At 41.4% G+C, this 143140-nt stretch overlaps 10 protein-coding genes across 20 annotated transcripts in view; 5 read left to right on the top strand and 5 right to left on the bottom strand.

Annotated features, from left to right (window-relative positions):
• The first annotated feature begins 1113 nt into the window (after nt 1-1113).
• Nucleotides 1114-11444, top strand: LOC140363450 (voltage-dependent L-type calcium channel subunit beta-4-like). Of its 2 annotated transcripts, none has more exons than XM_072450014.1 (10): nt 1114-1205; nt 1427-1473; nt 1571-1590; nt 4894-4974; nt 6181-6239; nt 6375-6475; nt 6584-6735; nt 8440-8535; nt 8634-8810; nt 9434-11444. In XM_072450014.1, the coding sequence occupies exons 4-10, from the start codon at nt 4930-4932 to the stop codon at nt 9476-9478; spliced, it is 675 nt and encodes a 224-aa protein (XP_072306115.1). In that variant the 5' UTR covers nt 1114-1205; nt 1427-1473; nt 1571-1590; nt 4894-4929; the 3' UTR covers nt 9479-11444. The 2 variants fall into 2 exon arrangements, with proteins under 2 accessions (XP_072306115.1, XP_072306116.1); XM_072450015.1 differs by having other exon boundaries at nt 9449-9502.
• A 3644-nt stretch (nt 11445-15088) lies between these two features.
• Nucleotides 15089-27922, top strand: rnd1b (Rho family GTPase 1b). Its single transcript, XM_072450016.1, has 5 exons — nt 15089-15298; nt 15722-15809; nt 23058-23167; nt 23264-23398; nt 25331-27922. Exons 1-5 carry the CDS (start codon nt 15179-15181, stop codon nt 25574-25576), a joined length of 699 nt encoding a protein of 232 aa, XP_072306117.1. The 5' UTR covers nt 15089-15178; the 3' UTR covers nt 25577-27922.
• Nucleotides 27923-43915: 15993 nt separating this feature from the next.
• Nucleotides 43916-45537, bottom strand: LOC140363617 (probable E3 ubiquitin-protein ligase DTX3). The gene is made up of 3 exons (XM_072450249.1): nt 45268-45537; nt 44301-44518; nt 43916-44230 (listed from the first exon to the last, which is right to left on the bottom strand). The coding sequence occupies exons 1-3, from the start codon at nt 45535-45537 to the stop codon at nt 44152-44154; spliced, it is 567 nt and encodes a 188-aa protein (XP_072306350.1). The 3' UTR covers nt 43916-44151.
• Nucleotides 45538-47489: 1952 nt separating this feature from the next.
• Nucleotides 47490-51887, bottom strand: dtx3 (deltex E3 ubiquitin ligase 3). 2 transcript variants are annotated; one of them, XM_072450022.1, is made up of 5 exons: nt 51859-51887; nt 50230-50270; nt 49069-49874; nt 48225-48442; nt 47490-47760 (listed from the first exon to the last, which is right to left on the bottom strand). In XM_072450022.1, exons 1-5 carry the CDS (start codon nt 51882-51884, stop codon nt 47685-47687), a joined length of 1167 nt encoding a protein of 388 aa, XP_072306123.1. In that variant the 5' UTR covers nt 51885-51887; the 3' UTR covers nt 47490-47684. The 2 variants fall into 2 exon arrangements, with proteins under 2 accessions (XP_072306123.1, XP_072306122.1); XM_072450021.1 differs by lacking the exon at nt 51859-51887 and having other exon boundaries at nt 50230-50413.
• A 32-nt stretch (nt 51888-51919) lies between these two features.
• On the top strand, nt 51920-54431 carry ptges3a (prostaglandin E synthase 3a (cytosolic)). Of its 2 annotated transcripts, XM_072450026.1 has the most exons (8): nt 51920-52069; nt 52741-52854; nt 52931-53000; nt 53067-53165; nt 53361-53450; nt 53512-53553; nt 53629-53656; nt 53767-54416. In XM_072450026.1, coding segments are annotated over exons 1-8 (465 nt in total). In that variant the 5' UTR covers nt 51920-52067; the 3' UTR covers nt 53787-54416. The 2 variants fall into 2 exon arrangements, with proteins under 2 accessions (XP_072306127.1, XP_072306126.1); XM_072450025.1 differs by having other exon boundaries at nt 53512-53656; nt 53767-54431.
• A 4119-nt stretch (nt 54432-58550) lies between these two features.
• Nucleotides 58551-61117, top strand: mipa (major intrinsic protein of lens fiber a). Its single transcript, XM_072450024.1, has 5 exons — nt 58551-59075; nt 59155-59319; nt 59402-59482; nt 59669-60730; nt 60783-61117. Exons 1-4 carry the CDS (start codon nt 58716-58718, stop codon nt 59849-59851), a joined length of 789 nt encoding a protein of 262 aa, XP_072306125.1. The 5' UTR covers nt 58551-58715; the 3' UTR covers nt 59852-60730; nt 60783-61117.
• Nucleotides 61118-61351: 234 nt separating this feature from the next.
• Nucleotides 61352-77287, bottom strand: stat6 (signal transducer and activator of transcription 6, interleukin-4 induced). Of its 4 annotated transcripts, none has more exons than XM_072450019.1 (21): nt 77180-77287; nt 74534-74679; nt 74315-74459; nt 73821-73901; nt 73571-73718; nt 73275-73378; nt 73034-73182; nt 67198-67317; nt 66947-67120; nt 66525-66612; nt 66328-66450; nt 66135-66227; nt 65480-65680; nt 64537-64631; nt 64328-64461; nt 64058-64204; nt 63897-63969; nt 63764-63826; nt 63576-63650; nt 62432-62476; nt 61352-62186 (listed from the first exon to the last, which is right to left on the bottom strand). In XM_072450019.1, exons 2-21 carry the CDS (start codon nt 74662-74664, stop codon nt 62105-62107), a joined length of 2271 nt encoding a protein of 756 aa, XP_072306120.1. In that variant the 5' UTR covers nt 74665-74679; nt 77180-77287; the 3' UTR covers nt 61352-62104. The 4 variants fall into 4 exon arrangements, with proteins under 4 accessions (XP_072306120.1, XP_072306118.1, XP_072306119.1 ...); XM_072450017.1 differs by having other exon boundaries at nt 73571-73742; nt 77180-77286; XM_072450018.1 differs by having other exon boundaries at nt 63897-63966; nt 73571-73742; nt 77180-77285.
• Nucleotides 77288-83572: 6285 nt separating this feature from the next.
• On the bottom strand, nt 83573-98769 carry fignl2 (fidgetin like 2). The gene is made up of 3 exons (XM_072450027.1): nt 98588-98769; nt 97140-97277; nt 83573-87696 (listed from the first exon to the last, which is right to left on the bottom strand). The coding sequence occupies exons 2-3, from the start codon at nt 97162-97164 to the stop codon at nt 85721-85723; spliced, it is 2001 nt and encodes a 666-aa protein (XP_072306128.1). The 5' UTR covers nt 97165-97277; nt 98588-98769; the 3' UTR covers nt 83573-85720.
• An 18979-nt stretch (nt 98770-117748) lies between these two features.
• Nucleotides 117749-143140, top strand: part of rpl10a (ribosomal protein L10a) — a 216846-nt gene continuing 191454 nt past the window's right edge. The window contains exon 1 of the mRNA XM_072450056.1: nt 117749-117752. Within this exon, the coding sequence (XP_072306157.1) occupies nt 117750-117752 (3 nt within the window). The 5' untranslated portion in view covers nt 117749. The remainder of the gene's footprint in view (nt 117753-143140) is intronic.
• The window catches only part of scn8aa (sodium channel, voltage gated, type VIII, alpha subunit a), a 39643-nt gene continuing 29226 nt past the window's right edge, over nt 132724-143140 (bottom strand). For all 5 annotated transcript variants that reach the window (XM_072450051.1, XM_072450047.1, XM_072450052.1 and 2 more), the window contains exons 21-27: nt 142176-142298; nt 138618-138902; nt 138289-138342; nt 138076-138213; nt 137887-137991; nt 137542-137812; nt 132724-137466 (exon numbers count right to left, since the gene is read on the bottom strand). In XM_072450051.1, coding sequence (XP_072306152.1) covers nt 136334-137466; nt 137542-137812; nt 137887-137991; nt 138076-138213; nt 138289-138342; nt 138618-138902; nt 142176-142298 — 2109 coding nt within the window. In that variant the 3' untranslated portion in view covers nt 132724-136333. The remainder of the gene's footprint in view (nt 137467-137541; nt 137813-137886; nt 137992-138075; nt 138214-138288; nt 138343-138617; nt 138903-142175; nt 142299-143140) is intronic.

A 143140-nucleotide genomic window follows, 5' to 3' on the forward strand; every position in this document is an offset into this window, starting at 1 on the left:
CCTTTTTTATTCTTGCACAGTCAATGCAGTATTTCCACTTGAGAATGAGGCTATAGCGTGTATGATTAACTGATGTTTATTTCAGCTCGCACCGGTCTCTCTAAATATCAGAGTGTACGGTAGACCAGTCTCCTCCATCTGCAGCACCGAAGGGCTCTGTGCTCCACTGCTTTAATTAGACTTTGTTACTTCTAGATCCGGAGAAGACTTTTCAGGCTGTACCTTACCTCTAGCTAGCTTTGATATTCAAATGATGTGTGCAAACTCTGCATGTGTTTTTTAATATTTGGGAGAAGAGTATGAAAAGGGGAGCTGGAGTGCAGGGACAGCAGGTGGGGACAGGTACAGCTGATGACGCTGCAGTGGGATATATTTAGAGCTTCCTGTGGGTGTCCTGTCGGTGTGAGGAGTCTCCAGTTGTGCACCTCGATGGTGTTGTGCATCACCAGGCGCTGCAGTGAGTGGATAGTATTACATGAGGAAGTTTACCCAGAGGTTTCATCACACAAGTGTTAGTTTTACATTGTCACAGACTAAAGAGCTTGAATCAAAGTTAAAACACAAACATTCAAGCTCAGGACCCTCCACACACTCTTTTTCTACTGCAAAGCAAGTTGCAGGGGAACCAGGATGTTATCAAGAGTAAACTGCATTTATGTTATATCTTAATAAGCCTGTGTGCACTGTTCCCTTCATGTTCCAGGGTTCAGCCGATTCCTACACTAGTCGTCCCTCGGATTCAGACCTGTCCCTGGAGGAGGACAAGGAGGCGTCTCGGCTTGAAGCCGAGCGCCAGGCTCAGCTGCAGCTTGAGAGAGCCAAGGTGAGCACAGAGTTTTGGACTCGATTTGAGAATATCACGTTTTAAATGCGTCCATTCTGCTTCCAGTACAAACCTGTAGCATTTGCCGTGAAAACAAATGTGAGCTACTGCGGTGCCACTGATGAAGAGTGTCCTGTCCAAGGAGCTGCCGTGAACTTTGATGCCAAAGAATTTCTGCACATAAAAGAGGTGATGGGCCTGTTTCATTGTGCCATCAAATTCAACCCATGAAATAAAATGTATTTTATGTACATAACCCAATTATTCTTTTGGCAATTTCACATTTTTAGAAGTACAACAATGACTGGTGGATTGGTCGACTGGTGAAAGAAGGAGCAGACATCACATTCATCCCCAGCCCAGTCCGACTAGAGGCCAGAAGGTAAAGCTCCCGCCTCCACCTATAGCATCCCCTGTACTTTCATTATATGTGCCATCATTTATATATTATTATATATTGCATCTATAACTCGATCATTGCGAGTACACAATCACAACTGTAGTCCATGTTAGTTAGCATCTTTAGCTTCTGTTTTGATCCTAAACTACAGTTGGTTTAAAAACCCTCAGGGACTTTTGCACTCAAAGGTTTTCTGTTTTCAGGAAAAATGCCTCCACAGGCTGGAGGGCCACGCCCCCCTCATCTGCAGGTGGGTGTGGCTCACTATTTCTACCACAAGCTCATGATCAATTCCTAAAAAAGTTTCGCCTCTTCGTTGCTTAATGTCCAATTTGTTGTTTTCAAAGCTAAACAGAAGCAAAAACAGGTATGTATGTGTGGACATAATGTATAGCACACTACTGAACCTTCTTCTGTACCTACTTTGTGTTGCAACACTGGAATTTCCCCATTGTGGGACAAATAAAGGCTTATCTTATCCTATCTTGTCTTATCTTAAAGAAGTCAAGTTTTGAATTGGATTTTAAAACAGGTTAATTGGTTGGAAACTAGCCAAGAGGTCTGACAATGACCAAGTTAACTATCCTCAACCTCATGAATACTAGTCTCATTTATTCTAAATTGTATTTTACCACGAAATTTAAAGATTATTTAACATCAATATTTTAATCCCTCGTACATTTGGCCTAGACACTTTACCATCATGTGTCTGAATGTGATGGTGGTTTTCAGATCAGCCACACTTCCAGTCTGCCCCAGGGCAGCTGCGAATAATGTAACACACACACACACATGTGTGTGTTTGTGTCTCATGTGTGTGTCTTTGTCTCATGTGTGTGTCTGTGTCTCATGTGTGTGTCTGTGTCCCGTGTGTGTTTGTGTCTCATGTGTGTGTTTGTGTCTCATGTGTGTGTCTTTGTCTCATGTGTGTGTCTGTGTCCCGTGTGTGTCTGTGTCTCATGTGTGTGTCTGTGTCCCGTGTGTGTTTGTGTCTCATGTGTGTGTTTGTGTCTCATGTGTGTGTTTGTGTCTCATGTGTGTGTCTGTGTCCCGTGTGTGTTTGTGTCTCATGTGTGTGTTTGTGTCTCATGTGTGTGTTTGTGTCTCATGTGTGTGTTTGTGTCTCATGTGTGTGTTTGTGTCTCATGTGTGTGTCTTTGTCTCATGTGTGTGTTTGTGTCTCATGTGTGTGTTTGTGTCTCATGTGTGTGTTTGTGTCTCATGTGTGTGTTTCTGTCTCATGTGTGTGTTTGTGTCTCATGTGTGTGTCTTTGTCTCATGTGTGTGTTTGTGTCTCATGTGTGTGTTTGTGTCTCATGTGTGTGTTTATGTCTCATGTGTGTGTTTGTGTCTCATGTGTGTGTTTGTGTCTCATGTGTGTGTTTGTGTCTCATGTGTGTGTTTGTGTCTCATGTGTGTGTCTTTGTCTCATGTGTGTGTTTGTGTCTCATGTGTGTGTCTTTGTCTCATGTGTGTGTTTGTGTCTCATGTGTGTGTTTGTGTCTCATGTGTGTGTTTGTGTCTCATGTGTGTGTCTTTGTCTCATGTGTGTGTTTGTGTCTCATGTGTGTGTTTATGTCTCATGTGTGTGTTTGTGTCTCATGTGTGTGTCTTTGTCTCATGTGTGTGTTTGTGTCTCATGTGTGTGTCTTTGTCTCATGTGTGTGTTTGTGTCTCATGTGTGTGTTTGTGTCTCATGTGTGTGTTTGTGTCTCATGTGTGTGTCTTTGTCTCATGTGTGTGTTTGTGTCTCATGTGTGTGTTTATGTCTCATGTGTGTGTTTGTGTCTCATGTGTGTGTTTGTGTCTCATGTGTGTGTTTGTGTCTCATGTGTGTGTTTGTGTCTCATGTGTGTGTCTTTGTCTCATGTGTGTGTTTGTGTCTCATGTGTGTGTCTTTGTCTCATGTGTGTGTTTGTGTCTCATGTGTGTGTCTGTGTCCCGTGTGTGTTTGTGTCTCATGTGTGTGTCTGTGTCCCGTGTGTGTCTGTGTCTCATGTGTGTGTTTGTGTCTCATGTGTGTGTCTTTGTCTCATGTGTGTGTTTGTGTCTCATGTGTGTGTTTGTGTCTCATGTGTGTGTTTATGTCTCATGTGTGTGTTTGTGTCTCATGTGTGTGTCTTTGTCTCATGTGTGTGTTTGTGTCTCATGTGTGTGTTTGTGTCTCATGTGTGTGTTTGTGTCTCATGTGTGTGTTTGTGTCTCATGTGTGTGTTTGTGTCTCATGTGTGTGTTTGTGTCTCATGTGTGTGTCTTTGTCTCATGTGTGTTTGTGTCTCATGTGTGTGTTTGTGTCTCATGTGTGTGTTTGTGTCTTATGTGTGTGTCTTTGTCTCATGTGTGTGTTTGTGTCTCATGTGTGTGTTTATGTCTCATGTGTGTGTTTGTGTCTCATGTGTGTGTTTGTGTCTCATGTGTGTGTTTGTGTCTCATGTGTGTGTTTGTGTCTCATGTGTGTGTCTTTGTCTCATGTGTGTGTTTGTGTCTCATGTGTGTGTCTTTGTCTCATGTGTGTGTTTGTGTCTCATGTGTGTGTCTGTGTCCCGTGTGTGTTTGTGTCTCATGTGTGTGTCTGTGTCCCGTGTGTGTCTGTGTCTCATGTGTGTGTTTGTGTCTCATGTGTGTGTCTTTGTCTCATGTGTGTGTTTGTGTCTCATGTGTGTGTTTGTGTCTCATGTGTGTGTTTATGTCTCATGTGTGTGTTTGTGTCTCATGTGTGTGTCTTTGTCTCATGTGTGTGTTTGTGTCTCATGTGTGTGTTTGTGTCTCATGTGTGTGTTTGTGTCTCATGTGTGTGTTTGTGTCTCATGTGTGTGTCTTTGTCTCATGTGTGTGTTTGTGTCTCATGTGTGTGTCTGTGTCCCGTGTGTGTTTGTGTCTCATGTGTGTGTTTATGTCTCATGTGTGTGTTTGTGTCTCATGTGTATGTTTGTGTCTCATGTGTGTGTCTGTGTCTCATGTGTGTGTCTGTGTCCCGTGTGTGTTTGTGTCTCATGTGTGTGTTTGTGTCTCATGTGTATGTTTGTGTCTCATGTGTGTGTTTGTGTCTCATGTGTGTGTCTTTGTCTCATGTGTGTGTTTGTGTCTCATGTGTGTGTCTGTGTCCCGTGTGTGTTTGTGTCTCATGTGTGTGTCTTTGTCTCATGTGTGTGTTTGTGTCTCATGTGTATGTTTGTGTCTCATGTGTGTGTTTGTGTCTCATGTGTGTGTTTGTGTCTCATGTGTGTGTTTGTGTCTCATGTGTGTGTTTGTGTCTCATGTGTGTGTCTGTGTCCCGTGTGTGTTTGTGTCTCATGTGTGTGTTTGTGTCTCATGTGTGTGTTTGTGTCTCATGTGTGTGTTTGTGTCTCATGTGTGTGTTTGTGTCTCATGTGTGTGTTTGTGTCTCATGTGTTTGTCTGTGTCCCGTGTGTGTTTGTGTCTCATGTGTGTGTTTGTGTCTCATGTGTGTGTTTGTGTCTCATGTGTGTGTTTGTGTCTCATGTGTATGTTTGTGTCTCATGTGTGTGTTTGTGTCTCATGTGTGTGTTTGTGTCTCATGTGTGTGTTTGTGTCTCATGTGTGTGTTTGTGTCTCATGTGTATGTTTGTGTCTCATGTGTGTGTTTGTGTCTCATGTGTGTGTTTGTGTCTCATGTGTGTGTTTGTGTCTCATGTGTGTGTTTGTACAGATTGAGCTGGTTCCTCCTTATGATGTGGTTCCATCGATGCGGCCGGTCGTGTTGGTGGGCCCTTCACTTAAAGGTTATGAGGTGAGGGACACACTCAGATGAGGGACACACTCAGATGAGGGACACACTCAGATGAGGGACACACTCAGATGAGGGACACACTCAGATGAGGGACACACTCAGATGGTCTTCTCTGTCGTGGTTTGGCTTTGCTAAATCTGCTCCACATTTGACTTGATATTGACTCGCTCGCTTCGATCTAGAGACGATCTCTCTGGCCTCCATTATTCCATTAACACTGATACTAAACACCACAGCCACATCCTTATGAAATTATAGCACTCAAAACACAAATCGCATCCCACCAATGCAAGAGCAGGGACCTTTGTGCTTTCAGTTGTTCTACACACGGATGTAGTTTTGAACATGTATTTCATGTATTTCATGTATTTCATGTATTTCATGGTGGACGTCCACATTGAGCAGAAGTGAAGTGTTTTAGCTGCATTGGTTTGTCTCCTGTGGCGGTGAAGGCCGCGTGCCAAGCCGCTTGTTTTTGTCTGTCTCTGAAATATTTATGAAGACTCTTGTGGTGTGCAGTGCTTTGGAGACACTCTTTCTCTCTCTGTCTCTCTTTGTCTTTGTCTCTCTCTGTCTCTGTCCGTCTCTCTCTCTCTGTCTCTCCTTCTCTCTCTTTGTTTCTCTCTCTCTCTCTCTCTCTCTCTCTGTCTCTCTCTGTCTCTCCTTCTCTCTCTTTGTTTCTCTCTCTCTCTCTCTCTCGCTCTGTCTGTGGAGGGCTGCACATTATTAACATTTTATACATTATAATATAGTAATTATTATGTATATTGTGTGTATTGTGATATTGTGTAGTTTTTTTCTGTTCTTTGCTTAAGGTAGAATTTAGGCAAAAAGACATTTTTTGTACCTTTTGCCCATTTGTACAATACACTTTCTCCATTTGAATAAGTTATTATTGTTATTGTATGACTGAGTGTTTTAAGTGAATCATTGTATAAGAATAGGGAATTATTACTATTTAAAAAACACTATAAATAAGTCAAACATTGAATTTGTCTTTTACTTCCATGCTCTGTGTGTTCACATGGATGGGAGACAAGGCAGAGTTAACATGCTCAAAAAATAGGTGTATGATATTTGAAGTGTTGCAGAGATTATGTTAACCAAAAAGAAGGTGTGAGCATGTGCAGAGGGGAGACAGCCACGCTCCCGTAAGAGCCTGTACGGGATATATGATCCATACTGAACATATACGCTGTCTCGTAGGTAACAGACATGATGCAGAAGGCTCTATTTGACTTCTTGAAGCACAGATTTGATGGCAGGTGGGTCCATGTCTTCTTTAAAATGAATTTGCATGTTTTGAGGCATGTTCATCTCCTGATATTTGAAATGATAATTGTGATAATGCTTGTCTTGTGCTAATGCCGGCCATGTGATGAGACTGATCTCGTGCACAGGGTCACGATTACACGAGTGACTGCTGATTTGTCACTGGCAAAGCGTTCAGTGCTCAGCAAGAAGGCCATAATGGAAAGATCCAACGCACGCTCTACTATGGGTGAGTGGCAAGCTGTGTTTGCTCCGTTCAGTAGCTAAAAAAAGATGAATGCCTTCCAGGAATAGAAACTGTTTAATGTATTTGTCTTTCTGGGTTTTTTGCTCACAGCGGAGGTTCAGAGTGAAATTGAGAGGATTTTTGAGCTGGCCAAGTCCCTACAGCTAGTCGTTTTAGATGCAGACACCATCAACCATCCCGCACAGCTCCTCAAGACCTCCCTGGCCCCCATCATCGTGTATGTCAAAGTATCTTCACCCAAGGTACTGTGTGTACTGTAGTTTGGCTTATTTGTGTGGTGAAGTAAAGGAGTTGGTCATTGGGCCTCAGTTCATTTGGCTAAGACACACCAGGAGAGGCCATCTGAGGTGTGACTATGTGATTTTATTTAGACAATAAGTATTTCTATGTGACAACTGCAGAAAGGAGAAGTGATTTAGCTTAGGAGAAAATCATGAGTTTAATTTGCCTTTTTACATATAAAGACTCGCACATTTCAATATTTCTTTTCTTCTTTTTGCTTGAACTTTCATGCCGTCGTAGTCTTTTGAGTGCAGTTTGGGTCAGATACATGAGCAGATCATAAAGGTGCAATCTAATGTTGAAAGCTTTTGCCACGCCTTTTTAGTCACCTAATCCAGTGGTTCACAAAGTGTGGGTCAGAACACCTTTGGAGGTCGCCAAATGTGAGCTGAGGATTTTAAGGTGTAATGTTAAATTTATTACACTGTATTTAATCTCTTTTTTAAAATTGAAAACGGTATGTTTTAGTAAAATTGGGTTAGATAACCCAAAAATAACTTTGAACGAATGCTGATTTATAGTATTTAGCATCTTAATCTTCATTGGATTAACATTAGGCTCACTGAAAATTGTCTAAGATGTGACGACAATCCCAAGCTCTATAATAATTTATCCCAAGGCAGACTGAGCGCACTAAAGGTTACTGCATAAAAATACTTGCATAAGGCCAACAATGAAAAATGCATATGACACATATTCAGTATTTAGCTACTACTCATTAGTTTAGCCATTTGTGCTCACTTAAAGCAAAGGCATTCACACACAGTTTTGTGTTAAAAATAGGTCACACTCACATTGTACAATTTGGTGATGTCATCATTTTAGATGGAGGGCGGGGTCCTATAAAATACTATCGGATATTTACTACACTGCCTGTCCAAAAAAATCGCCACCAAAAAAGGGTCACACTCTAATATTTCATAGGATGAATGATTTATTTCCAACCAGTTTAATTTAATTGATTGATTGATTGATTGATTGATTGATTGATCATGTGTCACTCAGATCTTGTATTGATAATGTGAGAGAGTGTTCTGTCACAGATTAGTTTCTGCTTCTCCTTAGATGTTTTCTCTGCTTGATGCCAGTGATCTGACCCTTCTCAAACACATATTTTCCATGACCACGGGATTTGTCTTTCTTCATGGTTGTTTCAGAAATGAGCCCCTCACTGCATCAGTCGGGTTTAAATACTGTGTTGTAGCTGAAAAATCACCACCTGCAGCAGTTATTCAGTGGGAGGCTCAGACCTACTGTAGTTGAATCCAAGTGGGGAGGTTTTTTTGGGACAGACAGTGTATATTGCAATAAATAACCAAACGTATGATTCACAAATGTTGAACTTTATCATTAATTGTTATATGTTATGTATTTGTTTTGAATAGCTCCACCATCATGCCGTATTAATCTTATGGCGTAAAGTCCTTTCAACTGACAACAATTATGTCTTTGGAGTTGAATATTTTAGGATGTTTTTATTTCATGTTTTTGCCCAACAATTACGGAGGTATTAACCATAAACCAGGGCATCAAATCTGCAATCTCACCGTCAAACTGCAAATTTCATATTTGCACCCACCCTCCATCCAAGTAATATGAACGCAAACGATCATGTGCAAAAAGTAAATAGATCTCCCTTCTTGTCATCATTATGTCTGCACCAGGTTCTTCAGAGGTTGGTCAAATCTCGAGGGAAGTCTCAGAGCAAACACCTAAATGTCCAAATGATGGCTGGAGACAAACTAGCCCAGTGTCCGCCCGTACGTTCTTCTCATTTTGTCCAATTATAGTATGTCAATTATTATGATGTCTTCTGCACAGACATTTGGATAATTACCGCACCTGGCTTTACTTTCAGGATATGTTTGATGTCATCCTGGACGAGAACCAGCTGGAAGATGCGTGTGAACACCTGGCTGAGTACCTGGATGCTTATTGGAGAGCCACTCACCTTCCCTCGGCTGTTCCCCTTGTGAATAATACTGTGGGAGACCAAAGTGTCATCACCCCACCCTCCGCAAACTCCAGCCAACAGGTAAAACAACATTTAAACTTAAATGTTTTGTTTTATTTAGTTAGTCAGCTTTAGTGTTTAAAGGACACATATTATGCATTATTGGTATTGTTATTGGTGTTTATCTCATGTTTTAGAAGAAACTGCAGAAAATAAACTACAGAAAGCATACACTACTTCATATTATCAAGTGTTTCCTTCATCAAGAACTCAGTTAGAGCTCCCTCTTCTGGCTGCAAGGGGAATTACATAAAATGTCTTGTCTCTAACGTGCTAATGCCACGCAGTTGTAATGAAAGTGAGAACAGCTCAGAACTAACTGGCTGTGACATATGGACTTAAAAACAGCACAGAATATGTCAGAGCTTGAACAATAATGTCACAAAAATGTAAAATGTTAGATTGTTTTTTGAGACTCAGGAGGTGACAACTCTCTAAACAGACAGGATTTATAAAACTAGCGTGAATTAAGCTATATACAAGTCCTGGTATGTTTTTGATGAGGGAACAATGTTATAATCTGGTTAAAAGTTCAAGACAGTCAATTTGGGATAATATGTATCCTTTAAATAGATACAAATATAGACCTGTTAATAAGGTTACCCTGCAGATTCGTTGTCTAAAATTGTTTTATTACATGTCAGCTTCTCTCCGAGCAGTATTCTGAAACTCAAGAGTTGATAGAATGAGCAACAGTAAAGACAAAAGGTAAAATATGCATTCTTGACTTTGTTTTTGTTATGTTTTTTGAATAGTTACTTCCTCCTGTGTGACATGTTTATGCTGCTCATGCAGGAGATTCCAGTGTCGTTGGCTGAAGGCAGACTGGAGGTCCACGCGCACAGGGCCCAGAGTGCCACTAGGGGGCAGCAGCAGGCCTCATCTCTCCATCTGAAACACAGGAGAGAGAAAGGGATCAAAGTTCTCTGTAGTGGCAGGATATAGCCAACAGGGGGTGCTGCCTCGCCACTCTCTCTCTCTCCCTGCTCCCACCAGACGACTCAGGGCAACTACCTACAGCTGCAGGGATCCAGGCAGAGCCCCCCTAACACAACCAACGCGTGCCCCACCTGGTCTTAGTGCTGAGCCAACCCATGTGTGCTTGAATACAAATTTAGACTATCAATAGCTTTCTTCCCAGTAGCTCCAAATTTATTCAATACCCCATTCTAAAAAACGGTCGCCAAAGAGTGCTGTAAGTCTTCCATCCCAACTTGTAACCAAATGGCACAATTGTATCAGACTTTGTTGCTTTTCTGGAGGCACGGTCTATGATTTGATTTCCTTGACTTATGTTTTGTTTGTGTTAGTATTATTTCTAGTATTATTACAATACACTTCTCTGCCGCAGTAAAGCAAAGCCATGCATGATAAGCACAGATTGTACATCAACCATTTACTCTATATGCATCTTGGTCACAACTGTCAATGTAGAAAACACTGGTACTTTTGGTTTAGTCTGTAGTCATGCAAGCGTTCAACATAAAAGAAATATGCCTTGTTGTGCTGCCCAGTGGTCGAGTGGCTCCAAGTGCAGCCGGCCGCAGTGTCGTGAGGTCGAATCCTGACTCTGCATGTCCTCCCTTCTCTCATCCCCCATTTCATGCTTATCTTTCCCGTCTAATAATACTTAAAAAATAACTTGAAAAAAAGAAATACGCCTTGTTACAAAGACCAAACCGAAAACATCTTTCCCAGAGTCATGGCCTTCAAAGAGATGTCTACTGGCCTCTAATGTCATCATTTTAATAACTGTGAATGTCCGCTGTTTATTATAAATTACAGTTATGCATATGCTTTCAAATTCAGAGCGCTAATGCCAGTAGACATTTTTTAACCATCTGTTTTCTTTGCCATTCCATATGAGTGATCATCTTTATCATTATCACACAGTTATGCAGTAACATACACCTTCTGTGTCCACACTTCCTCAGAAGAGCCTCAGGAGCTTCCTCACATGAGCCAGTCTGCAGACTCACAGTGTGACCTACATACATTTATATATGCATATATCTGAGCTGTAAATAGTGTATATTCAATTAGCTGATTATTATACCTTTGATTTGGCCAGAGTGTATGTTTATTTATATGTGTTAATTTATGAGCACAATGCAGAATTTTTTGTTTTTTCCCCACAACATTATATATCCTCTGCTAATATTTCAGCAATCAACGACCATTTATTTCTGAAGGACGACTGGAGAAATAAGTACACAGAGACCACAGTATGTTCCAAGGGATATTAAACTCCTCTTAGCAAAACTGAAATGCAGGAATTTGTACTAAAAATCAATCCTCTTGATATTGGAAGCACAATTTTGTATAACTATATTATATTTATTATTGTTAAACATTTACAATACCTATTTCACTCGCCTAAATCCTGTATGCAATACAAAGTCTAGCATTTCCACACACTAGCCGAGACTATCAGTAAAGCCCTCACTTATGATGGGTCTGAATGATTGCACTAATATTATTTCTGCTTTATGACGCAATAAATGCACAAAGTGTGATGCTATTGCTGTAGCCATCTACAATTCTGAACAACTGTCTGTTCTGATGGAGATGTTTTCAATAATTATCATACTGGATGCATCTGTTGTCAATGCCACACTGGACTAAAGGGGGTGAATAAAGAAAATGTTTAAGTAATGTGTTATTGTTCGAGGTTTTCATTATGATAGTAGTTTCAGATCTTACCAGCAGAGAGCAGCAATAACCCTGATAATGGATGTTATATAGAGCAAGGTGACAAGACAAAGCCAGTATTTACAAAAAGATGTCTTTAAATGTTAGATTGTTTTTTAGATACAGGGGCTCAGCTCTAATAGGCTGCATAAAGCTGATAAACCTGGCTAAAAACACAATTTAGGAGGACACTCATGATAGTTTGGTGTGGATTGGGACCACAGCAGTGTTGCCTGATGCAGGGAGGTGTGAAGGGCTGTGGGTGTCATTGGTCTCACCTTAGAGTAACTTTGTTTATTCACAGCCACCTGTTTCTCTGTCCTACCACCAACTCCCTCTGAGAGTTACACCCCATTGTAGTTAAATGTGGAACTTTGCATTCCATGTACGTGGCCATTGCCTTTTGATATGTAAGAAAATCCTTGTCCACTTCTGTAATGCAGTGGTTCAAACATTTAAATTATAAATAATCCAAGATTATGGATTGGAATCTTGAGTTGACAACAAAAGATTCCAATCTATCTTGAATTATAAGGGCATGGGACCTATACTGAATGTTTTTCCTGTGTAGAGGAACACATTTAATGACAGCACCTTGTATTTGTATAACAATTAACACCCTTTCTTTCAACACAATCTTATTTCAACACCAATTTATACTGGTGATTTAAAATGGAATTAAACCACCTGATTAAAATGACAAAGCTCTTTCATTACAGAGGGCTGAAATGTAGAAAATGCACTCTATCAGTTTTACAGCAGTGCCCATAAACAAAGAGACGCCGGGGCCCTTGTGTATGGGTTATCCCAGTGAGTTACAGTAAGGGCCGTAAAAGTCAGACTGGCCCTGTGTGATGGAGGGACCATGAGTGATGTCCCGTTTGATGACACAGGCCAAATTGCTTTGACCCACTGGGCTAAAGCTGCTGGGACGCTCATTTGCAACAGTAAGTAAATTAGATAGTGGGTTGCCAGACACAGAGGAGCAATGCCTAATAGACCTTTATCTTTTAATACACGGGTCCTTTGCCTGACAGAGAGATGTCATTTCCTCATTGTAATGGCCTGCAGGGTGTGAAGGGTTTTGTCCACTGCAGGTTTGACCAGCAGACCCCCAAAAAAAGAGAGGACATTCACAGCATGTTTTCAAAGGTCAACATGAGGGACACACACATCTCTGGCCTTTGATCACAGAGCGTTTAAAGGGGCATGTCTTATCTCCCACTTAGAGCAAGGATCTGAGACAGACTGATGGAGGATTTGTGTTTGTTTTGCTGGAGCAACGTATGTCCAAGATCCAATGGTGAGTGGTCAATGAATAAACAATTATCTCTAGGGGCTTATGAATCTATGAATGCCAAATAGTGCAAAGCTACAATGTTCAGACAGTGAGTTCGGCCAATTTAAGACAAAGCAGTGCCTCAATAATTCAGAGGAAAGCAGTCTTTCTTGATCTGTAGGACTGATTGTGTGTTTGGAGATTAGAGTAAACTAATTAGCCCACAGTGGAGAGCTCTATCGGGCCCATTGTTCTGAGGACTTGAGGTATGCCATTGATCCAAATCCCAGTCAATCTAATGAAATGATATGAGAACAGCTAATGGCAGCACATGGACCAAACACATGCCTGCCATGACCCACATTTCTCAGAACACAAATGACACAGAAAGTACATTTTACCATGCCATCTATTAAGGCTTTTTTCTATTTTGTTCAGTCCAGGATGCCTTTATATTCACTCTCTGTGTCATATTTCTGATTGTATTTATGTTTTCATATAAATAACATCATTAAAATGCATTGTCCTTCAAATATAAGCAGCAGGTGTTCTAACTTTCTTACAGGGCAAACACTCCTCGTAGATTTTCTTTAAACATCTTACGTCCAGCGGAACACTTCAGTCCAGATTTGTGCCTCTGTCTGCCACTTCTCTTGTGCGCATTCTCTTGTGTGCATTATATTTTGTGCATTCTCTTGTGTGCATTCTCTTGTGTGCATTCTCTTGTGCTGCACAGTGTTTGGGCTCTGTGGCACACTTGCACGGTGCAGTAATGTGTTATAAAGTCTGTCATGTGCAGCACAGTGTTTGGGCTCTGTGGCACACTTGCACGGTGCAGTAATGTGTTATAAAGTCTGTCATGTGCAGCACAGTGTTTGGGGCTCTGTGGCACACTTGCTCGGTGCAGTAATGTGTTATAAAGTCTGTCATGTGCAGCACAGTGTTTGGGCTCTGTGGCACACTTGCATGGTGCAGTAATGTGTTATAAAGTCTGTCATGTGCAGCACAGTGTTTGGGCTCTGTGGCACACTTGCACGGTGCATTAATGTGATATAAAGTCTGTCATGTGCAGCACAGTGTTTGGGGCTCTGTGGCACATTTGCATGGTGCAGTAATGTGTTATAAAGTCTGTCATGTGCAGCACAGTGTTTGGGCTCTGTGGCACACTTGCACGGTGCAGTAATGTGTTATAAAGTCTGTCATGTGCAGCACAGTGTTTGGGGCTCTGTGGCACACTTGCATGGTGCAATAATGTGTTATAAAGTCTGTCATGTGCAGCACAGTGTTTGGGCTCTGTGGCACACTTGCACGGTGCATTAATGTGATATAAAGTCTGTCATGTGCAGCACAGTGTTTGGGCTCTGTGGCACACTTGCACGGTGCATTAATGTGATATAAAGTCTGTCATGTGCAGCACAGTGTTTGGGCTCTGTGGCACACTTGCACGGTGCAGTAATGTGTTATAAAGTCTGTCATGTGCAGCACAGTGTTTGGGCTCTGTGGCACACTTGCACGGTGCATTAATGTGATATAAAGTCTGTCATGTGCAGCACAGTGTTTGGGCTCTGTGGCACACTTGCATGGTGCAATAATGTGTTATAAAGTCTGTCATGTGCAGCACAGTGTTTGGGCTCTGTGGCACACTTGCACGGTGCATTAATGTGATATAAAGTCTGTCATGTGCAGCACAGTGTTTGGGCTCTGTGGCACACTTGCACGGTGCATTAATGTGATATAAAGTCTGTCATGTGCAGCACAGTGTTTGGGGCTCTGTGGCACACTTGCATGGTGCAATAATGTGTTATAAAGTCTGTCATGTGCAGCACAGTGTTTGGGCTCTGTGGCACACTTGCACGGTGCAGTAATGTGTTATAAAGTCTGTCATGTGCAGCACAGTGTTTGGGGCTCTGTGGCACACTTGCATGGTGCATTAATGTGATATAAAGTCTGTCATGTGCAGCACAGTGTTTGGGGCTCTGTGGCACACTTGCACGGTGCAGTAATGTGTTATAAAGTCTGTCATGTGCAGCACAGTGTTTGGGGCTCTGTGGCACACTTGCACGGTGCATTAATGTGATATAAAGTCTGTCATGTGCAGCACAGTGTTTGGGGCTCTGTGGCACACTTGCACGGTGCAGTAATGTGTTATAAAGTCTGTCATGTGCAGCACAGTGTTTGGGGCTCTGTGGGACGCGGCACGGTGCAGTAATGTGATCTAAAGCCCGGGGAACGGCGCGCTCCTATTGGCTGCTGGGCCCCTGTATAAAGAGGCGCAGTGGCAAATTCAATCAGATCAACTGCGGCTTCTGCGTGGGCAAGTGCGCGCGCTCTGCTCTTCACGGAACATCCACGGATCTCTTGTACGTTTTTTTTCCTCTTGACATTTTGTTGGCCCTTTTTGGACTATATATTGACCAGGATGAAGGAAAGGAGGAGTACGCAGCCGCTCGTTGTCAGGTGTAAACTGGTGCTGGTGGGAGACGTCCAATGCGGAAAAACGGCGATGTTGCAAGTCCTTGCCAAAGACTGTTATCCAGAGGTATGTAGCACTTTAGTCGATGAAAAAAAACTCTTACGCGTGAATTATATAGATTGCATGGACATCTCTGCTGTAGAAAAAGGTATACAATTCCCCGTAAATGTGTGTTGCGTTTGTTGCAGATGAGACGTTTCATGCGCAGTTCCTCCATCAACTTCTCTCCCCCAATGCTCAGATAAAACACGCACTATAGACACAGTAGTTGCATTTGTAGACATCTTTTTCCCATAAGCTTTAGTGGATATTAAACTGATTGAGCCCCAAACCCCTCATATACCCCAGTACACGCTGTTCCGCGGATGTGAGTTATTAAATTGGCTGATCACTGCATGTTTTAATAACGCACTCATTAGCAGGACAGGTCAGATGATGTGACTGACACGGTCCCACTAACTGCACTGCGCGTTGTTATTGCCTCTCCAGACGTACGTGCCCACGGTGTTCGAGAACTACACGGCCTGTCTGGAGCTGGAGGAGCAGCGCGTGGAGCTCAGCCTCTGGGACACCTCAGGTAAATGACCACAGGCTGAATCCTTTATGTCTCCATGGGCCCTCAGACCCCCATTGTCTGTGCCGCTGAGGTGAGACTGCGTGTCATTGTCTGTCTGTCTGTCTATCTTTTGACTCATTTTTTCTTACAAATCTATGGTTTGGGATGGTTGTTGTAACATTTCCCCTTGTCTGCTTTAGCTGCTGTTGAGGTCGAACTCTCAGCTTTTATCATAGTTTCCAATCAAAAGTCATTACTTCACATGATTGGCTTATCAGATGATTGGGTAAAAGTGTAGGCATTTTCAAACCCTCAGCAGATCTTGCTGTAATTCTACGAGTAGGTGAAGACATGGCTGACTTGCTGCTACAGTTTGATCTAATTGCTTATGTCATAGTCTTTACATGAAGGTATTTATACATTATGGATAGTTTGAATCAACGAAAGACTGAAACATTATTTGTTTATATTGGGAAAAACATACTGTCTCTTCCTGTTGTAAAATTGTTTTCTCTCTGACATCTATTGCATTGCTTTGATAGTCTTTACTGTAGAGAGGTGCAGAAGCCATTATGTTTGAAACACACTTGTTGATCTATAATCAGCCCGTTTCAAATCCTTTTTGTTGCTCCATGTATTCCCCCTGCCCCTTCTGCACACCCATAATATTACCCTCAGTGAAAGTAGGTTGAGAGACTGTGATTCCTTCTGCCTGGCTTGTCCTTCTCGTGCATCATATGTTCATTTACACTCTAAGCTTTAAAAAACAGGGTCAATGTGTCAGCGTGGATTTCCCGTGGGCTTTTGTGTGTTGGCCTGGATATTACAAACACAGCCTTTTGCATCACCTGTTTGATTCCCTCCCTCTCTCTCTCTCTCTCTCTCTCTCTCTCTCTCTCTCTCTCTCTCTCTCTCTCTCTCTCTCTCTCTCTCTCTCCTGTCTTCCTGTCTGCTCTCTCTGGGTCACAGTTTCCCTCACACACTGTGCGCATCAAATCCTTTACAGAACAGCTCCAATTGTGTCAGACAACGCTGCATGTGTTTACCGTATTTCTCGTGTATTAGTGCCCCCTCATTATCAGCCAGGCAGGAAGGAAAGAAAGCGTAATTCCCCTGTCAGACCAAATCCTGTGCTCTTTAATCCCACGCTTTGGCCCTCGTGCCGGAGCATGCTCTGGCAGGACCACTGGGCCGGGATCCCAGACAGACAGAGGGCTGGTCTTTAAAGTTTGGTGACCTGCATTCTCCCCCCATATGCTCGCCCCAGGACAGCATGATGCAGCGGATTAAAGACTTCCAATGAGACCGCCGCGGCACCCGCCCGGTCGCCCCACTGACCCGACAAGTCTGAGATGGCAGATTTCACTTTCTTTCTTTCAAAATCCTTGGCTCGTGTCATGTGGCATATGTACCTCTTTCTTTTTTTAGGCTAGTATAATGGAAACAGATAGCTCAAGGCGACTTTGCATATGTTTCTCATCAATACATGGAACAATGAACAAAGCTGACAACAAACAAATACAGTTTACAGTCAACATTACAACAAATAGCCTACAAAACAAGCCCTTGAAATAAATGAATGCAAACTGGTCACTGTATATTGTGCCTTAAATTAGGTCTGTTTACATAACCAACACTGTGGCCAGACAAATGACTTACACTACTCCACTAATGAGGGCTGGGTAATATGGTAAAAACACTTTGTAAATCAAAAATAAATATTAAAAATGGCTTTCAATATTGAGTTCATACACATAAATCAGTCAGTGCCATTTAGTACATTTTTATTTTATTTTTCCCCCCTCCAAAGTCCGACCTCTGCTCTAGACCACATGTTTCTACTGATGAACAATTGTCTATAAAAGTCACTGAGCAGCTCTTTGACAATTTGAACTGATTGCATTGGCATTTGATTCAATTAAAATAAATGCACTGCCTTAGCAATAACCTATGATTTAAAACTTTCCCCTCCTCGTCCTCAGTGCTGAGCAGAGGCTTTATATCCTGGTGGTAACATGCAACAATTTCCTCATTGTAATTCTGTCTAATTGCGTGGAGTGGCACTACTAGTGTGGCGTGTCCCAGGAGCTGAGTGGGCCCCCCTCATTATCCCGACTCCCCTGCATTGATCCTCTGACCTCATCGCCGGACGGGCCCTCCTTCCTCCCCCGGCCCACTTCGGATTTACACAAACTCAAATCGATGGGCCAGTTTTAATCAGCCTGAGCTAGCCACATGCGGAGGAGGACGACCGGGGAAGCCCTGAAAGCAGCTCATAAATACTGAATAATGGATGTTGCTATAGTGTTAGTGGGTGATTTATATGGGTTTAAATGGTCTCGCTGACAAGTCTTTGAATTTGATGGATATAGTTTCATCCGTGATACTAAGGAGATTGGTCATGATTGATGCGGCTTCCAATTTAGGCAGATCAATGAAATAACTATTACTGTGGGATAACAGAGTCAATCCAGGACTATAGTTTACCAAGATAAGGTTACATGCTTATCAAACCTACAGCATAGCCTACTTTAATATGGCTATGTAATATGGCTGCTGTCTCAAGCCTGGATAAATAGTTTAATGGAGACTATTTACATTAAATGTCCATATCCCTACATACTAATTCCTGACTGAAAAATCCCAAAGCCAAAGTCATTCTTCAGAATAATCAGATAAAGCAGATTGTGGCATTACCAGACCCTCTTAATTCAGTAGAATGAGTGATCAGATATGAAGTTACAGTTCATGTCTCATTAAAAAAGAGTTCATATAATACACACAATATCTTTGATGTTTCAATAACGTCTATAAATGGCCTCCACTTTCTCTCTGACTCCGAGCAGCTCTGGCATGTGATTGTCATTCTCTCTACTCCATGAGATGTCTTTGTTGACGCTCTTCCCTTTCAGGAGTATTTCCCTCTGCCATTCTCTTCTATAAATTAATGTTCCATCTCATCCATGGAAGAGTGCCAGTGTCATACATTACATTATTTGAAAATCCCTCATACCCATGTAATGTTGTCGTGATACAAACATTTTAGACTTGATCTCGATACAAGGAAAGGGTTTGACACTTGATAAACATGACTAAAAATATGACTATTAATTATTTAAAACTGCTACTAAAACTGCTACTAAAGTAAATATTTTGTCAACAAAGAGTACTGATATTTTCAATGAATAATAAAAGCTAGACAAATTGGACACTAGATGCATGTTCTTTTCAATGCTAGAACCCAAAACCAAACTATATTTATATAATGTCCAATTAAACAATGCAATACAAATGAGTTAAAACAAAAATATATAGATTCTCTGGTTGACTAAATCTATTATGGATTTAGTTGACTTAAATAACATGACCATCATATATTCGACCAAATCTTGACTAAATTAAACATTATTTTTCATCAAAAGATCACTGAAACTAGATTAAGTCTACACTCCCATCATCTCACTTACTTTTTCTTTGGCCCAGTTTCATTTCTGGACTCTGAACCATCCAGACTTTAGACCCGTCTTCTGCCTCCGGACTTGATGCTTTTAACTCTTATCTGTTCGTCTGCCTCTCATTGCTACTTTCATGCCTCAGAAACTCCCCATCTGCTGTTGCGAATGAAGCAGAGAAGCCCATATTCAGCCCATATTCAGCCCATATTTGCTGCATGTGCATTGATCTTTGCAGAGGACTGGGGATCGTGTGTGATAGCGGGCTGCAGGGGGTGAAGGATTAATGGCACAGGAGGGCCTTTGTGGTCCCCTCAGAGGGCAAACTCTGCTCTGCCGCCTCTCTGCTATTGGCGTTTCCCTGCCGTTTCATCCACTTAATAACTTGTCGAGAGTATCAGGAGAGCTCTGCTAAACCTGTTATTACACACTGGCGGTATGATCTACAGTCGCCGTGTCAAAGCCGAGACTCAGCGGATGTTAGCTGTGGTCACTGATAATACCTGGCAGCTAATCTGGAGATGACGCATGGAAACAAAAATGGGACATTCTTTGTGAAGTGGTGAAGTATAGAAACACTTCAAGAGGAGTGACAATGCTGTGGTTATATTAGTGACTATTTCTGGCACTTCATCAAATCTTTTTAAGTACAGTTACTGACACCTTCTGGCTGTAGGTTTATTTATCCTGTCCATCTTTGTATACTTGTTATCAATTCAATGATGAAAAACAAGGATAGCTCTACAATGGATATTAGCAGAAATACTTGATACAATTATATCATAATTTCAGCCTCTTTTCTCTTGTTTGTAGTTTGCATAAAGGTGCGTTTATTATTCGTTGTTGCATTTTGATTACTGCTATTGCTCATTCCGATTAAATCGAAGCCATTACTGACCTACAGTTTAATTACAACATTGTTTGGTCTCATTATAATTCCCGTTCACCAGCTTGCCCTCTGAAATTGAGTCTGACACGTCACTGTTACATGTACCACTACTCCCGCTTTAAACATGCGAGCTCCGCTAATGAATCACCGTGTCTGAAGGTCAAAGGCATTTCTCTTTAGCCTTGACAAGACTTAAAAACACCTCGGACACGTCTTTACTCCCTGTTTTCTTCCTGGCAGGATAACTCATCTGTCAGCTTTAATTGCACTGTCTCCTGGACATCCTGCACAGAAGCTCCTATTGATCGCTGCATTTAGATCAGTGGCCGTTTAATGCGCCCTCACACCCAGGGCAGGGCGCGATAACCCCGTGAGGTGGGGATTTAGAGATCGAGATTTAGGACTTGGCTTTGCTCACACACAACATGCCACAACAGAAAACGCTTAATTGTTCCTATTTGAATGCATGTTAATGGCATTGGCCCCCAGCTTTGTTTAGTGGCACAAGGTGTAACTGTTGATAAGAGACAACTGGCTGTTTGCATTGAGGGCACCGACTGGTCTGTTCACGAGGATTTAGCTTGTTGTAAGGTGAGCTTTAAATACAAATGTTAGTTTGACATGGTTGTGGTCGATCTCAAATGAATAAGGGTGGTTCTGTCCAACTGCACTGAAGTCTGGCTGTTAGGTCTTGCTTTTCCATCCACAACAAACATGCATATAATAGTATAAATTAATAGAATTTATTATGTTGGGCATAATTATCGGTCAATGTTGTCTTAGTGGACCAAAATGTGTATGGGTTGACACATTATTTGATTATTGAGGATTGATATGGGACAGCAGAAAGGAGAAGACATGGAGTGAGCTGCTGAAGCCTGTGGAGTGAATCATGAGTTTAATCTTTTTTGTGTGTAAATCGTGGTTTTGCAGTTAGTTGTCTTGTGAGTGCAGATCAGAGGTACATACGTAATAGTTTTGAGCGCTTTTACCGCGCCCATCTTTAAGTCAACTAATCGGCACAGCACGTTTATAGTCGACTGAGAGCTTCTTTAATCAACTACTGTCCTATTATGATCTACTTGTAGGACTCAGATGATGAACAATAAGAAGAAAATAGTACAATTTATTGATGTAGTACATTTCATACAGAAACTGCAGCACAATATGATAGAATACTCATGGCCAGAGGCTGCGAACACCATGGGTATTATAAACACCAATATCGAGCATGTTGTATTTAACATATTGAGCCTAATGCCACATCCTTGCCCCATTGTTTGCTTTTGCTGTTCCGTTTATTTGTTTTGGGGGTGAAAAAAAGCCTTTGAATTTGAGAGCAGCTTGTCATTATTCTGCTCACAGCGCCCAGCAGCTGGCAAAATTCAGTTTTACCCTTTGATAATGTGCAAAAGCATTAAGTATTCATGAAAGTGATCTATATGCACACAGCCATGTTGCAGGCTACTGTCTAAGTTCACCTCCACTGTTTCTCTGTTACATTGTTGTGTCTTTGCTGTAAATCAATTAACTTCGTGTTGTGTAACAGCTAATTAGTCACCGCTTTTGCGATCCGTTTCTGTAAAAGGAATCACATTTGGGATTCGCAAACATGCTAATCCCATTGAGCTGCTTGTTCTGTGGCTGGAGATAGCAGGATGTTGCACACCGCTGGCTAAATACAAACTTTAAATCTTGTTATAAGTGTGGTTTCTGTTCGGTGAGGGTGCTTATCAGGGTGCAGACCTGAGGGATGTCCCCAGCGGTGTGGGTGGGATGCGGCTGGTGTGGACTGATTGATAGGCAGTTAAGTCTTTATAGAGCCAGCGGTGGGTGGAATGCATCATGTCGTCGTCAGTGGATTCCAAGGCTGTTGCTGTGGTAACAGAGAGTGGAGGTATGGCGCGCCTCTGGATTTTTTTTTTCTTTTTAGGAGAGGGGGGAAGGCACGCTCAGGCAATACTACTTGATTTTTTACGACCCCACCCTTTACTATCAACAGCCGTGTTTTACTGCAAATGGACTTGATTCCAGCATCATTTTGATCAAGTCATTTATATAATTGTCAATATTCAGCCAAACCTCTGTCAGTAAAAGCCTGATTTGGAGCACAGACTTTGGCGGAAAAAAAGAGGAGTTAAAGTCGGTAATTCTTAAATTAGTAAATACTGAAAGTCGTGTTGGGGATTTTAATTAGACAGAATAAAGTAGAAATGACAATGACAAATCAATATGAAGGAAAAACATATATTTACCTCTTTAATGGAATTTGAATTGAAAGTAATGTTATCTTAGCAAAAAAAATCTCAATCCAACTCAGCGGGAAAAATCCGATCTGATGCGTCTTAATCCCGGCGGCTGGATTCACTGGGCGCTCCGCTCCTTCACTGTCGCCTCATAAAACACTCCAACCGTCTCTCTGTGAAATCAGTCTTGGCTTAAAACGTTGAGTCATAAAAGTTTGACAGTGCAGCCAATTTATAATGTGAATAGACTTGAAAACTGTTACCACAATATTATTTAAACTACATCTCATTTTGGTTGTGATAAGACCAGCACAATGTCACAGTCAAATGTATGTTTCAACTGAATAATAATCAATATGCTAAAATCAATATGCTCTCCCCAAAAAGTAATGTTTTAAGTTTATTTTTATTTTTTTAATGTGTCTTATAAATTAATTGTTGTCGTTGCAAATTGATATCTGAGACATTCACATTAGTCAGTCATTCTTTCTGTGTGAAGTTCTAGGTGTTTCCATAATCTTTTAAATCCACTATAACTGGGATAGGGTCCAATCAATTACAGGATTATGAAGATGAATAAATGTCCTCAGCCTTCATTATTGGTTTATCTTTGTCAGAGTGTTATGATCATTCAAGCAGCAAAGCATTCATTCAAATCTGATAACCTGTTCTGTTTTCGCAGGTTCTCCGTACTATGACAACGTGAGGCCCCTGTGCTACAGCGATTCCGACGCCGTGCTGCTGTGTTTCGACATCAGTCGCCCTGACACTGTGGATGGCAGTCTCAAAAAGGTGACCGGCGAAACGGCGTCTCACTAAAACACCTCTTCAAACGATCTCTTCCACTCGTTTATTCATTGTATTGTATTTACGTTTCGGTTTGTGCAGTGGAAGAACGAGATCTTGGACTTCTGCCCCACCACACGGATCCTTCTGATCGGCTGCAAGATCGACCTGCGCACGGACGTCTGCACTCTGATGGAGCTGTCCAATCAGAAACAGACGCCTCTCACCTACGAGCAGGTCAGGAGAAACAGAGAAACAGAGCATTTTGTAGCTTAAATTGAGTATGTTTCAAGCAAGTTTATTTGTGTAGTTGGAGATGTTAATCGCTAACTTGGGTTCGGGAGCAGGACCACGCCTCAACCTCTTACTTCCCCTGCAACCACACCTCCACTCTTTAACCACGCCTCTAATTACCCAGAAGGCCTATATATGCGCAGGCCAATCCCAGCATCTCTTGTTGTCTCTGCTCTCTCGACCCCGCCCTCCCGCCCCATGTCTCTATCATCTTCACCTTAACACATATCCATCGCTCCATCATCGCTCCTCCATCGCTCCATCATCGCTCCTCCATCGCTCCATCATCGCTCCTCCATCGCTCCTCCATCGCTCCTCCATCGCTCCATCATCGCTCCTCCATCGCTCCATCATCGCTCCTCCATCGCTCCTCCATCGCTCCATCATCGCTCCTCCATCGCTCCATCATCGCTCCTCCATCGCTCCTCCATCGCTCCTCCATCGCTCCATCATCACTCCTCCATCGCTCCTCCATCGCTCCTCCATCGCTCCATCATCGCTCCTCCATCGCTCCATCATCGCTCCTCCATCGCTCCTCCATCGCTCCTCCATCGCTCCATCATCACTCCTCCATCGCTCCTCCATCGCTCCTCCATCGCTCCATCATCGCTCCTCCATCGCTCCATCATCGCTCCTCCATCGCTCCTCCATCGCTCCATCATCACTCCTCCATCGCTCCTCCATCGCTCCTCCATCGCTCCTCCATCGCTCCATCATCGCTCCTCCATCGCTCCTCCATCGCTCCATCATCGCTCCTCCATCGCTCCTCCATTGCTCCTTCATCGCTCCTCCATCGCTCCTCCATCGCTCCTCCATTGCTCCTCCATCGCTCCTCCATCGCTCCTCCATCGCTCCATCATCGCTCCTCCATCGCTCCTCCATCGCTCCATCATCGCTCCTCCATCGCTCCTCCATTGCTCCTTCATCGCTCCTCCATCGCTCCATCATCGCTCCTCCATCGCTCCTCCATCGCTCCATCATCGCTCCGCCATCGCTCCTCCATTGCTCCTTCATCGCTCCTCCATCGCTCCTCCATCGCTCCTCCATTGCTCCTCCATCGCTCCTCCATCGCTCCATCATCGCTCCTCCATCGCTCCTCCATCGCTCCTCCATCGCTCCATCATCGCTCCATCATCGCTCCTCCATCGCTCCATCATCGCTCCTCCATCGCTCCATCATCGCTCCTCCATCGCTCCTCCATCGCTCCATCATCGCTCCATCATCGCTCCTCCATCGCTCCTCCATTGCTCCTCCATCGCTCCTCCATCGCTCCTCCATTGCTCCTCCATCGCTCCTCCATCGCTCCTCCATTGCTCCTCCATTGCTCCTCCATTGCTCCTCCATCGCTCCTCCATCGCTCCTCCATCGCTCCTCCATCGCTCCATCATCGCGCCATCATCGCTCCTCCATCGCTCCATCATCGCTCCTCCATCGCTCCTCCATCGCTCCATCATCGCTCCATCATCGCTCCTCCATCGCTCCTCCATTGCTCCTCCATTGCTCCTCCATCGCTCCATCATCGCTCCTCCATCGCTCCATCATCGCTCCATCATCGCTCCTCCATCGCTCCTCCATCGCTCCTCCATCGCTCCTCCATTGCTCCTCCATCGCTCCATCATCGCTCCATCATCACTATAACCAATAAACATTCTTTTGTATTTCATTGTTGTGGCGTGGTCCTTGCTAGTGAACTACAAATAAGGTGTAAGATGCAACAGTCTGTTTTTTATCAATGATTGCATCAAATAGTAAATACCAGTAATGCTTTTTACAGGTCATACAGGTTTACGTCATACAGTTTGGGGCAGCCATTTGCATCTTTTCTGTTGACATAAAGCACACAAAGTGACTCATATAAATCTTCCTCTGCTCCAGGGCGCTGCTATGGCCAAACAGCTGGGTGCCGAGGCCTACCTGGAGTGCTCCGCCTTCACCTCAGAGAAGAGCATTCACAGTGTCTTCCGCACAGCAGCGTTGGCCTGCATCAACAAACTCCAGGCCGTCCCGAAGCCCAGCCCCACGCGCCGTCTATCCAAAAGACTGCTCCACCTGCCCAGCAAGTCGGACCTGCTCTCCTCCACCTTCAAGAAGGAGAAGGCCAAGAGCTGCTCCGTCATGTGAGTGGACGCCACGTCGGGTTTCCACAAGGTCTCTCCCAGCCCCTGCCTCTTTTGGTCTTGGGGAAGGGGGGGTGGGCACGATTTATCAGGGCATCCTGCTGAATCCTTCCCCTAACCCCCCCACGAAACCTAAACACCACATCAGAAGAGATGGACACTGCGCTGTCCACTTGGTCCTGAACATTGTAATGCACATGTCATTTATCAACCTCAACCTGCTTTTGGAAGAAACTGTTGTATTCAAGGTTTGAACATTGAGCTGACATTTTTCACCTGTGACAGAAAGATACTACAATATTCAATAAGATACAATATTCATGTTCAATGTTGAGTTGGTCTGAAATTGTAAATTGTGCAACAAATGGCATAAATTGGAAAAAAACTCTCAAATAATTCGACGTATACCTAAAGCTAAATCCAGCATGAATCAATCAGGAGCAAGCAATGTCCTGGACGTCTCTTCTAGTGAGGCAGTATTAAGCAGCAGGACCACTAAAGGGGCACAGAAGACAAATACAGTCGCTGCTATTGGTGGTCAAAAGAATGGTGAGGTGAGCGATTACGAGAAGGACAGTGCAGCATGTACAGACACGGCCTGGTGGTGGCGCTGTGGACAGCTCTGCCCGTGTTAAGGTGGGCGAATGAGAGCAGACCAAATCAAAAGGAAAGTTTACTCGGGCTTCCTGTATTGCTGTGGCTTGAAACTACTCGATGAAGGAGAAAACGTATGAGAAATTATGAGCCTTGATGTGGCTTAGTCACTGTGTGCAAAACGCTTGGATCTGGCGGCAAAGCAAATCTTTGTAGGTTAGAATATCATTTGGATTTGTAGCGTTGTTTGAGCTGTTCTTTTAACAGTATGCAGTTTTGGGAAAATGCCTTTCATATCACAATCCCACAAGGTTTGGACTTCAATGTGCCTGTGACATTTGTAAAATATAATCCAATGTAGCACTCCCAATGACTTCCAAGACCTCCGTGTTGTTTTTAATCCAATAAGCAGCACTTACTGTAGGGCATATGGAGTAACACAGGGGCCTGGTCCGTGCTTAAAATCTCAGCTTTATGGTTGCGCTGACCATAAAACAGTGGTGATTTAAGTGCATGTTATACAGGGGCGACCCGTGGCAATAAAATACAGCTTTGTGATTACGGTTATCTGCTACCACGCTCCATGGACCATCTTTGCTGTACAAAAAGGCTGTTGATATGCGTATGCTCTCCACTAAATAACAAACCTGAGACTGCGATGGACAAACCCCTGTAGATGCTGTCATTGCACGGAATAGATGCAGTTTTTAATCTGGCATTGGGAATCTAGATATTCAAAAGTCAAATCATTGTGGAAGGGCTTAGAACATGAGTATTGGGGGTTTGTAGTTCAAATCAAACGAACAGGCTGGTCCTGTCCAAAGAGTGATATTATTTTCCTTAATGATTTTCTCTTTTCATTTATAGCTGTTAAACGCATGTTGTGAGTCTTCATGTTGTTTATGAGGACGTGTCTATGAAGCCGTGGGCCGCCCTTGTCACAGCAGTGAAATAGTGATTTGCACAAAAACCTGTAGTTCACGGTCGCACCAAAATTCTGCAGCATCGCCTAGCAACGATCGGGTGCAGGAAGCGGCGTGGACAGAGACAGAGGCAGGGTTGAATCAGTGGCACACATCCCAAAATGTAGACAGCAGCGGTAACAGTTCCTACCAATTTATACTGGCCTAATATCAGAATCAAAGATGGCACAAAACATGGGAAGAATGAGTTGTACTGTATTACACGTGTTAATGAAACACATTTGGTTTCATTCGCAAGGCTAGTGGTTAAAAAAAAAGTCATATTTCACTAAGAAATAATGTATTTTTTTGTTTATAATTAAATGATTTGTAAATGAAAAAGAAACATGAACAGGTGTGACACATACATCAAGTAGGTGGAGAATTGTATAAAAGTCATGAACTGTATCTAGTAATTACTTAAACATTTAAACATTTTGCTGCGATTGTGAGCGTCCTGTTCTAATGAGGGCTGTGTTCCCGTGCGGACAAATAAGTCGTGTGCAGAGGCGGCTCATAGACATGTACTCGGCTTTTGTGTTGTGGTCAGTGTTTGGTCACTGGTGCCGTCCAACTCCTAAAGCATGTCCTATTGAAGTTGTATGATTGTACATATCTTCTGTCTCCTGTTTTATAACCATTGTAAGGCACTCTTGAGGTGTCAGAGGAACTGTTGTAAATGTGAATATTTATTTAATTGCTCTTTTGTTGTCATGAACATTTATTTGAAATCTATTTTGTAAACTGAGCCTTTTTTTCTTTTGCTGTGTTAATAAAGCTTACCTTGTTCGGCATATTTTGTTGCCTCTTGTAAAATTTCTTCTAAAATTAGTTTGCAAATCAAGAAACAAGTCAATACTTATTGATCTTAATACATACTAATATTAAACAATAGTACTGAATGCAGTAGTTGTATTATACGGTGTTATATTTCAATGATTAGCTGCTACAGGCTATATGCTTATCGCAGTGTGAAAGTAGATTTATATTCAGTAGAAGTAATAGAAATATTGCCTTGTGTAGACAGTAATTACAGCAACTACACCACAACATGTTTGTAAATTAAAGGTGAAGTTGTTGGTGGGAAATTTCCCTTTAAAACTAAAAAAGGGAAAGATTCACACTTGGTCAAAGGAAGTTTCGATCTGCTGTCAGAGTTTTACTTTAGAAGACACGAGTCTATTCACAGCGGATTGAAAATGATGTGCTTTTTGTCACACTAAACGCTCCCAGTGCAGTTGATCCCTGCTCATTATGCAGAAAAGCATATCCAGTCATGTATCTCTTCACTCATTTTCATGAAGTGTGTCCCTTATCTCTTCCACTCCACTGGTGCAAATAATTCCTTTAACAGGCCGGTGTCGCCGAGTGCATGCGGAGCAACTCATTAGGGACAGAACAAATTTGAATCGTGATGGATTGGGGATTAGCGTCATTTGGTTTTTCTTCTTCAGTGCTGAACAGAGATGAGAGCGGCTGATGAGGATCGCGTCTGAATAATCCCCCAAACCACAGAGACCAAAGTGTGTCACGTGTAATTAAGACACGCTTAACAGCAGCACAATCTGGAAACACAGGGTTCAACTAAAGGGGAGCAAGTTCCCTAATCGAGAGGAGTTCTGAAACGAATCAGCTTTCAACGTGTGCAAAACATAGACTGAAGTGGAAAGTTAGGCAGATGCTTTGACTGCTTTTAGAAAGGTCCCTGGTTCAATTCCCTGAATGTTTAAGAGTCTGGGCAGTTTATATTTCACCCGTAAAACTTAAGCAAGCAGGTTTTTCTCCACCATTACAATAGAAATATGAGTCAAATATAAATATTCCTGACAAGACAAAACCTTTAGCATTGTTTGTGGAATGGTTGATACGTTTTACATTGACAGCAGCATGTAATAGTCAAAGTGTTTGTAACATAAACTAGTAAAATGTGTTTTTCCCCCAGATGTGTGTCAAACTGTAGTAGCAGCTGTTTTTGGCAGTTTTCTTACAGTTTCAGTGTCACTTCTGAAGATGCAGCGTTGCTCTGTGTTCAAACAGAGTCCATCTGGAGCCACATCTGCAGGTGCGATACTGGCCCCGACCCAAGAGACAGAGCCCAGAGCCCAGAGAGAAGAGATCGTCTATACTGTCAAGAAGAACTGTTTAGTCTGGATCTGTTTGTGTTGTTGTTGTTGTTGTTGTTGTTGTTGTTGTTGTTGTGGTGGTGGTGGTGGTGGTGGTGGTGGTGGTGGTGGTGGTGGTGGTTGTTGTTGTTGTTGTTGTTTTTCACTCTTCCTTTTTACATTCTTCAATATCTTTGAGTGGAGAAAAAAAATACTCATTCTAATAAAAATGTCAATTAAGTCATTTCAGCACATTTATACACATTGTTTTAGAGACAGAATGTCCCATTGTTTTAAGATTGCAGACTGTGATGATGTTAGTGCCAGTTTTTTTTTTTATTCTTATATTTTATTCTCCTAAGTCATATCGTCTAAATTCACAAATGTTGAACCAGATCATTTCTGTTAGTGACCAGACCCTCTAACTCAATATTTTACAGCAAAAATCTGCATTTTAACAATATTCATCTCAGCTGTCCCACGTCCATATTAAATAGAATGGTGTGAGATGTTTGCACCAAAAATCCAAGGACAGAAAACTGTCTATGAACCAGACCATGTGTAGAGACCCCCTGTGCCCTCTAAAACTGAATCTCGTGGGGAGACCTGGGGCAGTAGGCGCCTCTCTCTCATCCAGATGCACCTCTGGGTGTCAGGGTGCTGAAATGGGCCTCGTCCACGTGCTAGTCACACCAAATGATGCCAATAATCTGATCTTTCCGTTGCAGGTCCAAGTTCAATCCAGAAAGTTGTCAGAATTGACCTCAATATTTTGTAGTGGCCTGAACACAAACTGCTCTTTGTCTCTTGCACAAACAGGGAACCACTCTGACCCAGGATTATGGTGTTGCCATGGACAAAAGCTGGAAGGCCATTTGGGCCACACAAAACCAGTTTAGCATTCAAACATAGAAGATTAGCGGCATTCCACATGCATTATGACTAATTACAATATGCATTAAGGGCCATTTAGATAATTATATAACAGCAGATTGGTAAAATGATGAAACTTCCTCTTCTGACTTATAAACTGGATTTTGGTCTTTTCAAGTCACAGCTATCAGTCAAAAGCAATATTTATTGGCATATTTAGCTTTTACTTCTATTGGCACTTCAGCTCCTCATCGTGAAAGTGTATTTGTGGTAAACATCTGAAACAATGAACAGAAACAAGACACTGGGTGCTGTTATATTCGCATATTTCATTGGCTCCTCAGAAAGCTCTTTGTCACCACCACAACAGAGCTACACACCACCACAACAGAGCTACACACCACCAGAACAGAGCCACACACCACCACAACAGAGCCACACACCACCACAACAGAGCCACACACCACCACAACAACAGAGCCACACACCACCACAACAGAGCCACTCACCACCACAACAGAGCTACACACCACCACAACAGAGCTACACACCACCACAACAGAGCTACACACCACCACAACAGAGCCACTCACCACCACAACAGAGCTACACACCACCACAACAGAGCTACACACCACCACAACAGAGCCACTCACCACCACAACAGAGCTACACACCACCACAACAGAGCCACTCACCACCACAACAGAGCTACACACCACCACAACAGAGCCACACACCACCACAACAGAGCCACACACCACCACAACAGAGCCACACACCACCACAACAACAGAGCCACACACCACCACAACAGAGCCACTCACCACCACAACAGAGCTACACACCACCACAACAGAGCTACACACCACCACAACAGAGCTACACACCACCACAACAGAGCCACTCACCACCACAACAGAGCTACACACCACCACAACAGAGCTACACACCACCACAACAGAGCCACTCACCACCACAACAGAGCTACACACCACCACAACAGAGCCACTCACCACCACAACAGAGCTACACACCACCACAACAGAGCTACACACCACCACAACAGAGCTACACACCACCACAACAGAGCCACTCACCACCACAACAGAGCTACACACAACCACAACAGAGCTACACACCACCACAACAGAGCTACACACCACCACAACAGAGCCACACACCACCACAACAGAGCCACACACCACCACAACAGAGCCACACACCACCACAACAGAGCTACACACCACCACAACAGAGCTACACACCACCACAACAGAGCCACACACCACCACAACAGAGCTACACACCACCACAACAGAGCCACACACCACCACAACAGAGCTACACACCACCACAACAGAGCCACACACCACCACAACAGAGCCACACACCACCACAACAGAGCCACACACCACCACAACAGAGCTACACACCACCACAACAGAGCCACACACCACCACAACAGAGCTACACACCACCACAACAGAGCTACACACCACCACAACAGAGCTACACACCACCACAACAGAGCTACACACCACCACAACAGAGCTACACACCACCACAACAGAGCCACACACCACCACAACAGAGCCACACACCACAACAACAGAGCCACACACCACCACAACAGAGCTACACCACCACAACAGAGCCACACACCACCACAACAGAGCCACACACCACCACAACAGAGCTACACACCACCACAACAGAGCCACACACCACCACAACAGAGCTACACACCACCATAACAGAGCCACACACCACCACAACAGAGCTACACCACCACAACAGAGCCACACACCACCACAACAGAGCTACACACCACCACAACAGAGCTACACACCACCACAACAGAGCCACACACCACCACAACAGAGCCACACACCACCACAACAGAGCTACACCACCACAACAGAGCCACACACCACCACAACAGAGCTACACACCACCACAACAGAGCCACACACCACCACAACAGAGCCACACACCACCACAACAGAGCTACACACCACCACAACAGAGCTACACACCACAACAGAGCTACACACCACCACAACAGAGCTACACACCACCACAACAGAGCTACACACCACCTGTCTGTGTGTGAGTGCTCCGGAACATTTCACAAAAAGAGCAAATTATAGACTACTATATGTGTGCATTTGAATCTCTGTTACTATAAAAAGAGGTGTGAGTGAGTCTTGCCCCGCCTCTGCTCTGCCCCTCTAACACAGAGACACAGCTCCTCTGCCGCAGTGCAGGGAGCAGCCACAACACCGAAATCTGTCAGCTCCTTTTCAAGAGAAGCGGTAAACTGTAGGAGGCAAGAGCGAGGCAGGGACTACTGTGTGTGACCAGCTCTGTGGGGTCAGGGAGGTAAAACAAGATACAAAATACAGTTGTAATTTAGTCAACTGGAATATGAAAGATACATTTGAACAGAATAGACACAAACAGAAGGATGCAGTTCTGAACAAAGGGTAGCAAAGGTAAAGTTCAAACTAGAAAAGCAAAGTGTGCAAATAACTGTAATTTACAAGACTAGACAAAACAGATAAGTTTAAATGCATTGAAACTCCTCTGTCGAATATGAGCTGATGTAAAGAGGCGATCGTTCTTGCTCCATCTCCCCAGCTTGGACTGATTTAAAAAATGAGCTGAGAAACGAAAACAGTGTATTCAAAAAAATATTAAAATGCGATATATGAATGAAATAACAGCAGTTTTAAGTATAGATATTTTTCAATAATTTCTTCTTCTTTTTTTCAAATACCTTAGTCGCTATGAATTTTATCAATCCGCCAATCACTGATTTGTAAACTGCTCAGTATCTTTGTAAGTTTAAGGAGACTACGACTTGTATACACGGCTCGTCTGTCATTTCTGTTAAAAATGGCTGTTAAAAGTTCAGCGTTTGAGGCCCAAAATGTAACATGAAGAAGCCAGGATTGAACTGTGTAAGGAACAATACGCACGATAACAGAAAACACATTATTCTCTCATACTCTAAAGACTGGTGTGAACTAAACCCACCCACTTTATGCCCTCCATCTCCGCTTGTGACCTCTGACCCCTCCTGTGGATAAACCTACTGCGGGCCTCGCTCTCTCTTGACCTTGTGTTTCCCGGGCAGCTCAGTCCAATGTGTGATGAGCGATTGTTCACTGTTTCCCTGTGGTCACGCGACTGAAGCGCAGATGTCCATTTGAACGTGAACAGAAGACGTGTGGGTCAGAAGGATACGCTCGGCTTCATCTGTTACAATAGATTGTATAGCATTAAGTGGGAGCAAAGTCAGGATTATTGTAAGTATTGGACCTGCTGCTGCTGATGCAATGAAATAAAAAGAAAATATCCTCTTCCCATCTCTTTAAAACCACCTTTCAATACTTCCATCTTTATTGTTTGTCTATGTTTGCCTCTTCTATGTAAAGTGTCATTTGGTATCTTGAAATGTATTTTTAACTGTAATGTGTTCAACCACATCCAGAGATAACCTTTTGACCTGCATTTTGTGATAATTGGTAATCATAAGGACATTTTTTTGCCGCTTTTCCATACTGGGAAATAGTTGTTGATGAGTACTACTCCCTCAGTATATTTATGATTGAAATGAAGCCTGTTTTAGCCTCTAAGAAGCCCTGAAAACATCTGGTATCGTCCACTTTTATACCTCTATTGGATTATGGCGATGCCCTCCACATAAATGCAGCTGCTGTGTTGGAAATGGTTGGATACTGTACATCACGGGGCATCACTGTGAACACTATGCCGAAGCTGCATCACACATTAGATACTATTGTGGTATAAAGTGATATGAAAATGTGTCTCCCTGTGCTCTCATGCAGAGAGCGGAGGGTCATTATGCTTATTATGCTCACGTGATATGTTTGTCTTGTCTGTCTCTTGTGCCAGGACCAGAAGCGAGTTTTTTTTCTATGCTGCTCCCGCAGTTTGAAGCAGCATCAATCTGAACTGAGTTACACTGCTCTCACTGAGGGGGTTTGAGATGAAATCCTTCAAAAATGTTCAGTGCTTTTAAATTATTTTTACAGATCTTTCTTAAATGCCTCATGTGTTTTGGTCATTTGTGTGCTATTATATTTTCACAGTGCCCCAGGTCAACCTTGAAAAAGAAGTCTCAATCTCAAAGCGTTCTCTCCCGGTAAAATAAAGTTTGATAAATAAACAGATTGTGTTAGCTTTGTCCATTCACATCACCCAGTAACACATAAGGATGATGTACATGTGGTGTCGGTCTGCTCTTTCTAATTGGCTGTAATAGTGCCACAGATGTTCCCATTGCATTCTGCACTAATTCCCCACATCAGAAAGTCAAAAGAGGCTCACACAAACATGCACATGCCCAGTGTCTGTGTGTGGTATCACTCAGCAACAGCACACAAAGACCCAGGGCCGGCCACTGTGTTACAAACAATACTAATAGAGTATGAACACTGTCAACAACAACAACAAAATAAAATAGTGTTACCTGGTGGCGCTCTCACGGCTGCAGTGGACAAACAGTGGGCTCTGGTGTCCTTCATGCTTCTGTGCTGATTAAACACACCATTAGGTCAGAGGCAGCCGACTGAGAACAACACACTTACGGCATAATTACTACACACAAACCATTTGTATTTTACACATCGGTTTTGTCGCAACTGTTTTGTGCAGGCCAGAAATAAAATGGGAATCTGACTCTTTGCTAAGTCTTTTGTTGCTGATTTTACCACTGGTGCTGCCACATGCACTAATAATAATAATCATCATCATAATAATCATCATAATAATAATGTGTTTCATTTATATTGCACGTTTCTAGACACTCAAAGACACATAAATGCACACACGATCAAACAGGGAACCCAAAGCAAACAACAGTCAAAGAAAAGACTATATTCCTTGACCGCTTAGTCAGCACTTCACATTTTTACTTTACAGAGTCAAATCAAAAAAACATTGAATTGATGATGATTATATGTGAATTATTTTCCTGTCACATGTCCCACACAGCCCTCTAACTCAGTTTAACTAAAAGCATGGCTGCATTACTCGGCCATGTGCCTCCTGAGGTTCCTCCAGTGTCGGGACCTTTCCTGGAGCAGAGTGAGCAGCAGTGGGGGAGGACGGGACACAAAGGGACGGCTGCACTCTTCCAAAGGGAACCATGGCTACGGGACAGAGCATGTAATGGGGCATGTGAAGCACGGTGTGCACGGGATACTCTCCAGTCACAGAGCCCTCCACAGCTGCCACTACTTTAATGCTCTATATAAATATATATAATATAAATATAACCTAAATATGCTGAGTTGTACAAAGTTTAAAATGTGTTTGTGGAGTAGACGGCTAAGCAGAATTAAATGGAACATGTTCTTCAAAGTGCATTTTACTATGGGCACTTCTAACAATACAAACATAGGTCAAATAAAAATAAAATAACTATAATTATTATCATTTATTTAGGGGATTTGTGTACAGATATGTTAGGGATTAGGGTACAGTTTCTATGCAGACTGTACTGGGTTAAAATCAGACAAACTTTGCAATCCAGCCAGTTTTCAAGCTCTAAAATATGCACACTTTAAATGATATTTTTCTACATAATTAAAGGGATCTCATAATCTGACCTACTTCCTCCTGTTGATGCTCACATTTTATCAAAGAAGTCAGAAGATTGAATGTGGACACTGTTTAAAAAGTGAACGTTGCAATTTACATTAATTGTTGACCCTTTCCAAGACTTTTAAAATGCTTTTCTCATGTATTTTCCTGCAGAAACTATTGTGGATCACTGTTGACTTGATGTAATAAACACACATATGGCAATAGTATTTATAATGGGAGAACATCCACTGCACTGAATAAAAAATGAGTGTGAGTCTTCTGAGATAAATGTGGATGCACCGCTATAATAGAGACGCTCCAATGACAGCGGGCGGCGGGACAGTGATTGTTAGTGACAGAAGAACTGTAAAAAGCTTTGAAAACGCTCATATCGAGGGATGTTCTGGTACGTATCGACTCAAAGGGGGAACTGAAGCATGGAGCAAGGGCTGATTACATAAGCGCTGCATTAGCACTGAAGGGGACGCGAGCTGGCAGCGTCTACAAGGGCCAAGATACAGCCGGGGACATCAAACAAACAGCTATAATAAAACCTTTATTCACAGACTTTTCACGGACATTTCGGACAGCAGCATCCTGATATCCCGGAGCTGTCGTCATGGCAACAGCAAGCGTATAGTTCCCAATAAAAAGTGTGCGAATCAAAGAAAAAGCCAAATATAAAATGCATGAATATTTGAAGAGGGCAGAGTGTGCTCAGCGTGTGTGAGACAGACACGTCCAGTGGTTAATGCACTACATCATGTGACAGTTATTCACACAGTCTGAAGAGGATTTATGTATTTATACTGGAAAGAGGAACATTTGCCAGTGTGAAATGTTCTGTCGTTGATTTAATTTGTGACGATCTGTTTGGAAGCACGTCTTTGGTACAATTGATGAATAAATATAGCACCATCAGGAGGTTTATTGGGAGATGTTGGTGGGATATGATGTTTTGTCCTGCTGTTTCATCCCTGGCCAAATATACTCGTCACAAATTAAAAAAAAACAGATACCATTGTGGGGTGAAACAAGACTCTCCAGTTAATAAGGGAAAATATTACAAACAGTTGGCGTTGTGGTTGAGTGACATAGAATCCTCACCTTATTACAAGAAGGCCATGGGTTTCATTCCCAGTCCAATTGGTGTCTTTCTGTGTAGTTTAAATGCTGTCCCTGTGGATGCTCAAAAGCGGAAGAGCGAATGTGGGTAAAATCAGCATTTAGAGTTGTCTGCAAGAAGGTTATAGCCATAAGGAGGCCAACATGATTAATGGATGTTATGAAAGAGATAAATAAAGTTAAAGTTAGAAATATGGAAAAAGATTTAGCTAAAAGGACGCTAAGATAAGAAAAACGTTATTGTTCGTTGAGTGGAAATTTGTCTTGGCCAATACAGCTGAATACATACATTACATGCAGGGGACTTGTACGATATGTGTAAACTGAGAACATCATACATAAGTCTTTTCTTTATGAACCATCATGTTGTGTTGTCCATCCTGCAGAGGTCTTCATCACATGAGTCTGTTACTCTAATCAGTTGATGGAGATGTATGTTTATGATTTCACACGTAAAGTGCTGACTGGCCTGTTACTGTTGCAGGTCCCTGGGCTGTGACGTCTCTATGACAACACAGTACAGATGAGCCCAGGTGCACGCTCCACTACAGCACGTCTGACTCATACTTCACTTAATAGGAAATAAATAAAAGCATTTTATATACACATATATTCTCCCTTGCAGATCTTCCAGTTCCATCAGGTCGGAGGGTGAGCGTTGGTGGACAGCTCTTTTCAGGTCCCTCCAGAGACCCTCAATTGGGTTTAGGTCAGGGCTCTGGCCGGGCCAGTCAAGAAGGGGCACAGAGTTGTTCTGAAGCCACTCCTTTGTTATTTAAGCTGTGTGCTTAGGGCCATTGCCTTGTTGGCCCAGTCTGAGGTCCTGAGCATCCTGTCCCTGAAGCTGAAAAACACCCCACAGCATAATGCTGCCACCACCATGTTTCACTGTTGGGATTGTATTGGGCAGTTGATGAGCAGGGCCTGGTGAGCCAGGACCAGAGAATGTTGTTTTTTCTTGGTGTGTTTTTTGGCTAACTCTGTGCAGGCTTTCATACGTCTCACCCTGAGGAGAGGCTTCCATCGGGCCACTCTGCCATAAAGCTCCGGCTGGTGGAGCTGCAGTGAGAGTTGACTTTGTGGAACTTTCTCTCATCTCACTGGTGCATCTCAGGAGCTCAGACACAGTGATCTTTGGACTCTTCTTTACCCTCTCTCTATCCAGGCACATCTCTGCTTAGATCGGAAGTTAGAATCTTATTTTTATTTTTTTATTTTTGTTTATGTAAATGTATTAATTGGGTCAATTTTTTTTCTACTGACTTTCCTGCTACCAGAAATATGCTTCAGAGATATCCCCTGATTCTATAAGAGTCAGGAAGTTTGAGATCCAAATACATAGCTCTGAAATTGAATGGAAGGATGATGTCAAAACACATGGTAATGGTGATGCCTCTTGGCAACAACAATCTCTCCAGCAGTTTGCATTTTCATGTAAATAGTGAGCACTTTGATCACTCTTTTCAAACATGTGACTTTGTAGTTGTCCATTGAGATGTATATTTTCCCATTCTTCATCAGTCAAAACAAAATTCCCCTTGAATAATATAATTAATATATTTAGTAGAGTGGCTGTCCAAATTGTTATTATATGTATATAGTTTACATATTATTTAATGTTCCAATTGATCAATTTATATATCTTTGATAAGATATTTCAGTCAGAGGATTGTAATGGTCATTGAGACAAAGCTAGAATATTAATCTTGCACTCACTTTTTCTTGTTTTCTTTTCCTTTTTTCTTCACAATAAATCTAGATTTATTGCGTACAAGATTCTTTACGGGGCACACTGGATTATCAATTCACAGACTTTTTCTCTTGTACTGTAAAGATGTGTAAAGACTTTTCAGTGACATACATTCAAATAGAAATCCCACAATGTTTTTGTTGTTGGAATGAAAAGACAGGCCTTGGTGTTGTTTGTGAAATGATGAGGGTCATACATGTTGCCATGACAGCCACCACTAATTGCCAAAACCAGAGACAAGTATCCATATAAAACAAAATGCATGACTCCATTTATAAACCTTTATTTTCAGTGTATGAGAAGGTGGGAAAAGAGCAAACCGTTAATGTCATTTATTGAACAACAGGTGAAAAATAGAGCAAAAAGAACAAAACATCATAAAGCTGTTGTTGCTATTTACAATAAATAATGCCCAGATGTGTTTCTTCTTAAAAGTAAGAATCCATTTATGTCTCTTTGCTGTCACCTACTGGCCAGCGTTAGTGTTGTTGACCCTTGATCTTGTAATCTTGTACACAAAACTTTAAGGACAAACTACAAACTCACACTATTAGGCTTATTGATGATTCCTAAAAATAACTAATATCACTGATCATGACAAGTTATTTTGCCAAAGCTGATGGTATTCAAAACATTGAAAAAAATCTCTCGCTAAAATCTGTCGTTTTAAAAGTCTTATTGTTTGAAACCACAAAATCCCAACTATCAATCCCAACCCAATTCTATGATTTGGCTCTTGTGTCCTTTATTTTAAACCCGGCGTGTAAATCTGCCAGTGTTTCTGAGAAAATCACAGGCGTCGCTGCTGCATGTGCTAAATCAGGTCGACAAAACATGAGTGTAGCGCTGCGGCAGTGACTCACAGAGGAACACAATGTGCCCATGTTACAGCTCTATAAATGAACACATGTGTCCAGGGGAGTGTGTGTGGACAGGCTGTGTCCTCAGAGACAGTCACACAGACAAAAGACACCCACATCCACACTCTGCTGCTCTCATGAGTAAACAGGCCCGAGGCAGCGAGGAGGAGGGACAGACCAAGACACTTTAGAGACAGACCAGGACACTTTAGAGACAGACGAGGACATTTTAGAGACAGACGAGGACACTTTAGAGACAGACCAGGACACTTTAGAGACAGACCAGGACACTTTAGAGACAGACCAGGACATTTTAGAGACAGACCAGGACACTTTAGAGACAGACGAGGACATTTTAGAGACAGACGAGGACACTTTAGAGACAGACCAGGACACTTTAGAGACAGACCAGGACACTTTAGAGACAGACCAGGACATTTTAGAGACAGACCAGGACACTTTAGAGACAGACGAGGACACCTTAGAGACAGACGAGGACATTTTAGAGACAGACGAGGACATTTTAGAGACAGACGAGGACATTTTAGAGACAGACGAGAACACTTTAGAGACAGACGAGGACATTTTAGAGACAGACCAGGACACTTTAGAGACAGACGAGGACACTTTACAGATGAGGACACTTTAGAGACAGATGATGACATTTTAGAGACAGACGAGGACACTTTAGAGACAGACGAGGACACTTTAGAGACAGACCAGGACACTTTAAAGACAGACGAAGACACTTTAGAGACAGACGAGGACACTTTACAGATGAGGACACTTTAGAGACAGATGATGACATTTTAGAGACAGACGAGGACACTTTAGAGACAGACGAGGACACTTTAGAGACAGACCAGGACACTTTACAGATGAGGACACTTTAGAGACAGACGAGGACACTTTACAGACGAGGACACTTTAGAGACAAACGAGGACACTTTACAGACAGACGAGGACACTTTAGAGACAGACGAGGACACTTTACAGATGAGGACACTTTAAAGACAGATGAGGACACTTTACAGACGAGGACACTTTAGAGACAGACGAGGACACTTTACAGACAGACGAGGACACTTTAGAGACCGACGAGGACACTTCAGAGACAGACGGTGGCAGTGTGTGTGTGAAAGTGACAGTGTGAGGTCATTATCAGACCCATAGTTTGAGACTTAGATTGAAGACGCAGCTCTCTCTCTCTCAGTTCCGATACTGACTTTTTGAAAATACAATAAATGTCTATAACAAGACAAACATATGAGACGTACAACCAGTAAAAGATGTTATTACATATCACATAAAACAGGACCGATATCGATACCAGATCCAGATAAATGTTCTGTTTCAGAGCCAAAACCCGTTACCATTGGTGCATCGAACAGAGCAAAAGAAACAACATCGATTGAGAATAATGTCAACGGAGGTTCGTTAGCAGAACCTGGCCTCCATCTTCGGAGCACCCCTCGATTACCCAGAAGCCTCAGTCACCGCTTGATTCTGTTCTCTCGATCTGTCCCTTCACCTGGATGTTACAGAGTTACTGAGCGGCTGGACAGATGCTGTTTGCTGGATGTCCCACCCTGAGTCTCACGTCCCAGCCATCGGTCCATCTCACGTCATTAAAAAGGTTGTTATTCGCATATCTTGTGGTTGCGTGGTCCTTGCTAATGAATGAGTGAAACAATTTGTCCAAATATGTGTTTATTTGATGTTTATTTTGACAGAAAGACACCATTGGCACTGCGTACATCAGAGCAGACGGGAGAGAATATGAAAGAGCATAAAATAAAGAATAACAATAACGCTCACCAAATCTTATGCTCTTGAAATAGTTGTTTTGTGTAGTATATTTTCAGTTGCAGCTTTCACAGTTGTTGTTTTTTAGACCTCAGTCTCCTTAAGCTTTTATTCTTTAACTCACTCCACATATTATTCTCCAAAACTGAAATCCGGGGACATTATTTGCCACAATGAAAAACAAAAAAAGGGTGAAACTGCTTTGATGGTATGCTGCTGTCTGGGGGACACGTCCTCATTACAGTGACAGGAGATGAGACAGGCCCCAACAGACAGGTACAGTGTGTGTGTGTGGGCAGGAATTCATCACGGTGTGGGGACTGGAATCTGGAGTCACTTTGTATTATTGAGAACAAAACATCTGATTTAAGATTTGTTTTCGAGATTAAAGATATACAATTAAGATATGGGTTCATTATAGGTTATGGCAGTGCTGTAATGGAAAAACAATAGACACTGTATTGCTCTAAGCACTATAACAGTCACTGCGGATGCACTCACGTATATATTATGTTATACCACCTTTCTCAGAATCTCCAGTCTTGAAGCAGCTCACTGGGATTCACTCTCTTTTGCAGAGGAATAAAACCATCAAAACTGCTTTTTGACTCTTATTTCTTATTTCACTCTCAATCCATTCCACTACAAAGTTTCCAAAAATAGTGGTAAAAGGGTAAGGTTAGGATCAGTCTTGTCAGTAAGTTTCCCCACAAAGCAAATTAACACTCAACCAATGATGGGTTCTCCTTGTGGCAAACTAAAGCAGGGATGGTTTTCAACATGTGCTTGGAGAGCTATTGGCTCCAGAACATGAACGTCCCCACAACACAGCATTAACCCGGGCTGTTTGTGTGAGATAGACACAAATGGAGAGGGAGGAGAGAGCGAGGTGGGGTGCCGGGTGACGGAGGAAGACGAGATGGCAAAGACGTGCCAGGGCTGTCCCCACACTCTCAGACTCTGTAATTAGACACCCACTTTGCCACTGTAACACAATGATTTAGCGATCATCTCTAGAACAGGAATACCAAACAGAAGGTTTCCTGGTAGAGTCCTGACTCAGAAACAACACAGTATGTAGTCAGCGCAGAAATAATGATTATACAGTGTTTAATCCACACATCTTATTCTTGCCATTTAATCAATTCATTTCTATGGATAGAATTGCTGTCTATTTATTCTAATGCATATTTAATCCACCCTCACTCAAACTGCACATGTGAAAAATCTGTTTTATGCAGATATGGAATGAAGATAGTAACGTGTGTTGTTTGCATCAGTATTTCTGGAATGATGTGCCCCTCTATTTGAGGGGCACGTCAAGCTGATTTTTTAAAAGGTACAGACTCCGACAATGTACTGCATGTCCTCCCTTCTCTCTCCCCCATTTCAGCTTTCCTGTCTGATAAAGCCTTCGGGCCAAAAAAATCTTTAAAATAAAAAAAACAGCTGCTACCGATGTTTGATGATAGGTTGAAGATAGCATCAGTTTGTGAGATGGTAAATTACATTAAAAGGCATCCAGGGGAAAAAAGAAAAAAAATAAGAATAAAATGGAATTGCATAAATTTGAATCATTTGTTTCAAATTAAAATAGTTCATATGAATGTTCACATGCTTATCAAACAAAATAAGATGAACTATTATAGTAAATATGTCAGTAAGTAAAGAATACAAGTCAGAATGTAGAAGAAGCTCTGTGGACAGATGGGTGGTGCTTTGTGAGGGCAGCAGATGCCCTGCGCCCGCCGGCTGCACTGCCCTGAGCCCAACTCCAGAGATAAAGCCACTGAGCCGACCAGAGCCGTGTGTCACGTGGATCGAAGTATAGGAAAATAGGTTACGCATATAGTCAGTTTATTCACAAACACATTGGGTGGCAGATAGAGCTGCAGACATGTTTGTCTGCACGTTTACATAGGGTTTCAGAGAAGTTTGAAACAATAACTGTTTAGTGAAGGTGCCTCCAAGTCAGGATTCTGACTCCACGCTGAGGTTTGCTGGCCAAAGAGCTACACACACAGCAAACTGTTCTACCAGTACTTAAGAGGACAAGAAGACTTTTATTATCCATCTATGTATCTACATACATAACTCCACATTCACAGGTGGAGTTATCAATTTTATGACTATTAGCCTTCCCCTGATCAGCTCTACAACCAGCCAATTGTTATAAACAGGACAATAGGCAATATCTTCTTTAATGCACTGAGCCTCTTACTAAAACTGCCTTATCGCCATAGAAACACATGAGTCATCATCATGTGGGGCAGCTCTCTCTCTCCCTCTCCCTCTCCCTCTCTGACTTTTGGGGCTGCAGGGTTTGGGGGGCGCTGTGAGGCTTGTGTCAAATATGACGGCGCAGCAGAATACCAATCACTGCACTTGTTGAGGCTAAAGGTGCCCTCTTGTGCCCACCAGCTACAGGAATTTAACTGAAGATAAGATAAGACACAATAAGGTAAAACAGCAAGAGAACAGCACACTTCAAAGTGGCAATGTGAAGGATTTAAAAAAAAAGGAATACACAGGAAGAACAAAACATTTCTCATAACATAAAAGTGTTATGACAATTCAGATTACGGTGGCTATGTTTACATGTGCACCAAGATTTGATTATTATTATTACTGATTTCTGGACCATTAAGATTTGAATAATCTTATACCTCCAAAAATCTGATAATGAAACAGGTTTTGGGTGTAACAGCAGCCAATGATTCCTCAAAACAATAATAACATTAAAAACTAAAACTAAAATGGAATGTATAACTTTAAATTAGGACGAGACCTGCAAGTCCTCCAAGAATCATGGACTTCTGCAACAATAATGCAACAACAATACAAGATGACTAATTAAGATATGCTTTGTTTCCAGGATTCCTCGGAGATCAGTCCTCATCTGTAACTCCTTTAAGCCGAAGCTCTTCTTGGACCCTTGAGAGGTAAGTTGGATCAGGAAACCCAAAACTGAAACAGACAAATAAGATGTGGTTACCGCGCTTATTCACTTCGTTGTGCAGAACTAGACACTCCTCACCACTGTGGCCCTCCGCTCCTGCTGGTCTTATGGTGGATGTCGTTCCAGGTGATGACATTGTTGAGACCAGTGGTGGCAGATCGACCAATGGTGAAGATGAGTCTTTGATCAAAGGCTTTCTGGAGCAGTTTTAAGACTTTTTCTCCCTCTGCGCAGTCTGGCAGGTACGCAGTTCGGGCTGTGCCTCTGTATTGTTTTCCAGGATTAGGGTGCTCAGGCTGTGTGAAACAATAAACGATAATAACGATGCTTATAACAATGCTAATAATGATGATTAATATTCTAATAAATAAATAACACTGTAATATCAGCCTGTGGTTATGAACATTTTGATTTGAAATGTTTAGGGCAGGGGTGTCCAAACTTTTTGCACCAAGGGCCGCATTTTGAAACGTATACGGGGCAGAGGGCCACAAACAACTTGACAATGTCGAATTTGTTGAATGACAGTGAATCATTCAACATTTTGCATTTGACATAATTGCGATGAGCCTCCACACCTTTAATTAGACCTAGAACATTAATATTAGGTTTGTATAACATGTTTTTGTGTGCTTCACGTGTTTGTATAACACAATATGCCTGAACCTTCTGTTGTTTGGGCCGACATAGCAGGAAGCTGGAGGGCCAACAAAAATTGGTCTGAGTCCCGCATTTGGCCCCCGGGTCCTAGTTTGGACATGCCTGGTTTAGGGGAAAGACATAATGAACCTTAAAAAAAAAACATAATGAATGACATAATGAACCTAAAAACAAATAGCAACTGGTTTGCAGGAGCTAATGGGGATCTTACTAAACTAAACTAAACCTTGCATTATTGTAAACCACAAATACCAGATCAACCATTCATCTTCATGCAACAGCACCCTCTACTGGACATTTGACGTACATTGCGGGGAAAGTGCACACAGGTTAAACTGCTTTGTCATTTCCAAATTGCCCCAAGTTAAGTCAAGTCGAGTCTCACCCCTTGTACTCCCGAGGCGAACACGTAGTCTATAGCGATCGAGCCGCAGTGTCGATACCCGGGCAGAGACTGGAAGCTGCGGGTCACGGACATGGTGCCCGCGGGCTGGGTCCCGGTGTACACGCCGTGGAAAGTGTTGCATATGGGACACGCGGGCTTTAATCTAAACACAGACTCGATGCACTTTGAGCAGAAGGAATGGCGGCATTTCAAGGTCTTCTTGGCTTTGATCTGGTCCAAACAGATCGAACAATCTTCCGCGTTCCCCATAGTTTAGTGAACTTGTTATCGCAAACAGATGACGCCCATGAGGAAAGTACCGCTCGGTTCCTATTGGCTGACGTGATGGGACAGGATGTATGACCATATATGTACACGAGGGGCCAAACAGGTCACTCAACCCCAAAACGTGTTCTTACAAACACCTTAAATGGCCATATTTGTATTTATTTATGTATTCATTGTTAAAGGCTCTATCTCTATCATGTGCATATAACTGATGAAAATAGAGTGTTTATTTTACCATTATTATTAGTATTATCTTGTCTTATGCTAGCTGTTTTTATTTTATTTTACCTTTATTTTCCCCTCCATTCCTTATTAGGAAATTAGAGGTTTTGTCTATAGGAGTTTTTGTTTATAAGTTCTTCTTTATAGTTCTTCAATTAAGAGTGTTTTTTTAAACTTCCTATAAGTTATCTGTCCTTTTCCTCTGTATCTACCTGCGTTGCAACAATGAAATTTCCCCATGTGTGTTCAATAAAAGATTATCTTATCTTGTCTGACAGGGACTGATGATACCAGGGCAACCACTCGACCACCGGGGAGCACATGGCCCCTATTTAAAAAGCTCCCAAACGGTGACACACTAAAGGACTATTGCTTTTTTATATTTTTAATGCTTTATTTATATTGTCTATTTACTAAGCTTGTCTGTGTAGCACTTTGGAAATAAATAAAGATTATAAATAGTGGATTGGATAATACATTTCAAGTTTACATTGCTGGCCTGCCATGGAATTGAAAGTCCTTTTGCTTCAGTAGGGTTAGCACTCTTATTATACAAAACTGCAAATATTGAGTGGGGAAAAAATCCTTGATCATTTGAAACAACTTTTTTTATTCGAGTATTAAAATGTAAAGCAAATTTTATATCAACAGAGTACAAACTAAAACAGATGGAAAAGCAAATTCTTCCTTAAATAACTCTTTCCAGTTTTTATTTAGCTTGTTCCTTGTTTATGTAGTGCATAGAAATGTCTGCCTGGTAACTGTGTAAGATACTCACATAACCATGTCCGAATAACTTAGTTTCTTGGCCCTGAAATACGGAGGGGTATTAATAAGAAATCAATGACTTTTTAAAATATTCAGTATTTTTTTTAACTGCATCATTATTAATCATTAGAAAGAAAAGAGAATGTCTACAAGTTTTATAAACAAACATTGAATTCTGTCGTGAATCTCAATTACATCATACTCCATTTTGACTAAAATTAATATTTAAAGGCAACACAATTAGATAATAACTCCAATCATTTGTACCTGTAATGATATATTATCTGTTCATAAACATGTGTTACGTAATCAGATATTTAGTCATTTACTCTCCCAATTTAACAAGGAGGCATTCATTTAAAAGAGCTTTTGTGCCTTGGATTTGGTATAACTGCTCTATTTGCCCTTTACTCTTGACATCTTTAAATCTAGATAGGCTAAATTGACAAGTGCATTAAACCGATAGGCTCAACGCATTGCAATAATTAGTGAACAACAATGGCATAAATGGCCCCAAAAAATAGATCAAACAGAAATGAAAAATCCGTGTACATTTGCTGTTGTTTTGAAAAACTGAAGAAAAGTATTAAAATATTAAAAAAAATACTTCCAACAAACTGAGATCAACCATAAGAGGCAAAACCAGCGTGCCTTAAACTGCAAATATTGTACAAAATGAAATCTTTCAACGGTCTCAATAAAAATAATAATGAGTTGAATTAACTTAAAAGACTAGCTCCTAAGCATTTTGGGAATCAAACCCTAATCTGTGTACATGAAACAAAATATCACAACATAAGTATTCAAATGACAAAAACAAATAATAATAGTAATAATAAAGATAGTAATACTACAATGTAGCTTATACTGTACCAACATGGTGACACTCTTGTGCATTAAGCTTCGGTTCTATTTGAAAACAATTAGGTTTGTATTGTACAAGACTCAAAATGCTCTTTCACTTTTAGCACTGTTGCTGATACAAACAAAGAAAAAGCTAATGTTGGGCAAGGGCTTGCTGCAGCATCAGATGAGGGTCCTTTAAGCGGCGGGCAGAGGCTGGGGCCTGGTGGATCTGCTCAGAGTAAGGACGGTAAAAAGTCAAAAGAGTCCTGGAAGAGAGAGTGACTCCGAGGCCGTCAGTCTGCTGTGATGCCCTTTTCTCTGAGCTCCTCTGTCACTCGCACCAGGTAAGTGGGGTCCGGGTAGCCAAAACTGTCAGAACGAATAAGGAGGCCATTAGTAAATGTCAGCATAGAGCCAAGGAAAGGACTGAGAGTCTTTACAAGACAGAGAAATGTATTAAGTCTGTCGTGTCAACTGACGCATTGACGGGCAGAAAATGCTAACATTGAAATAGTACATTAGTATGAGTACAATCTAAAATAGGCTAGGGTTTCAGTATTTTATTAAAAGCAAATGAAAATGGCTTTTCATTCTAGGATAATAACAACAGTTTTGTCAGTTTCACCACAAATAAACCCAATTTAATCCTCTGAAATCTAAACACCCTCAAAACACATGTTTTCACAGAATTGGCTGATGGACCATGGAATTTAAAAGTGTGTAATTCCAATCTGCAAATGTTTTGATTAAAATTCAATAGATCACACACTCAAATTCAGCCCTCGTCAATTGCATGACCAAATGTGTGCACAGGAGTTTAAATCCTTACATACCTGCGAGGCCCTCCCCATATTGAGGTCTTGTGGTGAATGTCATTCCATGTGATGACATTTTGCATGCCTGTGGTCATGGAGGTACCGATGGTGAAGATAAGGCGCTGTTCAAAAGCTCGCCGCAGCAGCCCCAGCACACGGTTCCCCTCAGGGCTGTCAGGGAGGTAGGCCACGCGGTCAGTTCCTGGATAACGAACACCTGGGTTTGGGTGCTCAGGCTGGACATGCCACAAAGAGCCAAAAGAGACAATAAATCCAAGGAATCTTTACTTTTGACAATCTTTACTTTCAAACCAGAAGAAAAACAATTATTTTCTGTAAGACATGAACTTTTTTAGATATTCTAAAGGTCAGTTTCCCACCACAGGTTTTAACACAAAGCCGTTACATAATTTGTTTCATTGTATGAAGAAACATGATTTGATGATTTCATCACTGCTGACCTTTCTTAACAGGCCAGACGGCCATGATTGTTTACACGTATATTACAGAAGTATCATGATGTATGTTTGTTCAAAAGCATCAAAACTAGACAAGACATAAACTATAGTGACCTAGTATATTCTAGTATATGTATACAAGTATATATACCTAGTATATAAGTAGTGGGAAAGTGTATATATTCAGTCAAAGTATTTAGTATAAGTTTATTTTTAATCTTTTTTTATTTTTAACTTTTATTCATGCCTTATTATCATTATTTTATTTTTTTTATATTTTGCTCTTATATTTTTTGTTTCATGCTGCACCTTATCGCCAAAGAAAGTTCCTAGTTTATGAATTTAGTTTTTATTCACTGACAATGGCAATAAATCTTTCCTGATAATAAGTCATATGCACTCACCGCCTGTAGTCCAGGAGGGAAGCTGTAAATGATGCAGATACACCCATAACCTTCATGTCCAGGAAGCTCAATATCAGGGTCTCTCTCTACTATCATTGTCCCATTTGCCGGCTGGTTACCAATTAACTGTCCATACACCAGTCGACACACAGGACACGCCTTCTTCACTTTGAAGGCCTGGTCCAGGCATGTACGACAAAAAGAGTGGCCACATCTCTCCAGCATGGTCCTGTCCACAATGTCCCCCATGCAAATGGAACAGGTGCTGTTGTCCTCTGCCTCGCTGTGGGAGGACATATTAGGGTCCATGTCTTTTCTTTGAGATAACTCATGAAACATGGCACAAGCCTCTTCATCTGCAGGCTTCCTGAAGCGCTGCTGCTGCCTCTGGGAGCGCCGCGGCTGAGGCACAGGAGGAGGCATCAGGCTTCCCTCTCCACCGTTGGGCTCCAGGACTCCAACACAGGGCAGCAGAGTCCTTTTTCTCTTGGGTCCCCCCTCCAGTTTGCTCATTTCTTTTCGGGCACAGCGGCATAAGTCAATGAAAGCTTTTCGCGTCTCGCTGGAGATGGGTTCATCCATCACCCCAGCACCAGAGCTCCTGAAGCCTTCCACCGGCTGCAGCCTGACGGCGCAGCAGCCCCCCCTCTCTCCTCGCCTAATGATACCAGCTCTCATCCCCTGCTTGTGCTGGAAGTCAATGAGCCAGGGGCGCCCCGCTGCAGCCAGGTAATCCCACACTGCCTGTGAAACCAGCACCTCGTCACTGCCCTGGCCCGCACGCACACTCATCTCATCAGAGGACACTGCACAGAGAGGACAAGAGATTTAGATTGTGAGAAAGCTAAGCCAGAGAGAAACAAGTAAATCAAGCTGCAGTTCTTTCTCAAATGAAGGCAAACACAAATGGTTATTCAAAAAGTGATCATGCCTGAGTCCAAACTCAAGTTATAACTGAGTCATAAGCTTGATATATGTCCATAAGTGACAATGTGAGCAGTGGTGTTTGGCTGCATCACGTTCAGCCTCTCATGCAGCATCACAGATCAGCTGTTCACAAATGCACACTGTAAACAAAGGGACCTAAAGCTGCCGCTGGTCTCTGGAAGAACACGTCCAAAAGAGAAACATGACAACACACTCATTCTGCACAGTCTTTACCTTGTGATCCCATAAATTCCTTCAATCGCGAGTGAAGCGCCCTGTTGAACAGAACACAGAGAGAAAAGATGAACTCGAGCCTGCGTAAACATGAAGCCCCCTGTTCCGCGCCGATGGGAGTCGACGAGTGTTTTAACGCTTTTATGGCAACACGGGCTCGGCGTTTGTGCATTTAGGGATGAAAAGCAGCCTCACCCTCTCCCCTTTAGCTCGTCGCTACCTGTCAGGGAGGTTTACGGCGGGATTAAAGCGCATCCATGGGAGAACGAGGCCTGTGCCCGCCTCTCGCCGCTGCAGCTTTATCCGCGGAGCATTTCTTCTTCAGTCTTTAGTAGGCAGGAGACATGGCATCCAAACGTACGCCCGTTTCATCACATCCATATCGACTCAAAATCCTCACCGACGCGCTCCCGACGCGGACAAACGCAGCGCACGCCCGCGTCTCGTCCGCGGCGCGTTCCGTCTTGCGCGGATCTTTACGTCCTTGAGTTCGACGTAACGACAGAAAGTAAACAGCATTTAGACTTTGTTATCCGGCCGCCGCACGGGCTCTGAGACACTGTCGGACTGATAACGTGACGGTTGAGTTGTGGTTATCTTCCTCCATCACAGGCGCGTCTCGTTAAAGCCGGAGATTTGAGATCAGCCTGAAAATGTGCCCAGGAAGTTCGTCACTGCACTCACAGGATTGGATGGTGTGTTCTTCTGAGTCGGTGAGTGCTCTGGCAGTGAATCATACTTTGGTCGTGATTTAGAGCCTGACAAAGACGATATGTGCACAGCCTACATACAGGGAGGACCCACTCATTCACTTGTCATGCAAATGAGGCTGTTTACAGTCACTGACAACATGTGCTGTTTGGGAGTCTGCTTTATAAAACACAAAGTGGGCCTCGTACAAGTAATGAACAGGAGGGATAGACCGAAACATCATGCGTTATAATGCAATAATAACTATGCAACGAGAGTCATAAACTTTTATTTAAGTATTATGTATACGTTCTTGTTTTTGTTTGGTTGTGTCGCTCAAAAGACACGTTACATTTCACTTGAAGGCTGGAGCCATAGAAATACACATGGGATTTAACTGCCTTTTGGTTTAATTCCTCATAAATGCCCAGGGTCAAAGCTATAGGTTTAACGTGTTTTCTCAAAGCCTCATGTACACTTCAGTACAGACAAAAAGTAAAGTTGAAAAAGCATGTATTTTATGATGTGTTGTTGTTGTTGTTGTTGTTGTTGTTGTTTTTGCACTAAAATGCCTTGAAAAACATGCATCTTTTCTATGAGCGGGCTTGCTTCTCCACAGACCTGTCCTCGGTTTCCTCTTGTCTCCATGGATATGGTATTGCTATGCAGAGAATGTTCCACAGCATTACATAAATGTACCAATCTCTGTGGAGAATGTTCCAACGTGTTGCTTTAAAGGTGGGGTATGTAGCCTGTGCTTTTACTGGTTTCAAATAATCATCTCAGAATTAAAGCACCAAACAACAGCAACCACTTGGCGCCCATGAACAATGTTCTTGTTGTTAATAATGTAAAACCATCATTGGATTTGAACATGTTTATCTAGTAACTGGGGCACGGAATGTGAAATGCTAGTTCAACATAACAGAGCCGTGGTACTGGCCCTTTAAGAAATCTGAAGGCATTTTTCTACTCGCGTTTATCAATCACGTGTTAACACCGAAACCACGCGAGACTACAGCAGGCTCAGTTTGTTAACTGTTTACGTTTCAATGAACGTAGTTGCCGGGTGAATCGGAACAAGGATTGAGGTTTTTTTTTTTTAATAAAACGTGACCCAACGGTGATCATATATAAACACACACAAAATGTAAGTGTTTGATTTGCTTCTTGATCCATAGTGACCAGTATGAATCCCACGTAGAATAGGACAATCGGCTAACATTAGCTTACTGACATAGCAACACGCGTTAGCTTCCGTACAGTACAGAGTACAGCGTGTTACTCTCGCGCTTATAAATGTGCAGTATGTAGTTACAGTTTACTCAGTCCAGAGCGGCCAAACACTGTGTGCAACTGATCTATACGTTTTTTGCACGTCAGTGACCATTAGCAACAAGCTAATGTCAATCACAGGTTAATGTTAGCCATGAAAAAGCGTGGTGTCATCATTAGCCTGGTAGATTACATTTGCTTAATAATGGGTAACGCTCGATGTTACAGACGGGATATGCGCCTATCGGGCTACATTATATAAATAATCCAGATGTTTTATTATTTAACTGAATACCATTGTGAGTGAGTGAGCGGACTTGCTGTACATGTGTTGATTTCTTGAAAAGGTAATCGTAAAGTATGTTGGAACTCACCCCTTTCACAGTGATAAATGGTAAAGCTGTTCTCAGGTGTAACGTGGACTTAAGTGACCTGTGTCAGCATCAGCATTCGTCCTGAATAAAACAGAAATAATTTGGAGATGTGTATCTTAAAATTGACTGATTTAAATGCCTAAGATGTAATTGATTTATTTTCTGTCAACAGGCAGCCTGCAGCAGCCAAATGGTATGACAGACGGGACGCGGTTTTTGTTGAGTTCTGCGTTGAGGACAGCCAAGATGTCAAAGTAAAGTTTGACAAAAGCAAGCTTTTTTTCAGGTGACTTTTCGTGTGCTACTTTATACACGTATGACATTGATCAGGAATCATTTGTACTATTTATTTTCTGTTGCAGCTGTGTTAGTGGATCAGATGATTTAAAACTCCACAATGAAGTTGAGCTTTATGGAGAAATAGACCCAAAAGTATGGTTTTATTATTGATGCGTTTGTTTGATTTTCCTGTTACTATTATTTTGTTTTCCTTCGCAGGAATCCAAGCATAGACGCACTGACAGGTCTGTCTTGTGTTTTGTACGAAAGGCAGACCCAGGGAAAACATGGGTGCGACTAACTAAAGCCAAAGCAAAGGCAAGTCATTTTAATTGTATAAACAGAAATCGATATCAAAATGTCTAGATGGTACAGGAAATGCATTTTCTTCAAAGTAGTGTGTGGAGGTTTAATAGAGATGGATTTCAAGGTCAAAAATGTCCAATAACAATGAAGAGAAAATTATGGTGAATAAAAATAGTTGAGTATCTTTTGTAATGTCTTGTGTTGTAGTGCAACTGGTTGAGTGTTGATTTCAACAATTGGAAAGATTGGGAAAATGATTCGGATGAAGATTTGTCAGGGTTTGACAAATTCTCAGAGGTAAGTACATCATGAAAGGAATCACGCAAAGATCTACCATGCTAATTGCAATTATTTTCAGATCATGAAAAACATGGGTGGGGATGACCTTGATGTAGATGAGGTAAATGTTTGGAAGTTTGTAAAACAATGTAAACAGTTTGTGTCTTTCCAACCTAATTTTTATGTGTTGTCACAGCATGAGTCTGGAGACAGCGATGACGACCGTAAGTAACTATATATTATTTGAGTAGATGTTAAATATGAAGCAACAAAGAGCGCATAATGGAAGATGAGTCATTGTGAAGTCTGCTTTAAATCTTCTTTCCTTTTTCAGAAATGCCTGACCTTGAGTAGACAAATATGGAACCACCCCAGAAGTCCATAAACTACTCTGGTTGAAGAGACTTGGACATGAGATGGCAGCCGCTCCAGAGAGCTCTACTCTTTTAAAAGAGAAACTGTTTAAGAGAGTGACTGTTGATACAGACTGCACCGAGACCCTCTTGACGTGCAGTGCTGTGCTTTGCTCTTTTGTTCTGCATGAACAACTCTGTTCAAATGAAAATGTTATTGTTGACTTATATGTCTGTAATGGGACGTGCTGATGTCTTGCACTTGTTTTTTGCAATCTCCGAAGATGTATTGTGATTCCTTATAAGAAAAAACTCCTAGTTTTCCAAAAAACATATTTTTAAATTAATTTTACCCTTTTACTGTTTGTATTGTAGATTACATTTTGTGTTAATTTAAAAAAAGGGTTTTCTGTTGTATGACATTATTTTTGCAGTTAAACTTCAGTGAAATAAAAAAAAATGCTTGTGCATCGTACATATTGTGTTAAAACATTGATTAACCTTTTGCTTGTAGAAATGCAACAATGAGGGTCAGTTTGTTCAAGAACACTGCATCTTGTAGCAGGGTCATTCTCTTCCAAATGCTTTCAGAATAAGGACCTCAGTTCTGTTTTCAGTACAGTGGACACATTTCTGTCATATCACTAGAATTGCTTTACAGTGTTCTATGTCTGAATTTATGTTGCATTAGTTTGATGCGGTGGGACTATGTTTGTAATAAACTGTCTCAAACATTGACTAAAAACTGGCCGAGCATTTATTTTAAAATACAGACACGAGTTTGTTTTTGGCAGTTAAAATAGAAGGTGTGCTGTAATTTTCATTCATTCATTCATTAAATTGATGTGTAATCTTACAAGTTGTCTGCCACTAGGTAGTGCTGTTGATTTACTAAATCACTTAACCTTTTCATTCACATCAAATTGGATAATCTAGAACTTCTGACTAGGTGTGCACTGCTAATTTATATAAAGGTTTAACATTATGATATCATACTACAGTCACAATGTATACCATTTTAAAGAATAAGGTGCATTTCAACACCAGATCCTACATACACTTCCAAGACTTAAACCCCATTCCAAGCAGACTCCTCAAAGACATTCTCCCCCTAATTATAGACCCTATTCTTAATATAATAAATACTTCACTCGAAAGTGGCTATGTTCCACAGTCCTTCAAACATGCAGTCATTAAACCTCTTCTGAAAAAGCCTAATCTAGATCCCGACCTATTGGTAAACTACAGACCTATTTCAAATCTTCCCTTCGTCCCTGCAGGACAATAACTTATTTGAAGTTTTCCAGTCAGGGTTCAGAGCCCACCACAGCACTGAAACTGCACTAGTTAAAGTCACAAATGATTTATTATTAGCTGCTGACGATGGACTGGTCTCAATCCTGGTTCTGTTGGACCTGAGCGCAGCGTTTGACACCATTGACCACAACATTCTACTGCAGAGGTTAGAATGTGATGTAGGTGTTGGAGGAACAGCCCTCAGCTGGTTTAAATCCTATCTATCTGATAGGTTCCAATTTGTTAATGTAAACAAGAGCTCCTCACCATGCTCTAAAGTAATTTACGGTGGGCCACAGGGTTCGGTACTCAGTCCAATTCTGTTTACTCTTTATATGCTGCCATTAGGCAACATTATCAGAAAGCATGACATTAACTTCCACTGCTATGCAGATGACACTCAGCTGTATTTATCAATGAAACCTGATCAGAGCGATCAAGTAGACAGACTTAGTACTTGTGTGAAGGAGATAAAAACCTGGATGACACTAAACTACCTGCTTCTTAACCCTGAAAAAACCGAGGTCATTGTGCTTGGCCCTAAGCATCTACGAGACGCTCTATCTGAGCAGATAGTCACACTGGACAATGTCAGTGTAGCCTCCAGTTCTACTGTAAAAAACCTTGGAGTCTTATTTGACCAGGAGCTCTCATTTAAAGCTCATATAAATCAAGCTTGTAAAACAGCCTATTTCCATTTGCGCAACATCGCCAAAATCAGAAGAATCCTGCCTAAAAGTGATGCTGAAAAACTTATCCATGCATTTGTAACGACTAGATTAGACTACTGTAACTCCCTGCTTGCAGCGTGTCCTAAAAGCTCCATAAAAAGCTTTCAACTGGTTCAAAATGCAGCAGCAAGATTACTAACAGGAACAAAAAGAAGAGAGCACATTACGCCGGTGCTGAAGTCTCTTCACTGGCTCCCTGTCGAGTTTAGAATCAAATTTAAAATTCTACTCTTGACCTACAAAGCCATAAATGACATGGCCCCATCCTACCTCAAAGATGCTATAGAACCATATCATCCAAACAGAGCTCTTCGCTCTCAGAATGCCGGCCTTCTGGTGGTCCCAAGAGTCTCTAAAAGTACAGTAGGAGGTAGAGCGTTTAACTACCAAGCTCCTATGTTATGGAATCAGCTCCCGACCCATGTTAAATATGCTGACACAGTCTCTTCATTTAAGTCATTTAATTAAAACGTTCCTCTTCGAAATCGCTTATGGTCAGACTAGTTAGGAACAGAAACATAAACCCACAGCTTTAGCTACGCTGCCCTAGGAGTAACTGTGCTGGGGGAAGTATGACAGCTTGAGCACTATCCTCTTCTTCTGACTACTTATGCTATCAAACAATATTTATTTTTTAATTCCACTTGCAAACTGTTCACCGCCTTCTTTTTCTTTCTCTCACTCCTGAGGACCTGTGGACCCAGATGTCCCTCTCCTGGTGAAGTGGTCCCTGCCCTGTGTGGACGGTCCCTCATCTGCCTGAGGAGTGGGTCCAGCTCGACTCCGACGTTCCCTCATCTGCCTGAAGAGTGGGTCCAGCTCGACTCAGACGGTCCCTCATCTGCCTGAAGAGTGGGTCCAGCTCCAGTCTCCTCGTGTCCGTCTGTCCGTCTGTGAGAGTCGGATCTCTCCTTCACTGGAACTCCTCCAGGTTTCTACGCTTTTTTCCCAAAGAGGTTTTTTTGTAGTTTTTACTGGCCGAGAAGGAGAGTCTAAGGACAGAGGACCCTGGGACATCGTCCCTTGCCACCACAGACATTGTCTGACTCCCTCGCCACCACAGACATTGTTGATTTCTCCCTGTGGCCCTCAGAGGCAACTGTTGTTGTGATTTTGGGCCTTACAAAAACAAATTGATTTGATTTGATTTGACTTATTACAGGGTGATTGTTCTTTGTGATCCAATATCTAATTAATTTCAGACCCGGCCTTTGTGGAGGATGAAGTCCAGCATTGTGTGTGTCAGCAGTCTGGACCCTGAAAAACACCAGGCAAGCACCTTTAGTGATCACCCCCATAGACTAAATCTCAGGCTTAGACCCACAAAAGACAGCTCTCCAGGGATGGAGAGAGTCAGGACAAGGTGAAACCATGGATGTATTAGAGTGAAACACAAAGAGGTGGGCAAACCAAACCAAATGATGTTACACTATATTCATGGTCATTACCACCATATAGTAATAAGCATAACAAATCCACAGAAGACTTGTCATATATTTTTTCTGCATAAAATATGTCTGCAAAATCTCAAAAGGGTAAGCCAAACATTGCTTGTCTAGTCTAGCCAGTGGTGACTATGCCAACAGTGCGGGTCAATGCAAACAGATGACAGAAACCGGGAGAAGCAATAGTGCCACTCATGTGAATAGAAAAACAGTGAACTCATCACTATCTATTGAACCCATGCAGGCCGTGCCCCAGCTGCCCCCCGGTCAGCATCACACTCTCCCCTCTCTCTTCCCTCAAACAGTTGTGGCTTTATCCAGACTGAGCCCCCAAAACACACCCAGGACACAATGTAAATGTCTGTCTAATCAATTTCTACTGCCACGGGCCACTGCAGCAAAGGAGAATTTACTGTAAAATCCATGAATTTGATAAGATAAGATAAGATAAGATATTCCTTTATTGTCCCACATGGGGAAATTTCATTGGTGCAACGCAGGTAGATACAGAGGTAGATACAGAAGAACAGATCACTTATAGGAAGTCTGAAAAACACTTTCAGTGTCAGAATTGATTATACATTTCAACTATAAGAAGGCAGTCAATTTGGGAACTCTATATCAACTGAAACACTGATCTGGAGCTCAGGCATGGCCCACTGCAGGCCCACTGCTGCTCTGTTTTCATGTTTGAGGTCACTCTGATTTCTCAAGATGTTTGCAGTTCAATTAATAGACAGTCTATTTTGGATAAGCTTTGCAAATATTCCCATGTTTGCACTGCAGTGAAGACAGTGAATGACTGTTAGTAACTCTCTATAAGTTTTGTTATTTATTTTAATCTTTGTAACTTTAAAAATATGTTGGCTCTAGTGGCTCTAGACCAGGGGTGACCAAACTTTTTTCACCAAGGGCCGCTTTTTGAAACTTGTACGGAGCAGAGGGCCATAAACAGCCCAAAAATGTCGACTTTGTCAAATGATAAAGTGAATCATTGGAAATTTTGCATTTGACATAGTTTTGATGAGCCTCCACACCTTTTTTAATAAGAAACAAAATCATTACTTTTTGTTGTTTTGACCAACTTGGCAGGAAGCCGGAGGGCCAACAAAAATTGGTCTGCGGGCTGCATTTGGCCCTCGCGCCGTAGTTTGGACATGCCTGCTCTAGACTGATCAGTTGGTGGGAGGGGAGTTCATAATTTTGTTTGGAGATGCAGTATTGTGTGTGACCCCTCCCCTGGGTGCAGTGGGGTTAGCTGGGCACTGTGGTGTTATATAAAGGCCCCAGTTCTCTCCCCTTTCTGGTATAGAGACCAAATGTCAGCAGGGTATGCTTATTGTTATTTTACTGATCAGTAGAGGTGTGGCACTTGATGCCTAGTCATTTTAGTTTTGTTTACCAGTTTTATATCTTTGTCCCATTTATTTTTAAGTGTGTCTCCTGAATTTTGCCAAAATGTGGGAGTTCAGGTCCATGTCTTTCTGGAGGGCAGTTTTTGCTGAGTTTTATGGCACCATGTTCTTTGTTTTCTTTGGCCTTGGAGCCGCCCTGCGCTGGACCACTGGGCCTCACAATGTTCTCCATGTGGCCTTTTGCTTTGGGCTGGCAGCTGCCACTCTGATCCAGTCCATCGGTCACATCAGTGGAGGACACATCAACCCCGCTGTCACCTTTGCTTATTTGATTGGATCTCAGATGTCCCTGTTTAGGGCTTTCTTTTACATCATTGCCCAGTGTCTGGGAGCCCTGGCTGGTGCTGCTGTTCTCTATGGGGTCACTCCCTCTAACATGAGGGGAAACCTGGCACTCAATACGGTAAGAGTCAAGACCTTAATGACTCTCTTAGCTTACATTATGTAGTCTAAATGATTTCCTGCTCATTTGTCATCTGCAGCTGCAGCCGGGAATCAGCCTGGGCATGGCCACCACAATGGAGATCTTCCTCACTGTGCAGCTCGTCATCTGCATCTTTGCTGTGACTGATGAGAGGCGCAATGGGCGCCTGGGCTCTGCAGCTCTGGCTATTGGCTTCTCTGTGCTCATGGGACATCTTCTTGGGGTGAGAACACAACACTTTACCATTTAATAAACTAATATTCTGTAGCATTAAGGTTAATTTCATTCAATTTGCTTTACTTTAGATGTACTACACTGGAGCAGGTATGAACCCAGCAAGATCATTCGCCCCTGCAGTTCTGGTCAGAAACTTTGTCAACCATTGGGTAAGTTATTTGTTTCTTATATTGGATTTTGACAATTATACACATAGAAATAAAAATGGAAATATTGTACATCTGATCAACGCTGTGATAAAAACCTACCATTTTGTATCTTAAGTTTGATCTCATGAATCTATATTGCAAGTTTTGAACATGCTTGACCTAAAACTGTGCATGTCCCATTGTCAGGTGTACTGGGTGGGACCGATGATCGGAGGTGCCATAGGAGCTCTTCTGTACGATTTCATGCTCTTCCCTCGTATGCGCGGTCTGTCTGAGAGGCTGGCCACACTGAAGGGAATCAGACCAGAGGCAGAAGGTCAGGCAGAGACCAGAGGAGAGCCCATCGAACTCAAGACCCAGGCTCTATAAACCACGACAGGACAAGTGCATCCTAATCCTGAACAGAATTTACAATACCTCCTCCAACGTCACACAGATGTCAGTCATCACCCATCACAGGACCACATGGGTGGACCGCCTGCCTCTCTCCTCCAGCCACACAAACACTGAGTCTAAAATAGTGGTTTGACAAAGACTTGCCCAATGTGGCTGAACACATCAAGGGCTTCTTGCGTGATTTAAAAACAAAGTTTGCTCCCCATTTTCTATTCAGAGTGAAACTTCGGTAGAGCAGTAAACTTCTGCATGATGCTTATTGATCATATTTGACTCAACTGTTTTTCATGAACTTTGGTCTTTGGGTAAATGATATGTGCTTGGAGACAGTTTTGGTGAACTTTTGTTGTGTTTGTGTGAAGAAATCAAATGTGTGTCACTTTTGTGTGCGTGTTTGTGTGCTTTTTTATTTTATTTTAATTATTACTTCAGTCTATTATACTCCAAGGGATACATCTCTGCTTTAGTGATCCATTTTCACCTTATTTTATATGCTTAGAAATTAGCCTTTGGTCACATGCTTTAAAATGTATATTAAGAAACTGGGTTGTTCAGAGTTCTGCTCTTACAGTTTAAACTGTAATTTCTGTTGAATATTTTTCATTCATTATCATCTACTCTTCTACAGCTTCGTCAGCTTTGCCTTTTCATTTGATTTACATTTTTCTCTTTTAGTGCAGCACTTTTACAGATGTACAGGTGTGGACCTAGTGTGCATTCATTTTGTCTGTCTTCATTTGAACAAGCTTGACCTGAACATGTGTTTGAATATATGAATGTGTCTGTGGCTCACAGTAACAAGCGTCTGGTTTGTTTATCGAGCTCAGAAATCTTAATTTTTATAGCATGAGCGTATGAAATAATCCATTTATCAAATCAAATCAAATCAATTTATTTTTGTAAGGCCCAAAATCACAATTTATTTCCCCCACTTGTTTACATGGCCATCAAGTTGAGAGCTGTCCCACAGAGACATGGTGTGGTCTTCTCTTGTGTGATTTGTTTGGGCAGTGGTTTTAGTGTGATGTTGAAATGTGCTTTGTAAGACTTAGATGTACAGTGTAAAATCTTCTTTTCTAATGAACTGACATTGGATGAAAAGTGTATTTGATTGACATACATTGTGGACCTTCTAGCTGTTGGAGAGAAGGGAAGCCTCTGATTTCACATTAAGGTGCCAATCTCCACTTTCACAATGATGTATTATTTTTATATGTAAAGAAAACACTATGTTTCTAACTCCCTTCTCTGTCTTATTTCATATTATTGCACAGTATGATCAGACTTTACGCATAACAAAAATCACAGTATCACATTTTAAAGGTGCACGATGTAACCTTTCTGGTAGGTGGTACAACACTTGCCTGTTGTCTCCATGGAGATGTTATTGCTTTGGCCCGAATGTACGACAGGAGACCAAGCTCACAGCTCCAAGTTTTGTTTGAGTACTAAAAACACCTGTTATGGAATAAATGCAAGATAGATACGTTTAATGCCATACAGTGGGACATTGTCGACAATTCTCTCCGTGGTGAGTAGTGAGTGGCGGATCATCCACTAGAAAAAATACATAGTGCAACTTTAAATGTGTTCCCAAGGATGTTTCAATAAACTAAATAATTGCATTCCATTTTTGACATGTATTTATCAAATAGGAGTATACAGGCTATTCACGTGTAAAATAGAGCCGTAAAAAAAATGAAAAAGCCGGATTAACAAAGCAACTATACACATTAGAAAGAATCAAGTGCAAAACCATACATACACTTACAGATCATATTACAAGTTTAGGTCCTCAACAAAAGGACAATAAAAAGTTGATAAAATTATATCTTAAATGTCTAAAAAATAAAAGAACATTTCTTTCATAGCTTAACAACATACACCTCTGGGAAAATTGTAATATAAAGACTGGGAAAATACTGTAACAACACCTACACGACAAATAAGCCTATAGTTTTCGCAGTAGCAAATGTAGTAAAAAATGAACTACAATCATCACGTTCAAAATACCAAATACCAGAATGACTTTCTCTGTCGAATACAATGAGACAGATGGAGACGGCATATACAAGGCCATTCCATACAATCTCGTCCGTTTTCTTATGTATTGGCTGCATAATTGGTAACAAAGCCATCACTAAAACATAATTTACTTTAAGGTCAGTAATTTCCATGCATTGTTCTTCTATGTTTGTCCATGATGGTGTGAAGCTAAGTCCTTGTTCAGAGAGGTGAGGCACTGTCCATTTTTAGTTCAGAAAGAAAATCCCCAATATCGTCAAAATCCATTTTGGGACTGTTTGGCCTGAGGAGGAAACACAGACTGGCATTAAACACTTCATCATCAAAGACTTGGCCTTTCAGTGGTTTCAGTGGTTTCATTAAAAGTGATCTAATCTAAAATACTTTTACATGATGACAGTTTTGCTTTCCAGAACATGCAACATCGTCATTTAAGATTCCCTATTTAGTTTTGAAGTAGTATAAATACATTTACAATGAACAAAATTGTACCTCCAAAGTTTGGAATGAGGATAATTTGAGACTTACATGTCAAAGGTAACTTGTTGTTCATTTAGCATTAACTCTGGATCCCTGAAATATACACAATTTGAGTCATAAATGATATAAGAATAGGTTGTGTTCATGTGACATCACAACACTCCCTATAGATCAAAATTCTGAATATTAATCTTATGAACCAGAAACTAGATCAACAGTCTGCTGCCTGATTAATCCACATGGTTCATATAGCTGGTATTACTGGGACTATCCACATGAAAGAAAAATTTGGTGGAGCTAATCCCTAACAAATAATGATAGGATTTTTGGATTATAAATTTGGATATTTCATTCAAAAACAGTTAATCTCCCAGAAAGCTTCCCACACCCCTTCCCTCCATCTGAAATGAAGACATCATCAAATGTTATAGCGTGAGCTTATTCAAATAGCTTTGATTTAAAATGTTTAAAAAGTGTCATAGATTAACTTTTTGGTAAACAGGCTCAAAGTCACTGGGATAGGATCCAGTCACCCGCGACCCCAAACATGAAAAGCGGTAGAAAAGTTTACAATAACAACAAAAATCTTCTCTAAAAAAGATTTCTTGAGCAGCTTTAAAAAAAACAAATGAACAGTGCAGCCAAAGAGGCAGGGCACTGTCTGTGGGCCAGTCTGACAGGAGAGGCCCCTGAGTTTTAGGCAAGGCAAACACAATTTGTGTGCTTTAAAGAACATTAAACTCACAATTGGTGGTTTTCAGATTCTAGAACATGATCATCATAACCTCAGATGGCGGCAAGAGCCAGATTTCCCTGTTTCGTACATTACACTTAGCTGTAAAATATCTGAAATTGATTCTTAATCTGACGATTTCCATTAGTGATAAGACAAATTAACTTCTTGTATGATAACAAAATCTACATTTGAACTATAATAATCTCAGCTGCCCCTCATCTGTTTTAAACATCATTGGCCTATAGAATGGTGTGATGTCATCTTAAACCCAGCAATACAAACAAATAATATTAACTAAATGTAATGAAAATAGTCTGAAATACATTGGCTGCAATAGATATTTATGGACAGCCAGCGGTTCAAAATACCCCAAAAAAACTATGCCAAAATGCATTTTGGGATCTTTGTCTAAAATGGTAATAAAAAGACAAATGTGTGAAATGTTAAAGGCCTCACATGAAGATGGGCTCTGGACAGCTGGGAGGATACTGAGCCATCATGGAGACCGGACTTTGGGCTGCATTTGAGTCACTGCACACACACAAACACGCACAAATTACTAATCAACACCCGGCATCTGCTACATTATCATAATCAAACAATTATTAACTCAAATCTACTAAAGCACTGCGGGAAAGACTCACACAGAAAAGGACTCAGGGGTGTTTTGAGTGGGTCGTATCATGTTTTCGTTCGAAGAGCGATTCCTACAGACAAAAAAAACTGTATCACTTGTTCAAATGATGATGATTATATAATATTATTATGGAGTCCTACATCTCTGAAGGTTGTGCCACAGTGACCAACTGGAATGGGATATAACCTGAACCAGCGGGCTTCGGAGGTCCTGCTTCATCAAATGTATAATATCCAATTAGTTGGTCATTGAAACCTTAACACTATGCCTTGTATATGCTATATTTACAGATGGACATTACCTATGTAGTACTTTTTAAACACATTTTTTGGGATGTTGGGATACAGATAAGTTAAATAGTTGATGTCGATGATGCGGTTGCCGAGGCCACTGATCTCCAGGTCTTTTTTGCCGAAAGGCTGAATATTTTGTACCTTTGTGACACCATCTAGCGAAAGAAGAAATCATTCAAAATATAATTATACAACATTTTCCGAGCAAAAAGGAGAAACATGTAAAATAAGGAGACAACACAGCATATTAAAGCGCAATAAACTCCTGATATTCTCACTGTCATGGACGGCGACATAAGCGATAGTAATGGCTCCGATCTCTGAGTCACTGAAGCGCAGGAGGAACGTGCCGCCCGGTCTGTCTTTGAGGATCACATGCAAGTGCTGCTTCCCAATGAAACCAAAAATCAACCTGGACAAATAGTAATAATGATCTCATCAAAATCACCCTTTTTCAAATAACTAAGGACACAAAACAAGGTCGTACCTGTCGCTCCAGTATGAGTGAAGGTGCTTTTTGGTGAGCTCTATCACTCCCTCGAACCACTGCCAGAAAGTGAAGGCTCGTCCTGGCAGTGTCTCCTAAATGCAAACATACTGTATAAGCAATTCATCTGTGTGTCATGTTTTTACTATAAAGTGTGGAAAGAGATATTTTTCTTTTAGAACTCGAGCGTGTATGAAGTGTGTATGGAAAAAAAATGTGGAAAAATGTAAATAAGAGTTACAGTAAGTGGTGCTGAGTTTTAAAAGGACTTCCTGTATGTCATCAATGGACCACAAAGTCCTCATTCATAGACTTGCTGAAAAAAACATATATTATAAGTTTGAAAGAGGGTTAGGGGTTAATCTGCTAGGTGGTAACTAATGAGCATAAGACACATCAGTTAAGTTGTAAGGTATTTCTGAAACTTTTAAGTTGTTTAAAGTTGAAAAATAAAATAAAATAAAAGCATCGTGGACTTTAATTACTACATGGCTGGTTAGGCTATGTGCCATTTAACTGTTGATATTAGAATTGTACCCAAAAAATCTGAGGGGAAAATAAATGACATTTACTTTGGGAATCTTGGCGGGGTTCGAGGTGGGCGGGACCGTTGAGCCCAATACATAAAATTCTATCCAAAATGTAGGGACAGTTTATGCACATTTTGTTTAAACACACATTTACCTAAATAAAGCTGTATATTTGTATTCTTCAAATAATTACTTCTGTGAGAATTAGAAGAGCCTTGTCCCTTGTTAACGAGTTAACAGTTATGTCACATCTGCTGGGCGTGTCCAACCAGGAAGCAAAATGATAAACTTATAAATGACAATTTTGGTAGTCAACTAGGGAAGACTAGATTTTTACGTTATATTATTTTAGCAAAATCTTGAAATGAATAGTCTAACCTTCCATGTTCCCTGTAAGTGTCTGAATGGTGTACCTTGTTGAACTGGGACCAGGACACAGACAGGTTGCTGAAGTCACAAATGTCGTGTTTGTCAAAAATCTTCTGGGCCAGAAACAGCAGGTTGTATTCATTCAACGAGTGCTGAGTGTTCACCTCCGACGTGAACTTTACATTCAGCATGTTGCACATCTGTCTCCACGGCACTCTCTCCGGCACCATGAACAGCACTCTGTCCTGAAGAACAAGGCAACGTTGAACTACACAACCAGACAGCAAATATTATATAATATATATAAGACTTTTAGGATGAATCTGTTTATTATATATCATTTTATTCTTTATCATTTATTCTTCAACACTGCAACAATAACTGACAAACACCAAAAAACTGGCACTACTTGATAAGGATCAGAGAAGTGGACAGGGGGCCTTAAAGGGTCAGTTATTCCAGGCCCCAGGGACTTATAGGACCCACTTCTTTATTTTACAGGAGGGTTTTGGCACCAGCCCCCACCAGACAAGGATAACAATATGCTCTTCTGACTCTAAAATGTATATATTTTGTTTTTCTCTATGGATTCCAGAAAGAGCTTTTGAAAAAAAAACTCGGCCATAACATTTTCTCTTTTCTAAAAAAAAAGGAAACGTTATTCTATTTTGTATAAAACATGAATAATTATATTCTCACTGGTTCTGCAAAAGCACAATCCCAGAGAACTGTGGCCATAGCATTGATATCTTGACTGCCGTGAACAATAACCACTATTGGCACCGAGATCACCTGTACAAATCAAACACAGTCAATGATTAGATCTTAGTCAACCATTTAGCAGGGAAAATAATGATGGGAGGGACAATGATAGAAAATCAACTGCTCTGACATAAATGCTGTATGGGTTGTCACATCCGGTTACATGGATCTCTCCGGAAAACAGCAGAGCAAACTTCTCTTCTGTTACACACTCTGAGCCCTTTCGCTCTGCTCGCTTGATCTTTTTGATGGACTGTTGAATCAGATTTAAATTCAGATGAATAACTATGACTTTTTCATGTAATTAGAATGTGTTGTGCACTCCACCATATTTCTAAAGGCAGCAGACGTGGACTTTGTTGTTGAATTGTGCTCCAGGATAGTTGTGTGGTTCATCAGCTCTCCAACATTGTCACTGAGAAGAAAGCATTTAAAAAACAAATAATCATCAAAAGATCATCTTTTACAAAAAGTTTACAAAAACTCCAGTCCATGTATTAAATTAAATAAGTTAAATAAAGCTGTATGCACACTGGTTTGGTCCTGGTTTGGTCCTGGTTCGGTCCTGGTTAGGTCCTGGTTCGGTCCTAGTTAGGTCCTAGTTAGGTCCTGGTTCGGTCCTGGTTCGGTCCTGGTTCGGTCTTGGTTCGGTCCTGGTTTGGTCTTTTACAAGTGTTTTTCAACATTATCAGTGTATAACACATTAGGTTAAATGTAAGTCTCAGTTTGATGGTGGTGTTGTGGCTCACCTGGGTAAACCTCCCTGGCCCAGGCCTCGGGCCTGAGGTTCGTTGATGATCTGCACCTTTAACATGGCAGGTTTTCCTGGAGCAATCTTATCTCCAAACAGGTATCGCACAGATGCAGAGAATTTAGACTGTGTTTTAATGACCTGCGGAGGCTGCTTTTCAATAACTAGAGAGCTGTGACGGACAGGAACGATTTGTGAATAAAAAGGAGCTTAAATATTTCCGAATAAGTTCAAAGACTGAGACGTTACCTCTGAACTAGGACAGTGAGGAGGGAGGTGAGTTTCTCTGTTAAGCCCAGATTTGTCAGATCTCCGACCAAATACACCTCCTGACGCAACTTTGCGTTCATCTCCAGCAACTGCTCAAACCTATAAACACAGAACACCAGATACATTGGTAAATGAAAATACATAAATAAAAACATTGTCCAAAGATCTATGGAGACAATCCTGCACACTTATGCATTTAATCTGCATTTAATCAAAAACTGCATTTAATCAAAAATCTCAGGTCATTTTTTCCCACGTGCAGAAGCCTTTGTGCGTACATTATCCTGCCATATGCATGTGGCCCGTTTGACATTTTGCACTTGCATTACTTTCATTTTATACATTTGTTTTACATAATATGTAAATATGTAAACACAAGAACATTTTCTATTGGTGAAGCATTTTGTTGAATTAGTGTCTTTGGTGGATGATGTTTTGATCTGTGAGGAGAAGTGGGCCAAAATCCCTGCTTCAGTGTGTAAACCTGCTGCTTCAGTGTGTGTAAACCTGCTTCAGTGTGTGTAAACCTGCTTCAGTGTGTAAACCTGCTGCTTCAGTGTGTGTAAACCTGCTTCAGTGTGTGTAAACCTGCTTCAGTGTGTAAACCTGCTGCTTCAGTGTGTGTGTAAACCTGCTGCTTCAGTGTGTGTAAACCTGCTTCAGTGTGTGTGTAAACCTGCTGCTTCAGTGTGTGTGTAAACCTGCTGCTTCAGTGTGTATAAACCTGCTTCAGTGTGTATAAACCTGCTTCAGTGTGTATAAACCTGCTTCAGTGTGTGTAAACCTGCTTCAGTGTGTATAAACCTGCTTCAGTGTGTGTAAACCTGCTTCAGTGTGTAAACCTGCTGCTTCAGTGTGTGTGTAAACCTGCTGCTTCAGTGTGTGTAAACCTGCTTCAGTGTGTGTGTAAACCTGCTGCTTCAGTGTGTGTGTAAACCTGCTGCTTCAGTGTGTGTAAACCTGCTTCAGTGTGTAAACCTGCTGCTTCAGTGTGTGTGTAAACCTGCTGCTTCAGTGTGTGTAAACCTGTTTCAGTGTGTGTAAACCTGCTTCAGTGTGTATAAACCTGCTTCAGTGTGTGTAAACCTGCTTCAGTGTGTGTGTAAACCTGCTGCTTCAGTGTGTGTAAACCTGCTTCAGTGTGTAAACCTGCTGCTTCAGTGTGTGTGTAAACCTGCTGCTTCAGTGTGTGTAAACCTGTTTCAGTGTGTGTAAACCTGCTTCAGTGTGTATAAACCTGCTTCAGTGTGTGTAAACCTGCTTCAGTGTGTGTGTAAACCTGCTGCTTCAGTGTGTGTAAACCTGCTTCAGTGTGTGTGTAAACTGCTGCTTCAGTGTGTGTAAACCTGCTTCAGTGTGTGTATAAACCTGCTTCAGTGTGTGTGTAAACCTGCTTCAGTGTGTGTGTAAACTGCTGCTTCAGTGTGTGTAAACCTGCTCCAGTGTGTATAAACCTGCTTCAGTGTGTGTGTAAACCTGCTTCAGTGTGTGTATAAACCTGCTTCAGTGTGTGTGTAAACCTGCTTCAGTGTGTGTAAACCTGCTGCTTCAGTGTGTGTAAACCTGCTTCAGTGTGTAAACCTGCTGCTTCAGTGTGTGTAAACCTGCTTCAGTGTGTATAAACCTGCTTCAGTGTGTGTATAAACCTGCTTCAGTGTGTGTGTAAACCTGCTTCAGTGTGTGTAAACCTGCTGCTTCAGTGTGTGTAAACCTGCTTCAGTGTGTGTAAACCTGCTTCAGTGTGTATAAACCTGCTTCAGTGTGTGTAAACCTGCTTCAGTGTGTATAAACCTGCTTCAGTGTGTGTAAACCTGCTTCAGTGTGTAAACCTGCTTCAGTGTGTGTGTAAACCTGTATCAGTGTGTGTAAACCTGCTTCAGTGTGTAAACCTGCTTCAGTGTGTGTAAACCTGCTCCAGTGTGTGTAAACCTGCTTCAGTGTGTATAAACCTGCTTCAGTGTGTGTATAAACCTGCTTCAGTGTGTAAACCTGCTTCAGTGTGTGTAAACCTGCTCCAGTGTGTGTAAACCTGCTTCAGTGTGTATAAACCTGCTTCAGTGTGTGTATAAACCTGCTTCAGTGTGTGTAAACCTGCTCCAGTGTGTGTGTAAACCTGCTTCAGTGTGTGTGTAAACCTGCTTCAGTGTGTGTGTGTAAACCTGCTCCAGTGTGTAAAGCTGCTTCAGTGTGTGTGTAAACCTGCTTCAGTGTGTGTAAACCTGCTCCAGTGTGTGTAAACCTGCTTCAGTGTGTGTAAACCTGCTTCAGTGTGTGTGTAAACCTGCTTCAGTGTGTGTGTAAACCTGCTTCAGTGTGTGTGTGTAAACCTGCTCCAGTGTGTAAAGCTGCTTCAGTGTGTGTGTAAACCTGCTTCAGTGTGTGTAAACCTGCTCCAGTGTGTGTAAACCTGCTCCAGTGTGTGTAAACCTGCTTCAGTGTGTGTGTAAACCTGCTTCAGTGTGTGTGTGTGTAAACCTGCTTCAGTGTGTAAACCTGCTTCAGTGTGTGTGTAAACCTGATTCAGTGTGTGTGTGTAAACCTGCTTCAGTGTGTAAACCTGCTTCAGTGTGTGTGTAAACCTGCTTCAGTGTGTGTATAAACCTGCTTCAGTGTGTGTAAACCTGCTTCAGTGTGTAAACCTGCTTCAGTGTGTGTATAAACCTGCTTCAGTGTGTGTGTGTAAACCTGCTTCAGTGTGTGTAAACCTGCTTCAGTGTGTATAAACCTGCTTCAGTGTGTATAAACCTGCTTCAGTGTGTGTAAACCTGCTTCAGTGTGTATAAACCTGCTTCAGTGTGTGTAAACCTGCTTCAGTGTGTGTGTAAACCTGCTTCAGTGTGTGTAAACCTGTATCAGTGTGTAAACCTGCTTCAGTGTGTAAACCTGCTTCAGTGTGTAAACCTGCTTCAGTGTGTGTAAACCTGCTCCAGTGTGTGTAAACCTGCTTCAGTGTGTATAAACCTGCTTCAGTGTGTGTATAAACCTGCTTCAGTGTGTGTGTAAACCTGCGTCAGTGTGTGTAAACCTGCTTCAGTGTGTATAAACCTGCTTCAGTGTGTGTACACCTGCTTCAGTGTGTGTAAACCTGCTTCAGTGTGTGTAAACCTGCTTCAGTGTGTAAACCTGCTTCAGTGTGTGTGTAAACTTGCTTCAGTGTGTGTAAACCTGCTCCAGTGTGTGTAAACCTGCTTCAGTGTGTAAACCTGCTTCAGTGTGTGTGTAAACCTGTATCAGTGTGTGTAAACCTGCTTCAGTGTGTAAACCAGCTTCAGTGTATGTAAACCTGCTTCAGTGTGTGTGTAAACCTGCTGCTTCAGTGTGTGTAAACCTGCTTCAGTGTGTGTACACCTGCTTCTGTGTGTGTGTAAACCTGCTTCAGTGTGTATAAACCTGCTTCAGTGTGTGTAAACCTGCTTCAGTGTGTGTAAACCTGCTTCAGTGTGTGTAAACCTGCTTCAGTGTGTGTGTAAACCTGCTTCAGTGTGTGTAAACCTGCTCCAGTGTGTGTAAACCTGCTTCAGTGTGTGTGTAAACCTGCTTCAGTGTGTGTGTGTAAACCTGCTCCAGTGTGTAAAGCTGCTTCAGTGTGTGTGTAAACCTGCTTCAGTGTGTGTAAACCTGCTCCAGTGTGTGTAAACCTGCTCCAGTGTGTGTAAACCTGCTTCAGTGTGTGTGTAAACCTGCTTCAGTGTGTGTGTAAACCTGCTTCAGTGTGTGTGTAAACCTGTATCAGTGTGTGTAAACCTGCTTCAGTGTGTAAACCTGCTTCTGTGTGTGTGTAAACCTGCTTCAGTGTGTGTAAACCTGCTTCAGTGTGTAAACCTGCTTCAGTGTGTGTGTAAACCTGCTTCAGTGTGTGTGTAAACCTGCTTCAGTGTGTGTATAAACCTGCTTCAGTGTGTGTAAACCTGCTTCAGTGTGTAAACCTGCTTCAGTGTGTGTGTAAACCTGCTTCAGTGTGTGTATAAACCTGCTTCAGTGTGTGTAAACCTGCTTCAGTGTGTAAACCTGCTTCAGTGTGTGTAAACCTGCTTCAGTGTGTAAACCTGCTTCAGTGTGTGTAAACCTGCTTCAGTGTGTGTAAACCTGCTTCAGTGTGTGTATAAACCTGCTTCAGTGTGTGTAAACCTGCTTCAGTGTGTAAACCTGCTTCAGTGTGTGTAAACCTGCTTCAGTGTGTAAACCTGCTTCAGTGTGTGTAAACCTGCTTCAGTGTGTAAACCTGCTTCAGTGTGTGTAAACCTGCTTCAGTGTGTGTAAACCTGCTTCAGTGTGTGTATAAACCTGCTTCAGTGTGTGTAAACCTGCTTCAGTGTGTAAACCTGCTTCAGTGTGTGTAAACCTGCTTCAGTGTGTAAACATGCTTCAGTGTGTGTAAACCTGCTTCAGTGTGTGTAAACCTGCTTCAGTGTGTGTAAACCTGGTCAAGAACGACCGGAAACCTTTGACCTCTGTAACTGTAAACAAAGGCTTCTGTACCAAATCTTATTTGCAGCAATAACATGCAATTAAATGATATAGTCCTCATGCAATCTTCGGGTCAGGATGACAAGCATCTGCAGTAGAACGTCTCCCCCTCTCTCCACAACATGAAACATCACTTTTGTGCGTTTGTTTGTTTGATGTTTGTTTTAGTTGTTTTAGTTGTTTTAGGGGGAGAACTTGCAAAATCGAAGGATGTTACATTTGTAAAGAATTCAAACAACCTTCTTTCACTTTGTCATTACGAGATATTGTCTGTAGGCAAATACTGAATTTTAATCAATTTTGCAATAAGGCTGAAACAAAAATTTGGGAAAAGTGAATTTAGTCTGTGCATAACCTGAAAACACAGTGGTGTATTTTGATTGTCCATAAACGCTGCACAGATGTCTGTCCAATCTGAGGCACTGACATGTGTTCAAATTAAGTATTGGATATTGAGCAAATTATTATAATATAGTATATTATTATTATTATTAGGGGCGCACAGTGGCAAAGGCTTCCTCCCACAGTCCAAAGACATGCATGTGTTAGGCAAAAATTGGTAACTCTAAATTGGCCTAAGCCCGCCTAAGGCCCAAAGTCACTGCGATAGGCTCCCGTCACCCACGACCCCGAAAGAGAAACAGAGGTAGAAAATGAATGAATTAATATATTATTATTTAATAGGTTTTTATGTTTCTATGAATTGTTTTGGGGGAAAGCATTTCAAGCATTAAAAAACGAAGTTCTGAGAAATGAGTCAAAACAACTCCTCGTTTGAAGGGGCAGATATTGCGTACCATAATTTTCAAACCTTAAGTTGCAATTTTTTTCCCACGGTTTTAACCCTGTGGGTTATACAACAACCCTATACAACGGTGCAGCTAATTTATAGATTTTTACTGGCTGATGGCCACAGGGGGGCACTCCAGCAGGAAGCGCAAGCATTTGACACAGGTAACCCGCAGGTAACGGGTAACCCGCAGGTAACCCGCAGGTAACCCGCAGGTAACGGGTAACCTGCAGGTAATCCGCAGGTAACCCGCAGGTAACGGGTAACCCGCAGGTAACCCGCAGGTGACCCCTGCAGTCCACTGAGGGATCCGCGAGACCGCAGCACCCACGATTCAAAAGACAACCGCCGCATCACTACGGTGTACCTTCTTTATGTGTAACTATCTCATGTTAAAATGTGGGCACCTGCGGCTTATTGACTTCAGCGGCCTGTAAAAACAATTTATTTTCTTTGTTAATTTTGTTGAGCGGGTTGTAATTAAGAGCGATCTGTAGCCAAAAAATGACGGCATATACAGCACAAAGAATGCTTTGGTAGACATGAACAACTCCTGACCCGGCCTGCAGGGGGTGTAGGTTGTCATCAAAAGGGTGTCCGATGGCAGCTTTGTGCTGCTCATAGCACCAGGTATTGAGTTTGGAGATGATGTCCAGCTGGTACTGCTCCAGCCGCTGCACACACTCCTGCAGCAGCTGTACTCTAGTCTACACAAACAACAACAGTTTTACACACTTCAGGTTCAGAAAAGTATCAAAGTATTTTACTTTCATTTACATGGTTTGGTTTGGCTGCTTACCATTGCCATTGAGTGCAGATTGTACTCTTTCTGCTGGATACAAATACGGATGTTTTTCTGAGGATCTTCACTTGAAGGACTCATGCCATTCTGTGCCACGGACCCTAATCCACAATAACTTTATTATAAAAGCACATCAGTAATAAACCACACTTCAAATTATTCTGAGATGTTTGTAGTAGAAACACAGTCAAAATATACTGAATAAAACATAAAAAATATTGACCATGAACATAATTCTCAGTGCATTTACTAAAACATGTTGTAACGCTTTCGTTAAATTACAGAAATCTTACCTTGTGGCGCCATTGCCTCAAATTTTTCCCGGTCCAGGTTGAGTTCTTCTTGTAGCACGTGAATCTTCTGTCGAATGTCTTGTATCTCCAGCACTTTGTTGACCAGTTGGTCCATGGTGATCTCCGGAGCGGAGGGCTTCTGCGGGTACTGAGGGCACGAGAATTGAGGGCACTGAAAACATCAAGTTATTGAGAAATTATCCACACGGACTGATTTATTCAAATATATTGAATTATGTCTAAATCTCACGTTGCTGAGCAGATACCGTTCTTTCCTCAGGATGTCTCTGACCATCACCCCAAACTCTAGAGGCTGTGTTTGGCAATATACCTGGAAAAAAGCGCAAAGTAGTAAAAAGGGCTTGCTGCAACCACACCCACCCTGTAACTAATATCCACGTGTATTTCTATGGATTTCACCGGTGTGTCAGACTTTTTCCCATGGAAAAATGTAAGTGCCTGAGTCTTGTTGAGTCACTGTTTGAGTATGAGAAAACTGAGTGTGAAAAATGTGTAAAAACAAATGTGGTAAGGAAACCAGAATAGCAGGAAGCAAAATTATAGACTTCAGCTTAGAAAATACTCCGGTTGTTACAAAATCAGTGACTCAACACCTGGAAATCCTGTTTTCTGCAAATGGCATGGGAAAAGTGCCAGCAAACACTTCCTTAAGAAAAATATTTTCCTTTGATAGATAAATTGATGGATAGATCATTATTCATTAATGGGAAACACTTTGTATACCAGGGTTTTGCTGATCTGTCGGAGCTTCATCTTGTCCACGATACTGCTGTTCTGCTCTGAGATAATCTGGAGCAGGTTTATCACTTGGTCCAACTGGTATTTGGCTCGGGCTTCCAGCTCCGTTTTACCGGGCTCAAAGTCCTCCCTACAAGTCAACAAACACAATCAATCATACTAATACTTTACACTGTATAATGTACAGCCTTTGCAGTGTCCCACCAGATCTGTTGCTCAATCCAGTCAGCGAGAAAGTGCCGCACATCGATGGGGAAAGTGGAGGGGTAGAGGTCGTTCACCATGTCATGGGACAGATACTGGAAGAGCTGGGTCATCTGGGACCACTGCGCCATGGTCACTTCACAGCGCTGAAACACAATTAAAAACAGGTTTTTTACAGTTAAATTACTTTCAGTGCCTCAAGTTCAAGTTTCAAGATTAGGCGGTTATTTATAACAAACAAAATAATCAGAATAAAAATAATTTTAACAATTTCAGAGGTAAATCAGTTTCAATTTCAATTCATGAAGTGCTGTTTGCTCTAGCTGTTTAAGTCATGTATAAAAGTACTTAGGGTACTTTAGGGTACCTCATTATGAAAAATAAAAATGTAGACAATTCATATTTTTTCTTTCTTGAAATATGGTTTATTTTTTTCATAAAGGAATTATATATATATTTACAATATAATATAACATTAAATAACTTTGTGAAATCAAAGTATATATATTTATTATTATTAAAGTGCATTATAGATTTTTTTTTAAATATTTTTTTAAAATTATTTTCATCAAATATTACTGCAAACATCAGCAAAACCTAATCACTGCTGTTGTATTGGAACCTCACAATGGTACAATGCACTGTATCATTTTATCATGCATGTGATTACTCAATTATAAGCACAACATTTTGGGCCAGGTCGTAAAGGCTGTTCACACCTGAATGACTATTAATATCAACTGAACCCTATTATTTGACTGAGTCTGTTTGTGGTGCATGCTACAGCACGTACTGGATATGCTCAAATCAGTTAAAGTGGGATCTGGCCGAGTCGTCTCCTTATAATAAAATCCTACTTCAAATTATGTCTTGTAGTTCAACATTGCTTCATCATACCCATATCAAATATAATAGTTATAAAAGCCTAATGGCAAATAAATGACTTAATAATAGGGCTGGGCATAACAGGGTCCTTCACGTTTCAATGCGATACACGATACACGGCTCATGGTATTCTACGAAAAAGAAAATAAAGAAAATAATACATTTAAAACAATGTTTCTTTGCAACAAAAGTGTAGTGCTGTTACAAATTAATTTGGGAGATTATACCAAAAATGACCATACTCATGGTGATACATCGATACAGCAGCCACCCACGATATCGATACTGTATCACTAAATTTAATATCACAATATATTGATATTTTGGCACACTCCTACTTAATAACCTGTAATTCTCCAGGAAAAGACACAAGTAAGAGCTTAAAAACACACTGTCACAAAGACTATTCACCTGAGGCAGGGCACAAATCTAATTTTGACACACTATGTTTTTAACCGAGAGAGAAGAAGAAGCAGAGTCCACCGTGCAGCCAAAACATGTCGATACTATTCAAGTGGTATGAATCAACACATAGAAACTAATACATCATTTTTGTTTTCACGGTATAAACTATGCTTTGTTTTCTCTTTGACTTTCGCGTCGACGAGCCACTTTGAGCTAAACAGGACATGACTGTAGCAAACGCTCCACACTTCACGTGTTTGTATCTGCACGTTATCTCGCCCTCATCTCATCTGTAGACAGCAGATAAGAAATAGTTTGCTTCCTTTAGTTTGCACCAGGGCACAAGGCAAAGAAAACAGTGTAAACTATCTCACAATCATTATTTGTGTCCTGTTGTAATTCAGCGATGCATCAATGTGCTTTAGTTGGTCACAATCCAGAATACATTTGTTAAACGGCAGATAAGTGCATTAACAACACAGTGCTCTCACATCAAGCTAAGCACTACATTAACCGCTTCCTCTTGATTCCAGCAAATATCTGATTCAAGAGACAGTACAGCAAGATATGCAGGAGGATGTGGGTTATTGTGCATCTTTATGAAAGCATTTGAACAAAAGAATAGTCAATATTAATCTCTTGAAATCCAGGCACACATTGAGGCCATGGGTTTTTTGCAAAGACAGTGACAATGAGCTCCTCTCTAAATGAATAAAAAGCCAGTCAAAGAAGTGCACCATTCACATTCTGTCTGCGTATAATCAATGTATTTCCTCCATAATAACCTTAATGACCCTTTCTGCCCCAACAACGTTTGCATGTTGCTTTTATTACAACTGAACAGTTTACACAGTCTAGTTTCACACGTGAGCTGGGGGTTTCCTGTTAGATAGTGACACAAAGCAACACATCACAGTAAATAAAGCAACATCCACAGGTTATTATGGCTGGAGCGGTCAAGAACTTATCATGTCACCTCATCTTTATTCAAACAAATATACAAATGGCACTGCAGCTTCCAGAACAAATTAAGGAACAGCAGATTAACAATGGACACTCCCAGGGCATGGGACAGTAAAGCAATAATATCAACTGAACCAGCCCATTGTATATATATATAAGATGATATATAAAAGATGATAAATATAAGATGATATATTATATAAGATGATATGAGATTGATCACGTGCACTGTTGGAGAAAGCAGAAAATATCAAACACAGGCCGCACATCCTGTCTGCGTAAACAGAAAGTAAACAACAAGAACGAAGCCTGTCCTGACTCTGAAAGTACACAACACATACACACTTCACATACGACCGAAATGACAACACAACAATAAGAAAACACACTTACTTCCGTCAGTTGGAACGTCAAAACATAAAGAATTGTCTCGTTTCTCTCTTTCCTGCTGTGGCTTCGGCTGCAAACTTTCACTTTATGCTATTTCCGTGTCCCATGTTCTGTCTTTTTGAACCCTCAGACGAGCCGCTCCCGAGGGACGTGAGACAAGACACGAAGACACACTTGGTCCGATCCCGTCCCAGCGCGTTTGGGTCTCGTCACTGTCCCGCTTCGTCCCGCTTGTGCCTCGGACAGTCGCTCGGTCGCGTCTCGGTTCCTCTCACGACGTGTGACGGAAGCGCGCGCGCTCCGTTTCCTGATCAAAGGCTCAAGTTCACGAGACGAAAAAAAACCCCGCGCGACACGCACTTTGTCCGCGGCGAGTGTGTGCGGGACGGGCCCGTGGAAGACAGGCCCCGGTGATGCAACTGGGAGACTTTGTGCTCGGGAATAGCCGCTGTCCAAGCACGAGACTTCCACTGAAGCGGAGGCGGAGTGACGTCGGTTCAACGCAAACTTCCAGTAATTCTGTGTCTGTCATCTGATCCACGCATGCTGATCCACGCGGGGCACTTACAGGCACTTATGGGCTCGTGCGGGGTGTAAAATCACCACTTTGCGTTCAGTCATTAAGTATGAGACGTTTTAGTAAACAATGGTAATAAAGGGTGATAATTTAAAGTTTGATACGAGGACATACCAGGACTAAACCACAACCAGAAAGGACCATGCCAAGGCTACAATTAGGATTCAACTGGGCCAGGACCATGGATCTATCATAATCATGGATCGATTATATTTATTATGTTTATTATGGCCAGGACACGCGTCATTTGTGTAAACGCGCGTTTAGTTGTACTGCGTTTGTCCAGCAGGGGGCGCGCGTTTTCCTTCAACAACGAGGGGCAAAAGAATTGTGTAAATATCAAAACTTTAAACTCAAATCAGACTCAAAATTGTTGTGTGAATATTTTTTTTATCAATTATACTCGAGTCAGACAGAATAGTTGTGAAAATAATAAGAATGCATCAGAATAAACTCATAAACAAACATTTGAGAGAAATTAGAGAGAATATAGATTATATTATTTGAGTAATAATATAAGATTGATTAATTTGCTTTAGTCTTATGGTATTCTTATGGACTGATTGTTAAATATACATTCCAAATTACACATTATAAATGGTCTGTCGTCTTAAAATAAAGGCTCTATTTTAAGAGGATCTCTAGTTACCTTTAGGTTCAAATCATTTGTCTATAAACGTCCTCAACAAACTGTCAACAGACGTATGTGGGCTCGGGAAAAGAAGGTTTAAATGTGCCCCCGTTTTATAATGAAATAGCAGGAATGGTAAATATAGTTCAATAATGGCCCCCGGGTTTGTGTGGCCTGGTCCTTAGAGCGCAATTGTTCAACATAAAGAGAAGAAAACTGATGTGTGCCATGGCAAACGTGTAGCCTCCCTGAAAATGAGGTGTTCAAGTATTCAAGTGTTCAAGTAGCTCTCTCATGTTTTCTTGTCTCCACAGTCAGTGCTGCTGGAGGCCTCTGGGGGGCGTCCTCCACCTTCACCTCAGCGCAGTCTTCAACAAGAGGACCATCTGTTTGACATTACGTCCCAACAGAGAAACGTGAGACAATACAGACACCAACATGTGCCACATCTCACACAGAGGACAAAGCTCACTAAAATACTCATTCATAATTTACGACCTCAAAATGTATTTTTGTACATTTGTTTCATTTTTTTAAGTATGTTTAAGTATTAGTGTGATGTGAAGGAAGGGGCAGCTTAGTCCAATAGTTCATTGGGACATTCCACCTGTCACTTCTCATTTCCAGCCCTTTTTGAGCGACTTGTCCAACACAAACAATGCAGCTGCTCCAGATATGTCCGGAGCAGCTCCCAGTGAGTCCATGGGGCTTTTGTGCGTTAATATGATGTAGTTGCACAATTTGTTTCAGCTTTGGCCTCCCAGTGATAAGAACAACAATCTAATCATGATTTCTGTACGTTTAATATTGTCTGCCACTTTGAGCAATGAGTCAGTGAATTTTCAAAATATATTGCATAACAAGTTTTGGGGGGTTTTGCCCATAAGCCTTATTAGACAGAACAGCTTTAGTGTGAAATGGGGATGTAAGGGAGGTCTTGCAGAGACAGGATTCAAACTCATGACACTGCAGCCGGGTGCACGTGGAGCCTGTGCGCTGCCGCCTTAACCACTCGGCCACCGGGCAGCGCACAAAAAGTTATTTTAAATAGGAACAAAAAATGCAGAATTATTGACACCGGTACCAGGGGCTGTAGGAAGTGTCTGTCTGAATTGCAAGTTGTAATGTGTGAATTGAGGTAAGGAATTATGTAACTAAGACACATTTTTCTTCTTTTAATGAAGTGCCTTTTTATTGGATTCTTTAACAATGCATAATTTTGTATTGGTAATATTATTCGTTCAGCATAATATAGTTCCACTTCTGCATTATTATGATTCAAAGTTTGGTTAAACAAAATAAGGGCATTGCTAGGTCACATTGACAGCTCATGCACTTAACCTACACACCGGGGTTTACATTGTGGCATGTTTTCCAGGTTTTGATCATTGTGATTTGCAGTCTTTGTTTCTCGCCCTCACGTCGCTTTACTGTAGTCCGTAACTCGGGGCGGACGTCCGTTTTAAGGATTACCCTCTAGTTATAGCTTCCAGGAGCCAATCTCTAATCTTGACCCACATTTTTTCTCAGCGGACAGTGCAGGCCATCTGACAAAAAACACACAAGATTAACACGTTCTCCGCACTTTGAACACGCATGTACCTCTTCACACTTTGCTAATGCCATTACCACAACATGTGCACTTCTGTCATCGTTTCTCGGGGTCCTCTTAGGTAAAGGGCCCTTAGTGCAAGCGGCAGAAACATCTGGAACCAATACAGCTGCTCGGGCCTATCTGTGGGAGCGGGGCTGGGAGGTTGCAGGCCGAGTCGGGAGGGGGGTTGAAGGTGGGCTAGTTGCTGCTTTGGCCCTGGGGGTGCGTGTGTCCCTGACTTCAAAATAGACTTGATTGCTAACAGCTGGCAGTCCTAACTCACCAGTGTCAGAGTGCTCCTCTCATGTCAGCCCTGTCAGTATCAAGGCCCGGGCAGCGCAGGCAGCCGCTCCAGGTATGACCCGCCGAGAGCCTGCGCAATCACATTCAAACCACGACCTTTTCAAACCAAGGTCGTTACCGTAAATATATTCAACTTTTTGTCAAGCGCAGGGGCGAACATGCATGTTGATGATAAACAGTGTGTAGCGTGTGGACTTTTGAAGGTGACGGTCGCTGGGGTGTGAGCTGCTGCTACTGTATGGTCTGAAATGAGGGCTCACACGATTTATGGCTTCTAAAAGATGAGGAATGTGTGGTGACTAATTGTGACTGGTCGATGATAGAAAAATATTTTAGTTTTATTTTGATCATCGTTGTAATCATTATCTGGACTATAAAACCTATAAAAAGACCTCAAAACACACACAAAAGACATCACATACATCAAAGACAGCGGCATTAATTAAGTAATACACTTTATTCACAAATCTTCTCCATCTAAGCCTTCAGTCAGCATATTTCAACCTTTCTTTGGTTGATAATGTATTAAAAAAGTTTCAATGTACAAGAAATAGTTGCTGACTAGCTACTACTACTAAAATAATCGTTGTTGTAGTCCTGGTTGTAAATGTTTATTTGGCACGAATATCACCAAGATATTAACATTTTCTACCTATTTATGGCCCATGGACTCACAATGTGACCTAACCCCTCTGCCATCCACCATTATTACATTTTTCACAATAACCAATTTTATATATGTTTGTTATATATGATTATAATTAATAAATGCAATAGGTTTATTTCAAATTCCAACCAAACCAGCACTTTTCAAATATGTACGCTCTGGACAACGCTTCCTAATTTATACTGAGGTAAATAAGCTTTGAGCAGCAGATGACTTGGTGCAATAAAATATCACTATTAATGACACATCTGGGCTCAAGATGAGTGTAAAAAAGCCCATAATTATTTGTGGTAAATTATTTATAATTTTGCTTTGTAGGCATATTTCTATAGTATATTTATATCCATTTTACAGCATTTTGTAATTGAAAAACAAAATAAGATGAAGAAGATGAAGAAAAAGTTCAATTTTGGCTTCTTTCTTCCTCTTTGAGCTACAGCCACTCAATATCTATTAATTAAACTATATGAGGATAATTGATTGGTCAGGGTATCAGGGTATTAATAATTATGCTGATGATGAGTTAGATTAGTTTGTGAGCTCTGGTGAAAGTGTGTTTTTCTCCACCCCCTCACTGTGAGTAAATAGGACGGCAGGCTCATTAGCATCTTTTATTATCCAATTACAAACAGGGCTCGCCTAATTACCTCCAATCAGAAGGAGAGGGAAAATGATGGACTTCCTGTTGGAGGGAAATCACTCAGGACAGAGAGGACAAGCAGGGCACACAGGGACAGGGCCCAGGACTGGGTTGTATAGGGTTTTTGGTTCAGATGTGTGTGCGTTTTTTTGAGAACTTGTAACCAAGACTAGGAAGTGTCAGGTTCAGGGTCGAGATCAGTCAGATTTACTTTGTTTGGCCTTTACAATACAGTTTTTGTACAATCCATTGCAGTTGCTGACGATTAGCTGTTTTATATTTTGTCTGCGTACATCTGGTGAATGGGTGACTGGTTCCTTGATGTGAAGCGCTTTGAGTGCCTTGAAGGTAGAAAAGCGAAATATATACGGTGTAGGGCTGTTTTTTTGTATTTACTTCAAAATATATCCTTAATATATCTTTAGTCTCGGCTGAGGAAGACAAGAACCATTATAGAATTTGCAGGCATAATACTGTATACACATTGAAAGAGAAAGTGTACTAAGATTACTCCAAGTTGATAGCCAGGAAACCCAAAAAAGTAGGAGTTGGCAGCTCTAAAGAAGTTGTAGGGTTTCTTCCAATATCAGTATTGATGCAAACAAACTCTGCTTTTGGAAACTCCAGATTTCAACATTCAACCTTTGACTTGATTAAACTGAAGTCCATACGACATGGACTTTAAAACCTCAGATGTAGAGTTCTTGTCCACCACAGATTTTCTCCTAACTAATAGTGAAGAAGAAACTACATGGACTACATTAAAAACAGTAACAAATAATAAATCATAATGCGCATAGTTGTAGCCATAGTTTGTTTTGGCCAGAGTCCATCTCCACACAGGCCCTCGTTCCCCCACAAGGTTACAGTGCAGTGTTATTGAGTTTGTGACAGGGAGATAGTGTAGAAATCATTTGGAAACAGCTGCAGGAGCGATTATCCTTCGTCAGAGGATGAAGGGCGGCCGGTGCGCAAGGTTGTGTTTGTAGCTCTATGCATCATTATTAGACAATTAATTAGTCTGTCATCAGCGGCTGAACAACTCCACTCTGCTGGGACCCAACCACAGATGCTCCGACCCGACATTATTCAACTTTCTTCAAGCCAACTGAAACTTTCCTCTCATTCATTTACCTTTTATTCCACCTGCTAGCTTTGGATGTTTGAGAGATGTGAGAAGATGCCGGGAATAGCGCAGGCCTTTGGGACAGTGTTGTTTACAGACGGTGACAGGGATGGAGGACCTGTGCGCTCTGAGCTGCAAGCGCAGGCCTCAGAGGTGTGATGCCACTTCTGCTGCTGTTGCTGTTGTTGGTGAGGCTGCTGCTGCGGAGGCTGTAGTTTCCAGAAAAAACACAGTGGACACAAGCTGAAAGACTGGACTTTATTTAATCAGGCTTATTTCTCAACCTGGACGGCACTCGATTGTTGTTTTGACCAGCTATTAGCTATTACTGAGCTAATAATACTAGCCTACTAAGACTATATACCCTTTTATCTTTTTAGTTTGCAGTTCAAGGTTTTTGTTCATAATTGACTCATATACACTAACTGGGAGGCGTGATACGTTTGCTAGAAGTGAACTTGCATTTTAGTGTTCTGAAGGAATATGTCCTATGATAATTGTGTAAATGGAAGAATCTTGGATAAACTGTTTTAAATGGTCTAATTTTATATTATCAACTCATTATCTATTACATGTATAAAAAGTAAAGTATCTTTGGTCTGTCCATGAATGTGTCTCATAAATTGTCTCTACTAACATTTCACTACATTCTGTGAGTAAATAGCTACAGATGATGCTGCCAGAAATGCTGCTGACTCCACACAGCCAAAGTGTGATCTCAGTCCCCAAACCTTCTGATGTTTTCCTCTGTCCGTGCATCTAAACGATTCAGCAATCAGTTAAAGTAGGGGGTCAACTTCGAGGTCAACTCAAAAGCAACACGCTAACCCACAAAAGATAACACAGAAACATGCTAAATGCAATACTGACAAATTGTGTTTAATATTGTTGATAATCTTTTCTTAAAATACAGTCTTTTCTGAGGTAGACCAACAACATTATTGTCATTTTCAAAAGAGACATCAAAAAAGACATGAAATAAATACTTTCATGTACAATATGCCGCAAAAATGAGGTAGAAATGGTTACAGAAAATGTACAATAACCAAACCAAACAACAGATTAAAACATGTAAAACAGATCAAAACATGTAAAAATTAAAATATATATTTTGTTGGACAAACTAGGCCAATTACAGTTTCAAATGTAAAGTCTATGGTTGTGAAATTAATTAACTTGTGAATAATAGATTTCCAGAGCTCCTAAGGCAGACGCTGTGGTGTGTTTTTGGATTGCTTGGACAGTGATCAGTGTGCGCAGCAGGGGTCTCTCTGATTGATCAGGCTGCATGGCATGACTGAAGCCACCAGCTGGAGAGGGGAGCTGTGCTATGATATAGGGTTGCTGGACATCAATCAGGCCACTTCCACTCCCCAAGAGTGGGTCCAGGGAGGAGGCTGGAGGGGGCAGGGAGGACGCAGCAGCACCACATGGCCACTGGGGTGTGTGACCAGGGGGCAATCCAATCTAATGAGAGTGCATTGGGGAGAGAAAAGGAGAGAAAGAGTGATGGGGACGGAGCAGTAGGAAATATTACGTCAGTGTGTGTATGAGCGGCCCATGGCAACAGTCAAATATAGTGAGCAGTTTTTTCCAGCGCGTCTGAGAGGCCTTTCTCTGGATTGTCTACATGTTAGTTACTCCTTGTGACCGTGTACAGTTTAGACTTTGGGATTTACTAAATGCTCATGTTAAACACATACTTTACATAATGAGTTGTGTCTGTTCTGAAGGTGTTTGTGCTCAGTATAGGTCCATATGTGATTGTTATATATTTACAGTAGACATGCATATACAGGACATGTAAACATGAGAATTACAGCAGTTTGTCCAACAAAAGGAGGAATATTTTCTGTTTTTAACATTTCTTATACTACCATCAATCCACCATAAACTACAATGAAAATAAAGAATAATGGAACAAAAAGAAAGGTATTTATATATTCATATATAATAATATGTGGATTTATGGCATCAAATATCCTTTGAAATACCTGAATTACATTCAATGTTACTCTTTGTAGCATATTCAAGTTTCTCTGCCGAGTTAAAGCCCAGCTGCAGTGGGTATGACAAGAGACAGGCTTCTTCATCTTGCTGCTGCTCTCTACTAAGACCCTAAGATTACATACATTCTTTATTTCATATTTCTGAGGTAAAGATATTCTTCCTGAGCATTTCAAACAAGACTAATACTACGAAACAAAATGTACATGAAAACAGGCTGAAGGGCTTGGTGTGCACTGTTGTTGGGAGCAGGAATCTCAGGACACTGCAGCGATGAGGAATGTGACACATGCATTTACAGAAGCACATGGTGAAGGAGCATTTATTTTAATATTGTACATGTGACTGTACTGCAGTATGAGGAGTTTAGTCCTGTGGAGGACACTTCTCAACCCATTTTGGCGGAAAGCTCGATAGATTTTAGATTGGATTTGAAACCAGGTTTATTTGAGGAATACAACAGCAGCATATTTGGTTCAAATTGTTTTTGGTCAAAACAGTAATTTACTGCAGATTTGCTGAAGCCCTTCGAGCTGCATGATTAGTGAAAGCCCAATGACTGAATACAAGGATAACAGAGTTTAAATGGCAATAAATAGGATCCTGAGAGTTGCAGTCAAAGGGAGGATTTCCTAAACCCTGATTACCCATAATCTTGGACCACGTCACCTAGCAACATATAATTGATTTTGTCCTGGACCAAGGCTAATCAGGATGTGAATCGCTTTCTGATTTTCCCATAGGCCTAACAACTTACACTACCCCACACATCAGGCCTATTTGTCTTTATTGTCTTTGGGGGAAAATATTGCAGATATTTTAAAAGCAAATTAAAAGTAGCACACCATGGCATGCTAAAGCCAAGCCAGCACTAGCTCATCTCTCCTTAACACCATCTTTGATTCTTTTGGCTGCATAATCTGAAATTACAAAAACAACACATTCCCACGGCTTGCCATATCAGGGTCATTGGGCAGCTCAAGCAGAGCCTGGCTGCTCTTAGTGACTGTACATCTTGCTCCACTCTAAACAAGTGTCCAGTTCTTTAGTGGTGCTGTGTGTGCGCACCTTACAGAAGGCATTCTCAAAGTCTGTGAAGGCAGGGGGCTTGGTGGGTGCGGGGATCCCATGGAGATTCCCTGATGGAGAGGCAGATGACAGGGCCTGCTGACTCAGTTGGATCAGCTCCCACACAGAGAAGCCCTCTGTGCGCTGTAAGACAGCACTCATCTCTCTGTCACTCAGCCCACAGCTTTGAGGTCCCAGTGCCTGCAGCAGCACCTGTCTCCTCATGCTTCCGTCTGGCAGACCCACGTGGTAGCGCTTGGCAAAACTTCGGTGCACCGAATCCTGCAGGAGGTCAGGCCTCCCAGTTGCACACACCAGGATGACAAGACCACTGGAGCCCATCTGGGCCTTCTCCAGAACGGACAGCAGCGTTTGCCTCAGACCCTCCTCCTCCAGGGCCTCCACATGGCTCAGTAGAACCACTGAAGGCTGCCGCACACCCGCCACCTGCAGCAGGGCGCCCAGGATGTGCTCAGCCTCTGCCTTACCTTTGGCAGCCAACATGGCTCCACTCAAGCGGTAAAACGAAGCTCCCAGCTGTGAGGCCAGAGAGCGGGTGAGTGTGGTCTTGCCCCCACCGCGAGGACCAAACAACAGGACGGTTCGGGGTGGCCTCACTACAGGACTGGGCCTCAGCACAGGCCACAGTAGGTCCTCCTCCAAAGCAGCCTTCACATGGGTCAGTCCCACCAGGTCAGTCCAGCCCAGGGCCGGGGAGCAGTCTAGTAACTCTCCATTGACCAGGTCCAACACTCGAGGGTCCGGGCTCTTCAGGGCGTCTGTAGGAGCACATAGTGAGGGGCGTTTGTGGGACTGGGGGCGGTGTTGTGAGTAACTCTGCTCAGATGCGCCGTTCTCCCCAGTGAGCCCAGCAGGGGGGCTGTAGTCCCCCGCCCCATACTGAGGGGACACCAGGGGCTGTGAGGAGGGCTTAGTGGGTTTGAAGCTTTGAGTGTCTGTGCTGCCTGAGCTGTTGAAGCCGTTTCCTCTGCACTCTGTTTTGTCAAAAGGTGAGCTGTACTTTCTAAAGCGAGAGCCATCTCCATTCTCATCCTCCTCCAAACCCATTTCAAAAGCCTTTCTTTTCAACGTGCCCACAGATTCAGTGGACAGGTTGGTGCTTGGGTAACTGTAGCTGCCTCCAACCACTGTAGGCCTAGTGGGGACAGGGGTGGGAGCGGGCAGACCGGAGGGCAAGTAGGTGGCAGAGGGATGACCGTAGCTGGAGCCCAGGCCTGGTTGGGATGGGTATGTGCTCGGGGTGTAGTTGTAGGCTGGTGTGGGGGGGCTGTAGCTGGGTACCAGTGTAGGAGTGGAGTGCAGAGTGTGAAGCGAGGCGGGGGGAAGTGCTGCGCTGGGCTGGGGACAGTAGCCTGACGAGAGATAGGTGCCGTTGTAGCTGGAGGGGTACTCACTAGAGCCACTACAAGAGCTGCTGCCACTGTAGCCAGAGTCTGACAAGTTACTGTTGACTACTGACACAGTGCTGGCCCCTGGGGGCCCCGCAGATGTGGCTTTAGAACCGGGCAGACTGTCGTGTCCCCCAGGGGCTACTAATGAATACGGGGCATCAGTGCTGTGTGTGAGCGGCCAGGGCTCGAGTTCAGTTTTCGGACCATTGATTCCAAAACCTCCGGGTTCTGGGTATGTGCCAATAGGAGGTCTGTCATAGGGCGAGTCCAACACACCAGAGTACTTCTCAGCATAGCGCTTCAACAGGTTAGAAGCAGTGAGGGCAGAGATGTCCTCGTTGGCCCAGGCGTAGCTGTAGGAGCCACGGCTGCGACTTGAGAACAAGTCTGCCTTGTGCGCTGGCGATGAGGTCGTGGACGAGACGTCCAAGTGCTGCTCCGGCCACTGGGTCAGGGACTGGGCATGCTCTGGGGTCCAGTGCATCTTCAATAGGCCTGAAACAAACACATCAGTTATATTAGGCAAACAGTTTGGGTGCTCGGCTTGACTTCATGACATACACTATGTGTATGTGGCTATATCATCACTACTTTTAAGTGAGCAAGTCATGATCGTACAGAAGATCCAACATGAGGCCAAAGTTATAGATGATATGGCCAGGTTTCTGTTTTTGTAGCTGATACTGGGGTGTGATTAGATCCCACACTATCCCATCTTGCTAGCATCTGCAGCTCTCCCAGAGGAGCTATTGTTATCTCCTCTTTGCATGTTGCTGTGAATGCCTGCTCTCTACGCCCTGCACCCCCAGCTACCACCCACCCAGCCGCGTACACCAGAGGTCCACAGAGCGAGCGCCGGCTGGACAGTGGTGTGGAGAGAGTGGGAGAAAAAGAGGGGGTTGGGTTTGGGCCTGCAGCATAGTGTCCTATTCATCAGCACAGTCTCTCATGGAACATTGGGAAAGTGGAATGTGTGTTTGTGCGGCTGACTTTAGCACTGGCCGGTCTGATCGATCACGGCTGCATCTCAGAGCTAACACTTAGCTTACACAAGGAACTCACTTTTAAGTCAAAGGAGCAGCACTTTTGCTTTTTCACTTTCAGGCAGTTTGTTTAAGTTATTTGATCTCATACTGAGGATTCACAACAGCTAACAATGTCTCTCCCCCCCCCCCCTTTGTGCAGAGTTATCCTGCATTTAAATCTTTACATTTCCCATATACCTCATGGGGAACAGCACTGCTTACTTGCTGAGGCATTAGCTCAACATTCCACACATAGCTTGGCATTATTGAACTGTCATGATTCAGCCTGAGGTGAGCATTACTCGAGCTAGAAAACAGAGAGGTAAAGAAGAAATAAAGCAAAAGCCATGATTACTGGCTTGCATTCCCTTCAGTGGACTCCCCATGATTCATTATTCATAACCGCCTGTGTGCGTGCATGTGTGGAGCCAGGCCTTATTGCCATTTAAATCAAATCTCAATATCTGCTGCCTCTGAGTCACTGCTGCAGCTCGCTCCTAAACTTTGGCCTCTTTATTTTCCTCCTCTCCTCTGTGTGTTTTCAGATTATGCCTGTTATTTATTCAGCCAGATGAGATTCAATCATACCAGATGGCCATTGGATTATCATGTCCTTCACATTCAAATCCACTGCCTTAAGTTCCCAATGGCCACACCGGTTCAAGTGTTTCCCTGTAAGCTTTGCCCAACAAACATTCACTAATTGTCACAAACTGGACAAATCGGATATTTCAACTTCTACAGTACATGTCCAACCACACCCAAATGACCCCATATATTTTCTGGTTGGACTTGCAGAGGTCTTTGTCCGAAAGGTGCAGAAAAGAAACTGTATATGTCCCGCAATCCCTTCCCATCTGCGGCCTGACCAGTTTGTGAGCAGCAGCAAGCAGCCCCAATAATGGGCCCTGTGTGTGACAGAGATGGATGAGAGCCCAAGGGAGCTCATAAAACCTGCAGCAGGGAGGGGAGGGGCGAGGAGGGGCAGAGGGGGGAGGGAGCAGGGGGGGTCGAGTGGACAGCAGGCTCCGTCCTCTTCATGAGGGCCGGAGTGGACATTAGAGGACTCAGCCAGGCGGGCTAACGGCTGTCTACTCCATCATCAGAGCAGCAACGATACAGAATGGGACTCTAACCAACTCCCCCACCAAATCCCCTTTGACCAATGCAGAGACCAGCTGGACTTAAAGAAACAATCCACTGTCAATGCTTGTGTGGTCAAGTGTCGGCAAATTAGAAACCTTCCAAGTGTTTTAAAAGTGCATAAAAGGACTAGTATATTGTTTCGCTTTGTGTCTTTAACGAGGCCCCAGAAGAATGAGTACATTAGCTACAGTAGATAGCTGTAAGAAGCAGATATTTGAGGCCATCAAAGTCATGTAGGGACACCAAGCTAAAACAAAACAAAAAAACACTGTTGCTAAAGTATATATTAGAAAATAGTGCTTTTTTTTTTCTATGGTCTTTGTTGTTAAAAGTTATGGCATGTTGCAATTTAATTCACGTGTTTGTGCTCCTGTCTCATAAGTTTACTAACTATAGCCAGAGCATGGATTCACATTCACAAAATCCTGAACTGCCATTAAACTAAATTTTAAGGGCGTAGGAGGTTATGTGATAGGGGCCGAGTGGCAGAACATCACTCAAGTGTGTTGGACACAGCAGGGTGGCAGAGCAGCAATTAGACCCTGCCTTCTGCTGAATGCTGCTGGACTCGGCCTCTACAATAAACTGAGAAAAAACCTTAATCTACAGTTGTTCTTAAATCAGAGCCATCATCTAGATTAAGTCACTGGGGGCCAGGAAGAAAGCTAAGATTAGAAGTAGGACATCAGGACAGTGTGGTCAAGGCCAGGCTACTAGAGCAAAGCAGAAACATTTGATGAGTAGATTTATGCAAAAAATCATGTTCATCTTTTGTTACTAGTGACTTTCAAGTTTAAACTGTTTATTTGTTCAGTAAAAAACAAAGCAAAACATTGGTCCCAAAGGCTTTATTTGACAGGACAGTCGTAGCATGAAAGGGGGAATGCAGTGGGTATTGACAGTCTGCAAATAACACGGTGGCAGCAACCACACATGTGCAACACTCTTAACCACTGCACCACCAGCAAAGTGCCAGGCTCTTTTTTAAAATTCCAAAAGGAGAGATGCATTAATAAATATTTCTTTTGCAGGACTTGTAAACGTGACTACTTTTTTTGCACAATACGACCAAAAATCTTCTACCGGTAAATGTAAATAAATGCATGTCACTTTAAGTTGAACTACTAACAAATGTTCACTTTTTGTCTGTTCAAGATGCAGAGGAGATGTTTCTACTTTGAACCTAATTAGATGCCCCTGTATGTTAAGACTAGATTGAATGTGTGTGTTTGCTGGTGGTTGTGTTGACCCAGGGTCTTAGATGTGGCTCTGGGATACAATCTCTCTCTGTGTATGTTTGGGCTCTCGCTTTCACTGTGGGAGAAAACGCTAAACCCCAGGAGAGACAGATGTTCGTGCACTGACCGCCTTACTGTCGACGCCGCCATTGTGGTCCGTGGCCGACCAGCAGAAGTGCGCACTCCTTGGACAATCCAGTTGGCCCTGAGACAAAGCCTGAAGGATCCTATTGTCAAGGGCCTGTCTAATTATGGAAATCTTATTAATCTATTCAGCAGCAGTCCACTGACTGCCTTTGTGTCAGCCAGGGATTTATTGAAGGACCTGTGTGAGCTGCATCCTATTGAGGGAGTTTGTGATGAAGACAGTGTCCCGAGCTCTCAAACCAAATTTACTTTGAGGAGGCCCTAAAATGACAATGGGACCGTTATTGCTCTTGGGAAGTGTTAAGGCTCATTTGTGATTTAGTTTTTTCCCATAAAAATAATAAAAGCCACCATTTGCTGTGCTTACTCAGTTTGAATTTCATGTTGACTCATTGAAACTCAAGACGCCTCTGGTCTGTAAAGGCTGTAGTACTCGAGAGCATGTTGTGGTTTCCTATAAATAGGGTATCATTGGTCAGGTTATCCTGGCAGGAAGCCCGGAGACTCCAGTGGCTCCGGTGGCAGTTCACTGCTCCCTAGAGGATGCTTCTCCCCTTTCTCTCTTCCCGGCACTTTTTGTTTCCCCCTGCCCTGAGGAACAAACTGGACATGGACGCAACAAGCCTTCTGGGACAGTGTGCTATTAAACCGTGCCGATTGTGAAGAGGCCGCTTGTAAACAAGAGCTCTGGATCAATCCAATCAGGGTCCTATTCAGGAGCTTCGACCTCTACCTCAGCCACTAGAATAAACTACCTACACCTCCACTCCATCATGCACATCTACACCTCACACGCTTTTAAAATCCACTATATTATAGGTCTTTAAATCCTGTCATCTTTTGTCCTCGAAAACAACCAGTTTCGAGCGTATCTAATTTGTTTGGGAATGCAGCGCAAGTCATTGTGGCAGTTTGTCAGGAATTCAATAATCTCAACACAAGTTTAAACAAGCATCACTTTGAAAAATAACACCTTAAATGCTGCCATGCTAAATACATTGTGGCTTAAGGCAGAAGGGCAGGACAGAGGCTTTATTTGTGCTGATAAAACACAAAGGTGACACTCCAGCGACTGCAATACCTGTTATGCATTCAATCAACACAAGCTGATCAATGCGTTATTGGATAAACTGTGCTGGCCATACATATGCAAGAGGATCTCTGTCTTGTTGTCCAGTCTTAAGTTTTTCAGACATGTACCGACTACAAGCACTTTGTTGTCAGAGGCAAACCAAAACACGTGAACTTCTGTTATTTATAAGTTTATTATCTTGATTTGTCATCTCGTCCTGGAGCCCCCGAAGTCCTCTGTTCTCAAGTGATTTATAGCTCTAATATCAAGCAGGACATTCTCACTAGGCCTCTGCTGCATACTACCTTGGCTGTCATAAAAACACCAATCCAGAAGCCAGCTACATTTCACCCAGTGGCAGGTGGAGACACTGGAAAATTGTCTGTGGAGCCCCTCTCTCACTTTGGTGTGAAATACGCATTATATCAGGCCCAGCACACACCATACAGACGCGTTGTGCGGCCAGGATCAGGTTTTAAAATCACAATGACAGATCGCACAACCAGACACGGCTGTTTTTTACTTCTAGCATGTCTTGCTTAAAATGTGTGGTCTCTTTATATCTCTTTATGTATTTCTGTTATTTTCACTGACATAACATTTTAAATAAGACTCAATCTCTATTTATTTAAAGTGTAAAATAGTCCGAAAGTAATTCAATTTATTTAAAATAAATCATGTCATTACATTTATTGGATTATTTTTTAGATTGTAATATTACGAGTAATGTGAGTTTTTGTGTACATCACTATCTGACAAATAAACTTGAGGAAAGTGCACTTCACAAACTGGACATCATTTCAAGTGGCCGACAGTGATTGCTCAGCCCATTATCATAACTCATGGGCTGAGCATAATTAGGCGCTGCTAGATATTATTATTATAAATCTGTGTGTTACTCAAAGGGCTGCTATCAATCAACTGACACAAAATGGCACACTCGTGGTGGCTCCCTCCAGCTCATCTGCCGCCTCTTTCAGGCCCTAAAAAGATGTAATAACAGAAGAGTGCGGGAGTTTTCACACCTGCTGCCCTGAGCTCGAGCAGACGCAGCGCTTTTCAGAGTGGACGGTCCCAGAGGAAGAGGCCTGTCCTGCAGTGGCAGTGAGAGATGTCCTCTGTGTGGCTCTCTTTGTGGGCAGAGCGTCCTGCGCTCCTCCATGCATCAGGCTGACAGCTTGACTTACTATTTTTTGTTTTGTCCCCAGGGACTGTCAGGCCCACTGTCAAAGTAGCTTTTGTCCCTCTTTCCAGCTAATTTAGTTTTACTAAAGGTAAAGGACATTATGACAACTAGGGCTTGGGGATATGACAAAGTAAAACTGAATTGTAATCTGACCCTGTGGCGATTTTTCTGTTTGATGTAGCTCTACGCTCAAACACAAGCTGTCTACATTTCCCTACCAACTCTTCTAATTGGTCACAGTCAAGTGTGAATGCTCAGAAGAAGCAGACAGTTATCCATAAGGTGATATAAAGTTACTAAGTATAGTAGTAAGCACTGTATCAGAAAATAGGCTTTTCTGTTGCTAAAACCAATTTAACAAATGGCAAACATTAACCGTGTCATTATTGTGTTCATTTTGTTGAGTGTTTGTGGTGCTGCAGCGGCCAAACTACTTGATGATGGCATTTGTTAAACATTGATTAATTGGCAAACACGTTTAGAATGGCTAATTATAGTGCAGCAAAAGCAAATCCCATCTGAGCTTAGTTTACAGCTCTTTTCGCTGCACTCTCCAAAACTAGAAAGCCTGAGGAATAATTGTTAGATGCGTCACTTCATGCTCGTAATTTTAGAAACAACCCCCGCCCCCCTCTAACGCACGTCCACAAATGGCAGAAGCCCGTCTGCTCCACCCTCCCACCAAGAAAAACAGGGTCCCTATTTTCTGTGACTGCAGGCTGGCTTTGGGTCATTGTGTCCGCCAATATATCAAAGAACAGCTGCCCTAAGGCTCTGTGATGACCAATCACCCTTTCCATCTGTCTCCATCACCCAATCTCTACTCTATCTCACTGCTCCAGCCCTTCTTTCAGTCTTTACCATGCAATCACCGCAGAAGCCTCTCTCCACTGGCACTGGCTCTTTTCTCTCTAAATCCTGGCCCTCCAAGATTAGTCTCTAAGAACATTGGAGCTCTGGGATTTGTTGTTTTCTCTTAGTATACACACAAATTACACACAACTCAACATAGTCACAACAACCTTTTATGAGCAGCATGCGATTAATGGCGTAACGATTAAAGCGAGTTATTTCTTAAAGGTGGTTGTTCGCTAATTAGCTGTGAAAGACATTGTAGCTCATTGTGTGAAAGTGCTGTCTCAGGAATCCAGTGAAGTGTTGCAATCCAAATGAGCCTCACCTCCTGCTTCTTAATTGGGCCCTTATTGTTTAGTGAGATGTTCTTAATGAGCTGATGGACCCTTGCAGACAGAGAAGGGGCCAGTGCACTCTCATGGCCTTGTGTCCCTAACCTCTGCTGTGGACACACACCTTTACACACTGGGGGCTAATTAGGGCCCATTCACACCCTCCACTAATGATGTGTGCTTTTATTCACATACACTTAAACGTCTGTGTGTTTACTCAAGAGCCTCACTGGCCCCTCACTGCACCACTCATACCACTCGTCCCACAAAGGGCTAGATGCCTGGGCGGCCCTCCAACCTGCTTCTCAGGGGCCAACATGAAGCAGCATCTTCTTCTTTCTATTCAGACTGCTCCATGACTTGGGGAGTCATTCAGAAAGACACTTGTGCAAAACATAAAAAACAGAGGGAGAGAGGGAGAGAGGGAGAGGAGGCAGCGTGGGGTCAGTCAGAGGAGAGCTATAAAATCTGCCATACCTGTACTGTGTGTGCGTGTTGTAAAAGAAAAGGTATCGCTGAAGCAGCGGGGCCCCTGCAACAAGAGTTAGGGCACTCATGGGTTGGCGGCCTGGGACTGATTTAAGAGCCTGTTTGAAGTGCAGATTACAGATTCTTTGCACCAAATCCCTCCAGGAGTATCCATGGCCCCTGGAATCTCTCTCAGGTTACTCCTCCACTCCGGCCGCTGCCTGCCCCAGCTTGAAGCCCTCTGGACTGGCCGGACATGAGCACTGAAGCTGGACACACCAGCAACAATAACATGGCAAAGAACTAACACAGCCGACTAAAACCAATCTAAACCATGTGTCATCATGCACACATTCCCGTGGACCTGTTCAGCGCAGGACCACAAATGCCTACAGCAATAGTCAGATGTAGCACAGGGAAGTGGAAATTCCCACAAAGTGAATTTCAACATGAACGTGAGAGTCTTCACATGTGCTGCATATATGCAAAGTGCCTCACCGTCAAATTTGTGCTGTGTAAAATCATGAGTCCAGTCTTTAAGTGGGAGACAGTGAGACGCACATGGATGTTTGTGTGTCACTGGGCTGAGAGCAAACAGCAGCACTCCTCACACTGCTGTGTGCAGCCATAGCACACGCATATAACAGGCTACACTGGACTGGACACTGCACTGGAGCAGTGGAAACAATCTGCTGAACAGAGCGCGTTTGTGCACACTGGACACATGAAAACCTGCATTGTGCCTCACCATCATAAAAGCGTTCACACACAAAGGCCAGTACAGAGCGCACAAGAGTTTCCCATGACAGAGGAGTACTGGCCGCTCTAGAAGCATGCTAACCATTTCAACAGCAGTTTGTGACATTCTTGGTTGTAGTGTCCACTACAGCAGAGGGAGTGTCCTCTGTGTGGGCTCCCAGGCCACAGGGAGCTGATGGGACGAGCAGACTCTGCACAAAACTGTGGGTTTAAAGCATGGCTGTCCAGGGGCCTTACAGTCATTAGGCATTACTTCAACAAAAGGCTGAGGATTAACAACGATGTAACAATGTATAATATTGTTCAGAAATACAAGTGAATAAGTATTGAATTGCATAACGTAAAATTGGAGCTGGTAAATTATATACCCTTCTAGCCTTTCAGCTAAGTCTGTCTTTACTTTAAACAAGTGTTTAAACACATGTTTGTTTGTAATGTTTATCTACTTTACAAACTGTTAACTACATTTTGTCCATGCCTGTATAATCACAGGTTTTAGGAATATAGCTGCCCTCAGACATCCGTTATCTGCTCAGTGTCTTGTAAATAGCATAAGCCCAAAACCTAAACTGTTGACACCTTCAGACGGCACATTCACCCACACACCTGACCAGCTCAAACTGCACATTAACATAGGCATCAGCAAAGCAGACCCGAGTCTCCAATAAGTAATACTTTTTAAATCATGCGTTGCGTTTGACTCCGCTCTTTTCATGTAACTGTCATGCCAATAAAGCCCCTTTTAGGCTGGTTAAAGAGCTGGGAAAAGGGGGCTCTTCAGGCAGGAGCCCCATGCTGGCTACGAAACAATGCTGTTTTGGAGAAGCTGAGCATTGCACTCCAATGCAGCCTGCTGGGAGGGGGAGCCAGGACTGGACACGTCAGTTATTAGGACGGCACTGATGGGGGAAGAGGCGCAGGGGGGAACAGCATGTGTGGTAGTAACTCTTGACTGTGTTGGTAAAATGACACTGGCAGAACTGATGGCTTTCTGCTGCTTAAGCCATCAGCGCCACAGTCTCCCGCACCCTTCGTCCTCTCCCACTGTCTCCCTTCCGCCTCGGGATGAAACATTCAGAAACATTCAGACTGAGTTTAGCGTTTCCACAGCACGTCAAGGAAAACAACAGCTTTACGCAATCTACTTATACACTTTCAGGATTTGAATGAAGTTTGTTATCACATAATTTATGCACATATAACTGCTGTAAATAAGAGTGTTATTTTTATTCAGAGTATAAGAGTAAGTTATCTTTTTTTTATTTATTATTATTATACTTTTGTGCCTAATCTGTGTTGCAATTTTGGAATTTCCCCATTGTGGGACAAATAAAGGTTATCTCATTTTATTGTATATATAACATTTCCGCTTCTGTGCCCTAACTAGGAGCTTATTTAAATCAGATTTCAATATATTTCGGGTTTCACAACAACAAGATTACAACATCCACAAACACACTAGTTTCCATAAATTCACTTATAATTCCAACATTTAGACTTTAACAAAGTAAAAGTTGAAATGTTGAAATGACAGATTTTTCACTCTTCCTCTAGTGGATTTTTTGAATAACTAATTGCGTGTTGTGTGTGTCATTTTTAGGCTCAAAAGATACAGCTGCTGCCTCTATTTTTAGAATTCATTGATTTAGCCAAAGTCCATCTAAAAGTCAAGTTCTGTTTGGTAGAAAGACACAAAGGTTTGGTACTTACTATAGGGAACAATGGGACTCAGCATTCTGTGGAGCTGGTCTCAGTTTGAAGGAGTGCTGTTTTGTGAATGCCAGCTCAGGTTAGTGACGTCCAGCTGTAGTCCATCACTGGCCAGCTCTTCCTCTGACGACGACAGCCCTGAAGACAAAAAAGAGCCAAAAGCTGTTACAGGCTGCTGCACAATGTCCACAGAAAAAAACTCTCAAATGTCAACTATCGCTCTCAAACCACGCGGCGTCTGATTGAGTTACGGACCAACCTGAGAAGCCTGTATCAGTGTGACCAAAACATGCAGGAAGAAGAAGAGGAGAGTTGGGGAAATTGACACACACAAGGGGATTCATTATGGGGCAAAGCATTAAGCTGATTGTGAGGCAGCGTCCACCCACTAAAGAGGGCTTTCTAAATCTGCTTGACAAAAAAAGGACTGGATGCATACCACTGCTCTGTGCACTGGGGCAATAAAGAGTGCATTCTTAGGAGACCAAACAGCTGCATGGGCCAAATGCAGAAAGAAAGAAGGAGTTTTGTGCAAAGGCAAGAAAATTATTGGAGAGGTGATTTTGAAGATTTTGCAAATTCACTTTTGTGTTACAGCTTGAATCATAAAAGGTTATAATAAATCCCAGTATCAGCTGTAGGTCTGTTTAAAAGTATGCAAAATGTAACCTCATGTTTTTAAAATGCATTTTTGGGTGTTGCATTTTCTAAAATAGTAGAAATGATGTTGTTTTGTGGAGTAGCAGTAGGTATTTCTCTATATTTGTTGGTACATTATGAAATCAATACAAATAAATAATCAAAGAAAGTGTTCCATGTCTTCTCACAAAAAAATGCAAAAACTGAAGTACATGTTTACATAAATACAAATAGTAAATAACATTAAAAAAACTATTAAAGAAAAAAGTATAAAGTATAAGCATTCATAAAGAAATGAGGCAAAATGAAAAAAACTGAAATCTAAAATACAAATCACAATAGACTTAGTCCTAAAGTCCTAAATTCATCTTTAAAATGCACCACTCAGGCTCAAAACAGTGATGGCTGTTGACAAAATTAAGACTATTATATAACATCAGGCGCCTCACTTTGTAGAAAACTGTAGCCCATTTCCAATCACTCATGTGCCATTCATCTGGAGGAGCAATTACGCAATAGCCACGACCACTGCTGTCTCTGGACACCAACCGGGCGTCAGGCTCAGGACGTCCCGGCTCTTCCACTGACTTTGAGCAAGCATCGCCCCATCTAACAGCTGACACGCCTAAAACTACTCAAAAAACACAACTTCCCACTCAAAACAAACACATATTTGTCCATGCATGAGGTTAAAATGCCTTAATAGTTAAAATAAGCACAGCAAGATACAATAATAATAAAAGTTCCATACATGCCATGTATAGAAGTTTGAATGACAGAGCATCAAGAAAAGGAGGCTGTATCCTCACCTATTCATGCCTCTGTTTTCTTCATCAGATTTCAAAATGCTGCTAGGATAATCCCTGGAGTGGAGCCGTGTGCCGTGTGCGCGCTGCAAGTCTTTTTTTTTTTTACACATATGGGACAAGCACAAGTGGACTCTGCCAGCCCCTCTATGTTCTGCCTCTCTCTGACCAGTGACAACAGAGCAAGGAAGCAGCACTCACCCCTCCCCCAAGCCACTCCCCCTGCCCCCCCCCTCTCTGGCTCTCTCTCTCCCTGTGGCTCTTTATGCTAAAAGTATTTGAGTAAGGAGAGAGTAGAATTAGGGGTGGGCAGGAGTCAGGGGGTGGGACCGGCCAAATGAGGAGCCTGGATGTTGTAATGAAGGAGATGGAGGGAAATTGGAAAGACCAGGAAGGTCTAATGTTGAAATTTTGGATATTAAGCTTTTCTCTGCAAATGTATATTTGTTGAGGGCGTATCAGAGACAGAAAAGGTCAGTCAATGCTTTGTCACAGGTCTCTGAGCATTCTCATTTGCCTGAATGTTGTCAGACGAGTGACTAAACAATGCTTTTAATGAAAAAGAAACACCAGAGGCAATGTTGCAGCACAGTACAGCTTGTACCAAGTCTAAGCACTGAAAACTGCTTCTTGGAAATGTACAATTAAAACCATAAAAGGCATTTCATTATTAATTATGGTTGTTGTTGTTGTTGTTGTTGTTGTTGTTGTTTCTATTGCTCAGGAAAACCTTTAAAATCTGCATCTTTACAGTGAGCACTTTCTTTGACTTTGCCTGGAATATTCCACAGTATGGCATTTAACTTATATAGTGAGGAAGTAAGTATTTGACAATTGCAGGGTGTTCAAATACTTATTTCCCTCACTGTATCTACATGGAAAATGTTCCATGTATGGCTTTAACGTCCTATGACGTTATATAGACATATCTCATGTTTTTTTAGCCCAGATTTATAATTGTGACTTGTTCGAGTTAATGAATATCAATAAATCCCCTCTGTGGACACAGTCCAACTGTTTGAAGTGAAAAGTTCTCATCCACAGGGTCAGTGCAGTGGTATGTCCCTAATATTCTGTTGGTGGTGCATGTTTCCTGTCCCGTTTGGGAGCCAAGTGGATGTTGCGGTCAGGTGCTGCTCTAGTTTCCACGCACAGCTGTCAGCCTGTTTTTAGCCGCCACATGGCCCAGTCATCTGCTCCTGCTACACGGAACCTGTACCATGGTCAAGCGACTCGTAGATCTGCCCCACCGGACTCACCAACCACACTCTCCACGCGGTGAGGAGAGGGTCTGAAAATAGACCGGGACGTTGCGATCATATGTTTGGAGTCCAGAGCATCCCATGCACTTCATCATGTGACAGGATTACCCAAAGTGTTTGCTGCACTGACAGCACGATACACAGACATGAGTTATGACCAACACAATGCAGGGCAGAGGAAGTAATAACACTTCAACTTATTCTCTTTTAAAAGTATTTCAACAGTCCAGCCACATTTAGTCCAACCACTTCACTTTGGTAATAACCTGGTGTCTCCAAGAGCCACTAAAGAGTAAACCAAAGGATCTTGGAAACATGTTCTCCTTTGTAAGATATGTGGGCTGAGCTATTTTTGGGGATGCCCCAGTGGTCAGTGACATGGCTTAAATTGGAATGTAGGGCAATAAAGCCATTTGAGGAAAGAGTGTGACTCATTAGAGCGGTTACAAAACTTACAGAGCAGAGTCCCAGTCCAGGAGCACAATTAGACTCCTTAATGTTTGCCTTAATATGGGATCCTCAATAGATTTGCTAATGATGTCTCTGTGGGGGTTAGCTCAGGGTATGGTTGAGTAGGGATGTTGAAAGCAGACAACTCTGGCACGCTCTCTATCACTCTATTGCCTTATTAGTGCTGAGGCAGCAGAGTGTGGACATAGGCAGCCTGCTGAGCCCAGCACTACTGCAGCACAAAGACTTTGGGCCCCAGGACATGAAACAAGCCAAAAAGTGGAGAAAACAGACTGATACCGACAGACAGTCTGACAAGATGCAGCCTGTACACGGCGCACGAGTACAGCAGAGCAGGCCGGTCCCATGAGCCAGTTTGACAGGTGTCAGAGAGCCCGCCCCCCACTCGGGCACACATTAAGATATTTGTGCATGTTTGACACCATGGCTCCCCTGAGCTCTCACACTTGTTCCAGTAGATCTGGGTCAAGGTGCAGAGGTGCCTGTACAGGAGGTTAATGGAGAGATATGAGCAAAAACAAAAGCGCCGTAGCAGGCTGAAAATGCTTCCTGAATGGGCCGAGGCTACAGGTCAGTGAGCCACGTCAACTCAACACTTCATTCAGCAGGTTGTTTTGACCAGGCGTATTAGTGGGTCAGCTGGTTTTATGGAGGTAAACTGATGAATCAGGATAATATTTCATTTGGCCAAATGAGTGTGATTAGCTAAGCAAAAGAGCACTAGTCCCAACACTGCAGAACATATGCTAAATTACATATAGATAATCACCTAACTGTACGTAACTGTGCAGAACTAGAGGAACTATATTATACTTACTTAGTCAATATACATTTTAGTACAAGTAATCTGATACACATTTCCAGCAGTGGCACAGTAACACATCAGCACTACTATTGATCTACTTATACTGATCAAAGTTCACACTAAAAAATCTTTTTCAATTTCACATAGATCAACATTTTTAAAGTGCATATGACGGGTTTGACAACTAATTTCACTAAATCAAATATATTATAATAATATTTAATAATATTACATGTATTTTACAAACAATGTTGCCTAATTTATACTTTTACTTCCTGGTTGGACATGTGCAATAATGTGATTTACTTAGAGGTAATTCCTTAACTGTAGTTTTCACAAATGCTATTAATAGAAAATCTTACATTATATTTTCATGTTTTAACTGTCAGAAAAATGTGACCCTTGTGCATAAATTGCTTCTTGGATGGAATTCAGTGTATTGATGACATAGAGAGACTTTTTACTCTCTATTTCATGAAAGTTTCATTTCTTCACAAACTGTCACCGGGCAGTTGTAAATCAATGGTAAATATTTCCCACAGGTACAATCCCAGCAAATGAAGTAATCATTAAAAAACATGAACGCTTTTAAGTTCAAATGTGTTCATAATGGGCATAAAGCAAAGTAGTTCAGCAGCAAACCCCCTTTTTGTCGATGATATCATTGGCCCACTGACTGCAGCACTTATGCTTTTTAAAAATGTATAAACACAACATTTCTTTGACATTGCATAGGCCTCAAAGTATGAGGCTGTGAAAAGTTAAAAGGACAGAGTCGACTAAAGGTTCAGCCTCAGGAGACTAATTGTTTCCAGGAGTGTTTTGAGCCAAAGCATTACAAAAGGAACTCACAGATCTAAACTCACTTTGAGAGAAAAGAGGCACAGAACAAATTGTGCACATTATGTTTCCTAAACACACATTACAAGTAATTTCCTGTTATTTTCTTGAATGACACAGTTTCATCGATGGGCGAAGAACAAGAGGAAACAACACTCCAGAAATACTCCAGAACTATGAGGCTTTTTGTTGCCACCAAAGTGTCAATGAGAGTGTGAGTGGTGATAATCAGTTCCAGGGTTATAGTGCAAACACAAACAGAGGGACTGAGAGGCAACGTGTTTAAAAAGACATTGTACTCAAACACATATTTATACAAATGGGTCATGATTGTCAACCTGCATTTACTGTAGGACCTTTGTTCAATTATTATCCAAACAACAATGACATCAAACTATAAGTAAGAAATATTTTTGGTGTTTTCACAAGTACTATATCTTTTTTAAAGCTTTTTATTCAATGAGGATTTTAGATGCTCGATATGACCTTGAATTAGTTTTATACTAAATACATTTTATTTCATGTTCCCTTTCTTTGCTAAAATTGCTTACAACTGATCAGCTGATTGCATATTCATTCATTTATATTCAGTCATTGGGCATCGGTTTTACCCATTTTAACCCGGAGCTTAGGGTCAGTGCAAATCCTAAATGACTTCATCGGTCGCATTTCATGATAGTATTTTGGAGAAAAGGTTTGTAGTAACTTAATTAAGCGAAGGTGTGAGTGTTGGGGCTAAGATTAGGCCATGTATGGAAACTGAACCCGAGGCGCAGTTGCTCTGAGGAGGCTCAGCGAGCGGTGGAGGAAGGGCAGAAGTGTGTTGGAGGAGGGTGGCCGGTCAGAGGGATTATTAGTGGGAGGTTCAGCTGTTTATTATTCCAATTCTATCGCTAACAGCTGAAAATTGGAGAATTAGGCGTCCGCCCCAAGCAGCCCCGGGGATCAATGAGAGGAGGTTAAACCCTGTGGCAAGGCTCGACGCGCTGCCAACGCGAGATGTCCTGACGCAGCACAAACGCAGAGGTCACTCACAAAACTCACCAGACACATCACATTTACTGCTCGCCACTGATAAGACACTCACGCTCTTCACACTCTTCACGCTGCCGCACAAAGCTTTGGGAGCCGGGCAAAAGCAAAAGACAAGGCGCGGTCAGGACCTACTGAGGAAAGTGACGAGACAATTATTTTGGGGGATATATGTTTCAATTCATACAGGCGTGATTAACGTAGGAGTAAAATGTCTTAAACTCTTATTTGAGACAGTTAAATTGAGCTGATGAAAATAAAGATAAACTTGCAGTGTGATCTTTCAAGCATTGTTAAACAGTAGTGTTTGTGTAGCTTAGACAAAAAGCAAGTTTTAGCACATTTCTGATGAATTGTTAGAATATTGTCAGCGTATCATAAAAAAGATTATCCAAAAAATATTTACATTTTTGTCATTATCGCCCACCCCTGATTCAGAGTAGATAACGTCATCTTCATAAGTCCACTTCGTTTTTTTCCCAGTGAGTTAAGTTGCTTAATTATGAAAAAATGTTGGTTAAAACTCTATTAAAATCATGATTGATCAAAAATCTACACAGAAAGGTAGAAAGTGCATAAGAGTGGTTGAAATTAAGAGAAGGAACGAATTAAATGAAAGTGGGAAATGCATCTAGTGTGGAAAAAGGCTGTTACGAACGTTTACTGCGGGCAACTTTTTCACCCGCTGTAATGTCATTTTTATAAATAATTCTTAATATAACAATCACAATTCATTATATTACCCATGATATAAATGTTTTGGCATACTGTATCGCCCACCCCTCTTTGTCTATCAGGCAACATTGTTAAGTGTCCATTTCAGCCTAACTGCTCTGATGATCTAACTGCTCTGATGAGTCTTTATCTGCCTATAAAAACTAAAGCCCTCTGATACTTTATTTCTCCCATTCCATCCTCTTAACGCGTCATCAGCTGCAAACGGTGTGTGACCAAAGAGGAGCTGCAGTGAAGCAGCAGAACTGTCTCCTTCAACATTGTCCAGACACTGGTGCAGCTCTGCGTTTGTCCTCACAATGGTGGGCACGAGGGAGAGTCCGGTCACGTACGCACATGGTGTTAATCTAAACCAGGACATGCGACACTGGGAGCCCATACATGAACTTTCAGCAGAGTGCGCGTGTGCAGCCTGGAGACAGCGCTGTGGACAGGAGCAGGTCAGACAGGGAGAGTTTAAATAGACTGCTAATTACAATAGGTATTTTTAATAGGCTAGTAATTAGGATGAACCTAAATACGTACATCACAGTTATTAATAGTGTTAATTAGTTGTGCACGGTATCAAGTAAACATAAATAGATTAGAGGTTATTGAAACTAGCTATAACATAACTATGAGAAGATTGATGCAAAACACAATCAATGTTTCTTATTATATTTTGTGGGTTGTAATGCTCAAAGCTTTGATGGTTCTTGTAAGTGTTTTTAAAAAAGACACTTTTTTTCCAAACTGGGATGTGTCTCTTTTTATGGAGTCAATCTTAGGAATGTGTTGAATTATGGCTTAAAATGTTGCAGAAGCAAAAAAACAAAAATGTAAAAAGAGAAAATAATGATGGGCTTTGTCAGTAAATGAAGTCAAACAAATGCAAACCTTTGGAGAATATTGTAAACATTACATGTGGTTGGTTGGGGACGTGGAAGAAGTGGGGAAAGATCGGTACATATATATATATATATATATATATATATATATATATTTATTTATTTATTTATTTATTTTATTTTATTTTTAAGGTTTTATTTTAATGATCTGTGAAAGGAGCATCGTTTATAAGATCTATCTTCTTCCTGTTCTTTTTGTTCAAGTCAGTAATGATAATGCATATAATTTGTGGGGACTTGTTGTTATGTTTATTGTTCTTGTTTGTTTGTTTGTTTGCTTGTTTCCGACATTAAATGAACATTAAAAGGGATACTAGTGGTAGTGGTAAAAGTCATAACAGTAATAATATCTGTATGAAAAGAAAATAGTGATCTTAGTAGTAGTACTAAGTGGTCTAACTAGAATAATAGTGGTTCTTTAAACAGACCACCATCTCACACTCAGCAAGAAACCCAAGGCTGATCAAAAATGATAAACTGATGCAGGCCATTGCTTACAGAGGCGTGCATCAAGTGACATTCACTTGAAAAATGCTTACTTAATGAAGGCAATTTCCCTAAATAATGACATGCATTTATGCACCGTGAAAAGGTCAGCTGGAAATGACCAGATTTATAATTTCAAATATCTTCTGACATATTCTCTCTAATGAGAAGAGTTCAAGAACAGCTGGAGAGCAAACTCAGCACAATGAGAACGTCTCTGGAAAACAAAATGCATATGGTTGGAATAAATGTTACAACCACAAATGTTTGGCTTTGTAAGGTTTTGTGGAATAATATTGAGTTAACTTGGGTCATGACCAAGATAACACATAAAATGTCCATTATAAAATGTATAGAATACCTCAATATTTCCCTATTATGAAAAAACACCTCTGGGATCAAATGACTGGTGCGTGTGCCCCATCACGGTCCAGGCATGTGTGAAGAAAAAGTCATTCAATTATGGCTCAATCACAAGCTATTGATGTTGTTGTGGTAGAGAACTGATGCATTGACTGGAAATTGATCTGATTTTTGAAAAGACTCATAACGAAGGCAAAGGAAAGATCAATATTAGTTATCTGCATGCAAAACAAGCACCGGGAAGTCCATGGGAAACTCTGAAGTCATCATATTAGAAAGAGAAAATGTATGAGTTTAGCAACAGCATGTAGCTCTCTTTGGTCTATTCTGAACGATCCATTAAGTAACAGAATTTATTTTAAAAGATTATTAAGGATATGAAAGGAATAAAGGTGCTATGTTCACATGCACACCAAAATCTGATCTGATTTCTGGACCTTCAAAATGATTAAAATGACATGCAAATTGCACAATCCGATGTGACAAATCAGAGAAACCATGATAAAAAAAAAGGAAATCAGTTGTTTACATATAAATGTAATGGTGTTATAACTCCAAAAATGAGATAATACTGGCATTTTGAGTGTGTAGCCTGTGATGTAGGAGAGTGAGATACATTTATACAAGAAATACATCAAATCAGGCAGCTGTTCATCTATAAGTGCCATTAAAACTATATCTAAATGGATTGAAGGTACTACCCAAGCGTCTCAGGCTGGTCCGCTGTATTGAACAGCTGAGTAGAACAACCTCTGATATGTTATGATAAATGCTGAAGCAGAAGCAAGAAAATCAATACTGATATTTTGTCTCTGTCCACTCTTGTATTACACAACTCAGCTAAGGAGTGTGGGCCTTGCTCCCGGTGCGCTCCCAAAAAGGAATTAGTTTCTCCTTACATGATTGTCACAGTCTCCAATGGTTCTTGTTGCTCCATTGCTCCTGCTTTTTTCACCTCTATCAACAGAGATGGGCGGGGATCTAATAGCCATTCTCCACTCTTTAATAAACCTTTTGGCCGGGGTCGCTCCTGTGTCCGGCGTTGACGGGAACAGAGCCGTCCGCGCGGTCCACCTCTCTCCGGGGAGTCCTTTCTCAAACGTCCATCCCGTTGGAGAGGACCTGGACAAAGCAGGAGGCCGGTGAAAGCTGCCTGTTGTCCACCTAATCCCAGCTATGGCCCTGTCGCCGTTGACAACGCGGCGCTGAACAATGGCCTCTTTCAGGAGTTGCTTTCTTCACTGACACTGACAGAGCAACAATAGATGAAGACACGTCAGGAATGGGGAAAACCTTGTCCGTAATCACGCGTACACTTTCTTTTTTTTACGAATTATACAGCGATGAGAGCGGCGTCTGTAAATAAGGGGCTTCGATAAATAAGAGCGGGGGGGAATGTGCTGCCACAGAGAGACGGGACGGTGCTACTATTTCTCCGGTGATGATTGCAATAAACGGGGGATAGGCAGGCTGGAATGAGGTCCACCCTCCGCGCTGGTATAAAATGATTTCTCTTCTTTCAGATCAGCTTTTCTCACCTTGCTCCTTCCCGTCGCATTGAGCGCATTTGCTGACCAACAGAAAAGGAAGATGAATGCTTCCATTTGAGATGCCAAGGCTCCCTTCTCTCACCTTTTTCAATCCAGATTCCACATTAAACTTGTAATAGCATGCGACCTGAGAGCCTCAATTCTCATTCAAGGGGGCCATGTTATGTGAATGAGTTTTGGTGCAATTCCAATATTTATGCACATACATTCGCTTTTGCCACTTTTTTTCCCCCCATCATTGCATCTATTTTTGTGCAAAAGGAGGAGCAGCTGTCATCTCGAACATCAAATTACATCCCGGATTACGCACACAAAATGCTACCGGCAGTCGCGGAGCACGCGCCGGACAGTGTTTAGCCTGTAATAAGCGTCTCTCTGCAGCGCTCGGACCAGCTGGCCGGCCAGTTACTGCTACAGTTGCTGGGAAGGTCGTCTGTCAGAGGCTGAACTAGGCAGTGGCTGTGTGGCTTATACCCAGGAGGTCCAGAGAGAGGAGAGGGGCGTCTCTGAAGGACACTTTCCCTCCTCTCCATACTCTAATTCAATAGCTCTGACAGGCTCGCGCTGTCCCGGTGTCTGCCAGCTCAGTAATCTCTGGGTAATTGAGTTCCCAATCAGCCATCCATCAATAATGCATCTGAATCCATGAGGGACACACAGCCTTTTTCCAACCAGAGACAACGTTACAAGAGTGCAGCCCCGGACGGACAAGCAGGACTGGACGGGACGAGAGCTAGTCCAGGACCAGATCGAGAGTGAGTCCAAATCAAGACAATTCCCCAAAACAACTTGAGCCAAACAACTCTACTTTTGAGTCTATTCTTATCCCTGCTCATATTGTTACGACCCAGTTTACACAATATTTAATAACTTACTGGTAATTAATATTTGACGACCTTTGCTGGCATACATTGTCTAAAATCTGTTAATCATTTCCTTAATATTAAAACAAAATGTCGAGGTCAGAGAGGCAGTACATTTGGAAATTGAACTTTGGCATTCGTTTCAGCACTGACAATACATTTTTAGACTTATTAACAATGACATCATGAATCATTGTTGGCACTCATTTGTTCAGATTGAAATAATACACAAAAATACGATACTTCAACAACAATAATGATGATGGTTGTGTATATGATTTATTACTCAGTTTGGTGGCAAGCCGAGAATACACACAAGACTTTCAAAAATTAGTATGAATCAACATCTCAAGTGTGGTCAGTTGGCAGAGGTCTAAAATACACAAGCAGTTGTTGTTTTTTAATATACAAAGGATATTTAGGACTAAAATACTTGCAGTCTTTGCCATTAAAAAATTAAGTTTACGCTACATTTACTCACTGTTTTTACATTTATTTAGCAAAACAAAAGTGTTGTAATTTACATTTATCTATCAAATAATAACTATAATAGGGAAGATGTTAACTGAGATCTCAATTATGAAATGATTAACTATGTTTTTGTGTTGAACCTGTCATATGCACTTACAAAACAATAACAGAGCTTGATTTTAGTTTTAATTTTAAAGTATTCTGTGACTATAATGTGATAAATGTGTTGTTTTTATGTGTAAATCCCAGCAGGTTGTTCTACTGCTCTTTTGTTTCATTTTTTTTAATATTGTTTTTGATTTTTTGCATTTTTTGTTGCTGTGTTTAGTAGTTGTTTTTTTCACATTTGCTCCCGAGCACAGACACGATAGAAAGACGTGCTAAAACCGTGTAAATAAGTTTACCAAGCGCAGTCATGTCACTTCCCCTCATTGTCCTTTACCACCTCAGACGCACTAGATTGATCCATCGTGAGCCATCAGCCCACATATTCCTCTATTGGTGCTACATGCCAAACCATCAATTAGTGACTAAGACCATGGTCGTCCAAGGTTAAACTGTACAGCTGTCTGAATGATTTTCAATTATACAGTCGGGAAGCCCCCGACAGCTCCCTGGCTCTCACCTCCCACTCCGGCCTCGCAGGGTCGTTCCTAAGACCCTCAGCCCACCTCAGATAATTGTCTTTTGCCATCTTTGCCTTCCTATTTGTTGAACGGCGCTATTATCATTTTCAATTTCTCATCTGAGAACACCTGCTATCCACTCCTTGCGCCGGTTAGCAAGGAAATCCTCCGAACGATACAGACGTCGCACAATCGTACGTATCTGTGAATGTGCGGCAAGAAAAATGTCCGCTATTATTTTCTGACAGGCTTAAAGTGCCGTTGGAGAGCCACACGTCTTGCTTAGCTCCTTGGATGGCGCGGTGTTGTGCTGTCCCTTTACCCTTGGGTCTGCCAGATTAATGGCTCATTAAAGCTCTCATTACATTACATTAGGCCGTTCCACCAGCGCACACTGTTCACTCCCAAGCAAATAAATCACATCATGAAAATATGAATCAATCTCAATAAGTGACTGTACATAATCTGTTAGATGTTAAAGACTATGACAAAGGTTTACACTGAGCGCTGCAAATTACTGTCACTCAGGGAGGGCCGCGATACAATAGGGTCCAAGCTGAAGACGCTCTGGGCTCGTTTAAGGCTGTGATGGAGACGGCGTTGGGTGCATCTATTGCAGGTACAAGGTCAATTTAAAAGTGGTGGAGGAGGGTAAAGTCACAAAAAACGTCTATTACAGTTAATGAAAGAAAACCCAGACGCTGTACCAGTGTTGTCAAGATAGCAACGTTTCAAACTCCACTTTGATAGTAAAGATAAGATGTTAGATTTTCACACCACAAATAATAAACAAAAGCACAATATTTTCTTTATCTTTCCATGTGGTCTTATACTTGTTCTGTTCAAGTGCAAGATCATTCTAAAACTGTTCAAGAAAGGTCACATTTTATCATTTTAATGTGATGTTTTGATTGTTCAAATGAGTATCTTGTTTCATTTCTGATTTTAGTGTCTGATTTTTCGATACTTTTGAAAACCCTGATCTGTGCTAGAATAAAAATATATGTTGTGCTAAAATAATCCACAACTTTAGATGTCATAGTTTATGAAGATTATGATATTTGTTATGTGCAAATTAAACCAATGTAGACATGTAAGAGATGTTAGAGAAAAAAGTTAAATTGGCATTAAGCAATACTGCAGTCAAAAGTATTTTACATTTACTATAATCAGTACCAATTACAAATGAAATACTGTGTTCCTCAATGATATTTAATTGTATCTTAAAATGTAAAAAATGTTAAAGGCAACATAAAAAGTAGCTGTGTCTGTGGCCAAAGACTAAAGTGTGAGCAGAAAAAGGCGGTTTGTCCATAGGTGTGGTGTGTTCCCAGCTGTAGGTTACGGTAATTTAATTCGAGGCTGCTCCATTTTGAGGCTGCTGTCAGGCGCAGGTCTGCAGTGTGACATTGTGAGGGAGAGGTAATTACATTTTGGCCCAGTCCAGCGACTCAGCGTCTATTCAGGGGTGCAGCCAGTGCCCTCCTCCTATAGACCACAGCCACCAGAGGAATGTCCAGTAGCAAACTACACCGCTCCGGCCATGCAGGAACAAGCAACACAAATACAGTACTTCTTCTACAGCCAAATGACACAAAAGGTGTTAGGAAAGATTATTATTTATTTGTACTGATTACACGAAAAAGATCATTTGTGACTGTAAAAAGTGCATTGAAGCAGAGAAAAATGAATAAAATTAAAATATTGTAAATAATTTAGAGGCAGATTATTTTAAATGACAATACAAAAAATAAATGTGAAATGGAGACTTGGTTTAAAGAGTCATGTATAAGATTAAGCTTCATAATCAAATAAATAACTGGACAATGTGGCATTTAAACATACAAAAAAATCCTTCCAATAAGAATCAAGCCCTGACCTCAACCTTTGCATGGCCTAAATCTCAGCTCATCAATCTCAATCCAAAAAAGCTAAAAATAGTTCAGTAAATAAAAAGCACAGCCACTGTCCAGACCACACACTCACGGTCAGACAAGTAGGACAAACTGGTCACAGAATGAGAAAAAACTGTTATGCAAAAGCGATATTTTTGGGCGCAGACGGACCACACACTTCAGATTTACAGCCGTGCAATGCTCCGGGTTCATGCGCGGCCGATGTTGTACTAGTCCATTGTGTACTATTGATCAGGCCGTGGTGAAACTTGTGACTAAAGCTTAGTCCTATCCCAGCAGAATAAATCACAGTATTGACCCTGCGCTTATCAATAAAGGTAATGACAAACATCTGGCCCCACCTTTAATGGAATCGACAGAGTCTTACTGGCAGCGTCCCAGCATTGGTCACACATAGATTGGCTTGATCTTTCCAGTGGGAACCAACTCTTAGTATGCAAATGAAGTGAGAAATGCAATCACCATCTAAAGGCAAGAGACACTGCTATTGAATTAGCAGCTGAAAATCTCCATAAGCACCAAAGGAAAAGTGGAGGTGCGCTGCTGACAATGAGGATGTTTGGACGGACTTAGATTTATTCTGTCAAGGAGCTCTGCCACAGTGTATCCGTGTCAATGGAGGAATATGGGACGAGATCAAATCAATGTGCGCTCCACTGAGGGCCAGAGGTGCTGAGCTGGACTTTTGGAGGCTCCTGCAAAGACAGCACTTGACAAAAACGGCACCGGGGCCAACGCTACAGATCCTGTTACCGGGTTCAAGGGGCGTCATTGACAATTACAGCTCTGTATGGGAAAAAAAGAGCATAAATGTGCCGGTAATACAGTGAATATCAATGTTTCTATCATCTCGAGTCAGTTTAGTATCTTTAAGTGTTTTCTCTGTAAACTGCTCAGTTTCCTTTCCATTTTCAACTCTTGAACCACCTTTTTTATTCTGTTGCAAAACCCTTTGACAGTATTAGCTGAACGAAATGATGTGAAGAGTGGTGAGAGACATTCAATTAGGGCAGGGGATTTAAACTATATTGATAAAATTGAGATTCACTTGTTTTGCATCGTCAATGATAAACTTAAGTGAGAGATCTAAAATCATCATTTGCATCGCTAAATATTCTGAAATTAATATTGAAAAAAGCCATTCATGTCTTTTTTAATAAAATAAAATAAAATTGACACTTGCTGTGGCTATAGTTGTCAAAATTGTCCACTTTAATTGCTATTTCTCACATAAAAGTACAAAGTAGTGATCCAAGTATGAGTAAAATGCATTTGAGTAATTATAATTATAAGAGCAATGGTCCGGACGTAGCATCTGATTTAAAATGTGAAGTTAGTGTGATTGGAAGGACAAAACCTTAAATAATTATAAAGAGTACTCGAGTAAGAGTACTGTTACACTGTAAAATGCTGTAAATGAATTCTACTCACCTCTGGATCTGAAATCGACACAGATTCAGCACTAAAACTGTGATGCAAATGTGTAACTGGTCTCAAGACTCTCAGATGATCAGCTGCACTTACACACTGTGGCCAGCTTGTATTCATAACAGAGTAGCTGCTGTATTATTACCGGTAGTTTTTAAAGACCACAATGTCCTTCATCCTTGGAATGAATGGAAATAAACCGGAAGCTGCAGTAGATGTGTGTTTCTTTGCTATTGTCACGTCTGGCACACGAGAGAGACAGCGAGAGCGAGGATGTGGGCGCTCATAACATTCATCACATTTAAGACACCAGCTCATAACAGGGACTGATACCCTGAAGCCCAGTTAGCGTTAGCGACTGCAGCCCACCATCAAATTAAACAAGCTCAGTGGACTAATAGTGAATGACACCGACTGCGTTTTATTGACAGTATTGAATTCCTAAAGGCTCTGAACACCAGGCTATTACAGCTCACACATCACATACAATTTAAAACAACACAATAACACCATTTGCCCTAATCACAATGTTACAGTTGACATTTCCCTTAACAGGCAATTGGAAGCAATAATTATAAACAAGAGAGGAACAATATTTAGTACAAATGAATAAATGGAATCGTACAGAATTATACACAAAAGAATCCATAACACTTTTATAAGGAGAGGCCAAAGACAGTTAAAGTTTATCATATAAAAATCACTCAACCTTGTGAATTGTTTTGGGTTTCGTTTTCATTCAGTGAAAGGGGCAGATACAGTGACCTGTGACCTATAAACATGATATCACATGAAACATGTAAATCACATGAAACATGTATATCACATACATGAAACATGTATATCACATGAAACATGTCAATCACATGAAACATGTAAATCATATGAAACATGCATATCACATGAAACATGTCAATCACATGAAACATGTAAATCACATGAAACATGTAAATCACATGAAACATGTATATGACATGAAACATGTAAATCACATACATGAAACATGTAAATCACATGAAACATGTAAATCACATACATGAAACATGTATATCACATGAAACATGTATATCACATGAAACCTGTAAATCACATGAAACATGTATATCACATGAAACATGTAAATCACATGAAACATGTAAATCACATGAAACATGTATATCACATGAAACATGTATATCACATGAAACATGTCAATCACATGAAACATGTAAATCATATGAAACATGTATATCACATGAAACATGTCAATCACATGAAACATGTAAATCACATGAAACATGTATATCGCATGAAACATGTAAATCACATGAAACATGTCAATCACATGAAACATGTATATCACATGAAACATGTCAATCACATGAAACATGTATATCACATACATGAAACATGTATATCACATGAAACATGCATATCACATACATGAAACATGTATATCACATGAAACATGCATATCACATGAAACATGTATATCACATGAAACATGTAAATCACATGAAACATGTTTATCACATGAAACATGTATATCACATGAAACATGTAAATTACATGAAACATGTATATCACATACATGAAATATGTTTATCACATGAAACATGTATATCACATGAAACATGTATATCACATGAAACATGTAAATCACATGAAACATGTATATCACATACATGAAACATGTATATCACATGAAACATGCATATCACATACATGAAACATGTATATCACATGAAACATGTATATCACATGAAACATGCATATCACATGAAACATGTATATCACATGAAACATGTAAATCACATGAAACATGTTTATCACATGAAACATGTATATCACATACATGAAATATGTTTATCACATGAAACATGTATATCACATGAAACATGTATATCACATACATGAAATATGTATATCACATAAAACATGCATATCACAAGAAACATGTACATCACATGAAACATGTACATCACATGAAACATGTATATCACATGAAACATGTAAATCACATGAAACATGTACATCACATGAAACATGTATATCACATGAAACATGTGTATGTACTGAACAAAAGGCTCGGGGGTCGCATGACATGTAAAGACAGGAATGGTCCGATTTGGATTTTGTTTGGCTGATATTAGTGAATATCGATATTAAGCTTTTAAAATCCTTAGAGAAACCCACAAATTTATCTAAACTTCACAATTCTCTTTTGTAAAAAATAATAACACATTTATCTGGAATATCAAATATTTGTTAAATGATTGTGAAAAAATAAAGCCATATTGTAAACCGAATTGCTTTTATATATCAAGTACTTTCTGTTAAAAGACAGATCTGATGCAGGAGGACAGAAAAAACTAAAAATATATTGCCAAATATTGAAAGGAAAATGTGCCCTACAAAATGATCGAATTGATTTGAATGCAAAACATATTTTGTTACTTCCATGACCTAATCCACATCCCCATATCTAAGATGACACTCTAGTAAATATAATTCAGTTTTATCCTCCAGCAGTCACACAGATATTTGCACGGACAGCAAATATTGTGAGCACCTTTTTTTCTTCTTTTTATGGGAATGTGAGGTGGCCCTATTCCTCGACAATCCTGTTACTGCCGGGATTCGTTCTGGCGGTCCTATAAAAGATTAGTCCTGGAGGAGAAAGAATGGACTTGATTAGCTAGACAGCAATTTAATGGGATTGTCAGAGGCCCTATAATAAATCAGCTTTTGTGATTAAATGGGATCTCCAGTAAAAGTTGTATGTCCCCGAATCAATACCTATTGAATGTTTGGGCCTTTTGTTTGAGTGTGAGGAGGGAGAAGGAGGGGGTAAAGCAATAGAAACAAAGCCAAAATTTCCGGTGGGCTAATGACCGTGTAGCTGGTTGTGAGAAAGCGCTTACAGCACGGGAAACGAGAAAGAGTTGTATTTGTAGAAAACATGAGGGAATAGTCAGGGCATTAACTAAAAGCAAATGGACTTAAGCAGAAGCGGATGTGAGGCCATAATTGGACTGCTACAGTAAAATCCTCCACAGGCTTGTCTGTAATGGCTAAGCAGCGCCTCGACCACTCCAGCTGCGTGTCCTGTGAGATTGAACACGGCCAGAAGAGTCCAGCTTTGTCTATTAGTGGGGAATAAAGGAGGGTCTCCAGCTGGTCATCCTGTGACCTGCATCGCCACAGAGAGCTGCCCGGCTCAATTAGGAAACACAAGCCTGATTCACCGATACATATTAAGTACCAAAGCTGGAGACGCTGCCGCTCAGAGATCATCGCTCCTCTGTAATTGACAAAAATCACAGGCCAGTTTTTGAGGTTAAATAGATGTGGGACTTGGACTTCAGGTATCATAAGGCTAAAGGATTTTTATTGATGTTGACCAAAGAACTGCTTTTTTGCCAAAACTAAAAACTGGAGACATTTATTATCGACGGCAACGGCATCGGAATGATTTTGTGTTGTGGTCGATCTGATATTATACTGCAGCATTTCTGATATTGCACTGACAGACAAGAAGTGGCGAGTTAGATTTCCTTAAGTGGACATATTATGCAAAATCAATCCCAATGAGCTTCTTCATGGTTCGTTTACTCAAAGTTGTATTTTGATTCTTTCATGTTTGAGTTTGAGTAATCCTATATTGTCCTGCAAATGCGGCTCATGCGTTCAGAAAAAATCCGTTTTCACCTACCCAATATCCCCGCCCACATCTCTGTATTTAGTTGTGATTGTTTGAAAAAACAAGATTCCAAGTGACATGTCTATTTGTAAAATGTCACTTTTCAAAAACAGGTAAAAGACAATCTGCTGCTTGTTACAGTGAAATGTCAGCGTGATGAGGCGGAGCTTTTCAGGTCTGCAGTTTCCAACAGGAAGTCATGACTGAACAAAATATAAATGATGATCTACTTATGTTATGTTACAATAAAACAACATACATCTAATTTGAAATAAAAAGAGCACAAACACTTCACAAAACACTTCTCTGGTTGTACAAGATGCTGTTTTACATTTGGTCCATTGCAGCAGTGCTGTCTACCTTTTCCTGTATTATAACATCATTTATACTGTATTATACTATCACTCTTTATACTATATGACCAGGTGTGGAATTTAGCATGCTAATCTCAAATAAATGAATACATATGGGACCATTACTCCCCATTCTCACATCATTCCCAGTAAATTGCCATGTGCAGATTTACAAAACACTCCCTCTGACCCTCATTCACACAAGCTTCAGTCCCAGAACATTGCCAGGTTTGCTCTGTTCACACTTTAACTGGCATTTGTCTCTCAGCCGTCTATCACCATAGCAATGAGCTGAATCATTCAAATGAAATTAAAATAGAATTTAATTTGCAGAGGGCAACCATAGAAACCATAGAAACGAGCAGTGGTACTGGCAATTGTCTGTCTTTATTCAAACATATCCCTTCCCTGAATTAGTCCTGGCGATTTACCAGGGAAATGACCAGTGTTGGCTTCATTCACACAAGACTCTGGCAATTTAGCCGGGACATTCCAGGGTAAAATGTGGCTTTACTAAGTTAATACAGCTTTAATATAAACTTAAAGAATATTATATTGATAACACCCTGTATCCCTTTATATGTGTAGAAATGAATCATGTGGTGAGTGACTGTATTGTTGCCCTGGTGCCTGTTCCCTCTATCTTGGACAAATCTTGACCTAGTGCTGGTGTAGTAGGTGCTGCATGACTGCCCCTCTTGGTAATTTCCCCTGTTCCCATCTCTCTGGTTAAAGTCTGGTCTCCAGCTGCAGCGTCGTGGCCCCTGGGCTGTATCTCAGGTCCACTTCACACATCACATCAGATCAGAGCGTTCCAGGTCCTACCAGGCCGCTCTACATTCCTGCAGCTTTGATACTGGGGGGGCTCCCCTGTGTCTGTCCATCATCATCTCCTCCACCTCCAAAGGCTTCGCTAATCCCTCCTCCACACACACACTCACACACACACACACACACACAAACACGCACGCACGCACACACACACACACACACACACACACACAAACACGCACGCACGCACACACACACACACACACACACACACACACACGCACACACACACACACACACTCACGCACACACACACACACACACACTCACTGGGCTGCACGGTGCTGTCCTCCCCCAGCTCAGAGGAATTCTCCAGCTCTGGACAATGTTTCATTTCTTCACAGGCCACATCCTTGATAGCTTAATGGCCCCTGTGAAGAGGACAACATGCACTGACAAAGCTGCGTTTAAAGCACTATCCTCCATTTTACAAGCATCACTCCAACCAAAATACATTTTATATAGTTATTTCTATTAAAATTCTTCAGCCACTTCAAACCCAAATGTTTTAAAGTGCATCCAAGAAACAAGAAGTCACGAGTTAGTCAGTTAGACAACGTAAAGATGAAAGAAACATTGTTTACACATATTCGTCTATCAGAAGAAACCATTGAATTGGTGGCAGTGAAAAAACAATCAAAAGTATTAATACACTGCATCTTTTCTGGCCTGTGGCATCTCCTCTATCTCCAAACAGAACACCTCCTCTTTTTGTCAAACTGAAATGTGAGTCATGAATTGATTAGGATTTTTGGAGCTTTTAGAAATAGCACAATAAGCTCCTGTGTTTGAGGTGGATGATCTGGATGTAGCTTTTCCAGGCTGCTGTTTTCTGCACGATGAAGCACAAGAGGAGCCTGTAGCCTTGAGCATTGCCTAGGACAAAGAAAAACACTCACACAATTGGCTTTTGTGCAGGGCTTGTCTTTTAAAAACACACATCTGAAAGCCTTCTGTGATAAATAAATAAATAAAAATCCCCAAAGCATCTGCCTACATAGAACTTCATTTATTTTCCACACTTCAGAATGCCCTGTAGGTGAGACGTCCGTGAAAGGACACACTGACTTATTGGTAATGAGTCCACACTGGACAGCTTTAGGGGCAGAAGGCGAAGATGTAGTTTCTCCAGCGTGTCCAGTGCATCCAGACAGACAAGTACAAATGTAAATTTAAACACAGACTATCTGAATGATCCACATGGTGACGTTAAAGAAACGACGAAGATTTAGTGTTAAACATACATTATATTGAGTAAAAAGTGTAAAATAATTAAGATTGTGATATATGCCATTGGTAAGGTAAGTATCGAGCCTTTTCTTTAATATCAAAATCGAGTTTAAAATGTTATTATATTATTATTATTATTATTATGTCATTATTTTACGATTATTCACATTTTATTACCATTAGATTACCATTATTACCATATCGGCACAAAAACAGCCTGATAAAAAAGTACTAAGGACGTAGTACACAAAGTATAAACTGAACTGAAATGACCCTCTGTTGCTACTATTCTCATGGTTATAATTTTACGGATATATATTGTGACCTGAATAATCACGATTATCAATTAATCGAATGGCATCCCTAATCACAACTCTACCTGTAACAATCAATTTAGCTAAATGAATGAATTAACACATCTGGTTCTCTATTTGAGCCGTAATATTGAAGTATTCTAATTTCAATATATTGAATTTTGATCTGAAGATATGCAAAATTGGGTCAAAACATTTCAACAAAAGCGCTGATTAAAAATGTAAAAATGAACGAGTTGGCCACTGTCCAGGGTGTACCCCGCCTAAGGCCCAAAGTCACTGGGATAGGCTCCAGTCACCCGTGACCCCGAAAGGGAACAAGCAGTAGAAAATGAAAAATGAATGAAAAAATGAAGGTATTAGGCAATTAATCTGCTTTTTTCACATTTGTCTGACAATTTAAATCTCAACTAATATCGTTATCGTGATACTCCAAGCAAATATTGAGATATACATTTTTTTGCCAATATCCAGCGCATATTGTATGTTTGTATATCGAAAGATTCAAGACTAAATGACATTGGTTGTCTTGGTGAAATAACAGTAGCTGAAGTCAACTGCTGACCTTCAGAAGCCATTTGAGGGACAACTCCATGAAGTCATTTTTACAACCTTTCTCTCTCTCTCTCTCTCTCTATGTCTCCCTCTCTCTCTCTCTCTCTCTCTCTCTCTATGTCTCCCTCTCTCTCTCTCTCTCTCTCTCGTGAGTAATAGCATGGCCTGTAGTCATTTCAGCCAAGGCACATTTATGACGACCATAGCTGCGCCTGTCAGCCAGTCCCTTCTGTGCAGCAGCAGCAGTGGCAGCAGCAACATGGCCGCCCGCGCACACACTGACCCCGGAGCGCCGGTCGAGGCGTGCCACAGCCCAGCGTGGCCTATGGTGCAGATTATGGCAGGAGAGGTGCGCGCGTGGGTTAATCTCAGGTGTTGCGAGCAGGTTTAATATAGATGGTCAGCGCGGATGTGATAGGGGATAATTGCTTCTGGGCCTGTCACAGATGGGGCAGGTTGATCTGTTAACAGTGGCCACACCGGGTCTCAGTCAAGGACATCTTTTCCCACTGTGATCGCCTTATCTCGCCCCCCGCACTGTCCATCAGCTGCAGTCCGGCACCAGTTCAACTTTACGGGAATGTGTTTTCTAGTTTACCATTGTGGTGTCCTTGTCCGTGCACGAACATAAAATGGATGCGGTGAAAGTCAGAGGCTGTTGAGCACAAGTGTAAAATGGCTTTGCTTAATCCCGAAGGAAAATTAATTGATTACTGCTCAATTTAACAAGTTAGTAAGAGCCCATATACGTGTAAACTAGGAATTTTATTTATGTATATATTGAACGAGTCGATATAGTCATTATTGTGAAAGACCTATAGTTTTTCACACTAATTACTAGACTAGTCACACTATTTCTATCCTACTTTTTGATGTCAGTGTATTTGTTATAAAAGGTCTTTTGTATATGTTTTTGAGTGTTTAGTCCAGATTATAATGATCAAAATACAACTACAATGATGTTGTTGTGTCCTTAGGGAAGACTCTTAACCCATATTGCTTAGTATGAATCTGGTGTGAGAGTCTTGTCAGTCTGCCCCAGGTCAGCTGTGGCTACAATTGTAGTTTCCCACCATCAAGTGTGGAGTGAATGAATAATGCAACGTGAAGCATCTTTGAGTGTCCTAAAAATAGCTATATGAATATTATTAGTTAGCCCTTGTATTAGTTTAGTAGTTCATATTCTCTTCGTAAACTTGTCTTATATTTTAATGCTTCTATATGTTCGCAATATGCACCATAAGCAGAAACATAATTTTTAAAAGTAGATCCCAAATCTAACTGCACTTTCAGAAAAGAAAGATTTCTGATCAGAAATATTACTTGGCGATATTGACAAAAATAAATCTTGATATATTTAACGATATTCAGAATTATTATTATTATCAGACAAATGTGAAATGTCAAATGAATTACAAAAGTGCAGAAATAACCTTCATGTGAAAGTTATCATCATCTTTTTTTTTCTTCAACTCTTTTTGTAGAATTTTTTAACTATAAACAATACATTTGATATTAATATTTTTACACATCTTCAAAACAACATCCATGATATTATCTTCATTTCGATATATTACCCACCTAATTACATCAATCAATAAATGAACAGTTTATTTGAATGACAAAAGCCGGGACAAGTTTCAGGGTCAGAATTAGAACAGAAAGTGAGTGTGGCTCCCTCATCAGGCCTTTTCATCAGACGGAGAGGTGTAAACCACACATCGATACAGTCCGACATCACTCAGACTCTTCCTCGACGTGGGCCTAAACATGCGGTGGCCCGTCCTCAGGGAGAGCGCCTCCACTGACAGCTCCTCTTAAATATTTATGCAGACGAGAGGAGAATGTTATCCCAGCACATGCTCTGACTCAGGCGTTCGCTTCAGACTCCCCGTCCCACTCATTCTCCCGTTTTCACAGCTAGTTAAAAGGCATTAGAACGACAACAGTGGATAGTGTGTCCAGTCTGTTTATCTGTATCTGTCTGCAGTGAGTTAGGGAGGGGAACGGAGAAAGTGTAGCGCTATTATAGAAGCTCAATACTACGATTTGGTGTAGGTCAAGTTTTAAAATAAAGATACGTAACAACAAGGGCGTATGACAGGTTGTTGTTGTTGTTGTTGTTGTTGTTGTTGTTGCTTTTTGGGTGTATTTATACCTGTTGTAAATATAAATGATAGTTTTTAAATCAATCAAGGAGCTATTTGTGGAGAAAAGTTAAAAAAATTGTCAAAAATTATTGGAAATTACATAATCAACATCATTCCATCCAAAGTTTATGCAGAATTTACACCAAATGGACAACTGTTTTGACCCTCTAAACATTAATTCAACAAAACAAAAGGGGCTCTCATGCATTTAAATTAGTCAAATAAAATAATTGTGACGTTAGATGAGTTTTGGCCCAGTGCTTGCTGGGGAATTTCTTACTGTGACGTCATCAATTACAACCAGGAAGTAAAATTCTAAACATAAAAAGAAATCTACTATTCAGGGATGAAAATCAAAATTCAATACTTAAAGTGTTGGACTCAATGATTCCAACACTTTAAGTACCAGCCATATAGAAGCATTCCAACGGCATTAAGTCAAGCAGAATCTCTCATCTTCTATCTGAGGTTAAAAGGTATGCGCACTAGTAAAAGACTGGCGAGATAAGATAAACACAGATGCATGTGGCTATGTTAACTATGCTGTAAATATTCATATGAACCTTTCCAATTAAAGGACTGTAAACGTGTCACTTGGAAATCATGACGGTAGTAAATTAAAAAACACTTCATTCTCCCACACAGTGACCCGCACCCCTACATTTTATTTATGAGGCCCATTCGCCGCGGGTTCATTTGGCGCTCCCGATCCCAAACACAGATGGGCCGGTGTTACAGTGTGCTCTGCCCTGGGGACAGGCGGGCCAGTCCTGTACACAGACGCCAACCGCTCATGTGATGCACGTCCCATTAAAAGAGGGTGGACAGTTTCCCCAATCAACAGATCACCTTTTCAAATGCGCCTTTGTTCCCGGGCCTCAGCAGCTGGCAACAATTAGCGGGCAGGACGGCACACAACACTCCAAGTTGCCAGTCAGTCCATTACGGAGCTGGTGGAGTGAAGGATTGCTCTCCGTATTGCTAGAGGCTGTGAATTAAATGTGTGATAGATGTGGGAAGTGTGACTCTAAAAACCTTTGCAGATAAGTTGGAAGCTTTTGTTGGCAATGGAAGCTCCACACGTGTTACATCTGAATGGTGCCATGTGGGACACCAGCTGGTTTGGGCTTCGTCGTGTTGGCAGAGTACACAAGGGTTGTCTATCCTGCACAGCCAAGTTTCCCCTTGAAAAGTCTTGTTGCTGACAGCAATAATAAATTGCAATCCGACCAATCAATTACAGGCCAGCTTGAACCCTTTAAGTCCTTAAGAATGAGACGCTGGGAAAAAATCAATTTGCAATTTACATCAGGCTGATGAGTGTTGAAAACGCTAAGAAAGAGACCGCTTCAAGGAAGTATAATTATATCCCAGGCAGTATGTGCTGCTGGTCCACACAATGTCCAGTGGTTTACAATCAATGGAGCTGTGGACAACTCACTCACTCCTGTCATTCAGCTCAGAGAGTGCTCACACGCGGCAGGTAACGCAGGAAGTGATTTGTGTCGCATCATTGGGCAGTAAGTAAGTGAGGACTGGCTCTTAGTGCCAAACTTCCTGGGAACGTGGCTCTGTGAGTGAAAGACAAAGGAGAGGAAAGAGACACCACTGAAGGTAAGGGTCATACTGAGGCACTCTCAGGGGCCAGAATCTACTGTTGTTGATGCAAATAGTGTCATGTTCTGAAGTCAGTCCAGGAGCCACTGGATTGTGACATTTTGACTTTTTTCCTGAATAAAGAGACAAGCCATGTTTCTTTTTCACTCAAAAAAGAGAGACAAATAAAAGCTATGGACACACAAATGAAAAAACACCGCCCGAAATAGAGCCAGAAGTCATGATGAAAAACAGAAGCACAGGGAGCTGGATGAATGGTGTGGCTCCAACTATGTTTTGTTTCTGCTGGAGAAAGAGAAAGGAGGCAGAAAAGGAGCAGGCTCGAAGGGTTAAACGTTGGCAAAAAGCGAGAAGGAACAAAAGAGCCATTGTAAGGGCCAAAAGTGTCCCCGGAAAGGAGGGGACAGAGAAGAAAGCCACCACTGGCTGGTCCCCCAGTCTCATTGTAGGCAAAGGGGAGTGCAGCCACGCATGACAGATGTCCCTAGCCATTGTTTCCCAGCAGCCTCCTCTCTGCCTCCTGCTCCGCTCCAAATTCCTGTGAACGGGCACTGCCTGTGAGCGTGGCCCACCAGGTTATGAGAGTGCCAGGCGCGACAGCCTCCATCTCTGCCGGAGCTGTGGGAGAGAGGACTCCAGGTGGGGCAGTCGAAGTATAAGCACCAGCTCTTAGCAGGGTGCACGAGCAGTTCACATGGTTCTGTTTAATGGTATCGGACACACAGGAATGCACAGGCTGAAACAGTTAGACATGGACACAATAATTAAATCCATTGACACAACACTGTTACAAAGATGACAACATAAAATCTGTCATTCAACTTAAAAATCAATGGAAGTGAGATCAATGACATCTGTAATAATCCGAATGCCTCAATAAAACAGCACCACTGACTCTGGCCTGGGGCGCTAACAGGCAAAGCAATTACCAAAATGTTAAGTGAAGCGCAGGTAAAAGCCTTTTGCAACATAAAGAGTTTAGGTAAGCAGTTTTTACAAAGCACTGACGTTTAGCATTCCCATTCAGTCCCACCATGTGGCGGCCCAACAGAGCTGTCACTCACGGCAACACTGTGCCAGTGGGAAAGAGCACAACAAAAGCTCTGTCTGGTTAATGGGTGAGAGAAATTACACACAACTTCTTCCAATGCTCCCAAACACTTTGTACCAAAAGTCACGATCAGCTGCCCTGCCCCCGCCTGCCTGTTCCATCAGAGACACAGTCACATTCCAGTGAATACAAGAGTAAGATGTCTAAACAGAAGGGCAAATCTTTCTGAAAGCGATGAATGTTTACCAGGCGGATCAATGGAGACTGTTAGCTCTCTGACAGCACAGTGACCACAAACTAAAAAAAACTATGCCACAAGTGGGAGACATAAAAGGTAATGTAACAATGGTCGTAACAAACGTCTTTACAACCACTGACAACAAACAGTGTTTAACAAACCAGTGGTTTCCCAGCCACAAGGTCTAAAAGTACAAAAGTACAAAAGTCTAACAATGTTTTAATTAGATAAAATAATAAATTAAAAAAATACACACTCATGGTGTAATAAGATATATTAACAAAATAGGAAAATACAGAATTATTCATTTATCCAAACAAGCTCCTCCAACCTGGTGGATATTAGCCTTCAAACAGAGGTGCAAGAATGAAGCACATATGGCCTTGTCCATGGTCCAGCCGAGCCCAGGCTAAAGTCAAATGAATGCATGTAAACATTTAGCCCCCTGTGCACTGCACTGTGATCCTGTGCATGAGCTTAGGTGACCCCAGTCAGCATCAATCAGACCCAACACAATGGGATGAGGCGCGCATGGGGAAAACCCGGGTCAACCACACGTTTAATAACAGCATGGATAGTAAAGTGGCGCTGGTCCCCATACCACGGGTAAGCTGGGCACTACCCCTCTGCAGCCAGTTACGCATGTGGAGCCCTCAATGCATGAGTTTTAGAGATGAGTGGATAATCTACTTGGACGGATTTAGGACTAATCTGCCATTTCTGCTCTCGAAATCAAATCACAATGGGATACATATAGGGCTTATGCACTGATATGATGGTTTGAGAGCAAAGACAGCAGGAGCCAGGCTTCAATCGAAGGGAGCGTTTTGTAAGGATTTAGGAAAAAATTTATGTCTACCCAATCCAATGTTTTTTGTTAGTTTAGAAAAAATATCCTCCCTTTCCACAGTTCCAAGACAGCAGTGAAGCCCTCTGTTGCAGCAAGGACCACGCATCAACTGAACAGACAGAAAATAACTGTTATGATGTTATGACAGCTGTGCAGACGTATTAGCTCTTTTCTCTGCTTTCTGAGATAAGAACTATCAGCAGAGTCGAAAAGGCATGAGCTGGTCACACCTCTCTGCTGTAAGCGCGCAGTTAGGCTGTCATCCCCAGGTTCAAGTCTGTCACCACAATGAAGACGTGTACCAACCCACAAAGCTAATGACAGTCTGCAAACACAAGCCCCAACGCAGCCGCTGCTTGTCCGACTGTCAGCAACAACAACATGGTGTCCGTATAACTATAAGCATGTATAATCACGCACAACCCTGCAAGGGTGCTAAAACATCCATAACACCGGGGTCAAAATGCTTCCTTCTAAGTCGGCAGCTGGCAGTTACTCTGACCCTCCTTTTCTCAGACCAATGCGCCACAACTATCAGCTGATCCCTGTCCGCCGCAGAGTGAGAGGCAAACAAACACGCATAAACAAAATGAGGATATAAAAGATGCAAATGTTTTGAACAAGAAATCCTTTAAACAGCACCAACAAAGATTTCTTTAAATGTCAGAGTATGGAAGGCGATGGTTTTAAATTACTTATGAGTAACCGTAATTATTAATGGTAATTCCCATTAGAATATCAGATGTGTTAAGCTAATTATAATGTTGATTATGTTTGCTCGGACATAATTTGTTTCCTTCTTGACAGTGGCAAGTCAAATGACAATATATAAACATATATATATATATATATATATATATATATATATATATATATATATATATATATATATATATATATATATATATATATATATATATGTTGACCCTGGACTCAACCTGTTCATATTTGTCACTTATCTTGAGAATGCACTTAATAGTATATATTATTTTTTACAAGGGCTACTACTACTGCAAACTGTTTTTTTAAGTGGTGATGAGCCAAAAAATACTTTCTACCTCAGTACACAATTACTGCATTGTAGAAAATACATTTATTTGTATTTATATAAGAATTTGTGAAGCCCCGTGGCAACCAATGAGCAACACAAATGCATTTAAGCTAATCAAGACTTGGGGTCTAGTTTGTTTGAGAACAGTTGAAAAAAGCCTTCTTCAGCTGCTCGACCATTACAACACAAAGCCAAAATGATCACCAGACGACCCCCATCCAGCAACCCCCCAAGGAGACTGGCCCGCTTCAGAGTACTGATGACTTCAGGATTCTGTTATTAGCAAGAAAAATACTTTTTATTTGTTCAACTTCTCATTTGTCATGGGGGCCATCTGGGACAAAAGTCAAGCTAAAAGGGGAAGTTTAATACAAACACAATGAGAGAAGAACAATGCACATCACATTTATAAACTAATGAGATGCTATGTTCTTGCTTTGTTTTATCCGTCCCTCGTCCCACAGAATTGGAGTGCTGGAGGCCAAGGATCTATGCCCTGAGTGCGCTCGCTGGAGCACAGGGCCAGGCAAGAATGCACCTATTCAACAGGCTGCCTCCAGATGCTGCTGAAAACAGTCCTTCAGGCAACAAGGAGCAGAGGAGGGGAGCGAACAGGAAAGGCTGATAGGAATCTGATAGCCTATCATTAACAGACAAAATAAATTGAGGTAAAATCTCTGGCATCGGGAGTGCCGTCCTTATTGTTTCGACTCCTGTGGCGTTTCAAAGACGTGTTATGCTTCACCAGAGAAGGTATTTGTTGTTGATAATAAATCATCTAATGTGTTGGGTCCATTGCGATTCACTGAAAAGTCCCAAGTGTAGCACGGTCCGGTAAGTGCACAGTGTGGGAGTTTGTTTCAAGGCAAACTAATCCACCCTTATCTTATCTCTACCATTGGTTTCAAATGTAGCATCTGAAAGAAGCAAATAATCACAATGACAAGTCTTTCCAGCCCTTGAGATCAAACAAAACAAAAGTGCACAAATAAAACCAAAAATCTATTCACTTGAACGTCCTAATGTTCCCCAAAGACCACATCTTCTCAGTCTCCAGCTATTTTCATCCACACTGTGTACTGCTCTGTGTACAAGTGGAAGGAGTGGATCAATGTAATATTTATGTATCAATCAGCAGTGAGTTATCAAGAAGCGACAGAGAAACAGCAAGGCAGTCCCTGTAAACATGACCTTTGGCTATACGTCCCCAGCACTCAGCTCCCCCTCTTCTCCTAGTCATCATACATATCGAATATGGACTCAAACATTTATGGGCTCAGGGCTCATCCCCAAGGATACTGCCTAAAGAAAATGAAAAGAATAAGTTCTCAGGCAAGTGTGGGTGTTTTCTGCTTTTCCTTTGAGAGAATGTACACCACCGCATAAAACCGTATGCTCTGTGAAAACAAAGCAACCCAATCTGCCATTTGCTATATCCTGCATTTAAAAAAAAACACAGATTATCTGAAAATAGGCCTGTGGATTTAACTCACACACACTGGATGAAGAAGTAGCCAAAGTTTTAATACAATAGATGTGGGGAATCACACCAATGTTCTTCAGGCTTTAACATGATTTTGTCTTTTTACTTCCTTTGATGTTTCTCAATGTGTTTGGTTTGTTTTTTGACACATTACATCCGGGACATTTGGACTGGGTTCAGACCAGTTGCACCAGTGGAAGCGCTGCAGTGGTAGACTGGGGAATGCTGACCCCTGGTGGACAGAGAGACAACTTAAAGTGCACGTGGAAGGTTTTCACGTTTGACTCATTTTTGGCCACTTCGTTTGGTAGAATAGTACCTGTGGTAAATATGTATCGTAGTTTTATATCAAAACGTGGGAGAAAAGTAGAAAAACAAGAATTTATCTTGCGTCTGGCAGTTTACATATTATTTTAAGAAAATAGCCTAGTGGTTAAATAATTACAAGCTTTTGCCTTTGATGAATCAGTTTCCTCTATCCAGTGAAGGTGGCCGCCTGTTTTAGGTCCGGGGTTAAAATCATCATTTTGTGCCATTTCACCATTTTAATAGATCCAGGCATCGGATCCTTGAATTTTCCCGGCAGAATTGCGACCCTGAAATAACCCCTGTTATACTAATGTAACATATGATTTTATTTAATACTAATACTAATACTAATACTAATAGTAATAGTAATAGTAATAGTAATAGTAATATACTGACTCCTCCAATGAGCTGCATCCAACTGTTTTAAAGCACGAGTGGAAAAAAAAAAACTTTCAATGGCCCCACCCAGGACTCATTAACGTTAACAGAAAGCTATAGGACTATGTTTCCAGCATTCCCTTGTGTATACCTTAATCCATAAACATTATTATGATTAACATCACTGAACAGAACAGAACCATAATACATGTTTTCATGAAGTTACCTTTAGGGAACATAAAAAGTCGCCCTCTGGCGGATTCTTGCGCTAATTACGCTTTTAATACTTAACCTGGTGGAAGAACCAACATCTCAGGAGAAAAACAGTACTGAAATAATAATACCCTTCAAAACCCTTGTTTCTTCTTTCTAGTTTATATCACATTGTCAGTGGTTTACCATTGGGATAGACAAAAATTACTTTTTACACAACGCAGAATTTATTTTATGAGTATCAACCAGACAGGCTTTACTTATTTTGGTAAACATGTATGTTTGCAATGGCAGATTGAAAACTAAGGTCATCTACAATATGTGAGGGTGACTTTAGCATAGTAATAGACAAAAATGTGGACAGGTATCCTCAAAGATCTAAAAGACCAAATATAATACAATAACTTAGACCTGGTAGATATCTAGAGACAAAACAATGTTTTAAAATGACATAAATGGGCCACACCCAAATAAAATGGGTACAATATCAGCAGTAAAGAGTTGAGTCAAAAGTTATAGTTGCTGTTCTCAAGCCCATTTCAATTCGATTTAGAAATATTTATAAAAGAATTAAAAAAAAAAAAAAAAAGATTGTGAAATTATCATATAAAGTCTTTTTATCAGATAAAGATCTAACAGAAATGAAGCCTGCGCAAGTTCACCTGGAACACCTAACTTAAATCTGCGTCGGCCTCCATGGCAGGACCTCTCCCCAGCTCCATCATCGCACTCAGGCGGGCGTGGTCTGTCCGTCAGTGAGATTTATCAGATCCCACAGGAAAAGGGTCATGATGAAATGTGTGGTAGTATTTCAATTTATAGAACTCAAACAATTAAGTTATAAAGGGTTAGGGTCACAGTTCCATGATAAACTTAAGCCTATTCCAAGAATTCCAAAGGGCCACGAGGACCTTCTTAAGGGCTGCAAATTAATATAATACTAAATCATTAAATGTTTTTTGTGGTAAAAAAGTTGGGCCCTGAGGTCAAAAACGTTAAGAATCCTTGATATAGGCAAGAAAAACTATTGTGGGAAATGAAAATTGTATTGATGCAATTGAAGTAAAGGAATTTCCTGGATGTACTGACATCAAAAAATGTTATTATTATTATCAAGATGAAGAACAGTCTGGATTTGGGAGAAGCCTAAGGCTAATTCTAGATATGAACATTCCAGAGGAAAGCCTTGTCTTATTTAGGGATTTTTACGTAGTATTTTACACAATTATTTCATATTAGAATATATTTAGATTTGGGAATTTCTTTATTAACTGTGTCAAAATATTTTACAAGGGATGTAGGACATTTACATTTCTGTAAATTATTATCAGGAGTTTGTATAAATAGAGGAATAAGACAAGGCTGTCCTCTGAGCCCTTTTTGTCACACAAACAATTCACCTTCATTTTTAACATAAAAGGCTGACTCATCAGCTAATTAGGACATCTTGAAATTCCCTTCAAATGCTTGACAGCCTTGAGAATGATACTTGAAGCTACATTCAGATGTAAAGAGCTTCAAAGTTGTTTGAATGTAGACTGTGGTTACAGATGGCCTTAGCTGAAACTGTGACATTTATGTGACGTACAGAAGAATGTCAGTGAGGTTGCAGAAGAACGTAGCTCACACCTGCTGCTGAGTGAGTAAGAGAGAAGCTCTGACCACTGACCCGACTGTCTGGTCAGCTTGGATCCACTGTAATGAGCAGTAAGGCCATGAGCTGCAGCACCTGACCCAAGTGTGACACCTGCCATCTTATTTAAGTGACAGCCACCATCCTGTGCCCGCTCAGTCCACTGGCAGAGAAGCACAAAAGTGTTTTTTACATTCCACACCGCATGTGTCCAAGAAACACTCACATAGACTGACCATAAGTGGATACGACGCAGAGTTCTTCAAGGTACTGTCTGTTCCTCTAAACCATATTTTTGACAAATAGTTATTCTAATTGTTGTTATGCTTTTACTATAGGGCAAAGATGAACCAGCTCATGTGGTGTATGCTGTTTGTTCTATGTGCAAGCAGTAAACAAATGGTTTTAGATCATAGCAGCGCAGCAAGGTATGTGTTTGTCCTCATCACCTGTGATTTATATAGACTTTATATTTTAATGATGGGCTAAACTGTATGTTGGCATGAGAAATGTCTGGAATAGATTGATGTGCTTTATAAAATCGAATGTTAATGCCATTTCATTACATCTAATTTTTCTTTGGTATTTTATTTATTTCTAGGTGGCATTTATATGATATAGAAAAGGGTCACCGTTTTATACGAAATTTTAAAAGACATTCAGATGGGACATTTACCAGCGACGTTGCCAAGAACCGCGACAAAATGAAAGCGAAAGACTTTGTGATGTGGCTGGCCAGCACCAAAAAAGAAAGGTCAGTTATGCTAAATGTTGAAATGTGTTCTTTTTAATTCATTAAACTATATTAAATTTGTCTTGTGTTTTATTTTAGATGTTATGAAGATGTCCTTGAGTTTCCAGGAGTATAAATCAAGTTCCATCAATTACCATTTATTATTGTCTACGTTTGGTAATAACAAGTGTGGGATCTTTTTTTAATTGTATGTATTTTATATTGGACAAAGCCTTCCATAAGTGTTTCATCTGGCCTACCTGCTTATAATGAGTACATTGTATTGAGGTCATTTTTTGTATGAGTAAGTCTCTATTTTGAGAATAATGCAAAGCTGTAATAATAAATTACTTTTTCAGGTCTATACGTTTTGGTTTCATGTGCGAATAAAGCATTCATGAAGCATTTGTGTCCTACAACTATGTGAATACACATCAACCAAACCTTTATATTATGAACTTAAATACTGAGCATGACCAATAGAGAGCACTGTTAGTCTTCAAATTAAATACCCGGGCTCAATTTTGTAGTTGGGCATCGCAGCACTTCAAGTAGACTTTGTGAAAGTGTGATTTCATCCTTTAATGTTCTTGAAGTTTAGTCTATATCAGGATAGTTTTATTATTACGCAGTTGATGCTGTTTTCACACGGACATTTCTGCCTAAACTCTGAGTGACAGGTGACAGTCTCTCTTGACAGACAAACCCCATTTTACTGCAGACTGTACACGTGGCTTCTGTAGAAGGACTGCGTGTGGAAACTACATTTTGCCTGTGTCTAAATGTTTGTGAGGGCGCAGTGGTTTGACAGATAGGCCTATATATATTTTGTAGAGCAGTGTCACCTCCAGAGATGTCACTGAAGAGAAGGGAGGGAGGCTCCGGGAACAGCGGCTGTAGGTGTCACTGTTTGTAAACAGGTTTTGATGGCTGTGCGTGGCTCCACCCCGGGGTGGGGGGGGGTGTGGTCTGGTACCACGGACAGCACCGGTCACCTGCTCATCTGGACACACTGGACACTGTATGGGTCAAACTGGGAGTGTGCTGCCGTCTCAGCCTCGCATGCTGCAATCATTAATCTGCACTGCACTGCACCACCAGCCCCTTCCCCTCGTCTCCCCCATCCCTCCTTTTCTCCACCTCACTGCACTCCACCTGCCATCCAGGCTCTGCTGAGACACGCGTGGAGCCAATGATCGAAGAATGCTTCTGTGTACAATCCTAAAGCAGTGACAACAACGAGACATAAAGCAGAAAGAGCTGAGCGTGTGAGCAAGATGGAGGCTGGAAAACCCACGTGACTTCAATTTTGGGATGAATTCACGTTCTCCTTTCTCCTGATATTTGGACAACCTGAGCTACATATGGTGGACCGCAAATAAGAGCAAAGCTTAAAATAACGGGACATGATAAGGGGAGTTTAGACTCTCATAACAATATGAGCATTATATTTGTATCGTCTCCATTTCACAGCACGTTTGGTGTATCCACTTGCCATGTATAATACATTGTACTAATTCTAAAGTGAAATAACCTGCGCTAAATGGTGATATCACAAGGAAACAGTGTTAATGTTGAATGAATCATAAAATGACACTCTTACATTTTAACAGAACGATTGGGCTATCCCAACATCACTAAATGATATAGTCTATAGAAACATCCATGTAGTAGCTAAGATTGTGAATATGTTTCATGAAACTAAGAGAATGTATTGACACAAGCCAGAGTGGAACTGGAAGGCTGCTTTATTGGTAATAAAAAGATCCGTGCTCAAATAAAGACAATCTTTCATATTCTTACCAAGTGGTTGTGCAACACACCTCATATTGTATCCTCTTTTTCTCACGGTGTCAATGATATCAACAATTTGAAAAGCACTTTTTAATTGTTCAACAAAAAGTAAAACTAAAATGATTATAATAAAACCATGCTAAAAAAGAATGTGTCTTAGAATCAATATTGATACAAAAATAAACTTCAGATGGAAACATAAATATAGAGGAAACAGACTTTAGAAAGGCAAGCTGTTTTATCACAAGCCGAGTGGGAGACACACATCACTAAAACTGGATATTTAGCTGTTTTCTGTTCACATCACACAATGTTGAATATTTATATGAGGTGGGGGATGATCTCCGGCAGTTTTTCTGACTCCCTGAATTATGTTGTGCTCATCCCAAACCCCACCCTCCACAGTGTGGCAACATTGGATGTTTAAAATATTATTATTATTATTATTATAGTCATTTTTATTTTGTCTTCACATTATTTTTCGTTATAGAATTGACATCCAATTTAGCAGAAAAAGGCACATGCCACTGAGTGTTACATTAGAAACAAATCATTCAACAGAAAAGGTGTGAGGAGGAAAAGCAGGTGACTATATGCATGTGGTAATGATGCCGAGTGAGTCCAGGGAAGAGTTCTGACAGAGATTAGACAGTACGTGACAAATGTGCTGGTAACATCCTTTCTTTATGAACAGGCTACAATCCATAACAAGCAACTTTTAGACATCCACTCAGTGTGTTGCACATACAAATTAAATGTGACAGTGTTCTTCTGTTTTATGTATATACATATAGACATATGTATACATGTATAATCTTTTGTATTATATATCTATATTATATATTCATTCATTTTCCGTCAAAGTGAAAAGTGTCTCAAAAAATCCAAAAGGTAACAAAATGTGACAAAGGGCAGAGCTGGAAGCCATTCTATATTATTGTTGTTATTCATTTTTTGATTATTAGTAGTAACATTTTTTAAAATGGCATATTTACAACAAACACAACAAAGCATGCCTGTAAAATAAAATAATATGATACACTCTAAAAAAGTTTGTTCTTTTTCAGCGATTGTGCCATTTACATCACAGCCTGTACTGTACATATACTATATGCTTTGTTTCTTTTTTGTCTTTTTCATTTTTATGTTTTCAAGTGTGAATGCATCATTCTAAAATGTTACATCCAAGATGAACATGGGTGAAATTACTCACTCCAATGTTTTTTCTATTGGGAATGTATTTGGTTTCAGTGTGCAGCAGCCTAACTGATTCCAAGAGCTCACATTGTAAACAAACCTCAAATATCTTTACAGACAGGGGCTTCTGGTACAGGCAGTGTTAAACACACCAAATGGCAAGTGGTGTGGTGACGGAGGCAGGTTTCTAGCTCCAGCTGTCCATTAGAAACAGGACAATCCCTCCTGTGTAGAAAAGAAATGGCAGGAACATCTAAAGAGGCAGTAGTTTCTCTCCCATTGACACGCCTCCACCCACAGTTTATTTACACATAGCTGCATCTACATGAGGCCTGCTGATGGTTTAATCTCGGCAGGTTTCAGCTTTGTGACCTGCATTTCTGGCTAACTGTTTTGAAATGCGTGACAGCATTTGAAAGCCTACAGTTTGTGATATGGTGTGAGTCTGGGTCAAACACCACACAGTGTTTTAGAGGTCCCACAAAAGCACAATGATACACTGACAGACATGGGACTTTCATCATCCTGACACAGACCAGAACATTTGCTATTTTAACAGAAGTCAGTCTCAAACCCTGACGGGAGGGACTTTACATATTTATTGGTCCACAATGTTCATTATTACCCATCCACCTCCCTGAATGACCTGCACTAAGTCAAGACCACTTGCCCTTCGTAACTATCCACTGTACGTACACACGAGGCACGACAAGGTACGTCCTTGTGATAATTCTCCTTTCATTCTGCTGTTTGGCATAACCAAACTTATCAAAACAACTTTTCAGAGAATGATTGCATCACAAGGAAATCAGAGAAGGACTCTGGAATGTTTGATTTTTGTATAAAGCTGGCAACTCAAATTGTCCAAAAGCACCACCTAACACACCAGTCACTTGTAAGTTTGAATTATAAAAATAAAAGTGAATGAATGAAACAAAAAAAGCTTATAAAATGTGTTTTCCACTAAAGCTGAACACAAACGTTGCCCACATGTGCCCCTTGTCCAGAAAACACTGAAAGAGGGGCGTTTATTGACAGACCCTGACCTGTGCACGTCATTGACCTTGGCATAAAGAATGATCTCCCAATGCTAGAACATGTCCACTAACACAGGGTGCAAGTAAACAATGAAGTATCAAGTCCCAGATTCAGTGAATATACGCAGTCTCCAGATCTGTGCATCCTCAACATGAGGATATACATCTACCTGACGCTTAAACATGCCACATTCTTTCTACAGAACATTCAGAGCAAAAACACTGCTGTTTGTGTTGCTCGCTGGCAGACTGGGACTTTCTGTCTCTGAGTGCTTACATCCTTCATCTGTAAAACTATTCTGCACAGGATTTAAACATCTACTCCTTCCAGAGCAAAACACAGGTAGAAATATTGACATTTCCCCAAAAATCTAGATATCAATTACCACAGTCTTTATCCTTCCATTATATCACATCATATTCCAAGTGGAAAGCCTCAAACGTAAAGTCAAGTCACAGCTGGGGTCACAGAATTAGTGTCTTGTGGACTATGATTACTCATGCATGATTCCTGATCAAAACATGCCTTCATGCAAGTCATTTCTATGCATTGAACGAGCACAATCATTATTTATATGACACTCGGTATGAGCAAGTCTCCTTCAGCCCAAGTCACAATGACTAATGACCCCTAACTGGTCAGTGTGAAAGCCCATGTAGAAAAAATCCCTTCTTTATTGTCAGTATAACAAAGATGATGAAAGGACTAGTGACATGGGCTAAATTATATCTTGTTTGCAGCTCAAAAACGTTGAAGATTTAAGTAAACGTAGAAAACAATAAAAAGGCCTGTGGTTGCGGTTTTCCCCTTGCCTTGCTAACTACTCTTACTTGGTTGATTCTTGTTATTGTTTTCAGTGAGGATGGTTTACTGTTTTAGACCCTCCTGTCGACTACTTTGACAGTTCTTTGAGAGTCTCTATGATCTGGTCATGTAGCAACAACAATATGCTGTGGTCTATGCTTGGTGGCGGCAGCGATTTGCAGTTTTTCCAATCAATAAACAGAATTCTGTGCCTTGGCAGTTGGTCCCCAAATAAATGTGTGTCATTGGCCAGCGCACTGTGAGTTATTGTTTCTGTTTCTCATTACAAGGTCTCTCGGCAGCAAAGTTCCTCAGTAACTTTGCTGATTGTATTTGGTTCAGTTGTCAATGACGACAAATGAAACCACACTGCCTCAAGTGCATTTGAGTCTGTAAACAATCAAGTCAGTTTTGTTGTTATTACGTCCAAATATTCACTTTTCTACATTTGTTGGGTCAATATTTTTAGACTCAGTCTCATTTCAGTGTGTTTAGTCGTGTCATTAAACCCTAACATTTGGATTCCCATTCATCTTTTTGTTTTTTGTCCTTCTCTCGGTTGTCGTCCTGTTTCTCTTTGTCAGGTTTGGTCACACTGTCGTAAGAAGGAAGAGAGGCAGTTGATGGTGTGCTCTCCTTCTTTTCTTCATTTCCACCATTTTCAAGCTTGCCCGAAAAGAAGCGCTTGAAGATGATTCCACGCCGGATGAGGTGGATCCGGTAAGCGTTCTGGATAGTTCTGGCAGACATATCTTCCTGTTTGCGGCGAAGGGTGGTGGTGATTGGTTCATATGATACTTTAGAGGGGTTGGCTGCCACAAAACGCTCCTCCATCTGCTGCCTCAGCATGTCTAACTCACCACTGTCACCCAAAACACGCTTTGTAAAAGCAAACAGGATATCCAGGCAGTGAATGCGATCGCCACTGACCATTGGCAAATCCATGGCAATTAGTTCTATAGTGTTTGGCTTTGGCACACGGAGCGGGTGCTCTAACGCATCAGCAAAGTCAGACAGTTTGGCAAAAGTGATAAACTGAGAGGCAGTTGGATCAAATTTCTCCCAAATCTCATAAAATGTCTCAAAGTCGTCCTCACTGAGGGGATCAGCACTTTCCTCTGTAGCCACGCTGAAGTTCTCCAAGATGATGGCAATGTACATGTTAACCACAATAAGAAAGGAAATTATAATGTACATGACGAAAAAGAAGATTCCCACTGATGGATTTCCACAATCACCTTTAACAGAAGTACCAGGATTCTCCAGGTTCGGGTCACAGTCTGGTGGGTAATTAAGGATGGGTAATAACAAACCATCCCAACCAGCAGAAGTGGTAATCATGAACAAGATGATCATACTGTTGCCAAACGTTTCAAAGTTGTACAAGTCATCTATTCCTGCTCCATGCTTTACATAGCCAAAGTTAGACATGCCAAAGATGGAGAAGATGAACATGACCAGGAAAAGCAGCAGACCAATGTTGAACAGCGCAGGAAGTGACATCATCAGCGCAAAGAGAAGAGTCCGGATGCCCTTTGCTCCTTTGATGAGACGGAGAATACGACCGATACGAGCCAAACGGATCACCCTGAACAGGGTCGGAGACACAAAGTACTTCTCAATCAGGTCAGCCAGGAACATACCTGTAACAGAAAAAGAATCAATGTGTCAAATCTTCTCATGATGTTGGCATATGTCTTATTGTAAAAAATACTCACCAACAATAGACAAAATGACCACCACCACATCAAAAATATTCCAGCCATTAGTGAAGTAATAATGGCGAAGAGCAAAGAGTTTGAGCAGAAACTCGGTTGTAAAGGCTACAATGAAGATGAAGTTGACCCAGTACAGGACCATCTCAGTTTCATCGGATTGATCATCTGTTTCCACCATCATGGTTACCATGTTGAGGCAAATGAGGATCATGATGGTGATGTCAAAGACCTGCTGCGTCACAAAGTCAAACACCATCCCCTGAATCATGTTCTACAGAAGGACAGAAGTGCATGTGTTTAAAATACATTTGACTATTTTAAAACAAGAATAAACATTCAGCTCACCGTTGGTCGTGGGATAGGTTTTTGTGGCTTTTTGGAGCCCAATTTTTTCATTGCATTATAATATTTTTTCTGTTCTTCTGTCATGAAGATATCTTGACCTCCAAAGTAAAGGGACAAAACAAGATTTGGTCATAATCTGTATCAGAATCAATCAAATATGGTAATAATTTGAGCAAGAAAAGGTCTTATCTTTTTCTTCTGCTGGTTGAAATTGTCAATGATCACACCAATGAACAGGTTGAGAGTGAAGAAGGAGCCAAAAATTATGAAAATTACAAAATAGATGTACATATAAATGTTCACTTCATAGGCCGGCTGGTCTTCCACCTGAAAAAGATACGGAATGGCATTAGTGTCATTAGTAGCATAAAGAGTAATAGGGAATAGAATAATATGACCTACATTTCTGGAATCAACAGCTGCATACATGATGTCCATCCAACCCTTAAAAGTTGCCTGTAAAAGAAAATTAACATTTAAAACAGGTGAACTAGTCAAAATGAATGAAAAAGTAGAGTACTCAAACAAAAATCAACACCTTTTCAGCGTGTGGTACAGCTTGTGCACAGATACAAAGAAATAGACATGGAGACACACAGAAAATACAAATGAATGACACATATATACCACAGCGGACTTTAAATGGATGGAATCAAGGCAAATTGGGAAAATATTTAACATGCGCCATATACAGAATGAAAACAGGTAGATGACAACAGCCAATGTCTCACCACTTGTAGAAGTGCAAGATATCCAGCTCCCACATTGTCAAAGTTGATCTTGACATTCTTCCACCGAACCTCAGTGTGATTATTTTTGATAAGCTCCAGGCATTCTGTCTTGTTGTTGACAATATCAACAGGAAAGTACTCTTCTGATGTTTCATTGAAACAGTAGTAGTACTTGCCCGCAAACAGATTGACCCCCATGATACTGAAAATCAGCCAAAAGATGAGGCAAACCAGCAACACATTCATAATGGAAGGGATGGCACCCACCAAGGCGTTGACTACCACCTATAGACCAAACCAGGAAAGAAGAGACAAGAGACTGTGAGAAGCAACAAACCAGTGTCCTTCAGCCCTACATCACAACATAGTGCTATGGCATGAGCTTTAATACATCTAGATTCTTAAAAATCCACTTCAACCTTATCATTTTGTCTACAAAAGGCTGACACAATGCACCCTGTGCACTGCAGTCAGAGAGCAGTGTGTTCCATTCTACTTAGAGAAGTGTTGATGGGACTGAACATACTCTCATACTCATGTATAGACAGTACAGTATACTGATGCTAAAAAACAGAAATCTGTGGTTTTAAAAAGTATAATGAATATCCCCAAAGCTATGTGCTCATGTCAAACAGTATTAACTAGAGAAGAATTATAACTGGGTTATCACAAAAATTATAAACACAAACTAGGTGACACAGATCAATCTTCATTTGAATTTAAATGTATTCGACCTAGACAACCTTATAAAAATAAAATATCTCATGTGGCAGATTTGACCAAAGACTAGATTTCATTACCATAGCACCATGAAGTGACCTAACAATACAAGTCAAATGTTAAAATATTTTGCCCACCCCACCCACAAAACGTCACATTTCTAGCCTTTCAAAGTGATTTCCTGGTGGTAATTGTATAAGTAATCATAAGCTCAGCTCACTACCAGTGTTAGGCAGGCCGAGCAGCAGCTCGCAGGCACAGCTGAGCATGCATGTCTATTTTGTGGAGCCATATTCCCTCTTCATAACAGCTTCAGGAGCTGAAGTGCAGGACTCTCTTAGTAAGTACACAGTCTTCACTCATCAGGGCCTCCCTGGTGAAATCAATTATTTGTATTGAATTGTAATTAGAGCAAAGGCTGTATTACTCACTAAGAGAAAGACTCTGAGCTCCATATGGAGTCAAATTGAACCACTTTAAAGATTAATACAGAAATACGTCATGCTATGCGGAAAGCATTCTCAGAAAGAGGGAAAATGGCTTTCAAAATGCAAAATGTGCATCAGCAGTTATTCTACATGCGTGTTACATGGCATTGTGCAATCTCAAGAACCGCTCAAATCAATCAATAAATAAACAGAGTAATGAGTGAGTATGGAGATAATGACTGAGGAGATCATTGATGTGTCAAATCAGCCAATTAGATTTGTTCTATAAATATAAAAATATTGTAGAAATGCTGCTAAACTAGTCAATAAAGTGGATCTACAACAAAGCTGTATTTGTATTTATTTTATTAAGAGTGTGAAATCAGCCTGGAGTCTAGCTGAGGTCAGTCTTTTGGAGATGTGGATGGGTCAAGTGCCATTCAAAAATAATTAGTATAAAAATGCTTGTCACCTACCTCCAGTTTTAAAATCTGTCTCACACTGGCTGTCAGCTCTCCAACAAACTCTGTTTATTTATTCATTTATTTGACTTTAATTTGGCTCTATTCAATTCAAACAAAAATGGCAACTCCATTAATGAACATAAACATTATAGTATAAGTGATACAGCAGGATCAAGTCCCTCTCTGTCCCTTTGGTCAGGCTGGGCCACTCTGACCTGTACGTACATACACCCCACAGAGTGAGGACATTCAAAGGGCAGAGTTGACATTTTACAAAAGCCCCATAATAAAGGTATTCTAGCATGTACAAACCCAAAATGACATGGGTGCATCCAAAATATTGATCATAGATGTAAAATAAAAGCTTTATCATCCATAATGCCTATCCAGGGCCTAAAAGCATTGATGTCTGCTCCATGCAACAGCATCACCTTTACTCACTGGAGAACTGGATATGAATGTAGTACATATAATGACACAAGCCCACATCTCCTGCTGGGATGGGAGTTTTGGTACTACATACACAAGGGCTTTGTGTACATAAAAAACTCTTGTATTTGTATATGAGCCATCTACAGTTTGAGTGGACAGTTGTTGCCTTCCATTTTCACTTCCTGTGGGAGTGGAAGGCAACAGGAAGCCAGGGCCTGCTATTTGTGCTATATGTGCCATGGCATGACAGCTAATGTCTTGTGGGAAATGGCAGCTTTTCATATTTGCCAAGTTTCTGCAAGCAAAGAGAGAGGTGCTTTTAATTACATCTAAAGATCAACCTGTCTCTATTTTGTGGAAAACTAATATTTACCTTCCTTTCAGAAGCTTCCAACAGCTCAGCTAGACTAATGCTGCAATGTAAAACACTGTAATGGCAGAAGCTTGTATATATATTTGTTTCTCTCAAAGCCACAACACTGTATGTGTGTGGTTTCTGTCTGAGTCTTGGATGCAGAAAGATCCTGGACAAGCAGGAGAATCATGTGACCCTCTCTTGGCTCGTCCTAGTCGAACCAGGTTGATGGAGGGAGCAGTGGAGGGGACAGGTTGAAGAGGAGGAGGAAGAGAAGGATGAGTGAGTGTTGGGCTGATTGAAGTAGGTGAAGAAAAGCTCAAACTAGAGGACAAGGCAATCAGTCAGAGAAGAGAGGGAAGGAGAGGGGTGAAAATGTTTGAAGGGAAAGAAAAAGAAACAAAAGGTTCTACAGTGACAACAACCAGGTGCAACCTAACACTGCCGCCAGTCACAGGGACCACCAATCAAATGTATGTGGGAAGAGATGGTTGAACCAAGTATATCTCCATGGATATTTAATCATGTAAACTATGAAACAGAAGAGTGGTTTGGCGCTGCCTGGTTCCTGCTGGTTGTTCTCAGCGTCAGATGCAGTGAGATATGAGCGGGGGAGAGGGTTATGGAGCAGGGGGCATGTGACAGGGGGCATGTGACAGGGGGCATGTGACAGGGGGGGGACTCATTTGAAAGCAGTGGTTGACAATCAGCTAATTGTTGATTTGAATGCTCTATGAGATGGCATGAACGTTTTGTTAGCCTTGACAAATTTCACACGGACTTTGGCGAATCAAGAAGAAGAAAATAGAATGATTCTTTATTTGTCAGTTTTGTGATGAGGCAGCTTTGTGATTTTTTCTATTTTTTTCTTTTGGATTTAGTTGTAAATATACATTTTAATTCCAATGTTCAATTTGTGAGAGGATATTTAACTTAAGTCAGTTCCCAGCTGCATCATGACTTATTGTTTAGCTCTAACAAAGGCATGGTACGGGATTGCGCATGGAAAGGTGACTTTTTGGCTTTCATTTGGTTGCTTCGAAAAAATCCCCCAATAAATTGGAGTTTTTTTTGTCCTGAGGTTTTAAATCAGTTCTAGCATGCTTTAAACTGTTGAATGGGCATGCGGAAGGATCAGCTGCTTAGCTTTGGATCTTACCCTCATCCCTTCAAAACGTGACAAGGCTCTGAGGGGTCTCAAGGCCCTTAGTGTCCTGAGTGATTTAATGGGCCCTAGATCGGAGTAGCCCAGCGCATTAGCTACAAGGCTGACTATAGACACCTACACAAAAACAGAGAAGCAAAAGAGGTTCCAGACTGTTAGAAGTGAGGTTCACTAGGGAATAGGCCTGGCATAGGCGGAGAGTTGTCGACATACACACATAAATGTATATACATGTATAATATTGCATTTATACATGTATATACACCAAGAGAGAAGGTCAGTGTTTAGTATAGGTTTTATGTGCGTGATAATTTTAGTTGCAGGGATTATTTTTTTCTGTTATGTGGGGAAGTTGACAAGATAGGGAAGTCCATTGTACCTGTAAAGAAACTGGTGGTTGAGAGAGAGAGAGAGAGAGAGAGAGAGAGAGAGACGGGGAAGGAGACACATTTAGTTCAGATACAAGCAGAAGCAGAAGGGTTGGGGGAGAGCAAGAGGAGGGAGAAGGGAAGTGGTTCCCCTGTAGAAGTTGATAAAAACCCAACAGACTTGAGAGCCTTACCCTTGCCCCTCTAACAAAGTCCCTCCATGTCGCTCTTGGGAGGAGGCATAAATTCCCATATAATTTAAGACAGACAAACTAATGGAACCTAAGAAAAAGAATACAGGTAAACATGTACACGTCTGTCATTTTGTCTTGTTAAACATTTATCCAAAGCTCACACAGCAATAAAGTGAAAGGGGAGGTCACATAAACCACACACACGAAAGGGGACGGAGGTTAGGAGCAGATCAATTATGGTTCATAACAATAGCACCGGATGGCACTGAAAGGACATAATTACACCTTGTACAGTCAACTTACACACAGGTACCAAGGATTAACACACAACCTCAAAGAAACTGGCATGAGCCCACTCAAGGCACTGTCAAGTTACGATCTTTTTTTTTTAACGCTA

Source organism: Eucyclogobius newberryi, unplaced genomic scaffold, assembly GCF_026437365.1.
Source record: "Eucyclogobius newberryi isolate DKJ021-1_F unplaced genomic scaffold, fEucNew1.0.hap1 SCAF_17, whole genome shotgun sequence".
Taxonomy (NCBI): domain Eukaryota; kingdom Metazoa; phylum Chordata; class Actinopteri; order Gobiiformes; family Gobiidae; genus Eucyclogobius; species Eucyclogobius newberryi.

Bases quoted from the DNA above. Each gene is read 5' to 3' on its own strand.
- LOC140363450 (XM_072450014.1), top strand. From the start codon at position 4,930: ATGCGGCCGGTCGTGTTGGTGGGCCCTTCACTTAAAGGTTATGAG. The intron at 6,476-6,583 runs GTGAGTGGCAAG...TTTTGCTCACAG, and splicing joins CAACGCACGCTCTACTATGG to CGGAGGTTCAGAGTGAAATT. The intron at 6,736-8,439 runs GTACTGTGTGTA...TGTCTGCACCAG, and splicing joins TCAAAGTATCTTCACCCAAG to GTTCTTCAGAGGTTGGTCAA.
- rnd1b (XM_072450016.1), top strand. From the start codon at position 15,179: ATGAAGGAAAGGAGGAGTACGCAGCCGCTCGTTGTCAGGTGTAAACTG. The intron at 15,810-23,057 runs GTAAATGACCAC...CTGTTTTCGCAG, and splicing joins CAGCCTCTGGGACACCTCAG to GTTCTCCGTACTATGACAAC. The intron at 23,168-23,263 runs GTGACCGGCGAA...CGGTTTGTGCAG, and splicing joins TGGATGGCAGTCTCAAAAAG to TGGAAGAACGAGATCTTGGA.
- LOC140363617 (XM_072450249.1), bottom strand. From the start codon at position 45,537: ATGGGGAACGCGGAAGATTGTTCGATCTGTTTGGACCAGATCAAAGCC. The intron at 44,519-45,267 runs GTGAGACTCGAC...TGTTTCACACAG, and splicing joins TCGCCTCGGGAGTACAAGGG to CCTGAGCACCCTAATCCTGG. The intron at 44,231-44,300 runs GTGAGGAGTGTC...TGTCTGTTTCAG, and splicing joins AGGAGCGGAGGGCCACAGTG to TTTTGGGTTTCCTGATCCAA.
- dtx3 (XM_072450021.1), bottom strand. From the start codon at position 50,401: ATGCACAAACGCCGAGCCCGTGTTGCCATAAAAGCGTTAAAACACTCG. The intron at 49,875-50,229 runs GTAAAGACTGTG...CTCTCTGTGCAG, and splicing joins GGAATTTATGGGATCACAAG to TGTCCTCTGATGAGATGAGT. The intron at 47,761-48,224 runs GTATGTAAGGAT...TCGTTCTGACAG, and splicing joins ATATGGGGAGGGCCTCGCAG to TTTTGGCTACCCGGACCCCA.
- ptges3a (XM_072450025.1), top strand. The intron at 53,166-53,360 runs GCAAGTCATTTT...CTTGTGTTGTAG, and splicing joins TAACTAAAGCCAAAGCAAAG to TGCAACTGGTTGAGTGTTGA. The intron at 53,657-53,766 runs GTAAGTAACTAT...TTCCTTTTTCAG, and splicing joins TGGAGACAGCGATGACGACC to AAATGCCTGACCTTGAGTAG.
- mipa (XM_072450024.1), top strand. From the start codon at position 58,716: ATGTGGGAGTTCAGGTCCATGTCTTTCTGGAGGGCAGTTTTTGCTGAG. The intron at 59,076-59,154 runs GTAAGAGTCAAG...TGTCATCTGCAG, and splicing joins GAAACCTGGCACTCAATACG to CTGCAGCCGGGAATCAGCCT. The intron at 59,483-59,668 runs GTAAGTTATTTG...TCCCATTGTCAG, and splicing joins GAAACTTTGTCAACCATTGG to GTGTACTGGGTGGGACCGAT.
- stat6 (XM_072450017.1), bottom strand. From the start codon at position 74,664: ATGGCGCAGTGGTCCCAGATGACCCAGCTCTTCCAGTATCTGTCCCAT. The intron at 73,379-73,570 runs GTAAGATTTCTG...ATTGTGGATTAG, and splicing joins TGAGGCAATGGCGCCACAAG to GGTCCGTGGCACAGAATGGC. The intron at 67,318-73,033 runs GTCAGGAGTTGT...CTGTGTTTATAG, and splicing joins CTACACCCCCTGCAGGCCGG to GTTTGAGCAGTTGCTGGAGA.
- fignl2 (XM_072450027.1), bottom strand. From the start codon at position 97,164: ATGCTGAGTCCCATTGTTCCCTATA. The intron at 87,697-97,139 runs GTAAGTACCAAA...TGTTTGTTTCAG, and splicing joins GAGTCCCATTGTTCCCTATA to GCCTATTGAAGATGCACTGG.